The 144,179-nt window shown below is 40.0% G+C and overlaps 2 protein-coding genes, 1 long non-coding RNA gene and 1 other non-coding gene across 9 annotated transcripts in view; 1 reads left to right on the top strand and 3 right to left on the bottom strand.

The window, feature by feature from the left end:
* The window catches only part of STOX1 (storkhead box 1), a 57,531-nt gene extending 15,034 nt beyond the window's left edge, over positions 1–42,497 (bottom strand). The window contains exon 1 of one of the 2 annotated variants that reach the window (XM_004470530.3): positions 42,040–42,497. In XM_004470530.3, coding sequence (XP_004470587.2) covers positions 42,040–42,379 — 340 coding nt within the window. In that variant the 5' untranslated portion in view covers positions 42,380–42,497. Of the gene's footprint in view, positions 1–39,964; positions 40,177–42,039 lie in introns of those variants that run through there. The other variant, XM_023592314.3, reaches the window with a different exon arrangement.
* Positions 42,177–46,932, top strand: LOC111767076 (uncharacterized). Of its 2 annotated transcripts, XR_002798977.2 has the most exons (3): positions 42,177–42,416; positions 42,753–42,954; positions 43,083–46,932. It is a non-coding gene; the product is annotated as an uncharacterized lncRNA (long non-coding RNA). The 2 variants fall into 2 exon arrangements; XR_011649038.1 differs by lacking the exon at positions 42,177–42,416 and having other exon boundaries at positions 42,650–42,954.
* Positions 46,933–77,401: 30,469 nt separating this feature from the next.
* Positions 77,402–143,780, bottom strand: CCAR1 (cell division cycle and apoptosis regulator 1). 4 transcript variants are annotated; one of them, XM_004470526.5, is made up of 25 exons: positions 143,642–143,780; positions 142,363–142,484; positions 130,832–131,004; positions 130,376–130,420; positions 128,346–128,378; positions 125,668–125,861; positions 124,045–124,159; positions 123,744–123,936; positions 117,471–117,600; positions 117,187–117,348; positions 114,171–114,396; positions 113,524–113,637; positions 112,816–112,982; positions 111,870–112,080; positions 110,973–111,056; positions 108,271–108,456; positions 87,798–87,989; positions 84,935–85,174; positions 84,495–84,606; positions 81,004–81,086; positions 80,525–80,671; positions 79,479–79,599; positions 79,193–79,378; positions 78,511–78,716; positions 77,402–77,764 (listed from the first exon to the last, which is right to left on the bottom strand). In XM_004470526.5, the coding sequence occupies exons 2-25, from the start codon at positions 142,433–142,435 to the stop codon at positions 77,705–77,707; spliced, it is 3,453 nt and encodes a 1,150-aa protein (XP_004470583.1). In that variant the 5' UTR covers positions 142,436–142,484; positions 143,642–143,780; the 3' UTR covers positions 77,402–77,704. The 4 variants fall into 4 exon arrangements, with proteins under 4 accessions (XP_004470583.1, XP_004470582.1, XP_004470585.1 ...); XM_004470525.4 differs by having other exon boundaries at positions 143,517–143,775; XM_004470528.4 differs by lacking the exon at positions 130,376–130,420 and having other exon boundaries at positions 143,517–143,780.
* On the bottom strand, positions 113,110–113,174 carry LOC111767086 (small nucleolar RNA SNORD98). The gene has a single exon (XR_002798985.1). It is a non-coding gene; the product is annotated as a small nucleolar RNA SNORD98 (small nucleolar RNA).
* Positions 143,781–144,179: the final 399 nt, after the last annotated feature.

Here is a 144,179-nt window from a genome sequence, read left to right as displayed (position 1 = left end):
TTTGTGCTGTCCTGAGAAAACCCTTCAACTAAAAGCATCTTTTATCAAAATTTGAGTGTATTATTTTGATACCTGCATATTCTAATAAATTTGCAGGGACAAAATTAAGGTTTTACATAAAAACTGTACCTTTAAGGGAAAAAATGAACCATCATGCTTATATTTACATTTATCGTCCATTTTTAAAGCACTCAAATTCCAAGAGATCTCGCTCAATTTAAATTTTGACCTTTTAATTCAGGACACTTGAATTTTTTGTTTGATTTGAAGGTCCACAAGACACTGTGCCACCAAATATACAAAGCAGAGGAAAGATTTCTTTGGAAAGCACTCACATCAGAACTTTTTTGTGTGTCATAATAAAACATGAATTTGCCATAGGTTAAATTTAGGCAAAGCTAATCCTAACATTACTTGTTCCTTATCTAAAACACAAAATTTTCTCTACTATAAAAACGTTTAGTCCCTATACAAGTGTGTTTATGGACTCTGTGCTAGGCAGTCTGCCAGAAATTCATGCATTACTGAACTTCAAATGGTTTAACTGAGTCACTCAAATGCAGCTAATTACCCGGACACATGAAATCTGAGGCGATCTCCTTGGGCGCCGGTATTGAATCACACTGTGGGAAAGGTATCTTCCATGTGCATTAGAGATGACAAAAGAGAGCGAATAAAATAGCCTGCAAATACACTGAAGTTTAATAAAAAAGGATGTTTTGTTCTAAGTAATCCAAGAAGCTTTCCTGATTTTACCTGCACTTTTAACCAGTACAAAATTTCCACCAAACTTTAAGATAAGAATATTCCTCGACTTTTTAAAAATGAAAGTATTTTGTAACAATGTGTATTCCTCATCTGAGATAAGATGTTATACAAAAATTTCCATGTGTTAAATAATTAGATCTTTTATGTTATAACTTCAAATAGTTTCAGAAAGTCAAATAAAATGGAAAAAGAAGAAAGGCCATTAAAACTGAGCCCTTCTCCCTGTCTGCCTTTTATTTTAGTAAAGCAAAAGAATGCAAACACTTTCCTCCACATTTAGAAACAAAAGAGTACCAAGACTCAGAAGATCCAAGGGTATTCAGGTCATCTACCATGGAAGCTCAAATTCTTTGTAAAGCACAGCAAGGTTTATTTTGGACTCCTAGACTAATGGCTCCCTTCTGGGAAATGTTCTCTGTTAAAAAGGTAAAGGCTTCTCTTAGAAGGCTGGACTGTTCAAACAGTAGGAGTCCTTAGTGATATCTTCCTTAATAATTACACTTCAACCTGTGAGGATTAGTTAGCAGCCCCTTTCTTTTCAAGTGATATACATCCACTAATATCAACTATTAGTAGAATTACAGAAGGCTTGGGCTAATTATGACGGAGACCTACGATGCGGTTGTCACCCAGCACATGGATATAGTAGAGAAGACACAAGAGGTGGCCCTATGCTGGAGTGGCCTTTGGAGCCTCTAACTCCCTTCCCCCACAACCACCACCTCACTTTGGGTAGAGATACAGGGAGGTTCCAGCTGGGAGGCACTGATGTGAAGGCTTGCAACCAGCTGGATTTTTAACAGCACTAACACTCATTCACACTCGGCCCCAAAGCCCTTCAGGCCCTGCGGGACCTAACCTCTTTTCACTTCAAGGATTCCACTTTGATTATGTTAATATGACTTTCTCTCTGGCTGCCAAAATAGATTAACCATAAATTTACAAGCTTAAAACAACACAAACTTATTATCTCCTACTTTCCAGAGGTCAGAAGTCTGGGTGGGCTTGAGTGCTTCCTCGTTCTGGGTCTCACTGAGCAGAAAATGAAGTGCCAGCCAGCCTGGGTTCCCTTCCTTACCTGAAGTCTCTGGGGGGAGAATCTGTTTTCAGGCTCATTCAGCTTTATAGCAGAATTCAGTTGCTTGTGGTTGTAGGGCTGAGACCCCATTTCCTTGCTGGCTGCCAGACGGAGGCCTCTCTCAGCAATTTAAGGCTACCTGCATTCTTTGTCAGGTTGCCACCTTCATTTTCAAAGCCAGGATTGAGTCCTTCTCACTTCGATTCTCTCTGACTTCCCCTTCTGCCACATTTCTTTTGCTTCCAGCTGGAAAAAGTTCTCTGCTTTTAAGGGCTCATGTGAATAGATTAGACCAGCCTAGATAATCCAGAATCATCTCCCTGATTTAGGGTCCATAATCTAATTATAGCTGCTAAAGCCCTTTTGCCATGGAAGGTAAAATAGTAGCAAGTTCCAGGGACTAAGATGTGGACACCAACAGGGGGTTGTCCTGTCTAAGGGATATGGGCAAGAAAGAGGTAAGGAGAGAGGCACAGGCTGTAAACCCCAATCCCTAAATCGCCCTAAAAGTAGCTCTGCCGGAGAATATCATTTCTTTACCCTCCAGGCAAGCCAGAAAGAGAGTGGACATGAACCTCCTTCCCAAGGCTCTGGAGGTTGCGCAGGCCACAACAGTGCACGGCAGCTCTCATCTCTGCTCAGTGCCGTGGTAATGAATATAAAATACTACCGTACAAAACTGGGGGGAAGTCCTGAGCAAAGGTTTTTTGTTGTTTGGATTCTAGACAAATAAAAGTTCCCTACAATATCCTTAATATCCATATAGTCTTCATATTACAAATGAGCAGTACACTGGAGGTAGAGGTGGGGATGAGGGGGTAGAGGGTCCAAGTGATCCGACTGGGATGCTAATCCAGTTCTGCTCTGTGGCCCTGAGTAACCCACCTCTTTCCTCTGGGCCTCAATTGCCTTGCTTATAAGTATGGAGCTAAGCTAGATCAGCCTTTCTTAAAATGTGTACTGTGGAACACTCATTCCATGAGGTGCACTCAGCAAGAAAAAGGGTGCCAAGATCAAATGTTTGAGAAATGCTATTTTGGAGCCACAATGGCATTTCTGAAAGCTCTAAGAACTTCTGTCACAAACAATCTAGTTATTTAACCTAATGTTTCCCAATCATATTTGATAACACATACTTTCCCCCGCCGAAGTCACAGGTGACTTCCCTCCACTTAAACTGGGCTCTCTCAAATAGTCCTCACTTTCTCATCTTGTCCCTGTTTCCTCCACCTAAAACACTTTCCCCCATACCTGAGTGTTTCCAAATCCTACCTGTCATTTAAGACTGGCTCAAATGCTGTCTCACCCTCCCATGAATTATTCTCTGGTCCTATCAGCTGGAATTATATTGTCCTTCCTCACATGCACCATTTAAGAAATAGTTAACAATGGCCTACCATGGCTTAGCATAAGACATTCATAGTACATTGATATTATAATACTACAGTCTCATGATCATTCATTATCCAGCAAATATTTATTGAGTACCTACTATAGGCCAGTTACCAGTGATGCAACAGTGAACAGGATACAGTCCTTGCCCTCAAGGGGCTCAGATTCTAATGGAAGAGCAGTGGTTGGAGGCAATTACCACCCAATATGCAGGCTTTATTTGGTAGGAATGGGACTGGGTATTCCTGGGTCCCCTCCAGATGCCATCCCCAGAAGTCTGTGGATGCCTGGGCAGGATCATCTTGAGGAAAAAGAGCAGACTTGTCCCAGTGGGGCAGATCTGGGCTCAAATCCTCCACTTCCACTTCCTGTGTGTCCTCTTTGAGTATTAACTGGTGCCCTCAACCAGTCAATATAAATAACAGTATCCGGCTCATAGGTTATTATGGGGACCATCCAACAGTGCCTGGAATAAGCCTTGACATGTGTCAGTTCTTCAATCTGTATTACCTCTCTGTAACTTTTCTTCCCAAAATTAGGGATGTTAAATTTGATCATCCTTCATTCCATGCTATTATTAATACTTCCGAGTTTCTCCTATAGGGCACTGGTTAGGCAAATGGACGGATTTTTTGGCCAATCCTGGCTTTTCTTTTCCCAATCCCTACAGCCCATTTGACTGGACTCTTAAACAGTAAAGTTAGTAAAGCTTACTCCTCTAGTCCTACTTTGTTTCCAAGAGGCATACCTCAGTGTCCTATTCAGTAATATTTTATTGTAAGCCTTTGAGGTAGATAACGTAGGTTGGTTCATTCAATTGCATTCACCTTTTCCTTTCTCATTAATGTGGATACAGAAAAGCTTAATACTTGTTTCCCAGGCTCACTTACAATAACACATGACATAATTGTGGTCAATAAAATAAAAGCAGAGAGCTGCTGGAAGAAGAGGCCTAACAAGAAAAAAAGCCCTTCATTCACCTTTTACCCTTTCATCTTCTATTCTTTCTTCCTACCTGGGTCTCGAAGAGGATGCAGTCATCTTGTGACCATAAGTGACAAGCATGATGTCAAAAGGCCACCCACTGAGGAAGGCAAAGCAAAACAATAGCGCCCAAGTCCCTGATGGCCTTGCTGAGCCACTGTGCTTGCCCCACACTGGCTACCTTCAAACCTGTTATATGTGACGACTCTACCCCTCAATTGTTCAAGCCATTTTTAGAGGGTAATAAAACCCATCCCTAACCGAAATACCTAATCAAGGTATACTCATGCCATGAGTAGAATGAGATGCAGAAGCTTTATTAATATTGCTAATTTGTAACTGTTTGGGGAAATCTATATTAAGAAGGTTATAATAGGCATCCTTCTCTGGATGGGGGAGGAATTCTTTATTGCAAGTGGAAATCACAGACGGGAAGATAAGACCTGTCACAGCTGTTAAGAGAAGCTCCCTCTCAAAATGGGTATCTACAGTTACAGCCCAGAGAAGAGGATGCCTTTCTATTTCTCCTGAAAGGAAGTCTTGTGAAATGGAGCCAAAAATCAGTATCACCATCAACATCAATGTTAGGATTAACTTGGGACTTAAAGAGGCAAAAAATAACTAACCCCACTAATATTTCGAGAGGAAGTAATTTGCCATTTGCTGGTCCTGAAAGAGCCTGGATCAACCCCAGGCCCAAGTCTTGTGGCTGTGTCTGGGTGCTGGTGAATTAAAAGCAGCAGAGGCCTCCTGCTCCAAAGAGGATTGGGTTCTGTAAAGATGGGAGTGAGGAGAGAGCTCCACTTTGCATCATGAAATAAAGCACATAATGCTGCCTTTTGCCCCCAACTCTGCACAAACATATATACTTTACCAAAAGCATCACAAAACTTGCCTGCACCTCTCCTGTGGTTGGAAGCAAAGATGGGGTGACCTAGAATAATGCACAGGATCTGCCCCCAGAATCTAGGAAGACTTAGGAAAGCCTGCAGATGCTTCCCCATGCTCTGCCAGCAGGGTCACTCTGCCCAGTCAGTCACCCTCTGGTTCTGGTCCCTGAAATGCTCTTGCTCCCTTCTGGAAAGCACCACTGAGTTTTTGCATCACTGCTGTCTCTCACTTCTCCCAGACTCTGTCTGCCATGCTCCAGCTGTTCTCAATTGATTAGATTTTTTTGGCCTCCTGAAATTATTAACTTCTAAAAGATAAAAGCCACTCTGGGGGAAGAAGCCACATAAATGTAGTTTTACTAAGATGCTTTTCTATGAATCTTAGAAAGTTCCAAGACATAAACATTTTTATTTTTAAACTGTGAATTTCCTTTTCTTTAGCACTGAAGTAAAGCTTCCTATTACATCTGGGCAGATGTGACCACCTCAGCAGGAGTTTGGCATATTGTCACAAGGTAATTGCTTTAAAAAACAAATGTAAAGTTCACAACTCCTGAGAACTCTTCACAGAGTCTGAAGGCCTTCCTTAAGATCAGGGGCTCTGAGCTCTGCAGGGGGGTGGGGGTGGGGGGCATATGATCACTGCTTCCAGGAGCTGACCATCCACTTGACCCTGGGCCACCTTGGGTCGTGCACCTCGGATGCAGAGCATCCGGAACGTTGCCTCAGATTAGGTTCTGGTAGAAAGAGTGTGAGATCACGCCCATCGTGCTGAGTGTCCAGGCAGTGAGAAACTGCAAGGTCCTCCTGCAGAGATCAGCTGGCCCCTCGCTTGGCCTCCCACACAGACAAGGATCTCCAGCCCCACTCAAAGCAAACACACAGTCTTTCTCTCTCTGTCTCTCTAAGAGTGTTTCAGCCCAGAAAAGGATATCCAAAATACCTCTTAAATAGGCGTGCTTCATAGTGTACTGCTTCTCTAGCCCCTTTCTCCTCCATTTTAGGCATTTAATATGGACATTCTCCATTTACTCATGATCCCTTCTCCCGAGTACCCCACAGACAGTACTCCTGCTCCCAACACTCCCAAAGTTTTCTCAACTCCTACTCACTTCACCAACCCTCTTGCCTTGGCTGCCTGCGCCCCTTCCCACCACCACCTCAGGCTTAGCCCGGCAGCCCAATGCATGGTGCCTTTAAGAGAGCAAAAACAGTCCTCGTGAGCCAGAAGACAGCTGGGTCAAGAGAGCCATGCACTCATTCTGCTTCTAGCATGGCCCAATGGAGCAAATCATTAGCAAGAGAAGCAGGATCTCTTTAACTATGCAGAGTTGAGACTTTCTGAATAAATTTTGCTGAAACCTTGGGATCCAAGACTAAGAGCAAGTCTCAGGCAGTTAATAGATAGCAAGGCTGTATAGATCTCTAGAGAGACTTCCCTAACTGAAGTTTATAATTCCAGTGAAAATAAAGGCAAAGACCTTGGAGATATGTCTAAGAGCTAGACACCAGGGCTTATCTGGAGAGACATATTTCTATTCTAAAGGTTTACTGTAAGAAACCAGGATCCTTTCCATCCTGTCTCCAAGCAGCAAAGGATTTTCTCCCTCCTTTTGTCAAAGGAGAAGCTGTTGCCTCCTTCTCCTGTACATAAGCAGAGAAAACCCATTTTCCCCTGTTCCTTGCCTAAAGACACTTGTGTTGGAGATTTTTCCATATGGCTTTCATCTCATCACTCCAGGAGTAAGCACTGGCACAAGGAGTGCCAATGCAGTTATAATTATTTCACTATATTATTTTTTATTATTGTATAAATAATCTGTCTCCGATCCAGAACACCTCATGTGTTCAGTATAAAATTAATAAAGATGAATATTAAAAATTCAAGGGAAGCAGATGTTCAAGCAGTTGGGCACCCACATACCATATGGGAGGTCCTGGGTTCAGTTCCCAGTGCCTCCTGAAGATGAGCAAGACAGTGAGCTGATATAAGAAGATAATGCAACAAAATAGCACAACGAGGAGACACAATGAGAGACACAACAAGCAGGGAGCAGAGGTGGTTCAAGTGATTGAATGCCTCTCTCTCACTTGGGAGGTCCCAGTTTTGGTTCCCGGTGCCTCCTAAAAAGGAAGATGAGCAGACACAGCACACAGCAAACAGACACAGAGAACAGACAGTGAGTGCAAATGACCAGGGGTGGGGTGGAGAAATAAATAAAATAAATATTTAAAAAACAACTCAACATTACAGTTGACAAGGATGATGGGGTCCTGTTGTCACATGGGCAGATGACAAATGAAACAGATGAGAGCCCTGCACCAGGTTAACAGGAGTTTAAGGATTATCCATGGGAACCAGCAGCAGACTTATTGAAAGGACTGGGAAATTTCTTAACCAGGTATCAGGACCCAGAGTTGGAATGTGCAGCCTGAATGGCACTTTTAGATTTTGCTCTCTCCTTCAGGTGGGGGGGAAGGGATCCAGAAATTCCCAAGTGGGATTTGGGTGGGCCCAAAGAAATCTGTGTTATTCTCTCTCCGGGTTAGAGGAGTAAGAGTGAATTAGCTCCCACAGCCACAGCAAGTCCACAAGGATTGCAGAACTAAGCTATTCCTTGCCACAGGGAAAGGTGTCTGGTTTACCAATCTTGCAGATAACTTCTCTGCTACCCTCTCATCCTTAGTTTCCATTCTACCCAGACTGGTCCTTCTGTCTCCAGAGGCACTGTAGTAGAGAAGTCAGGTATACGCAGTCTTGAAGGCCAGGACACAAGAACTCTGGAAAGGAAGTTGATTTATTTTGACCGGCTGGATTTGGCAGACTCCTGTCCTAATAAAAATCGAACCCCGAACAGAATGTTGGGTTCCCTTTTATACAGAAAAGATATAAGGGTGGGGAGTTAAATGGTGCTTTTATGAAAGAAAATGAATTTCCTTGTTAGTTAAGTGTTTGTCTGAGTACCAGATAGGTTTTGAATTAAAGTACCCCCCACATTTCAGGTGAGCTTGAATTAGCATATCACCTACATTTCAGGTGAGCTTGAATTAGCATATCCTTCACATTTCAGGTGAGCTTGAATTAAAATCTCCCCCACATTCCGTCAGGATGCAACTTTGAATACACATTCAGTCTTACATCCTTTCTGAACATTCAAAGACTGTAGGGCCTATATTACTTATTTGGATTTCTAGAGACTAGGTACACTTGGATACAGAATCAGACAATTTTGAATTTATGCACAGGCTATATTAGCACTACACTAGTCCCTTTATAGTGGGGAAAAAGAAGGTACAGGTTAGAAAAATATCTTCTCCCTGCAACTATGATTAACAGGGAAAGAAGTTTTAAAGTGATTTTGCATCATTTTCCGTACTACTGTATCTGAATGTATGTCAGAAACTGATTTGGGTGTTATAAAATGCTTATCATAACTGCATAGAGAATAACTATCCCGTCCCAATCAAGGAACGCTACAGAGAGAAGTATAAGTGGGACTCCCTTGCTTTTTGCCACCAGTGAATGGACTGGATGCCTCTTAACCTCTGGGGTTCTGACAAGGAAAAAACTGCTGGATTTTTATCAAAATGGATGTCTAAAATCTTATTAGACTTAAGTATGGGAATCAGAACAAGTGATGAATTTTTGCTGTGAGGTTTGCCTAAGGAAAGTATGCCAAGAGAGCATAAAATAAAATTTTTAAAAGGAGGTAGTTTCCGGATTGAAGTAGTTTGGAAGTTTTTGACATGGCTACTAGATCCATGCCTTTTTGAAAGGCAACTTTTAAGCTTGCTAATGAGCTCTTTTGGAATCAGTTGTGCCCATTTTGGAGGGTGGGTCAACTCAGACTGACAGGTGAAAGGAACTTTAAAAAAAAAACCTGTTAAGAAAGACCTGACAGCGTCTCAGTTTTGCATGAAAAAGGGGCAGTTATCCCCTTCCACTGCCTGAAGAAAGTCAAGCCCCTGGCTTGGGGGTGGGGGTGGGGGTAGGGGAAGAAGGAGCTATCCTGGATTCACAAGAGGTTCTGCCCAATTACCCGGCCTAGCTCACCAATGCCTATTGTGTTTTTCAGCTCTGCTACGCTGAAAACAGATGTGGTCGCGAGCAGATCTTGAGTCCAAGACTGATGAAAGATTCCCCTTTGTGGGGCCATGAGCTGTAAAAATGGATGATAAATTCTGGCGGAAGTGCCTGGGTCACAACAAATGTGCTCACTGAAGGGCTGTTCTCTGATGAGACCACCACTGACTAAGTCCGACTCATTCCTGGCTCAATTCCTGCTGAAAGCTGAAAGATGGGGGAGAGTCAGATGGCAAGAGGCAAGGCCCCTCGGCCCACTCCAGGTAGAGTGAATCGGGTGGGTCTTTGGAACCCTTTTCAGGGAGATCTCTTAGCTATTGGCTTTTTTCTGTTTGTCCTTTTCTGATTTTTTTGCAATCTGTGCCTTTCCAGGTTTTGGCAGAGGGCACTCAGCTATGAGCTCTTGGTTCAACTCACTCCCCAACATTTTCCTGGTACACACCCCTGAGTAAGACTGTTTGATTATTCAATGCAGCTGTCACCAAAGAAGGCTGATCTCTCTAGGCATCTCTCTAGACAGGGGTAGGTGAGGTGAAGTAGAGATCTACTTGGAAATTTTTTTTAAAATTCAGAATTCTGCCTTGACCAGTTGTGATGCATGTTTCTTCCTCCAAACAACAATTCCAGATCAGTGTAGCTGAAAGGGGTCATAGGAGAGTCAGATTTAACACTGTTTAAGTTGTATGAAAATGTTCCATAAAAGGTTTTTTATCTTGCACCCAGATCTTTCTCAACAAAAGCTCAGGGTAAAAGAGCATGAATGCAAAAAAAAAGTGAAGTTGAAGTTACAAAACTGGAAAATACTCATTTAGTAACAATGGAGGGAAAGCAAAAACCACAGCACCAGGGAAGGAAAAGCCTTAGGCCCCCAACTCTCAGGAAAGGGGGGTTCTTAATGGTCTTTCTTTTTCAGAATCTGTTCTTGGAGCTCTCCTCCCAGAAGGAAAACATTCCATGCTTCTCTTCCAACTACTGTCCCATGCGCCTTTTCCTAAATTCTTTCCCTGCTGCTCTGAGCACTTGGAATTCAAAAACTGACTGCTGAGAATACCATCCCTGCCTGATGGCTCTGACCAAACAGCAGCGGATGGTGCAGCTCCTGTGTTCTCCAGGCAGAAAGCCTCCCGATGTCGTCCATACCTCAGGGGCAGATGAACTGGCATGGTGGGCAAGCCAGGACTGCTTGAAACTCACCGCCTTCAGGCAGTTCCTCTCAAAATAGGAACTCAACCAACTGGTATTTGGGTTGAAATAGGGGCCCTAAAATTTACCAACTGGTAGGACGTGGGAGGTCACATTAGGGGCCCAGACCACTTGTGCTGTACCACATGGAGACCCATAACATTGTAAACTTTGTTTCCAGGGATGCCATGTGGGCCCTCTGAGATTGTGTATATGAATGGCAGGCATTAATTCCTCTCTCTAATGAAAACACTATGATTTATACCTAGAAGAGGTTACCAGAAACATTAAAAGTTTCTGAGAAATCATGCCAAGTAGATAAGGCAGCCTTCAGACATGTACAATGGGGGAGGTTTTTCTACAGTGTGAGATAGTCGATTAACATTAGTGTTTGATGTTAGCTGGAGTGATTCATGACCCACCTTAGCCATTAAAGGCATTCGGGTCAGCTTCAAACTGAAGCAGGTTAGTAAGATTAGGAATAAATGGATCTGGAACTTGGCAGAGTTCATGTGAACATCTGGAACCCCCAAGAAGGCTGCTGGAGAAACCCCACCCCCCAGGATTTTGCTACCTAGAACAAAAATTTTTTTCTGGGAACAAGAAAGAGCCCGAATGTTCTCTAGGAACTTTATCATTGGGTTTTTAGTAAGGAATTGATGGGTGGGATAATTAATCCAAATAGCGAACAGCTGGAGCCCCCTCCCCTTCTACTAGCAAGGGGGCGGAATAATTAGCAATTTAAAAGCAAATCACAAGGCTTGAGGGCTCTCTCAAGGCTTGAGTGCTCTCTCGGCCTTACTCTTTTGCCTGCAGACCTGTCCTGCCCTCTGTACGCAGCTGTAACCATTTTTCCTATGCCATGTGGCCACGCAAGTAACCCTGGGAATTTATAATCTATGACTTATAATCTATAATGGGGAATTGTAGCTGGTAAATTAGCCCTCTTCATCCCTTTCCATCACCTTCCTCACTACATGGGACCTCTGCTCTGTTATTTTCTCCCATTTCTCTTCCCTCCCTACCTGAATAAATTACTGGCCTAACTCACCCGGTATGCTTTTGAAATTCATTTCTGCAGAATAGCCAAAAACCTAGATAAAATCCGGTAACAAAACCAGTGGCCAGAGACATAAAGGTGACCGATTTTGCCATATTTTTTCTTACTTGCAAGCCAAGGCAAAATTATTAATATATCTGGCCAAGTGGACAAGGTTAATACAGAAACTTGAGTAAGTCACCAGCCTTTCTAAGGTAGAAATTTAAATGAGATTTGTTCAACTGACTAAAACTAGAACCCCTGGATGGTGTGGCTGAGACCAGTCAGGCAGGATTGACCTCAACCTGCCCTTAGTTGTTGGCAAGAGCTGGATAAATGCTGTTTAAGACAAACCTAATGGATTTGGTCCTAGCCCCTGTTTGTCAGATTAAGCAAAATAACCAGTGGAGTGACATATTACAGAAAAATTTACTAGTAGCCAATAGTATTTGTTTCCTAGGGCTGCTATAATATATTACCACAAACTTGGTGGCTTAAAACAATGAATTTATTCTCATCATTCTGGAGACTAGAAATCTGAAATCAAGATACTGGTAGGGCCATGCTCTGAAGGCTCCAGGAAAGAATCCTTCCTAGCTCCTGGTAGCTTCCAGCAATCCTTGGCATTCCTTGGCTATGGCTATATCCCCCAGTCTCTGTCTTTGCATAGCATTCTCCTCTGGTGTGTATTTCTGTGTGTCCTCTTTGTAAGGACACCAGACATTGGACTTGGAACCCATTCTTATCCAGTATGACTTCATCTTAACTAATTACATCTGCAAAGATATTATTTCCAAGTAAGGTCATATTCTGAGGTTCCGGGTAGGCATGAATTTTGGGGGGACACTATACAACCCATTCCACCAACCATGAAGAAACACAAGGGGTGTAGTTGTGGGGTGTAGAGAAAATAGTTTTCTGTTTCTGCAGTTTGGGTTTTCCGTATAAATTTTGCTGAAAACTTGGGATCCTGGGCTAAGAGCAAGCTTTGGATTTAATTTACAACTGTACAGAGAACTGCAGAGAGATTTACCTAACTCTGGAGGTATTTCAAGGGAAAATGAGGACCAGGACCTTGATACCTCTCTAGGTTGTAAATGCTGGCGACACTACAAATAATCTGGTTCTACTTCCAGGATAACAGTATGAGGAACTCCATAGACCCACTCCCCAGTGAAAGAAACAAAGCTGGAGAAAACTATACAAAAGAGCATTCAATTAAAGTATCTGGAAATTATCCTAAGGGCATACACCAAATGAAGAATCATTTATTCAAGAAAATCTAAAATTTGTTAAAAACAGTTATAGAGTACATGCCAACTGAGCCACAACCCACTTCCTCCCTCACCTCCCTAGCTCAGTTTGATGTAAGCTCCACTCCAGGCAAGTATGGCCAAGAAGACGGGGCTCCCTCTCTCTCAGCTTCCAATCAAGGCTTACTGTACCTCACCGAGAAGGTCAAACCACCAGCTTTTCCCATTCCCTCCAACTCCAAATTGAACAGGCTAAATTTACCTCAAGAGTGTGGTCAACAGTGGTTAGGGTGTCCGTCTACCACATGGGAGGTCCGCGGTTCAAGCCCCGGGCCTCCTTGACCCGTGTGGAGCTGGCCCATGCGCAGTGCTGATGCGCGCAAGGAGTGCCCTGCCACGCAGGGGTGTCCCCCGCGTAGGGGAGCCCCACGCGCAAGGAGTGCACCCATAAGGAGAGCTGCCCAGCGCGAAGGAGGGAGCAGCCTGCCGAGGAATGGCGCCGCCCACACTTCCCGTGCCGCTGACGACAACAGAAGCGGACAAAGAAACAAGACGCAGCAAAAAGACACAGAAAACAGACAACGGGGGAGGGGAGAGGAATTAAATAAATAAAAATAAATCTTTAAAAAAAAAAAAAAGAGTGTGGCCAAGAGATTGTAGGTTCCCTCCCCCACCCAGGCCCTACCCACAGGATAGAGGCTCTACCACAGGCACAGCAGGCAGAGAATACGAGGCCCCAACCAACATCGCCCCAGCGCGCTTTGAGGGCAGAGGTTTCACACTGGTAAGAGGCTAGTTGATAAGACCAAAGGCTATCATTCTGCCCAGTGCCCAAGGTAGTGACTCAGTTTGTCCAAGGGAAAGATAGTCCATAAGAAAATAAAGCTCCAAAGACCTCAGTAAAGGAAATGACAGTGTGTAAGGAAGTTCAAGCCTAACACAATAGCTCCTGAAAACAATAGCTGCTCTTAATTAAGAGACATGCTTTGGATTAGAAGATTAAATATTATTAAGAAGTTAATTCTACCCAAAATCATATATAGATTCAATGCAATCTCAATCAAAATTACAACTGCCTTCCTTACAGAAATGGAAAAGTCAATCATCAAATTTATTTGCAAGGGTAAAGGGCCCTGAATAACCAAAAGCATCTTGAAAAGACCAAAGTTGGAGGATCCACACTTCCTGACTTTAAAACCTATTACAACAAAGCTACAGTGGTCAAAAAACACTGTATCGGCACAAGGATAGATATACAGACAAATGGAATAAAATTGAGAGTTCACAAAAATACCCTCACATCTATGGCAGCTTGATTTTTGACAAGGCTGCCAAGTCCACTAACTTGGAAAAGAAAAGTCCCTTCAACAAAGGGTGCTGGGAGAACTGGATATCCATATGCGAAAGAATGAAGAGAGCCCCTATCTCATACCATAAATAAAAAATAACTCAAAATGAATCAGAGACCTAAATATAAGAACTAGGTCTATAAAACAAAAAGAAAATAGAGGGAAGCATCTTCAGGACCTTGTATTAGGCAATGGTTTCTTAGACTTTATACCCAAAGTACAAGCTACAAAAGAAAAAATAGATAAATGGGACCTCATAAAAATTAGAAGCTTTTGTGCATCAAAGAGCTTTATCATGAAAGTGAAAAGACCACCTAACACAATGGGAAAAAATTGGGGGGAACCACATATCCAATAAAGGTTCAATATCCAGAATATATAAAGAAATCCCACAACTTAACAATAAAAACAATGAAATTTAAAGATGGGGGAAGCGGACTTGGCCCAATGAATAGGGCGTCCGCCTACCACATGGGAGGTCCGTGGTTCAAAGCCCCAGCCTCCTTGACCCGTGTGGAGCTGGCCCATGCGCAGTGCTGATGTGTGCAAGGAGTGCCCTGCCACTCAGGGGTGTCCCCTGCGTAGGGGAGCCCCATGCGCAAGGAGTGCGCCCTGGAAGGAGAGCCGCCCAGCACAAAAAAAGTGCAACCTGCTCAGGAATGGTACCACACACATGGAGAGCTGATGCAGCAAGATGACACAACAAAAAGAGACAGATTCCTGTGCCGCTGCCAACAGCAGAAAGCAGACAAAAAAGAACAACACACAGCAAATGGACACAGAGAACAGACAACTGGGGCGGGGGAGAAATAAATAAAATAAATCTTTAAAAAATAATAATAATAAAGATGGGTAAAAGACTTGAATAGACATTTCTCCAAAAAGGACAGAGAAATGATAAAAAGCACATGAAAAGATGTTCAACATCATTAGTTATTAAGGAAGTGCAAATCAAAACCACAATGAGATATCATCACATACACACTAGAGTGGCTACTATATTAAAAACTGAAAATTACAAGTGTTGGAGAGGATGCATTTAAAGCATCTGGAAATTATCCTAAGGGCATACACCAAATGAGGTGATGGCCGCTGGGAATGTAAAATGGTGCAGTTGCTGTAGAAGACAGTTTCGCAGTTTCTCAGAAAGCCAAGTATGGAATTACCATATGACCTGGCAATCCCACTTCTAGGTATGCATCCAAAATAATTGAAAGCAGGGACCTGAACAGATCATTGCACTCTGATATTCATAGCAGCATTATTCATGCTTGGCAAAAGATAAAAGCAACCCAAGTTGCTTCAACCAATGAATGGAGAAACAAAATATAGTATATACATACAATGGAATGTTATTCAGCCATAAAAAGGAATGAAGTTCTGATACATGTGACAATATGGATGATCCTTGAAGACATGATGTTTCGTGAAATAAACTACCAGACACAGAAAGACAAATATTGTATGATTCCATTGATAGGCAATAATTAGACTAAGCAAACTCATAAAGTCAGAATCTGGAGTATAGATTACCTGGGGCCAGGCTGGGAATAGGAAATGGGGAGTTAATGCTTGAGTTATAGAGTTTCTATTTGGGTTGACTATAAAATTTTGGTAATGGATGGTGGTGATAGTAGCACAACAGTGAGCGTATAATTAATAGTTCTGAATTATGTAGGTGAAGGTGGTTTAAAAGGGAACTTTTAGGACTCATATGTTACTAGAATAAAAAGTTAAAAAAAAAAACAAACAGGACTGTACAACACAGTGAACCCTATTGTGAATGACAGACTATAGTTAATAAAACAATTATAATAATGTTCTTTCATGAATTGTAACAAATATACCACACTAATGCAAGGTGTTAATAATAGGGTGGTATATGGGAACTCTGTATTTTATGCATGACTTCTCTGTCTTAAAAAAAAAAGAAAAAAGGAAGTCACACAGACAAAAAAAAAAAAGAGACAGAAACAAGCTAAACCCTATGCCAGCTATTTCTCCAGAGAGAACCAAGAAAAGAAATAGCTAAGAAGAGCCCTCCTAGGGTCAGAACTTCAAAGACTGGCCTCAAAAACTACCTCTGTCCAAATTTAAAGTTGGATCAGACTTCTAAGCAATTTTGCCCCAAGGCACTATCAAACAATAGAGCTTAATAGGCAGGGTATAACACAAAATGAAGCTGACTTCTTTTTATTTTTTAGGAGGTACCAGGAATTGAGCCAAGGACCTGGTATATGAGCTTACTTCTTAACAGCAAGATCAGAAAAAGAGACAGAGAGCACTGCTAAAACTGCTGTTATCCTAGGGTGACTGTGTGTACCCCCAAGCCTGTACCCTGTCAGGAATGACACTCAAGGCTTTACACTACAGGGGAAGTAGATTTCACTAAAAGCCAAGTCACAAAAGCAAGCCCCAGAGAGAGGGGAGAGAAATCAGTATCCAGAATTGGTACAATATATTACCAAAAATGTCCAGGTTTTAAAAAAAAAAAACAAGATAAAGAAATAGGAAGGGGGAAACGGACTTTGGCCCAGTGGTTAGGGCGTCCGTCTACCATATGGGAGGTCCGCGGTTCAAACCCCGGGCCTCCTTGACCCGTGTGGAGCTGGCCATACGCAGTGCTGATGCGCGCAAGGAGTGCCGTGCCACGCAAGGGTGTCCCCCGCGTAGGGGAGCCCCACGCGCAAGGAGTGCGCCCGTGAGGAGAGCCACCCAGCGTGAAAAGAAAGAGCAGCCTGCCCAGGAATGGCGCCACCCACACTTCCCGTGCCGCTGACGACAAAAGAAGCGGGTGCCGCTGACGACAACAGAAGCGGACAAAGAAACAAGACGCAGCAAACAGACACCAAGAACAGACAACCAGGGGAGGGGGGGAAATTAAATAAAATAAATAAATCTTTAAAAAAAAAAAAAAAAAGAAATAGGAAGGTACGGCCCATACAAAGGGGAAAAAAAGTAGGCAACGGAAATTGCCTGTGAAAACAGCCAGATGTCAGATTAACAAAGACTTCAAGATAACCATTTTAAATATGTTCAAAGAACTAAAGGAAACTATGCTAAAAGAAGTAAAGGAAGGTATGTCTCATCAAATAAAAAATATCAATAGAGAAATTATAATGGAATTTTTGGAGTTGAAATAATGAAATGAAATATTTATTTAAGAGTCCAACAATAGATAAGAACTGGCAAGAGAAAGGAGCTGTGAACCTGAAGATAGATCGAGATTAAGAAGTCCAATGGGGAAGCGGATGTGGCTCAAGCAAGTGGGCTCCTGTCTAACACATAGGAGGTGCAGGGTTCAATGCCCAGGGTCTCCTGGTGAAAGCAAGCTGGCCCATTTGGTGAGCTGGCCCACACAGAGTGTTGGCCTGCAAGGAGTACTGCCCTGCACAGGTGTGCTGCCCCATGCAGGAATGTTGCCCCACGCAGGGGTCCTGGCCCACGCAGAGAGCTGGTGAAGCAAAATGATTCAACATGGAAAGTGGATGTGGCTCAAGTGATAGAGCTTCCATATGGTAGGATCCTGGTTCAATCCCTGAGGCCTCCTGGTGAAAAAGAAAAGGAGAAAGCATGCCCGCATGGTGAGTCAGTACCTGCGTGAGTGCCCATGTGATGAGCCAGTGCCTGTGCAAGTGAGTCACACAGCAAAATGATGACACATCAAAAGAGAGACAAGAGGAGAGTCAAGGTGAAGCGCAGCAGAAACCAGGAACTGAGGTGGCACAACTGACAGGGTACCTCTCTCCACATCAGAGGTCTCCAGGATCGAATCCCAGTGAATCCTAGAGGAGAGAAAATGAGAAGAGAAGACAACACAGACAGCAAAAATAGGAGGGCAGGAGGAGGGGAAGGGGGGAAATAAAATAAATAAATCTAAAAAAAAAAAAGATGATGCAACAAAAAGAGACAAAGGAGAGATAATAATTGACGTAGTAGCAGATCAGGGAGCTGAGGTGGCACAAGAGAATGATCGTCTCTCTCCCACTCCAGAAGTTCCCAGGATCAGTTCCTGGAGCCGCCTAATGAGAATACAAGCAGACACAAAAGAACACACAGCAAATGGATACAGAGAGCAGACAAGGAGGTGGGGGTAGGGATAAAATAAATAACTCTTTAAAGAAAAAAAAGTCCAATGAATAGAGAGAATACAGAAGAAAAATATACAAAGCCTCAGAGAAATGAAGGATTCCTTTAAGTGCACCAATCTATGTGTAATGGAGCACTAAAATGAGAGGAGAAAGAGAAAGGAGAAAAAAAAATATTCTAAGAAATAATAGCTGAAAACTTTCCAAATTTGCTGAAAAACATTAATGTATATATCCAAGATGCTCAAAGAACTCCAAGTACAATAAAGCAAAGTGATCCACACACAGACGTATCATGGTAAAAATGCTGAAAGACAAAGAGAACATCTTGAAAGAAGCAAGGGGAAAACAGCTTGTCATATACAAAGGAAACACCAAGAAGATGAACAGCTAACTTCTCATCAGAAACAATGGAAGCCAGAAGGCAATGGAGTGACATATTCAAAGTGCAGAAAGAATAACAAAATCTGTCTCTGATCTAGAATACCTCATGGACACATTAAAGATAAAACTAATAAAGATAAACATTAAAAACCCAAATCAGCAATAGCCAAATGATTTAAAAGTTTAATGGCTTTTTACCTGGCTGCAATTGTAGGGCATTTCTACTAGAAAGTGAGTGAAAACCCACAATGATTAAGTTTACTCATGAAGCATTCAAACTTCCTAGAATATTGAGACACTTTTCTTCCTCTCACCTTTTTGTAAGAACAGAGTTTTGTTTGACTTTGTATGGAGGTCTATGTCCCAGGCTTTCTCCTCATTCACTATGCAAGCAAATGAACATGGATGTGTTGCAACAGGACTTTAATTTACTATAACAGGCAGTGAGAGGATAGGCTGTGGGAAGACACTGCTTGCACCTGCAATTGCCGGGGTGATGGTGGAGATTACAAATAAATAATTCTTTTAAAAAAGTAACCACTGACCTCTAAAGAGCTCTGTTTCAGGGAGAAAAAAAAGGAAAATTTCCTTTTATTAACAAGGCTTTTAACCTGCATATATAACTATGGGCAACTATAGGGCTAGACAATTAAGCTCAGTTTAAAAACAAAAAGAGGTAAGCAGATGCAGCTCAAGCAGTGGGGCTTCTGCTTACCACACAGGAGGTCCCAGGTTTGGTTCCCAGTACCTCCTGGAGAATGGAGCTGATGCAGCGGGCAGGCGTGGTGAGCTGGTGCAACAAGATGATGCAACAAAAGAGACACAAAGAGGAAAGACAATGAGAGATACAGCAAACCAGGGAGCTGAGGTGGCTAGAGTGATTGAGGGCCTCTCTTCCAAATGGGAGGTCCCAGTTTTGGTTCCCGGTGCCTCCTAAAGAGAAGACAAGCAGACAGAGAAAGCACACAGCAAATGACACAGAGAGCACACAGCAACCAAAACAAGGAGCGGGGGGGATAAATAAATAAAATAAATCTTTAAAAAAATTTTTTTAATTTTAATTAAAAATGAAAACAAAATGAAACACAGCCTTGAGCGTGCCAAAATGCACCTCCACCAAGGGCTTTTAGTTTCCAAGGAACTGGCTATTTCATGTGGCCCACGATTACCATTTAAAGGACGTACCATACCTTTATTCCCTTCCTTAGATTTGTGGAAAGTTGGATGATGGAAAATTTAAGAGCAAAGGATTCTGGCAAAGGTTTTATAGCAATCATAGAAAAACTGCTCCTTGCATATAATTTTTCAACCTGTACTCCAATAGGACTCAAAATCTAGAACAGGGATGAAAAAACAATTGTGGCAGGAACTCAAGGAACACACGAACCTCCTCCTGCTAAACCTGACCCATTATTAGTTTTCTGTTTCCCTGTAGGGCTCTCACGGACCAGAAGGCAGGCATGCCTGGAGCTCCCTGGGCTCCCACCAGTCTTATCCAAAATCGAACTTCCTCTGGCAGACCACCCGACTCCTTCCACAGCCCCCAGAGAGGCTGAAAGTGACCTTTCCTAGATGCACAGTGGGAAGAAATCACACAATTCTCAATTTTTCTCAACAGAATTTTTATTTACTATAAATAGAAAATATAGACCTTAGCATATCTTTAGAAGATAGTGATTTATAAATTAAACAACAGAAAGAGGGTAGGAGTTACTGGCCTAAGATAATCATTCAGTGTTTCAATGGCAAGAGAGGAATACATCACAGCATGGAACACACACATCACAGACTGAAGCTGAAATTCAGACACCTAAGGGACTGGCCAGTGAGGCATGAGTGAGGACTGGAATCCAGGCCTCCTGGACTCACTAGAGCAACAATGTCTGGTTGAATCTGAAAAAAGCAAACCCGGGTCACATTAGTATAATCCTAATAAAGACGAAAGGCTGTGTTTTTGGTTTTGTTTTGTATTGTTTCTGGGATTTAACATATTGCATTTAGCACATGAAATTAAGATGACCACAGAGATACTTGGCAGAATTATAGAATGAAGATTTCAGAACACCCTGCCTAAATCGCCAGGAGCACAGCCCCAGGAAGTCCATAATAATGAACTGCTAACATTTATTGATAGCTCACCCAGTACTGGACAGTCTTCTAATTGTTTTACACGTGTTATTTCATCTACTCCTCATAACCCTATGAAATTCGTGGTTTCTCCATTTATCAGATAAGGAAACAGAAACACAGAGAAGTTAAGCCAATTGTCTTAGTTAGTGACCTCAATGGGATTTGAAACCAGGCAGTCTAGGCTCCAGAGCTGGTGCTCCTGACCACTGAAACTGAACTGAGCGCTGGCTATGTTCTGAAATCTCCCTTCCCCCTTCTTAATTTCCTGACCTAGCCGTGGCATCAGAGGCCCCCTAGGCAGCTCAAACAGAGGCTGGGTGAAAGGAGGCCTTGCCTCCCTTGGGTGGAGGGCGGCAGTGCCATTGGCAGGAACTTCCCTGTTATATCTGTTAGCAGGGACTAGGGGCCAGGCTCCTTGCCTCTGCCCTGCAGACATAAGAAAAATTAGAGCACTGCTTGCTACTGCAGGAATTTCTGCTCAGTCTGTGCCCACACAGCAAGGAGACCCAGGCCGACTCACTGTGCCCCAGCGGGCACCCAGAGCCGGCCCGGCATGGCTTTTGATTAGCTCCTTAAGGAAAGGTCTTGATCATCTCCAGGCAGGATGTAGACAGAAGGAGACGTGTAAATACAACTTCTACCCTCTGATCTCCAAACCCACACACCACCCACCACAACAAATGCAAAAAACCAAGCCACCACAATAAACACGGATCTGCTGGCACTCTTAAAATTTAAACCAGGGTGATCTTTTGCTGTTTTTCAAAATGTTTTTCCCTTTCTATTGATATGGGCTTTCTAATTTTCCCCAAGGAATTTCTTCCTTTTTGATCCTCGGTGCCTCTGGAGAGTTGAAATGGGTCTTGTGGGGTTTCTGTTTTCTCTGCTTTTCCTGTACCTGCATAGCTTACTCCTTAGTATCAGGAGGTATCGGGTTTCACAGACGGCTTTCAAAGACTCAAGAGGTCAAAGGTCAAAAGTTACATTCACAGCACAGTCAAAAAAAAGACATTTAATAGAGAGATTTACTCTGTCAATAGATAGAAAGACTCAATATTGGAAAGATGTGAATTCTTTGAAAATTACCTATAGATTTAACACAATCTCAGTAAAAATCTGGCAGTCTTTTTTAAACTAGAAATCAATAAGCAGACTCTAAAGTTTATAAGGAAAAGCAAAAGAACCTAAAATAGCCAAACAAAAAGTAAGTTGGAAGACTCGCAATACCTGATTTTAGGATTTATAGCTACCGTGTGGTATTGATAAAAAGGATATAGATCAATGGAACAAAATAGAGTCCAGATATAGATCCATGATGAGATCAACCGATTTTCAACAAAGGGCGAAAGTAATTAGATGGAGAAAGGACTATCTTATAGGATATCCAAAAGCAGAAAAGTGAACCTCAACTTATAACTCATACAATATATAAAAATTAACTTGAGATAACTTTTTTTTTTTTTACAGAAAAAGGCATGTTTTAAAAATAAAACATAGGACAAAAATCTTTGTGATCTTGGTTAGGTGAAGATTTCCTAGGTAAGAAAACAAAAGCACAAACCATTAAAAAAATGACAAATTGTACTTCATTAAGATTAAAAACTTCTGCCCTTTCACAAGATGCTGGTTTTTTAAAAAATGAAAAGAATGGGAGAAAATATTTGCAAATCACATATGTAGTAAAGGACTTATATCCAAAATATATGAGCAAAACAAAAAAAGGAAAATAACAAAATTACAAAATAAATGAAGAACTCTTAACAAGAAAACAAGAAAAACATTTTAATGGGCATGAGATTTTAACAGCTACTTCACCAAAAAAGATATATAAATAGCAAATAATCACATAAAAAGACGTTCAACTCAATAATTATTAGGGAAATATAAATTAAAACCATAATGAAATACCACTTTACACTTATTAGAACAGTCAAAAATAAAAATAAAGAGCAATGATATCTTTATCAAAGGCTGAACTAGAAATCTCATACATTGCTGTTGAGAATGCAAATGGTACTCTCCCTTGGGAATATAGTTTGATGGTTTTTTTCAAAGTTAAATATTTGCTACAACTCTCCAAGGTATTTACCCAAGAGAAATGTAAACGTGTCCACATTAAGACCTGTAAGTGAATGTGTAATGCAATTTTAGTCGTAATTACTAAAATCTATAAACAACTCAAATGTCCACCAAAATGGATAAACATATGACAATGTGCACCCCAGGCCAGGGCACAGAAAAAAAGGGCTGTGTTCCTTGACCAGCACTAAGGAGTCTGGAATATAATAGGAAGGACAGGACAAACAGACAGAGCTCCTGAACATAAATGCATGCCCAGACCAGGAAGATTTAATATAGGCTGCTTGGAGATAGGCTGACTAGGGAACGAGAAGCCAAAGACACATTTTCTTCTCCTTCCATGCTGGAAATTGCCATGTTTGCTGTTTTCCTGACATTGACTCTGGGCCAGGCTCTCAGGTACCTTATTTTCAAAACAACCTCAAAGTACCTACTGTATCTTCATTTGTACCCATGAAGACAATGGAGCTCAGAGAGGTTAAATAAATAGCTCAAAGTAACCTGCTAATAAGTAGTAGAGCAGGACTTTGAAACTGAGTTGTCTTCAATACTCAGAACACTGTAAATGTGATCAGTCCCACTGAAAGGTATGCTTGGGAGGGAGTGGGGTGGAGAGATTTATGTTGTATATATGTTTCCTCAATTTAAAAAAAGAGAAACTAACAAGATAATAATGACAATTAAATGCAATACACGATACAGGATAAGATCTAAGAATGGAGAAGAGGCTTATTAAAAGGACATTATAGGAAACGGATGTGACTCAACCAATTGGGCTCATCTACTATGTAGGAGGTCCAAGGTTCAATGCCCAGGGACTCCTGGTGAGGGCAAGCTGGCCCATGAGGGAATGTCACCCCACGCAGGAGTGCTGCCCTGCGTGGGAATGCCGCCCAGTGTGGGAAAGCTACCCCGTGCAGGACTGCCGGCTGAAACAGAGAACTGGTGCAGCAAGATGATACAACAAGAGACACAGAAGAGAGAAAATAAGAAGATATAGCAGAATAGGGAGTTGAGGTGGTGCAAGAGAGTACCTCTCTCCCACTCCAGAATGTCCCAGGATTGGTTTCCAGAGCCGCCTAATGAGAATACAAGCAGACACAGAAGAACACACAGAGAATAGATAAAGAGAGCAGACAACAAGGGGAATGGGGGGGTAGAGGGGGAGAATAAGTAAAATAAAATTTTTTTTTTAAAAAAAGGACATTACTTGTGATTTATGCATCTTTTAAAAAAGGTAATTAAAAAAGGTAATGATAAAAGATAATAATAAATAAAGGATATTACTGGCTCTCTCTGCCTAGAGGTCCCTGCATCAGTATCTTGGTGCATAATCATGTTCTTTTCTCCAATTCTCAAAAAACTCTGTTCTTTTCTCCCAGTTCTCAATAAATTCTTATATATATATATTTTTAAAAAGGGCATTACTGGGACATAAGAAAAATTGGAATATAGAATGTAAGCTTTATATCAATGTTAAATTCCTCGAACTTGATAATTGCACTTAAGGTGGTTACATAAGTGTATATTCTTGTTCTTCGGAAATATACATGGAAGTACTGTGTATTCAAGGATATGATGTGTGCAATGTGCTCTCAAATATTCAGAAAATAGATAAATGGATGGAGGGATGGACAGATGATAGATGATAAGAGTAATACAGCAAAGGTGATAAAATGTTAAAATTGGTGGATCTGGGTATGTGGAGTGTGTGGAGTATGCTGGAGTTCTCTGTATAGAATTTGTGTTATTTTTGTAACTGTCCTGTAAGTTTGAAATTATTTCAAACTGAAAACTTAAAAAATATTTTTTAAATAATTTTGTGCTGATTAAGACCTCTTGGGGTCTTTTGGCTCTGTTCTCTCTAAGGCCTTGGAATCCATTCCAAGCGGATAGGGAAAGAACAGAAAAGGCACACCTGCTCCTTAACTGCCTGTCCAGAAGTATAAGCTATCACTTTTGTTCCCATTTCACTGGCCTAAAATTAGTCACATGGCCCCTCCCAGGGTAAAGGCTAAGAAATGCAGACCATGAGTAAGTGGCCCTTCACTGGGGACAACTCTACACCATCAAAGGAAGGCATGGACCTGGGTGGCCAGCTCCACACGGATCAGGAGGCCCTCGGTTTGAACCTTGGACCTCCTATGTGGTAGGCGGGTGCTCTATCAGTTGAGCCAAATCCGCATCCCTTAATATATATCAAACTGTTGTGTTTCTCTGGTTGAACCCTGACTCATACAGAAAAGAAGGTACCTTTGAAGAGGTGGGGAAGAAAAGAAGGCTGAGGCTGGGACCAGATTAAAAAGAACCCTGCAGTGCATGTTAAAGACTCTGGAGTTTTCCTGAAAAATTAAGGGGGACAGCAGAAGGGATTTGAGCAGGCAAAGAGCAGAATCAGATCTTTACCTCCCATGAACAGACCTATCTGGTGATAGGATGGAGAATGGACTAGAGTGTAAGTGGCCAGGTGGGAGACACCACCACCACCATGGGGGACGCTGAGGCCACAATTCAGGTAAGAAATGTGAGATCTTGGATGGATGAAGGTTGAGCAGTGAAAAGAGAGAGAAAGAGATGGGTTTGAGAGACTCTGAGGAATTAAGCCTAATGGGGGTGTGAGGGTGCAAGAGGGAACCAAGGTGATTTTCATATTACTGGCTCTTTTCACCTCTCTGGACTTCAGTGCAACATGGCAGAGACTAGAAGTATCTATTCTGACCCACCAACTGCTAAACCAAAAGACGGAGCCTGTGGATGCTCATTAGCTACCCAGATACTGCACACAGATCATCCAGCTGGATGATAATATGCCTACAAGACACCCCGTTGTGAGCCCTTTGGCTTTTTGAGCCTGAATTATTCAGCTGACCCTAAGCAGAACAAGGTATAATGCATCATGTGACAGTGAGGGAGGGAAAAATCAACAGAAAAACACAGCACAGCTGGAGAGAGCTGGGGTTGGGAAAGAGGGAGGTGAGAGCACGGGCATGGTCAGAGCAGCTGTTTCTACCATTTCCCAGACTTGAGAGAGGACCAAAGAAAGGCCTGGTGAAATCTGACAGCCTCATGGGGAGTGCAAGGGCCGGGACCTTGGCAGGAACCCTGCGAGGACTGACGGGGACTGAAGAGGAAGGCAAGCACCCCAAGCAGCACCAGCTCACATCACAGCTTCGTGTGTGTTTCCTGTCTACAAAATGGGCGAAATTATTTCAGCTTACTGCCCTTTGGAAGAAAAATGAAAATTAAGCAGAATTATTCCAGTTTACCATATAACAGAAGAAATGAGATAATCAAACTAGAAAAGACTAGAAAATACTAACATCTATCTGTCTGAAGAAGGAAAAGATAGAACAGAGACATTTATACTGGTGACTACCTAAATGATCTTGTCAGGTCATTAATTTCTCTATGACTAGACATTTTTCACCAACAGAATGATATTTTATAAGGAGCGAAGATATGATTTGAAAACATTCATTAAAGAGAAGTGGCTGTGGCTCAAGCAATTGAGTTTCCATTTATCATATGGAGGACCCAGGTTCCACCCCAGGACCTGCTGGTAAAAAAAGGAAAAAGGCATCCCAGACCTGCACAGTGAGAGGCAAAGCCCCCACGGGGTGCGGGGACAGGCGCAGGCCACCGCACAGCAAAGCAACGCACCAAAAAGACGAGGACACAACCAGATAGGAAAAAAACAAACAGTAAAACATTCATTAGAGGGGTTCCACTTCCAATAATGATGGGTTAGGTCCTATTAGAACAACCCTCTTGCAAAATAAAAACTATAGACTTTGGACAAAATAAAAATACCACCTACCTGAAGGTACTAAAGAATGACTAAAACCAGGCAGAAACAGGAAGGGAGTCATCTTGGAGGGGAATAGCCTTGGGTAAGTTTCTCATTTTTTATAACTCTTCACCTGAGGCTAGACCCCAGTAGAAGCCAGGTCAGGAGATTAAAACTTTAAAACTCTGATAGAAACCCACAGTCTTACTGGCTTAAAGAATCTAAGGACAGAGTTTGGGGCAACTATAGCAGCTGGAAAGTGAGGGGAAAGATACTGGAAAGAACAGAGCTACAGAAGTGGAACTTCAAATTTGGCATATAAACTCTGCACAGCTCTATGGCTGAACCATGAATTATGCATGCACAGGCACAAGCAGCCTACCTTAAGCTAAAAGAACTAAATGGAGATTTTAGCTGCCATTTATACTTCAGGAGAGCTACAGTTCAGAATTCTGAGTCTAGCCAAGTCAACTGCCTGATAAACAAGAAAAAATGAACATTCTAAAGAGGAACATAATGGGGAAACATGTGGCTCAAGCAACTGGGCTCCCATGTACCATATAGGAGGTCCAGGGTTCAATGCCCAGGGTCTCCTGGTGAAGGCAAGCTCAGGAATGCAGCCCGCGCAGGAGAGCCGCCCTGCGTGGGAATGCAGCCTCACGCGGGAAAAGCCGCCCGTACAGGAGTACCAGCCAATGTGGCAAGTGGGAGCAGCAAGATGATGCAACAAGGGAAGTGGACTTGCCCAATGGATAGGGCATCCGCCTACCACATGGGAGGTCTGCGGTTCAAACAGGCCTCCTTGACCTGTGTGGAGCTGGCCCATGAGCAGTGCTGATGCACACAAGGAGTGCCATGCCACGCAAGGGTGTCCCCTGAATAGGAGAGCCCCACATTCAAGGAGTGCACCCCGAAGGAGAGTCGCCCAGCACGAACGAAAGTGCAGCCTGCCCAAGAATAGCGCTGCACACACGGAGAGCTGACACAACAAGATGACACAACGAAAGAAACACAGACCCCCAGTACCACTGATAAGGACAGAAGCGGTCACAGAAGAACACACAGCAAATGGACACAGAGAGCAGACAACTGGGGGAGGGGGGGAGGGGAAGAGAAATAAATAAAAATAAATATTAAATAAAGTCTGGCCCTTTTATTAAATATATATATATATGATGCAACAAAAAGAGACACAGAGGAGAGAAAATAAGACATAGCACAACAGGGGAGCTGAGGTGGCACAAGAGAGTAATTGCCTCTCTCCTACTCCAGAAGGTCCCAGGATCAGTTCCCGGAACCGCCTAATGACAATACAAGCAGACACAGAAGAACACACAGCAAATGGACACAAAGAGAAGATAATGGGAGAATGGAAGAGGAGGGTAGAAATAAATAAAAATAAATCTTTAAAAAAAATAAAAAATAAAAAACATAACATTGCAGTCTCTACAACATATTGTTTGCAATGTAAAGAATATTATAATCCACGGTTACTAGACAATACAGAAACAGAAAAATGTGACCCATACACAAGGAAAAAGGCAACCAATGGAGACTAACCCTGACGTGACCTAGATGCTGAAATAACAAGGTTTTAAAGCACCTAATATAACTATGCTTAAAGACATAAAGGTAAATAAACTTGCAAGGAAAAAACAAATTGGAAATCCCATCAGAGAAACAAAAACTATAAAAAATAACCAATGGAATCTACCCAAGAATAAAAACATAAATCCATACAGAGACTTGGCATGCAAATGTTTATAGCAGCACTATTCATAGTGGCCAAAAAGTGGAGGAAAAAAAACAAGTGTCTTTTTACTGATGTTCTTCCTTTTTTTTTTTTTTTTTGATAAACAAAATGTCTGAGAAACAAAATTTGATAAAATGTAGTATATTGACACAATGGAATATTATCCAGCCACTAAAAGGAATGAAGCACCGATCCCTGATACAGCATTATGCTAACTCAAAGAAGCCAGACAAAAACCCATTGTATGGTTTCATTTACATGAGATGTCCAGAATAGACAAATCCTTGGAGACAGAAAATAGATTAGAGGTTACCAGGGGCTGGGGGCTGGGAGGATGAGGAATGACTGCTAGTGGGTATGGGATTTCATTTGGAGTGCTGGAAATGTTCTGGAATTAGATAGTGGTAATGGTTGCATAGCCTTGTGAATATCCTTAAAAAACACTGAGTTGTACACGTTAAAATGGTGAATTTTATATGTGAATTTTATCTCAAAAAAACTCTAAGGTAGGGGAACAGATGTGACTCAAGCATCTGAGCACCCGCCTCCCACATGGGAGGTTCTGGGTTCAGTTTCTGGTGCCTACTAAAGAAGGCAAACAAACAATGAGCAGACAGTAAATAGACATTGAGCAAAAATAACAAGCAGACAACAAGCAAAAGCGAGCAAGACAACAAGAAGTGAACAGAAAAAACACAAAAAACAGACAACAAACAGACAATGGGCAGACAACAAGCAAAACCAACAAGCAAACTGAAGAGTCTCAGTGGGGAGGGTAACTTCAGGTAAAAAAAAATAGGGGAAATGGGGTGATAACTATAGAACTCAGTACTATCTTTGTAATTTTTCTGTAAATTTGAAAATATTCTAAATAAAGTTTATTTTTTTAAAAATAATTTATAATAGCAGCAAAAGACAAAGTTCTTTGAATACAAACCTAACAAAGGATTTATAAGACCGATACACTAAAGGTTACAAAGCTCTGCTAAGAGAAATTAAGAGGACTCAAGTAAATGAAGAGATATACCATGTATACTATTTTCAGACTCAGAAAACTCAATATTGTTAAAAGATCAATTTTTTCAAAATTAGGGTGACCAACTGTTCCAGTTTTCCCAAGACTGAGAGGGTTACCTAGAAGCGAGACTATCATTTCCAAAACCAGAATAGTCTCAGGCAAACCAGGATGAGCTGCTCATCCAACCTGAAATTGATCTATAGTTTCAACGCAATCTCAATAAAAAATCACAGGATTTTTTGTAAAATTTGGTAAGCTGATTCTAAAATGCATGTGGAAAAACAAAAGACACAGAGTAGCCAAAACAATTTTGAAGAACATTGGAAGATTCACAATATCTGATTTCAAATTTTACTATAAAGTATATCAATCAAGATAGTATAGTATTTTTTTTTAAAGATTTATTTATTTTTCTCCCCTTCCCCGCCCCCAGCTGTCTGTTCTCTGTGTCCATTTGCTGTGTGTTCTTATTTGCCCGCTTCTGTTGTTGTCAACGGCACGGAAATCTGTGTGTCTTTTTTTGTTGCATCATCTTGTTGTGTCAGCTCTCCGTGTGTGCGGCGCCATTCCTGGGCAGGCTGCACTTTCTTTCGCGCTGGGCGGCTCTCCTTATGGGGCGCACTCCTTGCATGTGGGGCTCCCCTACACGGGGGACACCCCTGCGTGGCACAGCACTCCTTGCGCACATCCGCACTGCGCATGGGCCAGCTCCACACGGGTCAAGGAGGCCCGGGGTTTGAACCGTGGACCTCCCATGTGGTAGACGGACGCCCTAACCACTGGGCCAAGTCTGCTTCCCAAGATAATATAGTATTGGTGAAAGGACAAACTTAGATCAATGGAATGAAACAGAGTCCAGAAAGAAATCTTAGATCCAAGCAAGGTTCTTAACCTTTTTTGTTCCACAGACCCCTCTGCTACTCAGGTGAAAACCACAGGCCCTGTACAAAGTCCACACTATACTGTTTTATTTAACAAATATATCACACCCACACCAACACGTCCCCATGAGAATATTTTTTTGAATTTCAATCCGAGCACATGGAATCCTGGTTAAGAACCCTTGATCTAGAGTCAGTAGATTTTCAACGAAGTTGCCAAGGAAATTCAGAGAGAAAGGCTAGTCTTTTCAACAAAGAGTCCTTAACAATTGAACACCCATACGCAAAAACAATGAACCTCAAACTATACAAACATGAAAATTACCCCAATGGATCAGAGACCTAAATGTAAAATCATTAAACTATAAACCTTCTAGAAGAAAATGTAGGAAAATCTTTCATTTAGGCAAAATTTCTTTATATAGGATGCAAAAACTATCAATCATAAAAAAGTAGATAAATTAGACTATCTAAATTTAAAACCTCTCCCTAAAAGATATCACTGTAAAACTAAATAGGCAAACCACAGACTGTACCATATTCACAAAACGGTTATCTGTCAAAGGACTTGTATGCCAAATATAAAAAGAGCTCTTACAATTCAATATAAAAAAGACAGGGAAACGGACTTTGGCCCAGTGGTTAGGGCGTCCGTCTACCACATGGGAGGCCCGCGGTTCAAGCCCCGGGCCTCCTTGACCCGTGTGGAGCTGGCCCATGCGCAGTGCTGATGTGCGCAAGGAGTGCCCTGCCACGCAGGGGTGTCCCCCGCGTGGGGGAGCCCCACGCGCAAAGAGTGCGCCCGTGAGGAAAGCTGCCCAGCGCGAAAGAAAGTGCAGCCTGCCCAGGAATGCCGTCGCCCACACTTCCCGTGCCGCTGATGACAACAGAAGCAGACAAAGAAACAAGACGCAGCAAAAAGACACAGAAAACAGACAACTGGGGGAGGGGAGGGGAATTAAATAAATAAAAATAAATCTTAAAAAAAAAAAAAAGACAGGGTGCAGCTGTAGCTCAGTAGTTGAGCACCTGCCTCCCAAGTACAAGGTCCCTGATATATATGGTAACTCCTAGAAAAAAAAAATGACAGGGAAGCAGACTTGGCCCAGTGGTTAGGGCGTCCATCTACCACATGGGAAGTCTGCGGTTCAAATCCCAGGCCTCCTTGACCCGTGTGGAGCTGGTCCATGCGCAGTGCTGATGTGCGCAAGGAGTGCCCTGCCACGCGTAGGGGAGCCCCGCGCAAGGGAGTGCACCCATAAGGAGAGCCACCCAGCACGAAAGAAAGTGCAGCCTGCCCAGGAATGGCACCACACACACAGAGAGGTGACACAAGATGATGCAACAAAAAGAAACACAGATTCCTGTGCCGCTGACAACAACAGAAGCAGACGAAGAAGACGCAGCAAATAGACACAGAGAGCAAACAACCGGGGTGGGGGGGGGGAGGGGAGAGAAATAAATAAATCTTTAAAAAAATTTTTTTTAATGACAGGGGAGCAGGTGTAGCTGACTGGTTGAGCACCTGCTTCCCATGTACAAGGTCCCAGGTTCAATCCCTGATGCTTAAAAAAAAAAAAAGGCCAAAAACATCCAATTAAAAAGTAAGCAAAAGATAAAGATTTGGACAGACACTTTACACAGAGAAAGCCCATAAGCACATGAAAATGTGCTCAGCATCATTAGTCATCAGAAAAGTGCAAATTAAAACTACAAGAAACTACATACCACCAGAATAGCTAACATTAAAATGACTGGACAAAATCAAATGCTGACAAAGATGTGGAGCAACCAGCAATGTCTCACATAATTAGCAGGAGGGTAAAATGGTAAACTACTTTGGAAAAAAGGTTCCATAAATCTATGAGTCAATAATTCCTCTTCTAGGTATGTACCAAAAGAAATAAAAGCATATGTGCACAAAATGACTTGTACATAATTATTCTTAGGCACTTTATTCATAATAGCCATAAACTGGGAACATGTCAGGTGTCCATCTAAGGGAGCAAAGATAAACTGTGATATATTCATTCACAGAATGCTACCAAGCAATAAAAGGGAACAAAGTAGTAAAACAACAGAGGTGAGTCTCAGAAACATTATGCTGAGTGAAAGAATCCTCACACAAGAGTATATAATGCTTGCTTTCATTTATCTGAATCAGAACAGTGGTTACCTCTGGAGAGGGGGGCCAAGCTAACTGACTAGGAAGGGCCACGGGAGACCTTTCTGGGTGACGGTAATATTCCAAATCCTCACAGGAATTTGAGTTATTCACATGTATGGATTTGAAAACTTCATCAAATGGTACACTTAAGGTCCATTTACCTAATGTGAATTTCTCCTAACAAGCTCCAGAAGCTGCTAAACCCTCCAAGAGGCCCCACTGCCATACCAAACAGGACTTCAGAAACAAAGCGGAACAGAAGTTGGACCACTCCCTCTCCTCACCACCTCTATACACTCCCCACTCCACTCCTTAAGTCACAGGATATGTCAAAAAGTTGCACAGATTTGCCCAACTCTTGCACCACTAGGTACCAGGTACCCTAGAACTGTTCCTCATCAACAAACCAGATCTCAGGATAGATTCTGAAATCAGTCGTTCACAACTCGTATAAATTAGTTACTGGCCTCTACTCTCCTAGGACACTTGCCTTTCAGCTCCTGTCTCCTTGTGTTGAGAGGTGTTTCAGGGAGCAGGTAGAAGGGGCGTGAGGAGCGGTGGGGAGATCCTCCCATCACATCCCCTTGGGAACGCTTGCCCAGCCAGCCCAGAGGCTGAACCTGCAGGGCCCTCGTGTCACCATGGCACGGGGCAGGCTGTGCAAACCAGCCTGCTTACAGAACATGGTCTCCCACTCAGCTGTTTCCTCTTGAACTGAATGTGGAGGAAACAGGCTGACTCCAGTTTTCTCCCTGAGCACAAGCAACTCTGAATGAAAGATGCACCAAAACAAAGAAACATCTAGAACAGTGCCTGGCACATGAATGAATTCATGAAGTCTGGACTAAAAAAGAACCACAGGAATTTGGGGCACTTTTATTCAAAGAGAAACGATGGAAAGCCATGTCAGGCGTGCCTTTGAGGGTGGGTATACCTCTGCTATAAATTCCAGGAGAAGAGCACAAATTTGTTTGGCCAAGTGGCCTTCCCTCCCTCACCCCATTAACCTTTCACCTCTCCAGTAGGTGTGGTCTCAGAGTAGCAATTGTCATCGAACAAACGAACAAACGCAGGTGTCCCCTATTCCCACCCCAACTACTTCCCCATTCCCCCCAACCCCACCCTCACCCCAGCAGTGGCTCAGTTCAGTAAGCAGAAGTCTTCCTCCAGTGTCAGAGCTCACCTCTTTCTCTTGCTAATGTCAGTTGTTAATGACAAAAAAAAAAAAGAACAAACAAGCACCAGACTCTGGAGGACCAAAACACAAAGGAAGAGTAGTTAGCTCCTTCTCATCAAACTAAAGATCCAATGTCCCTCCCTCTATTTAGAGAAATGCTCTCCCACCCGAGATCTGTTTTTCTCACCAGAGAGATGCTAAGAAAGAGAAAGTGAAGAGGGAATGAAAAGGTACAAAATTACGAAAGAAAAAACCACGATTATCTCAATTTACCCAGAAAAGACATTTGACAAAATCTAACACCCCTTCTCAGTAAAAACACTTAGAAAACTAGGAAGAGAAGGAAATTTTCTCAACATGATAAAGAGCATATATGAAAAACCGACAGCTAACATCACACTTAATGGTGAAAGGCTGAAAGCTTTCCCTCTAAGACTAGGAACAAGATAAGGATGCCCACTGTCACCTCTGTTATTCAACACTGTACTGGAAGTTCTAGCCAGAGTAACAAAGCAAGAAAAAGAAATAAAAGGCATCCAAATTGTAAAGGAAGAACTAAAACTTTCCCTATTTGCAGATCTTTTTTTTTTAAGATTTATTTTATTTCTCTCCTCCCCCCCTCCCCCCCGTTGTCTGCTCTCTATATTCATTTGCTGTGTATTCTTCTGTGTCCACTTGCATTCTTGTCAGGTGGCACTGGGAATGTGTCTCTTTTTGTTGCATCATCTTGCTGCATCAGCTCGCCATGTGTGTGGCGCCACTCCTGGGCGGGCTGCGTTTTTCGAGCGGGGCGGCTCTCCTTGCGGGGTGCACTCCTTGCATGCGGCAGCACTGCGCGTGCTCAGTACAAGGGCCAAGAGGCCCTGGGTATCAAACCCTGGACCTCCTATATGGTAGGCGGACGTTCTATCAGTTGAGCTATGTCTGCTCCCCTTTTGCAGATCTTATATACAGAAAATTCTGAAAAATCCGCAACAAAGCTCCTAGAGCTAATAAATGAATTCAGCAAAGTGGCAGGGTACTAGATTAACACCCCAAAATCAGTAGTGTTGGGAAGTGAATGTGGCTCAAGCAGCTGGGTGCCCACCTCCCACGTGGGAGGTTCTGGGTTCAGTTCCCAGTGCCTTCTAATGAAGACAAGCAAGACAGAGAGCTGATGCAACCAGCTGGCACAGCGAGCTGATGCCGTGAGCTGACGCAACAAGCTGGCACAATGAGAAGACACAATGAAAGACAACAAGCTGGGAGCAGATGTGGCTCAAGTTATTGGGCGCCTCCCTCCCACACGAGAGGTCCCAGGTTCAATTCCTGGTGCCTCTTAAAAAGAAGATAAGCAGACACAGCACACAATGAACAGAAACAGAGAGCAGACAGCTAGCACAAACAAAAGGGGGGGAGTGGAACAAATAAATCTTTTTAAAAATCAGTAGTGTTTTTCTTAATCAGAAATGAATAATAAAATTAAGAAATCAAGGGAAAAAATTCCATTTACAATACAACTAAAGAATCAAATATCTGCTGTGATGGTCTGTCTTCCTTCACTAGGCCCTTCCCATGTACTCATGTTGCCAGATTTTCTCTAGGTTCTTGGCTACATGACAAAAAATCAATTTTAAGTGTAAGCCAGTTTAGTTTGTCCAGTAATTTATCAAGGAACTGAGAGAAGAGAAATGGGAGAAAATGACAGATTATGGGTCCCAAGTAGAGAGAGGAAAAGGGCTGAAAAGAGGTAAAGTGGGCTGATTTACAGACTACAAGTCCCCATTATGGATTACAAGTCCTCATGTCACGCAGCAAGATGACACAAGAAAAAGAGACACAGATTCCCGGTGCCACTGACAAGAATACAGGCAGACACAGAAGAACACACAGTGAATGGACACAGAAGGCAGACAACTGGAGGGGGGGAAGGGAAGAGAAATAAATAAAAATTTTAAAAATCTTAAAATAAAAAGTCCTTGGTCTAGGGAAGCGGATTTGGCTCAACTGATAGAGCATCCACCTACCACATGGGAGATGCAGGTTTCAAACCCAGGGTCTCCTGACCCGTGTGGTGAGGTGGCCCATGCACAGTGCTGATGCGCTCAAGGAGTGCCGTGCCATGCCGTGGTGCCCCTATGTAGGGAAGCCTCATGCGCAAGGAGTACACCCCATAAGGAGAGCTGCCCTACACAAAAATAAGCACAGCCTGCCCAGGAGTGGCACTGCACACAGAGAGCTGATGCAGCAAGATGACACAACAAAAGGAGACACAGATTCCCGGTGCCACTGACAAGAATCCAAGCGGACACAGAAGAACACATACAGCAAATAGACAGAGAGAGTAGACAATGGGGGGGTGGGGGGGGAATAAAAAATAAATCTTTTAAAAAAAAGAAGTCCTCATGTCTACTTGCATGTGGATCCAGGCAGGGCAGGGCAAGGGCAGAATAGGGCAAGAAAAAGGGGGAAAAAGGGCCAATTTAGCTTCTGCACTTCTTTTGAACCATTAATTATTCTGTTCCTTTTTTAAAGATAGTGGAAGAGTCCCAGCTGTTTACTGTTTTGATTGGTTACCCCACCCGTCAACAAGGCCACTTGAGAAAACCAAGGGCTTTTCCTTGATTACAGAGGAAGATCCATTCCAAATGTGGAATTCTTGCAAGGTTCCTCCAGCAGCCATCTTGTAAGTTTTTTCCCACAGTGGGGAATTCCCATGGCCATGTGCTTTCATGGCCGCAGTTTTTCTGTCAGGTTGTAGATTGGTCTTATTCCCTAATCTAGCCTGCCTCATTCAGGTTCAGGGGATTCTTGCCATTCTATTAAAGAATGTAGCAGGACTCTCCAGGAGGGAATTCAATATTCTTTTAGTTATTGTGTGGCCCTTGATATTGATTATTGTACTTATAAACTTTTTCTTATGAAATTGAAAATTAGTCTAGCATTACATGTTGCCTAAGAGTTTCCTCCTGAAAGTCTCCTTGTTGCTCTAATGTGGCCTCTCTCTAAGCCAAACTCAGCATATAAACTAACTAACCTGTCATTGTCTCCCCCAACCCATCCGGCATGAGACATGACTCCCAGGGATGAGCCTCCCTGGCACCAAGAGATTATTACCAAGCACCAACTGCAATGCAACCAGCAAAGACCTTGACCAAAAGTGGGAAATATTAAATACAAATTACCTTAATGTCTAGGAGATTTCAAAGTGAATTGGGAGCTCATTCTAGAGGTTATGCTTATACACATCTCAACAGGATATCATTGACTGCCACAGTAAACAGTGCCTCAAACAGCAGGGCTCCTGAGTGCTCTAAAGACATCTAGACAGGGCAGACAAACTCAGGAATTCAGCACCCTGCCATTGGGCCTTACTTTGGAATTTATGTTCCTCAGTATAACAGAGTTAGACTCTTCTGCCTCTTTTATTTGAAACTATAATTAGCATTATACTTGATAAATATATGTCCCAGAGACTTAAATTTTTGGTCTGTTGATGTGCGAGTTGAGGCCTGAATCTGAGCAGAATGGCAACACCTACTCTCCAGTTCACTGGACTCACCCAGGACAACTATCAAGGAGATGATGATGGACAACACCCATTCCAAGGAACAGAGAGTATCTGCAACTGTAAGCAAGACAATCCCATCCATCTGCCCTATGGTATCCAAGCCCCCTCTCAATTAGAAACCAAGCAGGCATCACCATCCCAAAACCCTCAAGATTGGGAATGAACAATGGACTAAAGTAGACTCATTCTTATTCTAGCAATGGAAGACCTTTTGTCATTGATATAAAGGCAATGGACACCAGAGTTTCTGAGGAGATAAAGAGGGAAGAATAGGTATAATATGGGGGCATTTTTGGTACACTGGAATTGTCCTGCATGACATTACAATGATAGATACAGGCCATTATACATTTTTTTATATTTGTCATAACCTATAAAATTGTGTGGAGCAGAGTGTAAACTATAATGTAAACCTTAGTCCACAGTGAGTAGCAATGCTACAATATGTGTTCGTCAATTTTAACTATGTACCACACTAATGAAAGATGTTGTTAATGTGGGAAAGTGTGGGAGAGGGATGAGTGGGGCATAAGGAAATCCCCTATATTTTTATTTATTTATTTCTCCCCTCTCCCATTGTCTGCTTTCTGTGTCCATTTGCTGTGTGTTCTTCTGTGTCTGCCTGTATTCTCATTAGGCAGCTCCAGGAACCGATCCTGAGACCTTCCAGAGTGGGAGAGAGGCGATCATTCTCCCCTATATTTTTAAAGTAACATTTATGTAATCTAAAGCTTCTTTAAAATTTAAAAAAAAGTTTTTAAAAAAGAATCAAATACCTAGGAATAAATTAACCAATGAGTAATAGAAAGCTACAAAACATTACAACAAGAAATCAAAGAAGACCTAAATAAATGGAAGGATATTCCATGTCCAGTGACTTGGAAAACTAACTATTGTTAACCTGTCAATTCTACCCAAAAGCAATTTACAGATTCAATGCAATCCTAATCAAAATTCTAACAACCTTGCAGAAATGAAAGAGCCAATCAGCAAATGTATATGGAAGGGTAAGGGGCACTGAATGGCCAAAGCTACCTTGAAAAAGAAGAGTAAAGTTGGAGGACTGATTTTAAAAATTATTAAAAAGCTACAGTAACCAAGACAGCATGGTACTGACACAAAGACAGATATGTAGCCCAGTGGAATAAACTGAGAATTCAGAAATCAACCCTCATATTTATGGCCAACTTATTTCTGAAAAGGGGTAAAAGACCACTCAATTTGGAAAGAACAGTCTCTTCAACAGTGGTGCAGGGAAAACTGGATATTTGCAAAATAATGAAGGTAGAACCCTACCTCAACTCAAAATGTATCAAAGACTTAAATACAAGAGTCAAAACTATAAAACTCCTAGAAGAAAACAGGGATGCATCTTCAGGAGCTTGTGTTAGGCAATGGTTTCTTAGGACTTTATACCCAGAGTACAAGTAACAAAAGAAAAAATAGATAAATGGGACCTCATCAAAATAAAAAACATTCGTTCATCAAAACAAAGCACATAAGAGAAGCGGAAGTGGCTCAACAGACAGAGCATCTGCCTACCATATAGGAGTCCAAGGGTTCGATACCCAGGGACTCCTGGCTAGTGTGGTAAGCTGGCCCACGTGCAGTGCTGCTGCATGCAAGAAGTGCTCCCATGCAGGGATGCCCCCGTGTAAGGGTGACTCCATGCAAGGAGTGACCCCAGTCCAAGGAGAGCCGCTCCGCACAAAACCACAGCCCACCCAGGAGTGGTGCCACACACACACACACACACACACACACACACACACGGAGCGCTGATGCAGCAAGATGATGCAACAAAAGGAGACACAGATCCCCAATGCCACCTGAAGAGAATACAAGCGGACACAGAAGAACATGCAGCGAATGAACAGAGAAAGCAGACAACAGGGAGTGTGGGGCGGGGAATAAATAAATAAACCTTTTAAAAAAGTAAATAAAGCACATGAAAAGATGTTCAAATCATTTACCACTGGGGAAATGCAAATCAAAGCCACAATGATATACTATTTCATACCTGCTAGAATGGCTACATTTAAAAAATGGGAAATTAAAAGTGTTGGGAGGGGGTGGGGGGGTGGGGTTGAATGGGACCTCACATATATATTTTTAATGTAATATTATTACAAAGTCAATAAAAAATAAAAAAATTAAAAAAAAAAAAAAAAGTGTTGGGAGAGGATATGGAAAAACAGGAATACTTACCGATTGCTGGTGGGAATGTAAAATGGGGCAGCCACTGTGGAAAACAGTTTGGCAGTTCCTCAGAAAGTTAGTTAAGTATAGAATTACTATATGACCCAGGAATCCCACTTCTAGGTATATACACAAAAGAAAAACAAGCAGAGACTCAAACAGATATTTGCATATGGATGTTCAAAATGCCAGTTTTCACGATTGCCAAAGATGGAAGTAAGCATCCATCAACTGATGAATGGATAAGCAAAATGTGGTATATACACACAATGAAATACTATCCAGCTGTAAAAAGGAAATCCTGATACATGTGATAACATGGATGAACCTTGAAGACATCATATTGAGTGAATTAGCCAGACACAAAAGGACAAATATTGAATGATCTCACTGATATGAAATTAGTATGAGCAAATTTATAAAGACAGAGCCTATTAGAATATATGTTACAAGGAGCTGGGGTAGAGGCAAGGAATAGGCAGTTAAGGCTTTAAATGTACAAAGTTTCTATTTGGGGCAACAGGAGAGTTTTGGTAATGGATGGTGGTGATGGTAGTTCAACCCTGTGAATGTTATTAACAGCACTGAATTATATATTTGAATATAGTTAATAGGGGAATGTTAGGTTATGTATATGTTACTAGAATAAAATAAAATAATCCATGAAATTGCACAACACAGTGAACCCTAAGTTAAACAAACAAAAACCTACAGTAGAGAGACCAAACTGACCTGACCAAATTGATCTTTTGTGTCCTTTTCTAGTATTTTGCTCTTTCCCACAAAGTAACAGAGTAGGGTGACAATCCTGCAGTATTCCACGGGAGCTCTTCACCCACCTTCCTATAAGTCCATTTAAGCTTCTGGAAGCCATGGCTGCCAGAATTGGAAAAAACAAGCAGACCGAAACTTTTTATTTCTTTGGGGGTAGCAGTTTCTCCTGCCTTCACCACCCTCTAGGTTTCTACTGTGATCCAAGTACTGCCTGAGGCCTCCCCTCTTTTGTCCTGAACCAGGAACCCCAAGTTAGACTAGTAATTACAACCCTATTCAAAACAAATCCTCTGCCTGGCACAAAATAAGATCTTTCCCCATTTCACTCCTCAAAATGTCTTACTGGGAAGTTTTGTCCAAATTCTTCCCAGGACTTTTCAAAAACTTCAGAAACATTTCTGCCAGAAGATCCAAGTCAAGAGAAATGAGCCAATATAAAGGCCACTGTGTTGCAACCTCCTTAGAATAGTGTCTATTGCTGTCCTGGACCCGGGCAATGGGGCGGCATTACCTTGTGGACAGAGAATTGGAGTGCTTCGTAGGGTGCATCTTTCAGATGGCAGTAAACAGTGCCAAATCAGGAACAAGTACTCTCCCATGTTCCACTGGACCCAATAATGACATCATGCTACTTCTGGCTTAGCATAAAACCTCTCTTATTTCGCACCAGGTCTAGACCCCCCAGTCCATTGCACTCTGTTCTCATCCTCTGAAGGGGGGGGGGCGGGGGAGAACCAGAGAATGTAACTGCTAATTCAAACCAGAAAAACCGAGGATACAGGACTGAAAAGAGTTTTTCATCCAGGCTGCTTGAAAGACCCCTTCTCCAGTGGGGAGATTTTGGCATGGCTTCTTAGCTCAGTATTCTCAGAGTCAGAATCCTAATTTCTTCATTCCCTTCTGCAGGTAAAAGAAGTAGATGAAATATGTGTATGTAGCCTTTTTCTTTCTTTTCCCTTGATCTTAAGAAAAGAAAAAGGTGAAAGGAAAAAGAAAAAAAAAACAAAACAACAGAATGGGAATGCACGGGATAAGCCAAGGTTTAATTAACTCCACTGGCTTGGGCTGCCTGAGATGTGGAAGCACCATCTCGGAACAACAGGTGTCTCTTAACTGCCCTGGACTCTTGTCTTTGGGTACTAAAACAAATGTATTTTTATTTGCTGCTCCTCCTCCTCAAATGGAATAAGACAGAGAAGGATTCTTTGGTAGGAGTCAGAACTCAGGGATGGAACAACTGGTGACTTGTCAACAACACACCATCAAATGACCATCACAACCCCACATAAACACAGACAGAACCAGGCCCTTACAGGAGGCTGAAATGTTTGTTTTTTCCTCCTTCACTTCTTTGTAAAGGCAAGTATCTAGTTCCAGGAGGGAACCTTCAGTTACAAAAATTTTGTTTTATGAAATGTCTTGGCTCCATGACATTTCTTGTTCTTTCAACGGATATATACAATTTTCCTAGTTCTTATTTGGAACACTGGAAGGGCCCAGACTTTGAAATGGTGTCTTGTTTTCATTGTTTTTGTTTAGTTTGTTTTTTTTTTTAAATAAAGCTACAGAAAGCTTGTGGATTAAACAATAATTTCTAAATTAAAACACCAAAAGGAGCAGTTAAAAATCGGCGCACTCTGTCCAGCGTCTGGAGTACGCTTTCCAAGCATGGAGGGGCCAGCGGACACTGTCTCCGGCCCGCAGCTCGGAGTACTCGGCCCTGAAGCGATCACTTTTCTGAGTAGAAAGTTCCTCACTCCAGGAACCTGTGCGCTCAACAGGCTGAAAGAGGCTAATGAACCGAGGCATCTTGGAGCTGGCCGAGGAGCAGGGGGACCGAGGCCTCGGCGTCCCGGCGAGAGGGAGTGCCTCCGGGTGTCTTAGGAAGCCAGCCCCCTCCTCCAGCCCCCCGGGTCTGGCTACCCTCACTCCCGTCCCCCCTCCCTCAGAGCTGAGCCCGAGGCAGCACTCGCCCCGCGGCTAGCCTTCGCAGCTCACGCAGGGCACCCCTCCCCTGAGGGTCCCGCACTCACCCACCGCCCTGATGCGGAAGCCGCGCGGGGGGCGCAGCACCCGGCGCCTCCAGGCGTCGCGCAGCACCTGCAGGCTGGCGGGGGGCGCGTGCACCAGCAGCACCCCGCGCCGCAGCCAGCCCTGGAAGGCCAGCCGCGAGGCGGCGCGCGCCAGTCGCGCGTTCCAGAAGCAGCGCGCGTTGGCGCTGCGGAAGGCGCGGAAGACCGCGCTGCCCCCGGGCTCCTCGGCGTCCTCCGCCGCCGCCTCCTCGGCGTCCTCCGCCGCCGCCTCGTCCCGCTCCTCCAGCCTGCACAGCACCAGCGCCAGCGAGCCCGGCGCCAGCTGCACGGGCCGCGCCATGCTGCGGCCAGCGGCCGAGCCCTCAGCCTAGCGCACGGTGGGGAGCGCGGCCGCGCGGCTCTGGGGCTCGGGCGCCGCACGCCCGGCGGGAGGGATCGGCTTACAGCGCGCGGCGCCCGCTGCCGGGGGAACGGGTCTTTGGTGGGCGGGGCCGGCGGCAAGGAATCGGGCCCGGGAGTTTGGGGCGGAACGCGCTGCCCAAGCGGGCAAGGAGCCCAAAGGGGTTTCCAAGTGCTGAGTTGCCCCCTTCCTTCCGCGCGGTCCTGCCAGGGCTCTGCGCTCCGCTCCGGCGACCTCCTTCACCTTCTTAACCCGCCCCCCAGCAACTTGGGGCGCCTCTTCCCCCGACGGGCCCATACTGAGGCTTTTCTAGGTCCCAGTGGAGCTTCGCAGATCCCCGGAGAGCCGAGCCCTTTCCAGCCACGGTGGGAACGGCAAAACCAGGGGCCCTCACAACCAGCGGACCAGGGTCGCCGCCACTGCCCTGGCCTCAGGGTCATTTCCAGTGAGAAAGGCCACGAACGACAGCCCGAAGGTGTCGTCGACTTCTCCCGGGCCGCAGACAAGAAACCCAGGTTTGAGTTTCAGTTCTGTCCTAACCCGTTTAACCCAAGTTATTTCCTCTCTCTGGGCCTCGGTTCACTCCCCTGTAAAATGAGAAGTCTGGACCCAATTCTAAGGACACTTTCATCCATTTTCGAAGGTTGTATATACCACCCTGGGATATCCCATGCACTTGAGTGATGAGAGTGATGAGAGGTGGTGCCACCCGGACTGGAGAGGCCCCTTGGTGAAATCCCTGAGAGTCAACCCTGGGCAGAAGCTGGGGATCCCAAGAAGACTGGGACTTCGTCCCGTCCGGAGAGCTCCCAGCGGGGAGGGAGAGGGGCTTGTGCTCTCGCGTCGTACAGACTGGGCAGACTTGTTGGAACCCTAACTGGGACACTAGGTGAGGATGCTGGAGGCAAGAACCCATTCGGGAAAAGAACAGAACTTGACAAAAAGAAGGACTGTGCTTAGTACTGCGGAGCAGCAAGACCTGGGGGTCATTCCGGACTTCCCATTACCTCATATCATCAATCAAAAGTAACAACTGTAATTGAGATCATCAGCACCCATTCCCTAGTAAACACACAATAAATGATAGGTGATGGTTATTAAATAATAGGAAACAGTTATTAAACACTATATGCTGGGACATTAATTTCAGAACTCTGAATTGGGGGGGGGGGGAGAAGGGGAAACAGGAAGTCAATGGAACTCGGGGGAGAAAGAAGACATGGCAATTGTACTGCCTTGTGACAGGCCAAGGACCAAGGAGAGCTGGCATCCAGCCCCAGAATGGCTCGGCCTTCTGTGGGAGCCTTGCAGAGGCCTCCTAGCCTCAAGACTGTCAGCCAATAAATTCCCATTGTTTAAGCCAGCCATTACATGGTATTTGTTTTAGTAGCTAGGAAACTAACACAATAAGGATGATGATAACTTCCATTTACTCTCAGTTTACTTTGCTCACGGTTTTACATGTATGATCTAATTTTATCCTCAGAATAACCCTCTGAAGCTATTAAGCCCCATCTACAAGGGAAACAAGGGTTTAGAGAGTTTAGGCATCTCGCCCATGGGAACAAAACTAGTAGCTGGTGAAGCAGGGAGCCCATTGTCTTCTTGCGCATAGGCTTTGCTAGAAGGGGAACTCAAGAGATGATTATCCTGACTCATTAGACCTGTAGCATGGTGTGAAAAATTGTCCTGAGCTTGATTCTCTCTGCCAAGAATTTGAATTGGAAATTACACAGATACACTCAGGCCCTTATCAGCAAGGGCTGCTGTAGCTGTGAGGATGCTGGAAGGTAAAAACAGCTATGAGCTGTCATGGCCTGAAATTGAGGTAGAACTGTCTTAAGTAGTGGAACTTTTTGTTCAGATGTCTAAAATTCTTCTTATTTTACTTAAGCTAGCCCAATTAACAAAGGAGCCCAGTTAACAAAAGAAGGGAGAAAGAATGTAACCCACAGGGAAAAAATTGTAAAACTACAGCCAAATCCTCTAAAACCAGTACTGACGTTGTGCAGCAGCAGGTGCTAAGGGAACTATGATGAACACCCCAAGAAAAAGATCAGGTCCCTTTTCCCCACTTTTTGGGTACCATATAGGCCCCAAGAATATCAAACAACTCTAGTGAGTGGCCCGCCTCCCAAATGACCAAGATTTAACATTTGGTCAAGTCTGGCAAATGGGCTTCGAGTTAGATTTTATTTGGTTTAGAAAAAGGACCTTGGGAACAGATGCGACTCAAGCAGTTGGGTGCCTACCTGCCACATGGGAGGTCCTGGGTTTGGTTCAGGGTGCCTCCTAAAGAAGACGTACAGACACAACAAGCTGATGCGATGAACAGATAAATGAGCAGACACAAAGAACAGACTGAACGATCAGGGAGCAGATGTGGCTCATGCAATTGGACACTCACCTCCCACATGGGAGGTCCCGGGTTCAGTTCCCGGTACCCTCTAAAGAAGACAAGCAGACAATGAGCAGACAGAATGAGTAGAGATAATGAGCAGAGACAATAAGACAGAGAAGGACCCATCTGGGGGGGGGGAGAGGGGGGAGAAAAAGGGACTTGTCTCTAGTGACACAAAATTACACTATCTTGACAGAAACAAACACTGCCACGTCTCTGTCCAAACTATTCCCTCTGCCTAGAAAGTCTTCCCCCTTTTCCACCAGGTAGTATCCTACAAAGGCCAGGTCATAAAATCTGTACACATCCAAGAAGAATTAATCTGTTCACAGAACACTTTGTTAACCCTTCTATAACACTGTGCATTAAAGGCTATAACATTTATCAGGCTCAAATAATAGTTATCTTGCTCTCATCAGGTAATCTGAGATTCCTGGAGGGTCAGGCTCTTGTCTAATTCATTTCTGTATCTTGGCACATAGCCCAGTGCCTGGCACATAGAGTCATTTGACCTGAATCAAATTCCATTTAACTAGTACCTCCTTGATCCAGGATAATACTGTTTTTGCTGATTTCTTACTAGCCTAGTGTCACAAAGCTAAAGCATTTCTGGTTTGGAGGGTGAAGGAATACTTGGCTATCTAGCCAATACCCAAGCCAAACCCTCAAGGAGGAAAAGTCCCCCTTACACACTCAGGCCATTTGGGTTACAGTGGTTTCTCCACCAGTTTGTCTATAACACACAGGTTACACTGAGGATGATGTGTGGATTAGTTGCCTGAAATTTTTTTCCACACCAAAATTCATCAGACTGAAGTTTTCTCCCCTTAACTCAGAAAATCAAGCCTTGACACTTAAGGCTAATTTGGAAAGCATTTTCTATCTGGATTCTCTTTATTATGATCCTTGCTGAGTCATTCTTTTCCTCCAGCACCTTTCTTCCCTTTACTACACACACACACACACACACACACACACACACACACACACGAAGCCCTGGAGACTTTTGTTTCTATTTCTCAAAGGAAATGTGAGCTTTACTAAGCAACTGTGTTGACTCAAGGAGCAGAGAAAAGTAGATGGGGGAGGGGAAGGATAGTTAATGCCCTAATAAAAAGTTCCTTCCTTCATCATAGCTGCTGAACTTAGTGAAGATACAAATTTTCTGGACCACAGAAGACTTATCTGCAAAATGGAGCTAAAATGCTAAGCCTACCTGAAGGATTTCTTGGGGAACCTCCCAGAGTCATGATTCTATAACTCCATTTTACACCCAAGAATGGAAATTTTAACATAGCTGAAATAGCTGAAATAGCTATTGGGTCAAATGAGATATCAAAGGGAAGATGTAAAATCAGAGCCTGAGAGCCAGGTACCCCCAAAACTGATTCTGATTTGCCTTAAACACTTAATTCACTGAATTTATATCTGTCTTTTCAATGGCAGGAAGCCATCGAGTATATATATATATTGGAGGGAAAAAAAGATCCTTAGCTTGAACATTAAAATGTTAAGAATACTAGAAACCCCATGATTCTGGTGTGAAGAACCAGTACAAACCTCCCGTTATTCTTCCCCTCCCCACTTTGTTAAAGGAACTAACACCCATAAAGCCTTTTAAAAATATCTCACAATCCTGTTTTTGCTGTGGGATTTTTTGGGGGGCGGAGGGATTGGAATCATTATCATGATATTAACAGAAATTATTTCTGAATGGTGAGATTACAAGCAATTTTTTTGTTTCTTTGAACATTTCTATGCTATCAAAAAATTCTACAATTAAAAATGCCCCACATGGATGAATCTGGAGGACATTATGTTGAGTGAAGCAAGCTAGACACAAAAGGACAAACACTGTATGATTGTGTAACTATGAACCAAATATATTGTGTAACATATTGCATGATTCAAGAAAAATTTGTATGTATCCAGTACATTTAATTGAGGAATGCATGTTTTTATTCTACTTTTTCTTTTTAGTTTTTAATTGTATTTTCAATTATTAAATGTACAAAGTAAAGGAAAAAAAAATTCCCAAATAAAAGAATAAAAATTTTTTTAAAAAGCCGCAATAAATTGTGGTTTGAAGGAAGTTATGACTGTTGACTCTCCTGCACTGAGGCCATCAAAGTCAAAAAGCTTCATAACCAAAAGGAGGAGACCCCACCATTCTCCCTCCCCATTAAAGTCGGGGTCAGGGGGCAGGTGAACATGATCAAACACGGGGCAGGTCTTGGAGCTTTAAATTTTTTAAAAATTATTTCTGGAAACAAAGCTAGAGCACCAGTCTCTCAGGAAGGCATGCAACCGAGTGCCCCAGATCCAGAGCAATTTAATGAAATTCTTATTTGAAATAGTGAAAATCAGACCAGCCCTTTCCTGCCTCCAAATTGAAAAAAAAAAAAGGAATAAAGTATGAAGGCCTAAGGCAAGACGCCAAACCCAGTTTCAGGATTTTAAAGAAGCCACTTCTCTTCAATTTTATTACATCAGGGGGTGTAAAGCTGGGCCTCATATCCCACTATTTAAATGCAAATCCCATAAAAAGCTAGTTGGCCCCACTCCAGGTGCACAGATCTCAAAGGAGCTCTGTTTCCGATGAAGACCCTGCTTCTAGCCCAAAGTCTCTCTTCTGGTTTCTTTGGGGGAAGGGAGAAAAGATACTAAGGCATCTCCCTCATACCCTGAAATTAATACTAACTGAAAAACTGTTTGCTTTCCCTCTTCTCAAATTCTGCCTGTTACCAGGTTTTTTGTTTTGTTTTTAAATAATTGGTTTATTTATTTTTAAAGATTTATATATATTTATTTTTTAATTTCTCTCCCCTTCCCCACCCTCCCTCCCAGTTGTCTGCTCTCTGTGTCCATTTGCTGTGTGTTCTTCTGTGTCCGCTTGTATTCTTGTCAGCGGCACCCGGAATCTGTGTTTCTTTTTGTTGCGTCATCTTGCTGTGTCAGCTCTCCGTGTGTGCGGCGCCATTCCTGAACAGGCTGCACTTTCTTCGCACTGGGCGGCTCTCCTTACAGGTCACACTTCTTGTGCGTGGCACTCCCCTATGTGGGGGACACCCCTGCATGGCAGGGGACTCCTTGTACATATCAGCACTGCGCATGGGCCAGCTACACATGGGTCAAGGAGGCCCGGGATTTGAACCCTGGACCTCCCATGTGGTAGGTGTACACCCTATCCGTTGGGCCACATCCGCTTCCCAGTTAACCAAGTTTTTAAGCTTAACAACAAGGACCAAGGACCCAGAGCTACTCTTACTCATCTGTATATCCTCCAGAATACTCCCTATAGCACCACTGAAAAGAAAATGGTTTGGGTAAACCTACAACTTCTCTAATAAATGAATGAATGAATGAAGAATAAATGAATGAATGAAAATGGTTTGGGTAAACCTACAACTTCTCTAATAAATGAATGAATGAAAATGGTTTGGGTAAACCTACAACTTCTCAAATAAATAAGTAAATAAATAAAAGAAAATGGTTTGATGAACAAAAATGTGATCAACAGGAGGACTAGATGTCCAAGTCAGTACCAACCTTGGTTTAGGACTAAACAGATTTACTTCATTCAGTATTCTAAAGGGTATCCAAATAAAATGGAAGAGGCTTTACAGAACTATATTTAATACAACCAGAGTATAACTTAGTGAACCCACCAATTTCAAAAACTGCTTTGGGTAAGAAAGACGAGGACACAAAGAGCTTGCAGTCTAGTGTTTTCAAAACAGCACAGGCTTCTTCAACAAATTCATGACAAGAAAAAGGAATGGGATGGAGACTATAAATTAAAAGACTTAGGAGACATGTTAACCAATGCGATGAAAAGTTTGAACCTTATTTGGATCTTAATTTTTTTTTCTCTCTTTATTTTTTAAAAAATGTTACATTCAAAAAATATAAGAGGTCCCCATATACTCCCCACCCCCTGGATCTTAATTTGAAAGAACCAAATGTAAACAAATTATGAGAAATTAGAGATACAATGGAAAAAAGAACAAAAGGAAAAACAGAAATATATGTGAATTTATGAAAAATTAACTTTTTTTTTTTTTTAACATTTATTTCTTTTCCCCACCCTCTTATTGTTTTTCACTTGCTGTGTCTGTCTTCCTTGTTTATGTAGGAGGCAGTGGGAGCCAAACCTGGGACCTCTGATGTGGGAGGCATGTGCTTAATTGCTTGAGCCACCTCCACTCCCTGCTTTTTTGTGTCTCTCACTATGTTTTTCCTCCCTACATCTCTTGTTGCAGCAACTCACCACGTCAGCTTGCTGTCTTCTTTAGGAGGTACCAGGAACCTGTTTCCTGCTTTGTTGTGTCTCTCATTATGTTTTTTTTCTTGTTGTGTCAGGTCACCACACCTGCCCCTGGCACCAGCTCATTGTCTTCTTTAGGAGGTACCAGTATGTGATCCAGTAACCTTCCATGTGGTAGGCAGGAACCCAGTTGCCTGAGACACATCTGCTTCCCTTAATTCTTTTTTTTAAGATTTATTTTTTATTTATTTCTCTCCCCTTCCCCTCCCCCCCTCCCCCCCGTCTGCTCTCTGTGTGCATTTGCTGTGTGTTCTTCTGTGTCCACTTGCATTTTTGTCAGCAGCATTGGGAATCTGTGTCTCTTTTTGTTACATTATCTTGCTGCATCAGCTCTCTGTGTGTGTGGTACCACTCCTGAGCAGGCTGTGCTTTTTTTCGTGTGGTATGGCTCTCCTTGCAGGGCCCACTCCTTGCATATGGGGCTCCCCTATGCGGGAGACCCCTCTATGGCATGGCACTCCTTGTGCGCATCAGCCCTGTGCATGGGCCAGCTCACCACATGGGTCTAGAGGCTCTGGATTTGAACTCTGGACCTCCTCTATGTTAGATGGATGCTCTATCAGTTGAGCCAAATCCGCTTTCCCCTTAATTTGCTCTTAAAATACCTTTACCTTTAAAAAAATATCAGTGTAAGGAGCAGATGTAGCTCAAGTGGTTTAGCATCTGCTTCCCATATACAAGATCCCCAGTTTGATACATACCTCCTAAAAAACAAAGAAAAGCAAACAACCAAACAAACGACAAAAGCAACTCTTAACTAGGGAGTGGCTGTAGCTCAGTGGTTGAGCACCAGCTTCCCAAGTACAAGGTTCAATCCCTGGAACCTCCTAAAAAAAAGTTTTAAAAAATCAGTATAGGGAACCGGTTGTGGCTCAACTGAGAGTGTCCACCTACCATATAGGAGGTCCAGGGTTCGGTACCCAGGGCCTCCTGACCCCTGTGGTGAGCTGGCCCAGGCTCACTGCTGCCATGCACAAGGAGTCCCATGCCACCTAGAGATGCCCCACACACAAGGAGTGCACCCTCCAAGGAGAGCCGCCCTGTGTGAAAAAAGCATAGCCCACTCAGGAGTGGCACTGGACACACAGAGAGCTGACGCAGTAAGATGATGCAACAACAACAACAACAAAAAAGCGAAATAGTTTCCCAGTGCCACGTAACAAGAATGCAAACGGAGGTGGCGGACTTGGCCCAGTGGTTAGGGCGTCCGTCTACCACATGGGAGGTCCGCGGTTCAAACCCCAGACCTCCTTGACCCATGTGGAGCTGGCCCATGCGCAGTGCTGATGTGCACGAGGAGTGCCGTGCCACGCAAGGGTGTCCCCCACGTAGGGGAGCCTCACACGCAAGGAGTGCGCCCCGTAAGGAGAGCTGCCCAGCGCGAAAGAAAGTGCAGCCTGCCCAGGAATGGTGCAACACACATGGAGAGCTGACACAACAAGATGACACAACAAAAAGAAACACAGATTCCCATGCCGCTGACAACAACAGAAGCGGACAAAGAAGACGCAGCAAACAGACACAGAGAACATACAACTGGGGTGGGGGAGAAGGGGAGAAAAATAAATAAATAAATAAAAATCTTTAAAAAAAAAAAGAATGCAAGCAGACACAGAAGAACACACAGCAAATGGACACGGAGCAGACAACAGGGGGGAAGGGGCGAGAAATAAATAAAAAAATAAATCTTAAAAAAAAAAATCAATGTATTAGATAAGTTCTATGATTTTCTTTTCCGCTCATGTAAAAACGTCTACTAACCCTCAGCTATCACCTCTTATAATAAAGCACATCTGGGTAGCAGAGTGCTTTTAAAATATCCTTGCTAATAAGACACAAAAACCTTTGTATTTTTTAAATAACATCTTTGAAGGAGAAAAATGTGTTTTCCTATAAATTCTGTCATACTTCCCCCTCAAAAAAAGAAAAAAAACAGAAAGATTCCAGGATTTTTTTCTTAAAAAAAAAAAACACAGGAATTTTAATGTAACATTCGAAATTAATTAATCAATTTAAAAAAAGAAACTGGAAGAAGTGAGAGGAGCCTTCAAGTAGATGGAGGCTACAAATTTTGGTGTAGCTATGAAAAAGGTCAAAATTAAGAAATTGTGACATTGTTCCTTATATGAGGACAAAGACTCACCTTGAGAATATTAAGACTAATTCTTTTTCCATTAAGTAACCTACTTTTCCTTCTACATACATAACATTACTGGGTTTGATTCATGTTCCTAAAACAGAAAATATAATATTATGTCTGAAAGGAACTTTGATTCATCTGTTCTTCTCCATTCTGTCAAAACATACTTGACAAAGAACCTGAAGCCCATGGAAGATGGGTGCCCAGGGTCCCATTGCTAGTTAGTGGCTGACCCAGGAATGAAGCACAGGAAACCTCCAGATTCCTGATCAAGAGCAGAAGTGGCAATATCTGGCCCACTGCTTTATTTTTATTTTTATTTTTTTATGGCCCACAAGCTAAGATTGGTTTTTCCATTTTTTTAATGTTTGGGGGAAAAAATCAAAAGAAGAGTAATATTTGCTGATATGAGAAAATCATATAAAATTCAAATTTTAGCACCTATAAAATAGTTTTATTGGAACATAGGCATGCTCACTCACTTATGTATGTCTATGGCTACTTGCATGCTACAAGAGCAGATCTGAGTGGTTGCAGCAGAGACCATGTGTTTTGCAAAACCTAAAATATTTCCTTTCTGGTCCTTGACAGAAAAAGTCTGCAATTCCCTGGTGTAAAGCTCTATCAGTGTCAGGACTACCTTATAGAACTGGGCCAGACATATGTAAAGAATTGTTAGTGCACAAACCATGGACCTCCTCCTGGGCCAATCCAGTTGATTCACATATTGGATGCTGCTGGAAGAGGGGAGAACTTGTAGCTGATCTGTGTGTCCTCCTGCCAACATGTTGAGCTGAGTTGAGGTAATTAAGTTTCTGCTCTCATAGCCCATACAATCATGAACGTCTCTGCTAAACCTGTCACCAGGGAAACCAATTAGTGCCAATTTTGACATGAAAGGTGTTTCCTAAGGCAGGACTTAGATCACCATCTCATTTCACACAATTTAGGATCACAAGGTTGACCCCTTGTAGATTGATACCAGGGCTTAAAATATGAAGGGCAGCCCTCTTAAGCAACCCCAGAGATCTCCAGCGTCCTTAGGAAAAGTGTCAAAGAATTCACCTCATTTTCTAGAATGAGAGTTAACACTTGCAGGGAGAAATAGCCAACAGGTCCTGTGAATTTAATATCCCTCTACAAGACCACCCTCAGATTTCCCATGGATAGTTACGGCAAGGGAAGCAGATTTGGCTCAACTAATAGAGCATCTGCCTACCGTATGGGAGGTCCAGGGTTCAAACCCAGGGCCTCCTGACCCATATGATGAACTGGCCCACTCGCAGTGCTGATAGGCGCAAGGAGTACCCTGCCACACAGGGGTGTCCCCTACGTAGGGGAGCCCCACATGCAGCAAGTGCACCCCACAAGGAGAGCCACCCCCCATGAAAAAAGTGCAGCCTGCCCCAGAGTGGCGCCACAGACACAGAGAGCTGACACAGCAAGATGATGCAACGAAAAGAGACACATTTCTGTTGCCGCTGACAAGAATGCAAGCAGACGCAGAAGAACACACAGTGAATGGACAGAGAGAGCAGACAATTGGGGGGGGGGGGAAGGGGAGAGAAATAAATAAAAAAATCTAAAAAAAACACAACTTTATCAGAGCCATGCTTAGTATTTCATTTCCTTAGAATTTAATTCAAGAGCACCAAATAGCAGACCCTCTATTTTAATTTCTGTGGAGTTAGAGACCCGTAGCCAAGGGTCAGTGAGTTCTCAAAACACTTTTTTTTAAAAACAAATCAATTTTATCAGCATCTGTTCATAAAACATACGATTCATCCAAAGTGTACAATCCATGGTATTTGGTGTAATCACAGAGTTGTGCATTTATCACTTCAAATATTATTAGAGCATTTTCATTATTTCAATAATATTAATAAATAAAAGACAAGAAAATTCACTTCTCAGTCTCTGTTTTCCCTGCTATACATAGCTGCTATTTCTGGTTATTTTTGCACAATTATTTATTTAGTTATTAAGCAGTTTTATTGAGATATATTCACATACCATATGATCAATCCAAAGTATATAACCAATGGCTTTTTTTTTTTTTTAATTTCTCTTCCTTTCCCCCTCCTCCCTCGCCCCAGTTGTCTGTTCTCTGTATCTATTTGCTGTGTGTTCTTCTTTTTGTCTGCTTCTGTTGTTATCAGCGGCACGGGAATCTGTGTCTCTTTGTTGTTGCGTCATCTTGCTGTGTCAGCTCTCCGTGTCTGCGGCGCCATTCCTGGACAGGCTGAACTTCTTTCGTGCTGGGCGGCTCTCCTTAGAGCATGCACTCCTTGCGCGTGGGGCTCCCCTACATGGGGAACACCCCTGCCTGTCACTACACTCCTTGCGCGCGTCAGCGCCGCGCATGGGCAGCTCCACACGGGTCAAGGAGGCCCGGGGTTTGAACCGCGGACCTGCCATGTGGTAGGCTGATGCCCTAACCACTGGGCCAAGTCCGCTTCCTACCAATAGCTTTTGGTATAACCAAAATGCTGTGCATTCTACACCCCTCAGCATGCCTTCCCTAACCCTTTATAACCACTAATCTAATTTCATCTTTATAAATTAATTTACATTTACATTTTATATAAATGGAATCATACAATATGTTACATAATATATTTAGTTCTTAGTTACCCAATTATACAGTATTTGTCCTTTTGTGTCTGGCTTGCTTCACTCAACATAATGTCCTCTAGGTTCAACCGTATTGTCATTTGCTTTATGACTTCATTTCTTACAGCTGCGTAATATTCCATTGCATGTGTATACCACTGTGTTTATCCATTCATCTGTTAATGGCCACCTGGGTTGTTTCCATTATTTGGCAATTGTAAATATTGAGCTATGAACATCAGTGTGGTCTGTTGCTGTCACTGCTTTCAGTTCTTCTAAGTATACCAGTAATGGTATTGCCAGGTCACATGGCAAGTCGACATTCAACTTCCTTAGGAACTGCCAAACTGTCCTCCACAGTGGCTGTACCATTCTACATTCCCACCACCAGTAAGTGTCCTGTCTCTCCACATCCTCTCCAACACTTTTAGTTCTCTGTCTTTTTAATAGTGGCTATTCTGATAGGTGTGAAATGAGATCTCATTGTAGCTCAAAACACATTTCTTAAAAATAAAAATGTTCTTTTGCTTAGGGGGAAAGATGGATTGAGCAAACAAAACTCTTACACAATAGCTGCTCTATTCCAGCGAAACACCACCGTAAAAACTATGACCTCATCCTGTCCCCACCAGGCTAGACATCCACCCTTGCCAGGCCTTAATGATACACTCCCCACCCCAACCCCAGCCAGAGTGGTGACTGTAAAAGCAAGTGGTGAACGGTGCTAAGGAGCCCTCCCTACTCGTGCAGTGTCGTGAAGAGGCCACGACCATGTGGGGAGCTTGGACTTTCAACCCCACCCAGCAGTATCAAGGTGCACTTCTGCCTCCCCACTGGGGTGGTATCAGAGGCAGCCTCATGGAGTGAGAGGACTTTCACCACAGAGCTGTTGTAAGAAGGCCAGCCCTTCCACAGAGTCAGCAAAGGCCAAACATAAAACAGTGAAGCAATAACAATGTGCCCCTCCACCTTCCAGTCAGGGTGGTATCAGTAGAGGCCTAGTGGAGAGCCTGAATTCCCAGCCTGGTCCAGCAGTTACAAGGTCTGCCTCCCACCCCCAACTCTGCCAAGGGAGCAGAGTGGATAACTTGGACTTCCATCCTTGTAGTAACAAGGCAGCACATGGCTTTACCTATGCAAGATTTAAATAAGATCCAGACTCTTATGATACCAAAATGTCCAGGTTTCAATTACAAAAAACTTATACCAAGAACTAGGAAGATCCCAACGTGAATGAGAAAAGACAACCAAGAGACATCAACACAGAGATAACATATAGTAGAATTATCTGACAAGGATTTCGAAGCAGCCATCACTAAAATGATTCAATGAGCAATTTAGAACATGCTTGAGGGATGCGGATGTGGCTCAAGCAGTTGAGTGCCCACCTCCCACATGAGAGGTCCCGGGTTTGTTTCTCAGTGCCTCTTAAAGAAAACAAACAAACAAGGAGCAGACAATGTGCAGACAGCAAGCAAAACAATGAGCAGACAACAAGTAAAAAAAAAAAAACAATGAGCAATCTGGGGGGGGAACTTTATTAAAAAGTACATGCTTGAGAGAAGTGGATGTGGCTCAATCAATTGGGCTCCTGTGTACCATATGGGAGGCCCTGGGTTTGCTTCCTTGCGAAAGCAAGCCAGCCCGTGCCTGTGGAGAGCTGATGATGGCCTGGGCCAGCAGAGAGCTAACAGCCCCCACCCACGGGAGAGCTGGTGCAGCAAGATGACACAACAAAGGGAGGCAAGCAGACACAGAAGAACACGCAGCGAATGGACACAGAGAGCAGACAGCGAGCAAGCGGCAAGGGAGGGGGGATAAATAAATAAAACAGATCTTTTAAAAAAAAAAAGAACATGCTTGAAACACAAAAAAATAGTCAAGGCAAAGAAATATATAAAATCTCAGCAGAGAAATAGAAGATACAAAAAATAATCAAATAAAACTTTTATAAATAAAATTGATAATATAGAGAATAAAAACTCAATGGATGACCTAGGCTTTTACTTCTACATACACCCCAGAGGAATGAAAACATGTTAAGCAAAAACTTGTACACAAATGTTCATAGCAAACAACCCAAAAGTCCATCATTGAATGAATGAATAAACAAAATATGGTATTGTATACTACGGAATATTACACAGTCATAAAAAGGAATGAAGAGCTGATATATGTTACAACATGGGTATTGAAAACATTAAGCTAACTGAAAGAAGTCAGATACAACAGTTCACACATTGTATGATTCTATTTATGTGAAATGTCTAGAATGGGCAAATCTATAGAGACAGAAAGTAAATTAGTGGTGCCCAGCAGGTGGGGAAAGAGGGCAATGGAGAATAAGTGCTAATGGGTGGTGAAAACGTTCTAGAATTTGATAATGGTGATGGTTGCACCACTCTGGAAATATACTAAAAACTGCAGAATTTCACTATTTAAAACGGATGAATTTCATGACATGTGAATTTTATCTCAACTTGTAAGGCTCTCAAATTCCTGGCCTGAGATGACTTAGAAAGGATGGGAAGGAGGGGCAGTGGGCAGGGATCAGCTATTCCTGGAGACAGCCTGGGAACCTCACTCCATCACACCAATGCTAAGGCTGCCCTGGTTTGAGGGGCAGGTTGGGGCCCTCTATGGTCTCCCTTGCCCTGATCTTAAAAAGAGAACGAGAGAGAGAGAGAGAGGAGAGAGACATAGACCTATACACACATTGTACCAATGTCAAATTCCTGGTTTTGATATTGTACTATAATTATGTAACATTAACTCACTGGGGGAAAATGAGTAAAGGGTTTAAAGGTATCTCGCTGAACAATCTTTGAAACTTCCTTTAAATCTATTTCAAAATAAAGCGTTTTGAAAAAATATTAGACTTAAATTTTACTTTAGGTAAAGTGAAAATGAATTGCTGAACTTCAGATGTTTTTTGTTACCACTAGAGTTATTTTTTTAAAAGAACTCTCTAGACAGATTAAGATCACAAAAAAATGTAGAAGTAAGTGAATTTCAATGTTAGATGGTAACTAGTGTTCCTTTATTATGAAAGATGAGGAAATTAGGATACCTTTTAGTTTTCATTATATTATTTTTACACTATTAAGATTATTTTAAATTAAAATTGTAAGTGAAATTTCCAAAGTTTTATCAACTGGTAGTTTTTCCGTTTGTTTTTTTAAAGATTGGTTACCTATGTGCTATTCTGAGTTGGCTCATGCTTGAGAATATCTGTTTTTTTGCCTTATTCTTAAAGGATAACTGGCTAGATGATTCTATTGTAGACTATGTTTTAATAGTCTTCTGACATTGAGGCAGGAGAACAGGGAACCTGGAGCATGTGAAGAATCAGGTATTTAGAAACCTGGGGCAGATAGTCACTTATCTGGAGATCTGAAGCATGTTATCTAGAGATCTGAGGCAGGTGGAGAATCACTTATCTAGAGACCCGAGGCATGTGGATAAGAGGTTACTGAGATTTCCAAGATACCTGCTCACAAGAGAGAGAAGCCTAAAGTTACTTATCTAGTAATCTGGGCGTGGCACAAGGATTTATAGGATGTCAAGAACCCCTCAAGGTAGCTCTCCACTGGGAGGCTACCCCGTGTGCCTCTTAGCACATGCACCACCCACTTATTCCTGCTTTCCTTCCTTTAACGCTATTTAATAAACAATCTTGTTGCCCAGTTCAGTCCTTGACTTCTTTCCTGCAATCAACCAAGAACCCTCTCCGTCAACAACATTAGGAGCAGAGAAGTCTCAGAACACCCTGAATTTTCCCTGACCATTTGATTCCATCATTTCCTCCAGCATCACTTTTGCTAGGTTGAACCATATGAAATTGCCATTTTTGTAGGTCAAAAATGATTGAAGGAAGCTGATTTGGCTCAACGGATAGAGCGTCTGCCTACCACAGGGGAGGTCCAAGGTTCAAACCCAGGGCCTCCTGATCCGTGTGATGAGCTGGTCCATGTGCAGTGCTGATGTGCGCAAGGAGTGCCGTGCCACTCAGGTGTCCCCCACGTAGGGGAGCCCCTTGCGCAAGGAGTGTGCCCCGTAAGGAGAGCCGCCCAGAGTGAAAACAAAAAAAGTGCAGCCTGCCCAGGTATGGTGCCACACATGGAGAGCTGATGCAGCAAGATGAGACAACAAAAAGAGACACAGATTCCGGGTGCCGCTGGCAAGAATATAAGTGGACGCAGAAGAACACACAGCAAATGGACACAGAGAGCAGACAACTGCGGGGGTGGGGGTGGGGTGGGGAGAAGAGAAATAAATGAAAAAAAAAATCTTAAAGTGATATTTTAAAAAAATTATTATTACAATTACATATGGTTGAATCTAATATATTCTTTTCCATTTTATTTTGCGTAATTTCCTAAAGGCTCTTAGGTTCCTGGTTTTCAATTGTGTTCATTTTATTGCTTTTAATGAAACTTTCTCTTATTTAATTTTTTTTCATTCCCTCCCCACCCCCAGTTGTCTGCTCTGTGTCCATTTGCTCTTGCTCTGCACTCTTCCATGACTGCTTCCATCCCCATCAGCCGCACCAGGAATCTGTGTTTCTTTTTGTTACATCATCTTGCTGCGTCAGCTTTCCATGTGTGCGGCACCATTCTTGGGCAGGCTGCACCTTCCTTCGTGCTGCGCAGCTCTCCCTACAGGGCGCACCCTCTGCACATGGAGCTTCCCCATGCAGTGGACACTCCTGCGTGGCAGGGCACTCCCTGCACACATCAGGAGTGCGCGTGGGCCAGCTCCACACAGGTCAAGGAGGCCCGGGGTTTGAACCGCGGACCTCCCATGTGGTAGGCGGACATCCTAACCACTGGGCCAAGTCCGCCTCCAGATGTGAGGTTATTGCTGAAGAAACAGCATATCAGTTTCTGATTAGTTGAACATAGCTATATCACTTTTATACTTTATTTACCATAAAGTTTTTCCAAAAATAGTATAGTGTCTCAAATAATTTTGAGGAAATTTCCCTGAATTCCAGTTCATTATGAAGAGAATCCAAATCTTATTTTAATTTGGTACCTAGCATGCAAACTAAGTGTAGCAATGCAACTTTTTTTCCCCTCTTTTCTTTATTAAGTGGGACTTCAGCTAGTGGTTGCATGGTTCTGCAGGCAAACATTTCTCTAAGTGTACGTATAACTGTTCTGGTTCTCTGCCTCAGTAGTCTCATTTGCATATCATGTAACCTTAAAAAGTGATTGAGGGATACATGACTTAGCACAGTAAGGACTTGGTTAGGACAAGGGTAGAATCATACTGAAATAATATTAAGATTATTCGTTATATTATGAAACAAATTAGATTTTACAAAATAAGTTTATCATTTTTATATCCACCTTATGACTAAAAATATCTCTCTTGTTTACACAAGATTTCAGTTATAACAATGTTTTTTCTTTTTTTAATAATATTTTTTCTTATCTCAACTTTCCTTGTTCTGATTTATCTTTCCTCTATCATTTTCTCCATTAAAATTTGAATGTATACACATTTTCATTTGACAAAGTGTAGTTTTGAAGGTACATAGCTAAGGTATGAGAATCTTTGCCTTGACCTGGAAGAAAGAAAATGACTATTTATAGGATACATACTGGGAAACGGACTTGGCCTAGCGGTTAGGGCGTCCATCTACCACATGGGAGGTTCGTGGTTCAAACCCCGGGCCTCCTTGACCCGTGTGGAGCTGGCCCATGCGCAGTGCTGATGCGCGCAAGGAGTGCCGTGCCACGCAGGGGTGTCCCCTGCGTAGGGGAGCCCCACGCGCAAGGAGTACACCCTGTAAGGAGAGCCGCCCAGCGCGAAAGAAAGTGCAGCCTGCCCAGGAATGGCGCCGCCCACACTTCCCGTGCTGCTGACGACAACAGAAGCGGACAAAGAAACAAGACGCAGCAAATAGACACAGAGAACAGACAACTGGGGGATGGGGGGCAATTAAATAAATAATATATATATAAAAAAAGGATACATACTTGAGGAATAATACATAATTGTTCAAAGTAATTTGCTATAATAATACAGTCCTTTTATAAATGGCAAGAATTTTAAGCTGGGCAAGTTGGCAATTAAGTAGATTAGGTCTTTTTAAATTGCTAGGAACAGGAAAAGACAGAGTGGCTCTGACCCTAGAGTTTAGACTTTCAGTTCTGCTGTTAAACTTGAACATACCTCCACCCCTCTGGACCTTCCCCAAGCGTAGGACATGTCTGCTGGAGCAGTGCTGAACGCTTCAGGAAGGTAAGAAGCGTAGGGATCACAGCGTCTATCTCTGGGCCTCAGTTTCCTAAGGTAATCGTTATATGCGGACTCCTGGAGGTCCAAGGCAACCAAGAGCTAAACACGCCCAAGCCTTAACACAGAAACAGCTATGGAGTTAAGGCTTAGTTTTAGAATGGCAGGATTCTCATTTTATTCCAAATTCAGGTTTGTATAGTGATGGTTGGTTGGCAGGTTCTCTTCTGGAAATAACAGCTCAAAGATTAAACCTTCCCCTCCTGGAAACGTTTCCAAGCCAAGCGAATGCCTCCTGAGTTTCCTAAGCGAGTTAAAACCCTGAGGTAAGTAACAGATGGATTTGGGAAATGGCATATGTGCAGCTCAAGGGTAATGTACTTTATCCTCTATGGAAGAATGGTTCGAAGTAGATTTTCCTTTAATTAAATATTTATGTTATAGCCAGAAACAGCAAGAGGTCTTTGTGTGGCCAGGGATTAGTTTACGACAAGTCTTTCTGTTTAAGAAAGAAAATGGATGGCCATTAAATATTAATTCTTAACATGTTAGAAGTAGATTCTGCTCTTTCTCTGCCTGAAGGAAGAAAAAAAGGCTAGAGATAACCAGTGAGCTGCCTTTGGAAACAAAATCTTGTAAAAAGATTGGGAGGCCAGGCTTAATTAGGAAGCAGATCTGAAATTTTACAGAGGTCAGATGACAGGAAACACGGAATCTTTTGACATTTATCTGGGGACCCAGAAAAAAGAATTTGATTTTTTTGTTACCTGTTCTCACTTTCAGAATGGAGAAAATAACACAGTTCACTGAAGCATAGATTACTAATTGCTGTGTTAATTTTCCAAACTCTTTTTTTTTTCAAGGTTTATATATTTACTTACCACCCCCCCTTCCCCTCCTTTCCGCCCTGTTGTTTTGCTCTCTGTATTGTCTTGTCGTCTCATTTTCTGTCCTCTAGGATCCTGGAGACCTCTGATGTGGAGAGATGTTCCCTGAAATTGTGCCACCTCAGTTCCTGGTTTCTGCTGCGCTTCACTTTGACTCTCCCCTTGTCTCTCTTTTGATGCATCATCATCTTGCTGTGTGACTCACTTGCGCAGGGCACTGGCTCACCATGTGGGCAGTCGTGCGGGCACTGGCTCACCACGCAGGCCCTCATGCAGGTACCGGCTTGCTGTGCCGGCACGCTTTCTCTTCTTTGTTTTCACCAGGAGACCCCAGGGATCAAACCCAGGTCCTCCCATATTGTAGGCGGAAGCCCTATCACTTGAGCCACATCTGCTTCCCTCCAAACTCTTATATGACCTTTGCAAAGGAGAATTTTCATAGCAAATTATTCCCAATACTAATTTGTCTATCTTGAATATGAAAACCAAGAATGATCACGAATCAGAGCATGCAAATTGCTAATATTCAGTCTCCACAGATATGAAAAGTTTTTTAAAAGTTTCTAAAGCCAAGATTAGTGTTTTTTCTTTTTTTTTCTTTTGGAGGTACCAGGGACTGAACTCAGGACCTTGTCCATGCAAAGCAGGCACTCAGCCATGGAGCTCCATCGGCTTGCTCCCCAATGAGAGTTGGTTTTGTTTGTTTTTAGGAGGTACTGGGGATCAAATCATGGACCTTGTACATGGGAAGTAGGCACGCAACCACTCAAGTGACATCCACTACCCTAGCATTTTTTTAAAAGATTTTATTTTTCCCCACCCCCTTTTTGTTTGCACTTGCTGTGTGTTGTGTCTTAGGAGGCACCAGGAACTGAACCCGGGAACTCTGATGTGGGAGGGAAGGGCCTAATTGCATGAGCCACCTCCGTTCCCTGCTTTGTTGAATCTCTCATTATGTTTTTTTCTTCTTGTGCCTCTTGGTGCATCATCTTGTGTCAGCTTGCCACACCTGTCCATGATACTCACTTGCTGTCTTCTTTAGGAGGCACCAAAACAAAACCATGGACCTCCCCTGTGGTAGGTGGGAGTTCAATCTCCTGAGCCACATCTGCTTCCCTCCCCTAGCATTTTATTTATTTTTAAAGATTTTTCTTTATTTCTCCCCCCATCTCCTTGCTGTCTGCTTTCTGTGTCCATTTGCTGTGCGTTCTTCTGTGTCTGCTTGTCTTTAGGTGGCACTGGAAACCAATCCTGGGACCTTCTGGAGTGGGAGAGAGGCACTCAATCTCTTGTGCCACCTCAGCTCCCTGGTCTGTTGCATCTCTTATTGCCTCTCCTCTGTGTTTCTTTTTGTAGTGTCATCTTGCTGTGCCAGCTTTCCACTTGGGCCAGCTTGCGCATGGGCCAGCACTCCGCTTGGGCCAGCTTGCTGCTCAGGCCAGCTCGCTGCACGGGCCAGCTTGCCTTCACCAGGAGGACACAGGAAACACACCCTGGATCTCCCATATAGTAGATGGGAACACAATCACTTGGGCCACATCTGCTTCCCACCCCTAGCATTTTAATAATAACCTCTATTTAATGACTTCCTGTAGGTCACATTTAAAGTTATTCCCTGAACTTCTAGAGCAACACTACAATATCAATTATTGTTGGAACCACGTGTTATGTAACCAATGGTGAAAGAGCACCTGATTTACTAGTTGATAAGTTTTAGGGCAATGGTCAAGAAAATTCAAATAAATGCTAATGTGCAAAAAAAAATGTATTTGGAAAAGTGTTCAATTATGAACCTAAATTAATCCCCTCAATTTGAGAACCCAGACATGCTTCTTCTATAGGTACCCCTAACCACATGTTAACAATAATGAAACTGCAGTAGTGCAATAAAGAAGAAAAATAAATGATTATATGATTTACTTTGATGTTAGGTCCAGGGAACATGAGAGCTAACACTGGTGAAGTGGAAAACCATCTGCTCTTAAGATAGTATATAACAATGCCAAGAGTCAAACACTTAAAAGCAGACTTCACAATACTTTTAAGGTTTAAATGTCTTGTAAATAATAGATACTATAATAACCACTTAGAAAATATGAGGGAAAAAAATGAGAGAGAAGCAAAAAAGCTACAGTTCCTGCAGTAGAGCCCATGAGGATTTTTTTTTAAAGATTTATTCGCTCCTTTCCCCTCCTCTGCCTTTTTTTTTTTTTTTTTTTTTTGCTGTCTTTGTTGTCTCCTCTTCTCATTTTCTCTCCTCTAGGATTCACCGGCATTTGATCCTGGAGACCTCTGATGTGGAGAGAGGTACCCTGTCAATTGCACCACCTTAGCTCCTGGTTTCTGCTGTGCCTCACCTTGACTTTCCCCATCTCTTTTGATGTGTCATCATCTTGCTGCATGACTCATTTGCGTGGGGCACTGGGCACGCTTTTTCTTCTTCATCAGGAGACCCCCGGGATCGAATCCAGTTCCTACCACATGGCTGGTGGAAGCTCTATTACTTGAGTCACATCTGCCTCCCCCATGAGGATTTTGTTTCTATGAGAAGGAAGCTCTCCTTACGGATTCATATACTTTCCTCTTTTTTTTATAGCTTTTTAAAAAAGATTTATGTATTTATTTATTCACTACCCCCCTCAATTGTCTGCTCTCTGCATCCACTGTGTGTTCTTCTGTGTCTGCCTGTCTTTAGGCAGCACCAAGAACCAATCCTGGGACCTTTGGAGTGGGAGAGAGGGGCTCAATCTCTTGTGCCATCTCAGCTTCCTGGTTCGCTGTGTCTCTTACTTTCTCTCCTCTGTGTCCCTTTTTGTTGCATCATCTTGCTGCGCCAGCTCTCTGCTAGGGCCAGCTTGCTTTCACCAGAAGGCCCCAGGAATTGAACCCTGGGCCTCCTACATGGTAGATGGGAGCCCAATTGCTTGAGCCACATCGACTTCCCTCAAATACTTTCATGATCAACATTTCTTATCATACAAAGACTCACAAAAACTTAGGATCTTCTATGGAAAATGCATATTCTTTATAAGCACTGGCTTGCAAGCCTGTGTAACTCAGTGGTTGAGCTCTGCCTTCTCACATACAATGCCCTGGGTTCAATCCCTGGTCCTGGAAATTAAAAAAAAAAAAAAGCACTGGCTTTACTTAATAGTCTTGAGTTCACCTATTTATATGCAAGAGTACTGCTGGAGCAATGGTGAATACTCCAAGAAAGCAAGAAGCTTGTGGATTATAGGGTGTAACTCTGGGCCACAGTTTCCTATGATGATCTTTATCTGCAGACTGTTGGAGGTCCCAGGTAACCAAGACATTATCAAGCCTTAAGACAAAAGCAAATTAACTGTGGAGCTGAAGGCTTAACTTTAGAACGGCAGGAGTCTCCTGATTATTCCAGCTATGTATAGGGAGGGTTGGTTGGCTGGTTCCAAGCAACCTCAGAGGCCCACTAGAAATTATATCATGAAGGATTTTGATCTTTTTTAAACAATTAAGACCGTTTAAAGTTGACAGTTATTTTACTAAACTGGTGTAATATACTGCAGTCTCCATCTTTAGTTATTAATGTTTCTTGGCACACTTACCACCACATACCAGGAATTAGTCATTTATGGGGAGGGGGAAGCACAGAATTGGTGAGGAAACTGTAGAAGAATATTTTAATAGGCCTTCTATCTTTTTTTTTTTTAAGATTTTATGTATTTCTCTCCCCTTCCCCCCCACCCCCGTTGTCTGCTCTAGTGTCCATTCCCTGTGTTCTTCTGCATCCACTTGCATTCTCAGTGGCACTGGGAATCTGTATACCTTTCTGTTGTGTCATCTTGCTGTGTCAATTCTCCTTATGTGCGGTGCCACTCCTGGGTGGGCTGCGCTTTTTTCGCGAGGGGCGGCCCTCCTTGCAGTGTGCATTCCTTGCACGCGGGGCTCCCCTATGTGGGGGACACCCCTGCATGACAAGACACTCCTTGTGTGTGGCAGTGCTGCGTGTGGTCCAGCTCACCACAAGGGCCAGGAGGCCCTGGGTTCAAACTCTGGACTTCCTATATGGTAGGCGGACGCTCTATAAATTGAGCCACATCCGCTTCCCCCTTCTATCATTAAGTTCTAAAACAGTTTCTCCTATAACACACTTTTTAATTTTACTCAATTTTAAATTAAGCTATCTCACACTAACAAATCAAATTAAAATGCTTAAATATTTTTGATTAATAAATGCCTGCAAAACTACCAGAAGTTGAACCTGCATTTCAGCCCACCTAGCTCTAATATCAGATCTTCAAACTGTAGATTCAGGCTCATCAGGTTTCTGAGCTAAACCATACTGTGCCTGATATGTTCAAGGAGTTGATCACAACAATGAATGGGATTTATATTTCAATTTCCTAAATGTGGTGAGAACACAAATGCCCTCATCAAGTTCTAGTCTTCACTGTATATATGTGGAGATAAGCCTCTTCCTTGGCTCCTGGTCTCACCCAAGTTGTTTGCTGAACTTGGAGCTCAGCCCTGCATCCTGTACCTCTTTGACTGAGGCCTTAATAGTCTGTAAAATCCACTCTACTTTAGGGGATGGACTCTGCCCTGCATGGCCCTACCACGAGCTAAGGTCTAATTCAAATTGATAAACTTCTCTGAACTAAGATAATCTGTCTGATTTTCAGTAATCCTGCTACTGCCTGGAAGACTACCATCCATTCCCCGCTCTCTCTATTCTGGTCATACATTTGCATGGTAAAGTCAGCCAGTATACAGGAATCTGGACAACTAGCCACCCCTGGGTAGGGTGTAGGGGGAACAGGAGTTAGGATGCTTACCATGTCATCAGTTCTACTGATTACTGACAGACTCTAGGTTCCTCAGTTCCTATTCCTTGAAACTGCAATATCTCAAGGGCAATGCAGTGTTGCTGCCATTTGGTGTGAGTTCCTACAACTGTCCACGTCTGTCAGGCACAAGCCTCATGCCTGGCTCTTCCACAGCAGGCCAGTTGCTGCTGGAGAGCAGCGGTTAGTATCCAGACCAGGGGATGCTACCAGGTGGAGGGATGGAACCAGAGGAGCCACCTGGTGGTGAGGCCATAAGGGAAGTTTATGAAAAGACTGGAGGTAAAGAAAATTAGGCAGACTCTTGGGCATATTTGAGAAACAAGGCTGAAAGCATATATATGCCTATGTTCTTACAGTCACTGAAAGAAAGACTGGGAAGATTCTGTTAATACAGGAAGAAAGTGGTTCAAAATAGATGTAATCAAGGTTCTCCAGTGTCACAAACCTGCACATGAAGAGTATCTGGAAAAACTGAAACTGGGTTGTTCTCCTACAAATGGAAATTCCATAGTCCCTTCCCTTCCAGATGTTTTGTAACTGCTGCACAGACCTCTGAGTTGCCATCTAGTATAAGATGAGAGAACTGGGAGAACCTCTAATACCATGTCATCTCACAGAGAAAGAGGCTTATTTTCCCTAGCAAACAAACATCTAAATGACACTTGCCAACTATCTGAATTTGCCATACAGGGTTTTCAAACAGTTTGCATGCTTTTCAGATGCTTTCAAATATTTAAGTGTAAAATACTTTAATAAGCCAAAGCCATGAAAAATTATTTTTAGATGCCTTAACTGTGGCACCACCCTCACTTTTTTTATGTGTGTGGTCAGGTTAACTTACTTGTGGGTATATTTTCACCCTAAATTCTTTTCTCATTCCACAGCATTAATGTCCTCAACAAATCCTTCTGTGGCAAGAATTGGTTAAAAAATTTCTTGGTATTGAATAAATTGTACATCCATTCCAAAATCTGTTTCATAGAATCACAATAATTGATAAATTCCAGATTTCAGTAACTATCTTATTATGAAAACTATATTCATAGAATTTGATTTAGTATGCTCAGTGCCAGCTCCCTTTATCCATCTCTCTTTGCACAGAATACCCTAGGAACCATATTTCTCCCAAGATGAATTGCTTTTAAAATACATTTTGGGAAAGCAGATGTGGCTCAAATGATAGGGCTTCCACCTACCATACGGGAGGACCCAGGTTCGATCCCTGGGCCCTCCTGGTGAAGAAGAAGAAAGCGTGTCTGTGTGACAAGCCAGTGCCCGTGTGGTGAGCTGCCTGCACGGTGAGCCATGCAGAAAGACGCAACGAAAGTAAGATGAAGGGGAGAGCCAAGGTGAAGTGCAGCAGAAACCAGGAACTGAGGTGCTGCAGCTAACAGGGAACCTCTCTCCATATCAGAGGTCCCCAAGTTCAAATCCCAGTGAATTCTAGAGGAAAAAAATGAGACCAAAAAGAGAAATACAGATCACACAGCAAATGGATATAGAGAGCGAAAACAGCAGGGCAGGGGGAGAGGAGAGGAGGGAAGGGGAGGGGGAAGGGGGGGAAATAAATCTTAAAAAAAACCCACCCATATATATTTTTGAAAGATTTCTCTCCCTTTCCCCCCTCCCCCCATTGTCTGCTCTCTGTATCCATTTGCTGTGTGTTCTTCCGTGTCCACTTGTATTCTCATCAGGCAGCACTGAGGATCTGTGTCTTTTTGTTGCATCATCTTGCCGCGTCAGTTCTGTGTGTGTGTGGCGCCACTCCTGGGCAGGCTGTGGTTTTGTGCGGGGGGGTACCCTTACACATGGGCATCCGAGTGGGCCAGCTCACCACACTGGCCAGGAGGCCCTGGGTATTGAACCCTTTGACCTTCTATATGGTAGGCAGACACTTTGTTGAGCCACATCCGATTCCCCATATTTTGTTTTTGAATATAGTGACACCTGTTTGGTTAAACTTTCCTGCCTGCTAATGACCACAGGATTGGAGTTTAACCTTTAAATGCTCAAGCAGTGATGACAGTGTTATAGCTGAGTAAAATAGCTTCCTTGTTCAGCTGTTACAGATTTACATTGTTAGGGCACCTTAGAATGCCTCATCTTTTATAGATTGCCAATAGGTATTATTTATCATATAACTAAATTGGGGCACTATTAATGTGCCCTGAACTAAGAATTACTGTCTTATCCTTGCCTTCTACTCACTTAAAATCAAGAATCTCATTTAAAACACATAGGTACCTTTTCTGAATCTCCTGCACTTCCCCCAAATCAGAAATGAGGTAGAAGGAAAAAACCTTTTAGATGGGTTCGGTTCCCAATGCCTTCTAAAGAAATAAGGAAGCTGAACAGCCACAGCAAGTGCAAACAGTGAAGGGGTGGGGAGAAATTTTTTAAAAATCTTAAAAAAAGATGTAGTAGGATGGGGGGTAAGAGATCCTTTTATATGTAGACTTAATCTGCCTTTTGTAAATATTGTTGTAACTGGTCAGCAAGAATAGAAAATAGCGCATTTTGTTTCACTAATTGTTAACTTTAAAAAAATATATAACTGCTGCTAAAAAAGAGTGCTTTTACATATAAGGAAAGTTGGTACCACATTTTCAAAATGAGATCTTGTGCCATAAAAGGCAGCTGAACTAAACATAAGCTGTAGTTCACAAATTAATGGTATAACAGAAATGTGTACAGTAGAAAATAACCAATGACATTTCATTCTAAATTATGTAATGTGATCAAATATGATCATGCAGAAATTTATATTTTTCTTTGTACAGAGGTTACATATTCTGGGTGTTTTTTAAAAAAGGAAACATTAAAAACTCTACAACTGACACTTATCAGTCTTCAATGGGCTAGGATTTTTTGTTTTCCAGTAACCTCTTAAATTTCTTTAAATATACACTTTACACAGCAGAGAAAGAGGATTGTTTTCGTATATGAGAAGACTGCTTCCACTTGAAATGCTGTCACAAAAACGTGGGGGATGGATTTCTCTTATATGTGATATTCTTGAGATAATAATGCATGATCTTATTTTATAAACTCTTGAACTAGGTATTTGACATGTATAATATACAAAGTATTGATGTATCAACCATCTCTTACTTAAAAAGTTAGCCTATAAATATTGTTGTATAAGTTTCTTTGGTCAGAAACATTTGGACTAAGTAGTATACTGGGGCAGGATTTTCTTCAGTGCCATTTAGCAAACAACTGTCTTTAGTCAAGTCCCCAGATCTCTACTTGTATAATGCAAAAGAATACTTTACAGTTGTTACACTTCGAATTCACTGAGGGTTCTTCTGGAACTCAGTCTAGCAAAATTAGAGTGAAGAGCCTAAGGAAACTTATTTCTCTTAAGAGAAAAACCCAACATCTTCAAGGTAAACAGTTGAATCTACTACAGATAAGGTCTACTATCCCAACCCTCCAAAGTTTGCAGTGTTGGGATTGTCATTTATGCTTTTGTGTGGTAGTTAGATAAAACTGGCTAGCTAACTTTTCAGTCCCACATGCCTCCCAAATAAGAAACAGAAAAGCACTAAAGATTTGCAGACATGAGGTAGAAACCGTCCTGCATGTTCTATAAACAGGTAACATTTTCCAACCAAGCATGTGCCATTCAGTTTTCTGTTTATCACACTATTGTATAAATCACTGAAGGGGAAAATTATTGTTGTACACATTTTGAATTGCTTTGCATGGTCTCATTTGAGATAATTGGTATAAGAATTTCGATTTTTAAAATTTGGAAACAATGAAAAAAATGGAAATTTAGTTTTCTAACAGAAAAAAAAAAAGCCTCAAAGTTAAGCCTGCACATTTCTAATTAGTTGTCATCTCAGAAGCACTTGCAGAAGGGTCTAAAGTGGAAAAAAGGCTCTCTGTCTTTAATACATAGAAGTACAGAAGATGAGATGGTGGAAGTGGTTTTGGCCTAATTTTTACCTGAAAATTAAATATATGGAAACTTTTCATTTTGTTATGTGACATTCAGCCAACTGATAAGGCTTCAAAGATTACACCAAGTTCAAATATATCTCCCATCCTGAATATTCCTAAAAATAGTAAAATCAAATGACAAGTTTGAGGGTTTATTTAGGTTTAAAGCTGTTAGATTTTTTTAAAAAGCTGAAACTTTAGAATTTTTCTTTTCAATTATAAAGGTAAAGTTCTCAAACTAAATTATGCATGTATCTATTCCCAGACTTAACTGTGTAGTTTCTCTCTCCAGAACCCAGATAAATATTCCATGGAGTGACATCTTAGGAACACACCCAATTCAGCTGAGTAAGCTTTCTCTTGCCTTTTACCTTGCTTATTCAAAGCAATTCCTATGTGAGGATCTAACGAGGTCCCAGGTTTGGTTCCCAGTGCCTCCTAAGAAAAGACAAGCAGACAACAAGCAAACAGATAAGAGAGCCATCTTGGGAGGTGTGGGGGGTGTGAGGGGAGCAGTTGTGATTCAGTGATTGAACAAGCTCCTGCTTTGCACGTGCAAGGTCCTGGGTTCAATCCCTAGTACACCTTAAAAAAAAGATGAGTTGTAAACAAAGGCTTTCAATTCTAGGTTATCTCCACATCCCCAGCCTGGGTTAGTTTTCTGCCTTAGTTTTTTTTTTTAAAGATTCATTCATTTATCTTCTTCCTCCCCCACACTCCACCCCCTAATTGCACCCTCCATCCCCTCATGGTAGTGCTGTCTGCTTTGTGTTCATTCACTGTATGTTCTGCTTTTCTTCTCTTAGGCAGCACCGGAAACAACCCGGGAACCTTACAGAGTGGTAGAGAGGTGCTCAATCTCTTGTGCCACCTCAGCTCCCTGGGTTGCTGCATCTTGTTTTGTCTTCTCTCTTTGTTGCGTCATCTTGCTGCACCAGCTTTCCATGCATGGGCCAGCTTGTCTTCACCAGGAGGCCTTGGGAATCAAACCCTGGACCTCCTATATGGTAGAAAGGAGCCCAATCACTTGAGCCACATCTGCTTCCCTGCGTCAGTCTTAAAGGGACCTAGTCTTCATCCTCTGTGGTTAACTCAATAACATGTATCCTCTTTGAGGCAAAAGGGAAGATTCCAGGACAACAATGTGGGAGGCAGGTGCCCAACTGCCCTAGCCATATCCACTCCACCCCCCCCTTTTTTTTTGCCCGCTGTCTGCCCATTGTTTGTCTTCTTTAGGAGGCACCGGAAACTGAACCCAGAACCACCATGTGGGATGCGGGCACCCAACTACCTGAGCCATATTTGCTCCCACTCATATCTGTTTTTTTGTTGTTGTTGTTGAATCATCTTGTTGTGTCAGCTCTTCGTGTTTGCAGCGCAATACTTGGGCAGGCCATACTTTCTTTCCCGCTGGCTGGCTCTCCTTACAGGGCACACTCCTTGCACTTGGGGCTCCCCTATGCAGGAAACATCCCTGCGTGGCAATGCACTCCTTGCACGCATCAGTGCTGCGCATGGGCCAGTTCCACAAGGGTCAAGGAGGCCTGGGGTTTGAACCATGGACCTCTCATGTGGTAGGTGGACACCCTATCCATTGGGCCAAGTCTGCTTCCCTCATAGCTCTTTTAAAGATCCTTCCTTCTTGCTTCTGACAATGGCCCAATCCTTACCTTGCCATATCATTGACATTTCCAGAGTGGACAGGGCATTTTGACACTTTTTTTAACCTTCCCCCCTGCTGACCATCAGGGCTTTAACTTTTTCCTCTTCAACCTTACAACCTACTTTAGCCTTCCTGCCCTGGCCAGCTGACAGGTCCCTTCATCATCCCCATCTTCTCCCACCAAGCATTTACCATCTTCACAAACTATTATGTCTTAGCATTCTACTTGTTAACCAACCAACAGATGGTGGGGACCACACTGACCGAACACAAAACTCCCCATTAATTAGATTATGTTCACAATTTGATACCCCAAAACAAATTATATAGTCATATCAGCTTAAGGATGAGGAGTGGGGGAAAAAAACAAAGAACTATAAAGATATGGCTGATTCTTTACAGTTTATTTAATCCTGCAACTTAAGCAGTTGGTTAGGTTCCCCTAAACCAACTATCTCAAAGGAGCTTTTCAAAGTGACTACCTTACCAGTTCTTAACTTGCATTCATTCATTCATCAAATAATTCTCAGTATCTATTAGGACTTATCCAACGTAAATATTTATAGCTAAAGAAAAGTCCAAAGTTCTCAGTTATGGATTTCTAAGACCAACTGTTACTTCTCTTTCAGTTTTTATCACATATTAATAGGGAAACCTGCTCTTTGTGAATACTTTAGATTGGAGTTTCTCTTAACTGTGGTTCTTAGAACAGTGGCATCTAAAAACTTGGTAGAAATGCAGCTTGGGCCCTACCCCAGACCTTCTGAATCAGAAATTCTGTGGGGGTGGTTGCTAGTAATGTTGTGGTTTTTTTTTTAGTAATCTGTTTAATAAATCCCCCAGGTGATTCTGATACATAGTTTGATAACCACTATTTTAGCTCAGAATTAATGCTCACATTTAGATACCACCATTAATGGTGCTGAAAAAAGGAGCTGACTCAGTGATTTAACGAGTACCTATCTTACCCCTCTACACACAAGAAAAACTAAGCATATAACTTATGATCAAAAGCACTCTGGGACTGTGAACTTACTTTTCATTCAAGTATAAGCCTGAGGCTTGTTTTTCAACTAGTCATCACCAAGAGCATGCCATTAATAGACACAACATTAAAAAAAATAAGTAGGCAATAGCTGTTTGTTCTAGTTTGCCTTACACAGACCTGGCTTATACCTGGTCTCTTGATATACTTATCACTGGCACCCTCCTTTTTTTCTCAAAAGGTTTTCCAGTTTAGATAATAAACTGTCTGAATACTGTTAATAAAACAAAGTAAGGTTCATTTAACACATTTTTAAAGATACTCCTAGATCGTAATTTTAATTCACTCCAAAATAATATGATACGAAATTATAGTGTGAGTAAAAGAAGAAAGCTAAGTTTCTTTATTAGACCTCAGAGACATGGCAACTGCACTGCAATCAAACCAGAAAATGTGGGGAAACGGACTTTGGCCCAGTGGTTAGGGCGTCCGTCTACCATATGGGAGGTCCGCGGTTCAAACCCCGGGCCTCCTTGACCCGTGTGGAGCTGGCCATGCGCAGTGCTGATGCACGCAAGGAGTGCCGTGCCACGCAAGGGTGTCCCCTGCGTGGGGGAGCCCCACGCGCAAGGAGTGCGCCCGTGAGGAAAGCTGCCCAGCGTGAAAAGAAAGTGCAGCCTGCCCAGGAATGGCGCCGCCCACACTTCCCGTGCCGCTGATGACAACAGAAGCGGACAAAGAAACAAAAGCAGACAAAGAAACAAGACGCAGCAAATAGACACCAAGAACAGACAACCAGGGGAGGGGGGGAAATTAAATAAATAAATTAATTAAAAAAAAAAAAAAAAAAAAGAAAATGTGCTACACACTACTATGTGTCTTACACAAGAGCATTTTATTGTGCCTTTTTTATTGTGTGTAAATCCTTTCTCTAAAATCAAAAGATGCCTACTGTAATTAATGACACCTTTGATTCATGGTTTTCAGGACTTCACTAAGAAAAACCCTACCTGGTTTCTGTCAGTGAGAACACTTCAGGTTATTTCAGACCTATCAAAAGGTACAAAGCCACGTCAGTTAACTTGCAGACTGCAAATGCCTGAGGAGAGGAGTATGCTGGGCTGAGGAGGCAACACCAAAAGAAGTAGGGAAGGAGTGTCCCTTCTACACTATGGATATGACTCAGAGTGATCTCAAAGTACTTCTAAAAATTTATGTCCCCCACTAGAGTATTTTTGATGAATTGTAGCCAGTATTTAGAGATCTAAATAATTAAGAGAATTCAGGCTCTGGGTAGGCAATGAACTCTCTCTCAAGGGTCAGTAATTACCTGAGTCAGACACGACCTCATGACAGCCTGGACCCAGGCAGCACTGAAGATGCAATTCCTTTCCTCCTAGAACTGTCGACAATTCTACCTAGGTATCTAAAGAGAACATGTTGACTATCTGCAACATATAAGAAGCATTATCTGTTTACACAGAATGCTTTAATGCCTTGTGTGAATGGAAATCCATGGGTGGATTTAATATGTTTACAATAAATTTCATCCATATTTTAATAAGCAAATTCATTCATATTTAACCTATTCAAAATTTGTTTAGCAGAAAACCGGTATTTTCCAAAACTCACTTCATCGATCAGGCTTTACATGTATTTTTTGTATCCTGCTTATACTGAGAACCATGTTTTCCAAGGAATTACCAATAATGACATTTATATCTCATTCTGCTAAAACATAGGAAATGTGAGGTTAGAAAGAACATTGGGTTACCTCTTTTTAAGCCTTCCCTAACTATGATTTTAGAATTCAACTTTCTCAACTTTAAGTTAAAGGAAGCTGAAATTGATAATATAAAAAATTCTGTAAATGTATACAAATTAATGTCATCCAAAATCAGATTAACACCAAAATAACATCTGAGGCGCAAAAGACAAATATTGTATGATCTTGCTTAAGTGACATACCTAGAAAAAGGAAATTCACAGAGACATATAGTAGATAATAGGTTACCAGGGGCTGGGTGGTGAGGGGAATGAGGAACTATTGCTTAAAGGGTAGTTTCTGTTTGAGGTGATGACAAAGCCTGGGTAGCGGATGGTGAAAGTAGCACAAGAGTGACTGTAGTACCACTGAATTGTACATATGAAAGTGGCTAAAATGGGAAATTTTGAGTTGTCTATGTTACCACAAAAATTTAAAAAATTAAAAAAAAAAAAATCATGTCAGATTATTCAAGTCTGTTAAGTGGTATGAGTGTCAATGAGTGGTTAAATCTGATTCTTTGCTGAATTCTTCTCCCTTGATCATTTCTCCATAATCTGGTGTCCAAAATATACTCCCAAATATTCTGAAAGACACATCTGCCTTAATTCTTTGGTCTGTCTTAAAAAAGTTTTATTTAATGGCTTTGCCCTCTTAAATGTTTTCAGAAATAAAAGGCTTAGTAGTTTTACCTTTTCCAAAATACAGCTTTATATTCTGGTATGGGATTCTAAAATTAAAATTTATCTTCAATAAAATGCTTGGATTATTTGTACCAAGTATTTCCACTGTCCCTTTTGACAGTTCATCATTAATTTCATGGACAGAAACAAAACAGGAAGTTCTCCTTCTATCAGATCTACTAATACCAAAAAACCATCTTTCCCATTGTAGGAGATAAGCCTTGTATTTCCTAATAGAATTAAGAGTCCTATTTTCTTCATTCAAGCTACAAGACTTCCTGATTAAGGTTTTAGGACTGGTAGGGTAAAAGGAGAAAGCAGTTCCAATCTTCTTAAATGGGCACACACACAAAACTTGAGAAAGTCAGAGAAGACTTCTCTAGTCATTGAATAAACACTGATTCATATAAAGTAATGTTTATCTATCTCTAAGTCCAAGTAAGATAATAGGTAATGGTTAGGAATTGACCAGGCACATATTTAAAAGTATGTGCTGAATTACTGATGATTTTGAGAAGGAACAGAATGAAAGATTTAAATATGTAAAAGCCCATCATACTTTTCTCAAAATCAAAGTTTTTTTTTTTTGTTACTTTTTGGAAAAGAGTATATTTCTAGGATTTAAGTTTAATTCAGAAAGAAAAACTAAATTCTTAAATTGTATTCAACTGTCCTACAATGTTTGAACCAAGCATAATGTAAAACACAGTCAGAACATAAAAAGGGTGGGAAAATAAAATGTTAAAGTTATCCTAGACCTAGTTTGCAAGCTAATTAAATTTTTTCACCTGGTCAAGGTCAGATGATAAAATACAAGTAACCGTCTGCAATTGTACATCTGAACAAATAACCAAAACAGTTTAGAAAGGCAAAAATAGTTTTTTTCTCGTTTGCTCTAACACTTTTTTTCTAGCTTAGTCATCTCATTTTCTACTTACAATGAAATTATTTTGTAAGAAATTTACCTGTAAGTAACAAAATGAAATGGTTTATACATTTTAAATTTTGATTAAAATTTGGGAAAATAGTATTTCTCATTCAAAAATATACTCAAAAAAACTATATCATTACTGTCTTTTAGTTTAAAGTTTATCTTCAAGATTTTCCTTGAGAAAAACATTTTCCAACTGCCCTATGTTTCACTTTACTATCTTAAAGATGGGACATTTATTCAGTAACTGTGTAATTATGGATTGATTAATAATCTGACATTGGAGCAGCTCAACAAAACATGGGATCAGAAACAGCAACATAAGACAATAATTGATCAGAAACAATTGCAGGGATTTTAATTCTTTCCTTAGTAAGGGCCACAAGACATGCACTCAGGTTAAGTCAAGTGTAATATGGCACTTACATTCTCATATTTGCGTAAAGGAACACCTAGCCATTATTCTAGTAAAAAAAAATGAAGTGAAACAAAATGAAATAAAATAAACTCTAACACAGCATCTATGCTTTATGACAGTGAAAATTCCCATAAGTATTCTTTAAACACACACACAGACAAAACTGATCATCTGCTAAAGAGGCAATTCAGCTATTTACTAGTATAACCAGAAAGACAAGTAATTTAAATCTACATTCCTTTAAAACAGGGATTCTCAACCTTGGTACTACAGACATTTTGAGCAGGATAATTCTGTGTAATGGAGGACCATCCTGTGCGATGCAGGATATTTAGCATACAGATTCCTGACCTGTACTAGCTGGATGGTAGTAGCACTCATCTAGTTGTGGCAACCAAAAATGGCTTCAGACATTGCCTAATGTCCCATGGGAGGTCAAACTCAGCTCCAATTCAGAATCACTGCTTAAGAGTATATCTATTATATACTCTTATAGTGATAATACACTGATTATTTTTTTCAATGATGAATTAATCAACTCATTAGCACCCACAAAATTCTAAAGGAACTACACAAATTCATTTTTTTAAAGATACTGGCAAATGGGGATTGAACCTGGGACCTCATACTTGGGCTTTTAATTAAAGAAAGCTTAATTTAAGGCATCACACTGATATCTACTGACCCGTACTAAACTGTACATTTGCCATACAATGCATTTTTTAAAAACCCTCAAAATAAAAAATAATAGGTGCTATTCTGGGAAAGAACAACAAATAATTGAACACAGTAGCATTAACATCAGGGCTATTAATTCCGTGTAAAGCCTAATACATACAATAATGATGGTAGTTGTCTATTGCTTTCTTAGCCTATGTGATATACTATCAGATGAACTGAATTTTGAACAAATGCTTTCAGAGACTGAAAGAGGGGAATTTTTGGTGGCAAGTAAAAAAATGTCTGCCTCAAAAAATTTGCAAATATTAAAGCAAAATGCTATTTTATGATTTACATCACAATTATAAAAGATAGATTAAAAAAACTAAAAGACCTAATAATAATTCTATAAATAAAATAAAAAATTTCGAGACACTTTAATTAAAGACACTTGGTAATTAAATACTACTGTCAGTTAAATTGATGAACTTTATTGGGGTTAAAACTATAACAAAGTTCATCCTAAAACATTTTGCAATGCAAAATTATTTCACTCAAGGAGTGTTTAATAATTTGAATGCTAGGAATTACAAGCAATTTCCAAAAGCAGAGATTCTCACATTCATAAAACTTTATACATCTTTTAAACTAACAGATATTTATATTTATACTACTAAAATCAAACATGCATCACTTTCAAACATTCTTGTATCATGATTTTATATATTACATTATTTAACACCAACCCTCATCATCACTACATGTATTTTTATCATACACTTGCACCATTCTCTTTGGATTTCTGATCTTTGTCTTCATTCTTCATGTTATCCTATAAAAGTCAAGGAAAAAGTATATTAGATTCTCTTAACTGCAACTTTAAAAATAATGAAGATTAGTAAACAGAAATATTCCAGGTAGCCCATTTTTATTACTATGAAAATTGGCTGTGAGGCCACCTATGAAAGAAGTCTACCTTTCAAATCTATATAGCCTGACTTCTTGTATTTTAAAACCCAATGGAATCCTGAGAGATAAGAGGGTTTTAGGAATAACAATAGTATATTCCTTGCACTGCAAATTCCTTCTTCTTCTTGTCTTCTGAATGAGACCAGGATATATAAGATATCAACCATTTAAGTTAACTTATAAATGGTACCAAGTCACGAGATTTTTTTCCAGTGATAAAGAATGGTGGTAAAAGAATTTTGACAGCTCAGTACCAGAGATTCCCTGCAAAAAACGTCAGCCCCATAATAAATGAATTTTAAAAAGAAGTAAATGGCTTTATCATTCTGAAGGTCAAACTCACAGTCTGGTTCTGAAAGAAACCAGTAAGTAAAAGTAAAACTTGCTTTTAGAAGTTGGCATACACAAGTCATGTTGCAATCCCAACTAAGTTCTAGGGAAATACAATCATTCGTAAATCACTAACCTCATGAGAGACTGCTACCATAATTTGCTCGTTTTAGAAAAACCACTAAGAACTTAATAATATTAAAATATACTAAAAATGCCACAAATACATTAACAGATTGAAAGAAACTAAGAAAAGGTTGAAATTACAAAATTCCTAACCTTCTTAAGAACAGTGTTGATTTCATCCATTACTGTGGATAAATTTTTGATTGTCTTATTCAGTTGGTTTTCAAATTGCAAATTTACGTTTTCTGAAATCTTTAAGTTTTCTTGTAACTGATTAAGGTCCTTTTTAACTTCTCTGAGTTCACCAGAGAGGCTTTTGTTGGAATTCTCCAAATTCAATATCGTTTTTTCATCTTCATCTGTTTAAAAAATCCAAAATTTATCATTTTTCCCCTTAAAATTTCCAATTTAACTTTAAGATTATAAGCATTTAAGCCAATACAACTCCTTAAATGGCCATAAATGTCTATTTTAATTAAAAAGCATACTGCAATACTCATTTCATTTAAATTCAGTTTCAGCAAAGCATTTATTTCTAAATTCAAGATCCATTTTTACATGATTGTAGAGACTAAAGAAAGCATCAAAAACAGGTAAAAGCTAAGTGGAAGCAGAAGAGGACTGAAAAGGATGCAATAGAACCACACAAGAAATGTACATGGAGACCTAAGATTAATTCTTATAAAGCTAAACAATTTTATAACCTGAAACAAATGGTCAAAAGTAAAGTTTGCATATGTGAGTAGATTAAAACCCAAGACATATGATTGTGTATATATACATATATTATCTCAGTAGTGTCAAAAGTACTGATATAGCCAATGTTGTTCCATACCTGTTTTTTCTTCTAGTAACTGCAGCTTCTGTTCTACTTCAGCTCTTACTTTTTCACTCTTTTCCAATTTTTGCAAAAGGCTTCCTACATCTACCATTGCACCATTGTACACGATGAGACCAACATTTTCTTCCACATCCTTTGATTCTTGTTTTACTGTTGGTGTTGGGAGTAACAACCGGTTTCCTATAATATAAATAATGCCATATTTTAATGTTATTTTTTCTCCTTTAAAAAAGTATTAAATAAATTCATAAAAATGCAATATTTTAAAATATGCTCAAACCTAGCATATCTTCCTGCAGTGCTTCAGACTCTTCATGGTTTTCTTCATCTTTAGAGGTATCTGTTAATTTCCGGTAAAAGCAAGATTCACGGAGTACTACTTTATTAAGAAGCTTCTTTATCTATTAGCAAACAAAGTACACAAATAAAAAAGAAATTTTTTTTCTCATATAATAAAAAAAAAATTTCAAAAATTCTACAACTATATTCTCATCTGTCTAATGCTGATATATGATGAACATCCATGGCAACTGTTTTCAAACTATGTTCCATCATGTTCTGGGTTTCCTGGCAGTGCTTTCTTAAGAGACCAGAAAGGAATGGGCAAAGCAGGAGTCTCAGTTATCCAGTCCCAATTAATCAGAGTCTATTCTTTTAAATTTCTTCTCTGTAAATCTAAAATCCAAAGCACCATTTGAAAAAAACGTTTATGTTAAAAAGAAAAAAACTAACACTGAAAGAAATACAGACACATTAAATTAGGTGTAGAAGGCTGTTTATTATAGCATGGTCTATAATTCAAAAAAATGGAAACCAATCAGCAGTAGGGGACTAGCTGAGTCAATTATGGAATATTTATACAATCCTATGGAACAGTATATAACTGTAAAGAGTGGAATGGGTCTCAATATCATGGTATTATACCCATGATATATTACTGAAAGAAAAAGGTTGCCAACTGTTAACGTATAGAATGATTATATGTCTTATTTAAAAAAGGAATTATCATATATCTAATTTGCTTAGAAAAAGATCTTAGAAGGTTATACAATGTTTATATCTGAAGAGTATAGACACAGAAGAAGAGGGAGAAGGGACTTTAATGTTTTTATGTTATACATTTCAGAAAGCTTGATTACCCTGCAATGGCTTTTTTTTTTTTAAATTTGTTCACCTGTATTGCCTTTTTTACTTAAAAAAAAAAAAAAAGCTAAGAGATTAGAAGGATAAGCATCAATTGAAGAAATTAAATATATTATTATTCCATTACCTTTTCAAAAGTTACTAAGATATGCTTTTCACTTGAATATTTACAAGATAGATTACCTGAGCCCGAGAAAGATGTAGTCCAAGAGTATAAAGTATTTCTTCCAAATCCTTTTCAAGCAAGTAACCACAATGGCTTTGATCAAAATAAACAAAAGCCATTAACAGATCCCTGTTAATTGTGACCATCTGAGTCTTCTCTTTTTCCTAAGAATATGAAGTAGAAAAAGATACAGTGTAAAAAATTTTACCCTTGAAAAATGAGTAACTGAGAATGTGTTCATATAACAGCAATGATCTGAAAAAATCTTTGCCTCATCTTAGTCAAAATGAGTTGTGTATGGGAGAAAGAAATGAGACATACTGGTTTTATCTGACATAGCTATGAATTCCAAAAAAACTGACTGAATTTTGCTCTTAGTGGCAACATTTAGACAAAGAATAAAAATCTTTATGACTGTGTTATGTACAGTATGTCTGTGTTATATATGATATGGGAATCATTTCTGTTATTAAATAATATAGTGATCTAGGAATACCTTATCTTTAGAAGGCCTTTCCTTACAGTATCTGTTGATATCTCTTTTGTCATCTCGTTTGTTCATTTCTTCTTCATCCCGATCTGTAAATTAATGAAAGAGCAAAAGAAACCAACCCAACAAAAAACATTAATGCAGATATTTTCAACGAGAACAAAACTACTTTTGAAAACACAGTTTTCAGAGGATGAAATAGCAATTAACTATATGAATAACAATAAATTAAACTACAGGAATTGTTTGGATGTTACAAAAAAACTAAGTTTCTAAGTACAAGAAGAAATTTAATGACTAGAGAGATGAAACTAAAAATCAATTTTACTGAATCAAGTAAAAGGACTTAATTCCATAAATATTTGGGGAAAATATTCTGCCTGGTCTTCTGATTACTAATATGATTAAACACTATGGTTTCATTTTCTTTAAACCACCAATTCCACTTTTCCATTTTTCAGAGCCAAAGAATAGGATCTCAAAAATGTCACAAATGAGCTATAAGGTTTGAAAAACAAAACAAAACAAAAACCACGATAACATAAGTAAGCAACAACCAAAACACCGAGAGTAAAAAAAGTACGATAATTCTATCTCCCTTATTTGGCTTTGCAGTTTAATATTCATTAAACATTTATCTATTTAGAGTCAATTATTAAGATATCCAGGCTACTCGATAAAAACTTGGAATATATGTCAGCAAAGAATACAGAAAAAAGACTCCTTTTTTTTTTATATATATAAAGAACTTATGGGAAGCAGACTTGGCCCAATGGATAGGGTGTCCGCTTACCACATGGGAGGTCCGTGGTTCAAAGCCCCAGCCTCCTTGACCCGTGTGGAGCTGGCCCATGTGCAGTGCTGATGCGCGCAAGGACTGCCCTGCCACGCAGGGGTGTCCCGTGTAGGGGAGCCCCACACGCAAGGAGCGCGCCCCGGAAGGAGAGTTGCCCAGCATGAAAAAAGTGCAACCTGCTCAGGAATGGTGCTGCACACACGGAGAGCTGACGCAACAATACAAGACACAGATTCCAGGGGCCGCTGACAAGAAAACAAGTGGACACAGAAGAACACACACTGCATGGATACAGAGCGCAGACAACTGGGGGGTGGGGGAAGGGGAGAGAGAAAAAAATTATTTTCTAAATCTTAAAAAAAAAAAAAAAAGGATGGGGTGTATACAGTAGGCCTCACAGAGATAGTTATAACTGAATAGAAACAAGTATCAGAGTCAGGAAGGTGGCTCTTTGGGAAAGAGTTTGCAGGCCGAAGGAACTGCCAATACAAAGGTCTTAACAGCTTGGGTTAGGATGAGATCAGTACAACTGGTTGAAGATAGAACCAATACCACTTCCCGATAGACTGGAAGTGGGGTGTGAGGAAAAATAAAAATGAATGATGAAGTTTCATCAAATGATTTGGGGAAGGCTGAGGGTGAAGGGGATTTTTTTTTTGTGTTTGTTTTTATGAAGGAAGAGATCAGGAATACAGTTTTAGACATGTTGACTTTGAAATGTCTATTTGATAATTAAGTAGAGATGTCTAGTAGACAGGTGGATGTGGGAGAATGGGAGAGATGTCTAATTTGAGGTATAAATTTGAAAATTTTCAATATACAGATAGCATTTAAAAAGTCAGTAGAATGGATGGGAACACCAGGAAAGTGAAAATAGAAAAGAGTAAAGAGGACATAAGGGGTGAGAACCTAGACTTAGTAAGACAGACAAAATAATGGGAACATGGTTTTTAACTTTGAAGTGGTAATAATAATTACTGGGAGGATGGGAGAGGGAAAATGGGGCTATAAAAAGAGTGAAATCTTCATTAAACAAAGCAGGTAATAAAGATAAAGGAAGGAATATTGGTATTTGCATATTATTTCTTTGTTACTGAGATATTTGGGCAATTAAAACTAAAAAAAAAGATGGTATTAATAGGTTGAATTATGACATTATTGCTAATTTTCTTAGATGTGATTATGGAATTGTGGTTAACAGTGTGCCCTTATTCTTAGGCAAGCTGAAGAATTCATACCTTTAAATGAATAAGAAACATGGAGAGGGAGATGTAGCTCAAGAGTTGAGTGCCTGCTTCCCACATACGAGGTCCCGGGTTCCATCCCCGGTACCTCCTAAAAACAAAAACAAACAACTAACAAACGAAAAATCCAACTCAGGGGAGCTGCTGTAGCTGAGTGCCAGCCTCCCACATTTGAAGTCTCTTTTTCATTCCCTGGCACCTCAAAAACAAAAACCAAAAAAACCACATGCACACAAAAAAGTAAAGCAAATATAAGGCAAAAAATTAACAATTATTGAATCACCATTATTGGATATATGGTTGTTCACTGCACAGGTCTTTCAATTTTTCCCTGAATATTTTCATTAATGCGAGAAAAAATAAAATGCTATGGCAGAAAGAAGAAAAGGTAGAGACAAACAAAAAAAATATCTTAAGTACAATAATCCTCAGAGATAAGCAATCTACACAGAGATTGGCAGGTCTATAGAAGTGCTTTATAGATACTTTATGACTGACATCTGCTATGACTAGTCAGGACATCTATTGTAAAATATTTTTAGCATCATCCCTATTGGTAAAGGCCTGTTTTGTTTTTTTTTTAACCTTGGGTGATATAGTTACTATTTGTTGTTTATTATTATGTCTTTAAACTCTTTAAAAACATGTTATATGTACTCTTTATAGGCGTGACAGTCCTCATAATTAAAAATATAAAAAGGCCCAAATACAATTTCAAAATAAATTTTTCTGTGTAATAACTGGGTCTAGTTTTACCTTTTATGATATAATATGTTAGCATGTTCAGGGAATTTTTTTTCCTTAAGTTGGGTAAGAATTAATTATACAGGGAAGTGGATGTGGCTCAACTGATAGAGCATCCACCTACCATATGGAGGGTCCAAGGTTTGATACTCAGGGCTTCCTGACCTGTGTGGTGAGTTGGCCCACGCGTAGTGCTGCTGTGCAAAGGAGTGATAGGCCGCACAGGGGCGCCTCCGCGTAGGGGTGCCCAATGTGCAAGTAGTGCACCCCGCAAGGAGAGCTACGCCATGTGAAAAAAAGCACAGCCTGCCAGGAGTGGTGCTGCACACATGGAGAGCTGACTCAGCAAGATGTTGCAACAAAAAGAGATGCAATTTCACAGTGCTGCCTAACAATGCAAGCAGATGCAATGAATGGACACACAGCGAATGGACACAGAGCAGACAAAAGGGGGAAGGGAAGAGAAGTAAATAAAAAGAAATCTTAAAAAATTAATTAATTAATTATATATGGGGCACATAAGAGTCAGTAATGAACGGCTTAAAAACATAACCGCATATGAAAATTAATGAAACCACAATAAAACCAAATTCTTGAAAAACATTTGTTTCTACATAATAAAATATATAAAAATTACAGGTTGCTGTGATACAGTCACAAAATGAAAATATGTATTTTTAATCCTAAAGAGAAGTAAATTTGATTGATCATACCATCTTCTTCATCCTCAGCTTCTTCTGCTTCCATTGGATCATATTCATCTTGATTATTATCTTCTTCAGTTTCATCATCATCTTTAGAGTCATCTTTTCTCTTGTCTTCTTTCTATAATTTAAAATGCCTTACAAGTAAGCAAAAGCCATCTCACCAATAACTACATGACTAAAACAGAAAAACGGAATATACTTTAGTTTCAAATGATAAGTTTCTTTTAAAACAATAATATACTCTGAATAAAAACTCTCAGAACACTAGTTGTAGATGTTTATATAGACTTAAACCAAAGATTCAAATTTTTAATAATGCACTAAAAATTTTCAGGTTGGCCTTTAAATTTTACTACTGTTGGAATTCACTGCTATTAGTTACAATCTAGAAGATTTTAACTGAAAACTTCTAAACCAGACTGCTGGTCATGGAAATAATTACAGACCTTCCTCTCATCTCTATCTTCTTTTTTATCTTTATCATCGCCTGATTTTCTTCGTTTTGGTTTTGGCTCATCAGTTTCATCATCTCTCTCTTCTTTTTTATCTTTTCTCTCATCTTTTTTGCTCTTCTTATCCTTTTCTTTCTTGTCCTCTTTCTCAGGAAGAGATACTAATGATTTGTATATTCTGACACCAAAATCTCTTTGAAGCATTTCGTTGAAAAGTTCTGCGAACAATGAAACCTACAAAAAGATACCAACACCAATAGTGAACTTTAATAGAAATACTGAATAAATCTGGCAGTAATTTATCAAATACAGACTTGTCATATTTAAAATTTATGTGCAATTACAAATTGTAATAATTGATGTCAATGATGTCGAGGAGACTCAAATTCTCAAAAGAACCTGCCGAAGATATAAATGACTAATATTATTTTAGTCAAATATTATAAAAATTAATAATCCAACTCTATAAAATCTGAAAATGAGTAGCAGGAAATAAAGGATTTCTACCATCCTAATATAATTATAATATTCATGATTCATTTATACAATAAATTTTTATTAAAAATTGCTGCTCTTGTGGAGATAATAATCGAGAGGAGAAGTAGGAAATAACCAATCAATTACCTAATAATAAGAAACACAAGCAGGATAACGAATACACAGATTAATGAGAGAGTAGTCACAGGCCACTTTTATCATGTGATATTTGAAAATGTGATGAAGGGAACAATTCAAAACCCTGAGTAGGGAGCATGTATTTCTTTTATGCTGGGATCCCTGGGAAGTGGGCTCATGAATCTAAAATGACATGCTACATTTTCTATATATATATACACACACAGGGAGAGAGAGAGTGAGAGTGAGAGAGAGTGCAAGTGTGCTAATGATAAGATCCATTGATATTGACAGAATCTTAAAAAGGGTCTAAAACTTGAAAACGGTTGACCACAGTTCTAAAATATATAATCTTTGTTAATGTTTGGTAGTTTGATTTATTTGGTAAGATACTTTTTAATAAAATAGATAGGAAAGGTTGTAGCTCAGTGGCTGAGCATACACTTCACATATATGAGGTCCTGGGTTCAATCCCTGGGACCTTCTAAAAAAGAAAAGAAAAAAAAACAAAGATTAATCAATTTTCTGGATAACATGATTAAAATTATAACTCATTTTATTATCTATTTTTCTTTAAGTTCATGTCCAGATTTATACATTTAAAATAGAAATAAACCTATTACCAGTAAAATGACTCTAATATTTTGAAAATTCTATTAATCATTATTATAAACTAAATACACACATCCCCATTTGTTTAAGTGGATAAAAGTACATCTTTTCCTAAAGTTTTCTATTTTCCATTTTTAAAAACAGAAAAGCAATAATTTAGGGAGCAGTTGTGGCTCAAGTAGCTAAGTCCCTGCTTCCCAAGTGGGAGGTTCTGGATTTGGTTTCCAGTGCCTCCTAAAAGCAACAACAACAAAACAAGCAAGCAAGCAAACAAAAAGTCAATTTAGGGGAGCCAATGTAGCACAGTGTTTGAGTGCCAGCTTCCCACATATAAGGTCCTGGGCTTAATCCCCAGCCCCGGTACCTCAAAAAAGCACAAATTTAGAAAATAAAGGGAAAAAAGGCAATAATTATAATCTGAAAAATGGAGATATATGTAGCTTTAATATTAAATTAACCAAAGATTTTAAATTAATTCCATGATAATTACAGAATGATTTCTTATAAACACTTCTGCATTCTAACGTCAAATTAAAATGAAAATAATCAAGGAGTTATATGTCAGAGAATGAAAAAAAAAATCCTTAAGTCAGTAAAAGGACTGTTTCTCAAATCCCTTTTGCTGTTTCCACCAGAGGAGCATTAATTTGAGATCCTCTTAACAACACTGGTTAGACACACGTATAGCTCTTTTAAGCAGTGAATAGCACCAAAGACAACATTTCTTTCATTGACTGATTTCTTGAGTAACTACTCCATAGAAGGCACTAATAGCAGTCACTAAAATTTATGGCAATTGTTACTATGAAGTAAAATCAAAAGGCGCTAATGTTTAAGGATATTTACTTACTGGGATTATCATTATATATAAAAAAAAGAAAATATTTCAATACTTGTAATACATTTTATATCAATACCAATAAGCCTATGCTTTAGGTTTATTACTACATCTTTGTTTACAAAGATACTTTTGAAAGTACTCTGTCTTTTTCATCTTCTGATCTGGTAGACAATGACCCCCTAGATCAAGTAAGTATGGCTGATTTTTCCAAAATAATTTATAAAATAAAGCACTGTGAGTTATGCTAATAAGCCACAATAACTGAACACAATTATAATTTTTATTTTTTTAAGACATAAAATTTTTTTTAAAGATACATGGATCATACAAAATGTTACCTTAAAAAATATAAGAGGATCCCATAATGAGTATAATTTTAGATACTGTAATTCTGTACTATTATAAAATTATTTAATAATACTTTTAAGTATTTAACTTCTGTTCTATTTAAAGAATGAAACATTTGTTCAGTGTTGTCTTTAATTGTTTTGGGAAGAAAAAATGACATAATTGTATATTGCAAAGCTGCTCCAAAATAATGGTTTTTGAATTTGAAACATACTGAAAAGATGTACACCAGATATCCTGATAAAAGAACACACCATAACTTATGAAAAAGGTTAGGGTAAAAAAAAAAGACTTGCACCTGAACTTGTGATTAAGACTTCAGATGCAACTATCAATTACAAAATAGAAGATACGAAAGAGGCACACAATAAGACTGTAAGAGATACCTTAATCAATCACATCATGTGGACCTTACTTGCTTCCTAATTTCAACACACTTACCTCAAAAGAATGTTCTTTATTATCCTCTAATCTGTAGTCCAAAAGTACACTCAAAGACATGATGCTACAATCAAACTTTCCACTTTTTGCAGCCCAATTTGGATGTACAATGATGGCTGGTTCATCAGGCAAAATATATCTTCTTTCCCGACGCTGGCGTTCCATTTCCTCTTGACGTTTTCTTTCTTCTTCCTAGATATTTGAAATTTTAAGCCAAGGTTATGTGTAATATAAAATATGTATGTATATCACCATATAGCTTTCTTGTTCCCTGGCCATACTGGCAGCTCTACTTGGATGAGGGCTGCCTTCACCTATGGCAAGAAGATGGTGGCCGCAAAGATGATGAAAAAATTGTTGGGAGTGCAACAGCTCTTACATCTAACTTGTTACGAAAAGTTTGTGCTGGGGAATAAGCAGACTCTTATCAGAGAAGGGAAACTTGCCTAACAAGTAGGAAATCCAAAATATGTCAGGTTGGCCAAAACTGGTGTCCCTCACAATAGTGGCATTAATATTGAATGGGACAGAGCAAGGGAAAAATATTACAAAGTATCTGACTATCACTAATCTAGGTGATTCTGATGTTATTAGAAGTTTGCGAGAACAGACCAGCAAAAAAGAATACCATGGAAAACTTTTCCTTAATAAACATAGCCTGGGGAGTAGATGTGGCTCAGTGGTTCAATCCCTGGAACCTTCTTAAACAACAACAAAAAATCTGGTCAGTCTTTTTTTGTTTTTTTTTTTTAAAGTACACCATATAAAGAAAAGGGGCAAAATTCCCATGATTCTTTATGTTGATTATACCAACCATAAAGGATAAGAAGGGGGGAAAGTTCAAATTTACTTAAGAGGACAGTAGCTCTTATGGCTCCTAGTTCTTTTTCTTTTGGAATCCGCAGCATAAGAAACTGCTTCTAAAGAGGAAATAATTATCTATATTAAGATTACATATAGATCAATATATCTTTTTTAAAAAAAAGATTACATATAGATTTCGGAAAAATGGGGGATTAGAGACTGGGCAGGACTCTCTTCTTGCCCAGAAAAATAGCTAAAACACAGGCACAAAGAGCCTGGGAAAAAATGTTTTAGGGTTTAGGATACCTGGGGAAGGCTGAACACCACTCAGAAGAGAAGGGCACAGGAAATGTATCTTGACAGAAAGACTGAGAGCAGAAGCTACAGCTGCAGGTGCCGATACCCCCACACTCAGAGTAGACATATCTGAATTCTTGGCTTCTTGCCAGTAGCAATGGGCTCCACCGTGGGAGTGAGAGGGACACAGCCTAAGGCTGATTCAGCTTTTGGCCAACCATTTGGTCTGCTGTGTTCCAGGAGCCCTTCCAGGCTGGGTGTGTTTGTCTAGGGAGCTGTCAGGGGACTAAAGAGATCTGACCCTCTTGATCATCCTCCCTACTGACCAGGATAGATGGTTAAAGACCTAGAGGGGAGTGGAATTTTTTACCTATCTGGGAAGAAGAGGGAGGGGGCTGGCAGTAAAGGCTGGAGAAGAGCCTCTGAGAGAGTCTGAATTGGGAGGTTCTGAATAGTCTCAAGGCAGGATCCTCTGTTATATTATTGCTGTCAGTGTTGCAGGGAATACACACCTACCAGGCATTGAACCGAGAGGGCTGCCAAATAGCACCATATGCTGGCAGACCAAGGAAGTGCATGTGAGGAAACTGAAAGTAAATGAGAGGCTTTTTCTGGCCTTTATAGACTCCCTCTCCAAGGCCCCTGAAAGCAGGTCTGCAACCCACTACTGGCTCCATGGACTGGATTTGAACAATTTTCAGGGCCAATGCTAAAGATTTAAAACAGGATAAACCAAGAATCAAAGAACAGAAGTAAAACACAGCCTCCTGCCACTAAATCCCTACGAAAAGAGAGAGAAATTGAGCATCAGAGTAAACTTACATTCATAATCAGATGCCTAGACATCAGCAAAAAATTACAAGTCATACTAAGAAATTATAAGCAATGGCCCAATCAAAGGAATATATCAAAGCTCCAAATGAGACATAGGATTTGAAACTAAGCAATGAAGTTCACGCAAATCTACAAAACTAAATTAATGAGCTGAAAGGCAACTGGCTACAGATAAAAGACATCAAGAAGCACTGAGCATTAAAAAAAAAAAAAAAAAAGAAGACACTGAGCAAGTACAAGGAAGAATCTGAAAACATGAAGAGAAAAATACCAGAGAAAAAGATATAATAAGTGAGATAAAAAACACATTAGAGACATACAACAACAGCAGGCTCGAAATGACAGAAGAAAGAGTAAGAGATACAAAAGACAGAACAGCTGAAACTGAAGGAAGAGAAGAGAGAGAAAAGAATGGAAAAAATTAAGCAGGGGCTCAGGGAGTTGAATGGTAACATGAAGCGCAACAACATACGTGTCATGGGAATTCCAGGAGAAGAGAAAGGAAAAGGGGCAAAAAGTATTTGAGGAAATAACAGCTGAAAAACTCCAAACTATCAAGGAAGAAATGAACTTACATGTAGAAGAAGTACAGCCTACCCCAATCCAAATAATTCCAAACAGACTTACTCTAAGACACATACTATTCAGAGTATCAATATCAAAGACAAAGTTCTAAGAGCAGCAAGGGAGAAGCAAATCATCGCAAACAAGGAATACCCAGTAAAACTTAGCACACATTTCTCATCAGAAACCATAACGGCAAGAAGACAGTGATATGATATATTTAGAATATTGAAAGAAATATCCAGCAATTACACCCTTCAAATATGAAGATGAGTTTAAAATGGTCACAAATAAATAGAAATTAAGAGAATTTGTAAAAGAGAATGTGCTTTTGCAGGAAGGAATAAAGGCCCGAAAAAAAGACAGGAGAGGCTTGGAGGAAAGTATAGAAGGCAAGAATAGCAGAAAGGATAACCAAAAGAATAAAAAGGCAGATGAAAATAAGATATGACACATGAAAGCCAAAGAATAAAATGGCAGAAGTAATGCACTTACTGTTATATCATTGAATTTAACTCGATTAAGCTACCCAATAAAAAGATACAGGGAAGCGTCTGTGGCTCAATCGGTTGGGCTCCAGTCTACCATATGGGAGGCCCTAGGATCGCGTCCTGGGGCCTCCTTGTGAAGGTTGGCTCCCCTCGCTGGTGGCGCAGAGAGCCGACTTGGCAAGGTGACACAACAGAAAAAGGAGACAAGCAAAAACAGAAAAGTGTGCAGTGAATGGACACAGAGAACGGAAAGCAAGCAAGCCGCAAGGGGGGGAGGGGAAATAAATAAATACAGACACAGAACAATGCACAGCGAATTGACACGGAGCGCAAACAGCACACAAAAAGCTACAAGGGGTGGGGGGAGATATAGGCTGACAGAATGGATTAAAAACACCATAAGCCATCCATCCATATTTTGCCTTCAAGAGACTCACCTTAGACCCAGTGTAGTAGTTTGATATTATTGATGAATTCCAAAAAGGAATACTGGATTATGTTTATAATCTGATCTGTATCTGGGCATGAATGAGTTATGATTAGGGCATTGAGTCCCCACCCCTTGATGGGTGAGGACTCACAGATAAAAGGCGTGGCAAAGAATAGAGTTGAGGGTTTTTTGATGCTGGAGTTGGATGCTGAAGACTTAAGGTGGAGCCCCGGGAAGTCAGCATGCAGAGGAAAGAGAAGCCAGCCCCAGGAAGAAAGGAACCTTGAACACAAGAGAAAAACAAGCTCCAGAGGGAAACGGACTTTGGCCCAGTGGTTAGGGCGTCCATCATATGGGAGGTCCACAGTTCAAGCCCTGGGCCTCCTTGACCCGTGTGGAGCTGGCCATGCGCAGTGCTGATGCGCGCAAGGAGTGCCGTGCCACGCAAGGGTGTCCCCTCCCCCACGCGCAAGGAGTGCACCCGTGAGGAAAGCCGCCCAGCGTGAAAAGAAAGTGCAGCCTGCCCAGGAATGGCGCCGCCCACACTTCCCGTGCTGCTGATGACAACAGAAGCGGACAAAGGAACAAGACGCAGCAAACAGACACAGAGAACGGACAACCAGGGGAGGGGGGGAAATTAAATAAATAAATCTTTAAAAACAAAAAAACAAAAAACAAGTCCCAGGAACGTAGGAACACAGGAAGCCTCAACCCTCGCAGACATAGGCAGCCATATTGCTCCAAATAAACTTTGGTGAGGAAAGTAACTTCTGCTTTATGGCCTGGTATTTGTAAGCTCCTACCCCAAATAAATACCATTTATAAAAACCAACCATTTTCTGGTATTTTGCATCAGCACCCCTTTGGCTGACTGATATACCCAGGGATACAACTTGGTTCAAAGTGAAAGGTTGGAAAAAGATACTCCAAACAAACAGTAACCAGAAAAGAACAGGGGTAGCTATACTAATAAATCAGATAAAACAGACTTTAAATGCAAAGAATTAGTAAGAGATACAGAAGGCCATCGTATACTAATAAAAAGGACAATCCACCAGGAAGAAATGATAGTCTGGCAAAGCTGAAGGGAAAAATAGACATCCCTACAATAATAGTTGGAGACGTCAACATGTCACGCACATCATTAAACAACTAGGCAGAAGATCAACAAGGAAACAGAACTAGAACAACATGATAAACAAGCTAGACCTAACACATATAAAAACACTATATCCCAAATCAGTGGGTTATACATTCTTCTCAAGTGATCATGAAGCTTTTTCCAGGATAGACCACATGTTAAGTCACAAGGCAGGTCTCAATAAATATAAAAAGACTGAAATGATACAAAGCACCCTCTCAGATCATAATGGAATTAAACTAGAATCAGTAACAGAAGGGAAAGGAAAAACTTTGATAATGTGGAGGCTAAACAACATACTCCTAAACTAATAACTGGGTCAAAGAAGAAATTGTAAGTAATTAATAAATATATCTAGATGAAAATGAGAACACAATTTATCAAAACTTGTGCGATACAGAGAAGGCAATATCAAGAGGAAAAAACTATAGCTCTAAACACCTATACTAAAAAGGAAGAAAGAGCTAAATCAAAGATCTAATTGAACAACTGGAGAAACTAGAAAAAGAAAACAAGCCATTCCCAAAGCAAGCAGAAGGAAAGAAAGAATAAAGATTGGAGCAAAAATAAATAAAATTGAAAACAAAACAAAAAAAATAAAGAAAATCAACAAAACTAAAAGCTGGTTCTTTGCAAAGATCAGTAAAATTGATCTTAATATACTTTAGTAAAGTACCAGGGCTTTACTTTTATGATTGGGGTCCACATGATTTCAAGATAATTTTTTCTGTCTTTTGCAGCTTTAGGGAGATAATATGTCCTCCAGATTTAAATAATAGCCTATAGCATTGCGAGAAATTAGTTTTGACAAGCACAATGCATTTCTAGTTTTTAGTACAAAGTATCTTGGCTTCTCTTTCCAATCTTCCCATTAGCCCCAAATTCTCATGATTCAAATAAAAATTATCAGTTGGTGAAATCTCTGCTTGGGAATAAAACAAAATTGACATGTTGGATTCTGGTCAGTGAAGATGTCAAACAGGGAAACGGACATGGCTCAATTGACAGAGTATCCGTTTACCATATGGAAGGTAAAGGGTTCGATCCCCAGGGCCTCCTGACCTGTGTGGTAAGCTGGCCCATGCGCAGCGCTGCCATGTGCAAGGAGTGCCATGCCATGCAGGGGTGCCTGCTCCTGCATACAGGTGACCCACGCGCAAGGAGTGCGCCCCACGTGAAAGAAATGCAGCCCACCCAGAAGTGATGCTGCACACATGGAGAGCTGACACAGCAAGATAACGCAACAACAACAAAAAAGAGATGCAGTTTCCCAGTGCTGCTGGATAATGCAAGCGGGCACAGAATACAGAGCGAACGGACACAGAGAGCAGACAACAGAGGGGGAGGAGAGAGATAAAAAAAATCTTAAAAAAAAAAAAAAAGATGTCAAACAGACTGAATTCAGGTAATAGTCACATTAATGGATAGTTCTTAATAACTGTATAAGAAATCAAAGGGTCTTGATAAATCTGTCAGAACTTGAGTCACCAATATAGAGGGGTTAAGGGGAAAGATTGAATTTTAAAAGGTGTGTTCCATCCTGTGTACACCACCACAGTATGGAAAAAAAAAGGCAGCCCTTTGAACAATGAGTGGTATAAAAATTCACAGTAACAAACATCATTTTGTTTCTCATAAGCAATTAATGAAGGGAGAAGTGCTGAGCATTCATAATGTACAATATGAAACAGTGCAAAGAACACAGCAGTAACACGGAGATACATAATCATAAAAACAGTGCTTTCCGCATAGTTCTTTTACTAGGTGAATACTTGAGCCAGAGATCTTTAAACCCTGGGGTTCAATGAACCCTTTGTGATTAGACACAATTAAATCCCCTGATATCGTAAGAGGCCAGAGCTACAGGAAGGATCATCACCAAGTTGTCAGTGCTACTCTCTACAAGCATTTCATCACATGGTGAAGTGAAAGGATCAATACAAAAATGATGTCCAAACACAGCCACATTTGACAAAACTCAGCATCCTCTCTTGATAAAAACACTTAGAAAGATAGGAAAAGAAAATTCCTTAATATGATAAAAGGCATCCAAATAGGAAAAGAGGAAGTAAAACTATCAATATTCACTTGATGACATGATCTTATACTTAGAAAGCTCGAAATGTCTATGACAAAGCTACTTAAGTTAATGAGTTCAGCAGAGTGGCAGGATACAAGATCAACATGTAAAAATCAGTAATGCTTCTGTACACTAGTAACGAACAATCTGAGGAAGAAATCAGGAGAAAAATTCCATTTACAATAGCAACAAGAAGATTCAAATACCGAGGAATCCATTTAAACAATGAAGTACAGGACCTATATTCAGAGAACTACAAAACAATGCTAACAAATATCAAAGTAGACAAACAAATGGGAAGACACTGCATGTTCATGGATTGGAAGGCTAAGTATTGTGATGATGTCAATCCTACCTAAACTTATTTATAGATTCAGTGCAATACCAATGAAAATTTCAACAGTCTACTTTACTGAAATAGAAAAGGTAATTAACAAATTTATCTGGAAGGAAAATTGTATCCGAATACCCAAAAGCATCCTAAACAAGAAGAGTGATGTGGGAGGACTTACACTGCCTGACCCTGAACAATATTACAAAGCTACAGCAGTCAAAACAGTATGGCGCTGGCATAAAGACAGACACACTGATAAGTGGAACAGAACTGAGAGTCCAGGGAAGTGGTTGTGGCTCAAACAATTTGGCTCCTGCCAACCACATGGGAGGTCTGTGGTTTAGTTCCTAGTGCCTCCTAAAGAAGAGAGGGAGCAGGTATGGCCACCTGACACAACAAAATGACGCAAAAAAAAAAAACATGATGAAAGACACAACAAAGCAGAGAGCAAAGATTTCTGGTGCCTCCTAAAGAGGACAGGCAGGTGTGGAAGGTGATGCAACAAGAGACAAAAGAAGAAAAACATAACGAGACACAACAGAGCAGGGAACAGAGATGGCTTATGCAATTAGGCGCCTCCCTCCAACATCAGAGGTTCCGGGTTTGGTTCCTGGTGCCTCCTAAAGAAACAAAGAAGCGAAACAGGCAAAGCAAGGGCAACCAATGAGAGGGTGGGGAGAGATAATAAATAAAGTAAATCTAAAAAAAAAAAAAGGATTGAGAGTCCAGAAATAAACCCTCACCTCTGTGGCCAACTGGTTTTTTAACAAACCTTAAGTCCATGTTACTAGAACAAAATAGGCTCTTCAACAGATAGTGCTGGGAGAACACAATGTCCAGAACCAAAAGAAAAAAAAGAGGACCGCTATCTCACTGCCTATACAAGAGTCAACTCAAAACAGACCAAACACTTCAATAGGAAAGCCAGGACCATACAACTACTAGAAAAAAACATAGGGAAACATCTTCAAGATCTTGAGGTCGGTGCTGATTTCTTGAACCTTACACCCAAAGCACACTCAACTAGAGAAAAAATAGATAATGGGGACCTTCTCAAAATTAAATACTTCTGTACCTCACAGGACTTTACCAAAAGGGTGAAAAGGCATCTGGAAATCACATGTCTGATAAGGGTTTACTATCCATGATACATGAAGAGAAATTACAACTCAAAAATAAAAGGACAAAAGATCTGATTAAAAATGGGCAGAAGACCTGAATAGATATTTGCCCAAGAAGAAATACAAATGATAAAAAAAGCATATGAAAAAATGTTAAAACATCACTAGTGATTAGGGAAATGTAAATTAAAGCCACAATGAGCTATCAGTTCACACTGATCAAAAGAGTCATTATTAAAAAGAAAACTACCAGTGTCGAAGAGAATGTAGAAAGACAGGAGTGCTTATTCACTGGTGGTGGGAATGTCAAATGGTAAAGCCACTGTGGAGAACAGTTTGGCAGTTCCTAAGGAAGGTGACTACAGACTTGCCATGTGACCCAGCAATACCACTAGTAGGTATATACCCAGACGATCTAAAAGCAGTGACACCAACAGACCACACCAATGTTCATAGCTCAATGTTCATGACTGGGTAATGGATGTGGCTCAACCAACTGGGCTCCCATCTACCATGTAGGAGGTCCAGGGTTTGATCCCCAGGGCCTCCTGGTGAGGGCAAGCTGGCCCACGCGGAGTGCCATCCCATGCAGGAAATGGAGCCCCGCACAGGAATGCTGCCCTGTGCAGGAAAGCTGCCCCAGGCAGGAGTGCTGGCCGACAAGGAGAGCTGAAGCAGCAAGATGACACAAGAGACACACAGAAGAGAAAATAAGAAGACACAGCAGAACAGGGAGCTGAGGTAGTGCTGAGAGTAATTGCCTCTCCTCCATTCCGGAAGGTCCCAGGATACCAGTTCCCAGAGCTGCCTAATGAGAATACAAGCAGACACAGAAGAATACAAAGTGAATGGACACAGAAAGCAAACAACAGGGAAATGGGGTAGGGGGTGGGGAGAAATAAAAAAATCTTAAAAAAAAAAAAAAAACTTAAAAAAAATTTACGACTGCCAAATGATGTAAACAACCCAGGTGCCCATCAAATGATGAATGGATAAACTGTGGTATATACACACGATGGAATATTAGGCAGCTGTAAGAAGAAATGAAGTTGTGAAGCAAATGACAATGTGGATGTACCTGGAGAACATTACGTTGAGTGACGCAAGCCAGACACAAAAGGACAAATACTGTATGTTTGTGCTATTATCAATATATTATGTAATGTCATGGAATTAATAACTAGAATATAGATAACCAGAAAACAGAATGAGGTTAGAGAATGGAAAGCTGAGGATTAATCTGTGAAGAATTGGTAAAAAGGTGGGTTGTTAATCTTTGGAAATGAATATAAAAGGTAAAAGCAGAACATAGTGCTTGTAACTAGCAGTGTTATTATATGGGTATGGCAATAGTTAAAAGGGAAAGTCTAAGGTCACATACATTACAGGAAGAAAAGCTAAAAAATGAAATATGGGACTCTAGCATAGTGAAATCTCATGTGAAATATGAATATAGGTAACACTGCATATCTAAGACTGCTTTTCTTTGAAACTGAAAAAAATGAATGTAAATGGTCAGGCAAAAAAACCCACTGTGCTAAATTAAGTAAAAGAAAGGAGACACAAAGTATTACATACTGTATGATTCCATTTACATAAAATATAATATAAATCAATTTAAGATAGGTTTAGATTAGGTTATCTGGGGAAGGCAGAGATGAGTGCTAAGAGGTATGGAGTTTTTCTTTCTGGAGTAAGGAAAATGTTTTAAAACCTTTTGTGGTGAGAATGCATAACACTGTGATTATCCTAAAAGTCACTGATTGTACACTTTGAATGGACTGTATAGTATGTGAATATATCTCAATACAACTGGTTTTTAAAAGTTTATCTATACTGGTGGATTCTGGGAAGACGATGGCGACAATATAGTTTTGGGATCTTCCTGAATATCTAAATTTAAGAGAAACAGCAATCTGGATACAAAAACCAGAACCCATGGACACTTACAATAAAACTAGATGGGCAGGAAGCAGATGTGGCTCAAGTGACTGAGCTCCTGCCTACCAGAGAAGAGATCCTGGGTTCAGTTCCCAGTGTATCCTGGAGAAGACGAGCACGGTCGGGAGCTGATGCAACAAAATGACGTAAACAAGGAGACCCAAAGAGGAAAGACAATGAAAGACACAACAAAGTGCAGAGGTGAGGTGGCTCAAGCTTTTGAGGGCCTCTCTCCCACATGGGAGGTCCAGGTTCAGTTCCCAGTGCCTCCTAAAGAGAAGACGAGCAGACAAAGAGAGCACACAGCAAATGGACATGGAGAGCAGACAGCGAGCACAAAACAGTGAGGGGGGGGGAAATAAATAAAATAAATATTTAAAACAAAACAAAACAAACTCCCCCCACTAGACTAGGTGGAGGAGCAGATATGGTTCCAGTGGCTGAATGCCTGTTTCCCAAACAGGAGGTCCTGGGTTTGGTTCCTGGTGCCAAAAATGAAAAAACAAACAATAAACAAACAAACGAAAAAACCAATTCAGGAGAGCCAATGTGATTCCGTGACAGAGCAGCAGCTTCCCACATACAAGGTCCAGGGTCCAATCTGGCCATGGTACCTCAAAACAAACACAAACACAAAACTAGGTGACATGGTACCCACACAAACGCCAATATACAAATGGGTGGAAAAAGTAACGAGCCATGAAATCTATGTAAAGTGCCATCTATGTGGGGAAAAGCAGAGGGAAGCAATGGGGTCCTGACTGATCTGAGAATAGGAAAACCCTTGTGAAACCAACAGGTATTCACTGGAAAGTACATCAAGTCAATATAATAACAGTAACTAACGTTAGTCAAGATCTCCCCAACCAACAGTGAGTACAAGGGGTCCATGATAAGATCTGAAAGGAAAAGAACAGCCTATCATGAGCTCACAAAACTGACTTATCAGGGCCTCCTTCCAGCACAGGGCCCATACTGAGAAGAAACTGCTGGCAGTAGAACCAATACTGAACAGGAGAGGGACAAGAAAGACATAGAGAGAGAAGATTCAGATAGAGTGACAGAGGGAACAGAACCCTGAAATCTCAGAAAGAATGTTGCTGTATTTTATAACAGCAAGAAAACAGAAACAGAGCTTTGTGAATTAGAAAAGCTATCTCAATCAAACTTCCGCATAATAAAATTTTAGGCAAACTAAATTCAAATATAAATGAGCTACATGAAAGTATTGATATTAAAAAATTAATAAAAACAAAACAAAAGCACTGAGGTCAAATTCCATACAAAGTTACTTTTTTATTAAAAGAGAAAAAGGAACATGCCTAGAAACAACCCACAAGTGAGCCAGAAAGACAAGGTCAGAAGATAAAAAATTTTAAGTATTTTAAAAAGCCCTAAAAGACATTAAGAATTTGTTATAAGACACAAAAGCACAACATAAATAAGAATTTTAAAAAGTAAAAAAAATATATATGCGAGAGAATACAGCAAAGGATTAGAGGGAAGAGGATATGGCTCAAGTGATTGGGCTTCCGCCTACCATATGGGAGGACCCAGGTTCAATCCCTGGGGCCTCCTGGTGAAAAAGAAGAAGAACTGTGTCCGTATAGTAAGCCAGTGCCCATGCAAGTGAGTCACGCAGCAGAGGCCAGGAACTGAGGTGGTGCAATTGACAGGGAACCTCTCTTCATGTCAGAGGTCCCCAGGATAGAATCCTGGTGAAGGCTAGAGTAGAAAGACAGCAAAAATAGTGGGGTGGGGGAAAGGGAAGAGGAATAAATAAAATAATAAATCTTAAAAAAAAAAAAAAGATTTAGAGAAAAGAGAAAAAATAATTTCAGGAATTTAAGACTAAACTAGAAGGGATATAAGACCTAGATCAAAAGGGGGAAATATTCAATACAAATGAGTATTAAGACTAAGAATGACTCCCAGGGATGAGCCTCCCTGGCACTGAGGGATTACTACCAAGTACCAGCTGATGATGTGGCTGGAGAAGGACCTTGAATAAAAGGGTCAACTCAGATCAGCAGACTATCTCAGCCTACATGTAATATCAAGAGTTATGAAAATGTTTTTTGACCTTGAATAAAAGGTGGAAATGGAAAGGACAAATGAGTTTATATGGCTATGAGTCTCCAAAAAAGAGCCGGGAGGTTATCAGAGGGGTCGCCCTTATGCACACCTCAACAGAGTCCCAGAGACAGGTAAAGTAGTTACAACCCCAGGTATTGGTTCTTGTGAGGGCTACAGAGATCCCCAGGTTCTATGGTCATGGCAGATGGAGTTCAGTGCCATGTCAGTTGGCCCTACTTTGGAGTTTGTGTTCCTGAGTGTGACGGAGTTGGACTCCTATGTGATCTTTGTTCACAAGCCTCTCCTGTCACTTTTACCAGAGTTGTGGTTGGTGCTGGGGTTTAGTGTATACTCAGGGGACCTGAATCTCTGGACTGTCCATGTGATAGCCAGGCCCTGAGCCTCAACAGACTTACAACTCCTGTCCTCTGGTTTATCAGACTTACCCCAGCCAGCTAACAGGGAGGTGAAGGTCAACCACCATACCAGGGAGCCAAGAGTGCCTGCAACTGCAAACAGGAGAACTGTATCCATCATCCAAGTGGAATCTAAGCACCCTCTTGATACAGAGGTGGCGTGGACATAGCCATCCCAGGGTCCACAGAATGGAGGAGCAGAGTATGGATTGGAGTGGACTTGCTGATGCTCTATTCCGAAATTGTTGTGATTAGTGATAGAAGTAAATGTGGCGTTGAGGTGGAGAAAGTGGCCATGATGGCTGCTGGGGGTGGGGAGTGGAAAGAAATGAGATGTGGGGGCATTTTCAGGATTTGGAGTTGTCCTGGGTGGTACTGTGGGGACAGTTACTAGACATTGTGTATCCTCCCATGGCCCACTGGTGGACTGGGGGAGAGTGTAAACTTAAATGTGGACCATTGACCATGTGGTGCAGCAGTGCTTAGAGATGTGTTCACCAAGTACAGTGAGTATCCCATGATGTTGGAGGTTGTTGTTGTGGGAAGAGTGGGGTGAGGGGGGCCGGGGGGTATATGGGGATCTCATCTTTTTCGAATGTAACATTAAAAAATAAAGACCAAAAAAGACGAAGATTTCAAAATGAATGAGGAGGTCATTTCAGAGACTATGCTTATGCATGTCTTAGGAGGATGTCAGTCTCAGAAGGATCTCACCAACTGTGACAGAAACTGCCTCAAGCAGGGGTGCTCCCAAAGGTTCAAGAGACATCTAAATACTACAGGCAGGGCAGACAACCCCAGGAAATTCGTAACCCTATCAGTGGACCTTACCTTGGAAAATATGATAACCTATCATATTTATAAATTTATATATTTCCTACCCATGGTTCTTCTGCCCCTTTTACTTGAACCTATAATTAGCACTCTACCGTTAAAGTATGTCCCAGAGACTTAAATCTTCCAGCTGTGCATGTGGCAGTTGAGCTCTGAACCTCAGCAGAGCTGCAGCCAACACCTACTCTCCAGTTCATCAGACTCATCCAGGACAACAAACAAAAGGACGGTGATGGACAAACCCCATCCCAAAAAACAGAGTATCTACAACTGCAAACAAGACATTTCCATCTGTCTGCCTGATGGGATCTAAGCCTCCTCTTAATAGGAAACAGACTGGGCATCACCACCCCCAAATCATCAAGATTGAAGAACGAACAAACAAGGGTGGAATGCAAAAATGGACTAAAGCAAACTTATTATTATTCTAGTAATGGAAGAACTTGTAATATCAATATAAAGACATTCAACGGAAGTTCTGAGGGAAGGGAGAGAAAAAGAATAGGTCTTAACACGGGGCATTTTTGGACATTGGAATTGTTCTGCTTGACATTGCAATGATAGATACAGGCCATTATACATTTTGTCAAAATCTATAAAATTGTATGATGCAAAGTGTTAACCATAATATGAACTATAGACCATGCTTAGTAGCAATACTTTAATATGTGTACATCAATTGTAATAAATACATCACACATTCAAAGATTTTGTTAATAGGGAAAGTGTGGGAGGAGAAGAGATGGGGTATATGGGAATCCCCTATATTTTCTTTCTTTTCTCTCTCTCTCTTTTTTCCCCTATATTTTCCATGTAACATTTATGTAATATAAAACATCTTTGAAAATAAAGAAAAAACAAATAAGCACAATATATAATGCTTTAAGAGAACAAAAGTTAAAGAGGAAAAATTTAAAGTTAAAAAGAAATGAAAGGGGAAGTGGATATGGCTCAAGCGACTGAGCTCCTGCCTACTACATAGGAGGTCTGGGTTTTGTTCCTGCGTCCTCCTGGAGAAAGCGAGCAAGACAGCAAGCCGATGCAATGGGCTGGCGTAGTGAGCTGATGCAACAAGATGATGCAGTGAGATGGCACAACCAAGAGAAAGTAAGAAAACACAATGAAAGATTCAACAAAGCAGGGAGTGCAGGTGGCTCAGGCTATTTGCATCTCCTGCCCACATGGGAGGTCCCCAGGTTTGGTTTCTGGTGCCTTCTAGAAAAAGACCAGCACACAACAAATGGACACAGTAAATGCAAATAATGAGGGAGCCAGAGAAATAAACATAATAAATCTTAAAAAAATACACAAAAAAACAAAAAACCCCAAGTGCCCCATCAATAAAAAGAAGAAAAAGAAATGAAGGGAGGCAGATGTGGCTTAAGCAGTTGGGCACCTGCCTACCCCATGGGAGGTCCCAGGTTCAGTTCCTGGTGCCTCCTGAAGAAGACAAGCAAAACAGTAAGCTGACGCAATGGGCTGGTGCAGTGAGCTAACCCAACAAGATGACACAGTGAGGCGGCGGACTTGGCCCAGTGGTTAGGGCATCCGACTACAACATGGGAGGTCCGTGGTTCAAACCCCAGGCCTCCTTGACCTGTATGGAGCTGACCCACGTGCAGTGCTGATGCGCACAAGGAGTGCCCTGCCACGCAGGGGTGTCCCCCGCGTAGGGGAGCCCCACGCACAAGGAGAGCGCCCCATGCGAAAGAAAGTGCAGCCTGCCCAGGAATGGTGCCGCACACATGGAGAGCTGACACAATAAGATGACACAACAAAAAGAAACACAGATTCCCGTACTGCTGACAACAGAAGCAGACAAAGACAACGACACATCAAACAGACACAGAGAACAGATAACCAGGGTGGGGGGGAAGGGAAGAGAAATAAATCTTAAAAAAAAAAAAAAAAAAAAAAAAGGTGACACAGTGAAGAGATACAATGAGGAAATACAATGAGAGATGTAAGTGGGAGCGGAGGTGGCTCAAGCCACTGGGCACCGCCCTCCCACATGGGAGGTCCTGGGTTCAGTTTCTGGTGCCTCCTAAAAAGAAGAGGGAAGTGGATGTGCCTCAAGCGATTGGGCTTCTATCTACCATACAGGAGGACCCAGGTTTGATCCCCAAGAGCTCCTGGTAAAGGCGTGCGCACATGGCAAGCGACACAGCAAGATGATAAGGCAGTAAGAAAGATGCAGGGGAGAGTCTAGGACAGACGTAACAAAAACCAGGAAGTGAGGTGGTGCAAGCGACAGGTAACTTCTTTCGCACATTGGAGGTCCCTAGGATCGAATCGCAGTGAAGCCTAGAGGAGAAAACGAGAATGCAAAAAATGAGAGAGACACAGAAGATCACACAGTGAATGGACACAGCAAAAAACAGCAGGGTAGAGGGGAGGGACAGGGGAAAAAAAGAGGAGCACACAAAAAGCAGACACAGAGAGCAGTGAGTGCAAACAACAAGGGTGGGTAGAGAGAAATAAATAAAATAAATCTAAAAAGGAAAAGAGTTGAAGAAAAAGTGATTAGTTTTGACAGGGAAGAAGGTCCAATATGTGGGTAACAGGAGTCCCTGAAGAAGACAAAAGGAAGGAAAGAATTATTAAAAATACATAATTTAAGAAAACTTTCCTGACAAAAAATAAACAAAAGATCTGAAACCACATACGGAAAGAAAATACCAGGTATCTAAGGATACTAGCCCAGAATTACCAATACCAAAAGACATTTCTAATAAATTAAAACATCTGTGTATCTAGGCAAAACAGCAAGCAGAAAAAATGTCATCACTTTCTGACAGCATAACTGCATGCCAAAAGAAAATGCAGGGCCGTATTTAAGATACTCAAGGAAAACATGTGTAAGCCACAGATTTTATATCCAGCAAAACTGACTTTGAAGGATAAAGGGAAGAGACAAACTGTTAATAACCTACAAAAACTTAAGAAATATTGTAGGAAGCAGCTGGGGCTCAAGCAACTGAGTTTCCATTTACCATATGGAGGATACAGGTTTGATCCCTGGGACCTCCTGGTTAAAAAAAAAAAAGAAAAGAAAAAAAGGTGTCCCAGATCTGTGCAGTGCAGAGAGGTGTAGGCCCCCACACAGTGAAGCAATGCCAAAGGACAAGACAATAACGCAACCAGATTAAATAAAAAAAAAAGTTGTTCCCTCAACGCTTTCTGAGGAAAGCTACAGAGATGAACTTCAGAAAACCAAAACAGCTAGAGAAACATGGACATAAGAACTAGTGGTAAACATTAAATATGCACTTGTAGAAGCAAGATTAAATGAGGATTACAAGACTACATTATGTAATAGCTAATTGCTAGGATGATACAGTATGATAAAAACGTGGGGGAGAGAAACAGGATAGCATATGCAAGCATATTTTTAAAACTAATTTCATTAATGATACAGGAGGTGGTATATTAGTATTATGTATGTATATACACATTTCCATCCTGCTGGAGAATCAGAGGAAAATTTGAGCTTAAAGGACTGAAAGCCATCAAATGTTTTAAATTCATAATTCACAACGATGTTTAAAACAATAAACATGTAACTATCTGATGATGGCAGGGAACCAATTCATAATCTTGAAAACTGGATAAATAAAAGGAAAAGTGTTTATCCAGCTCCTACCTAAATGAATTTTCTACTGCCTCTAACTTAACAACTGGATAACCAAATAGCAAATGAGGGGAATATGTGAAAACAAAAAGTTAAAAATTAGAATATAATCTTTTTCAACCCCTAAGCAATCAATGGATTTATTAGGCTTTGAGTACAATGGCTCCTAACATCACAAAGTAAATCTGACTCTTCTTTGCTTTCTCTTCCCTTCCCTCCTTATCTTAAAAAGTGATGTCTCCAAGAAAGGGGACTATCTACCGAGTAGTAGGTGCTAGCAGGGAGATGGAGTCACAATGGCCTAGAGTAAATGAACTGCCCAATTGCAAGGAGTTGGATCCCAAATGGAACAAGGAGGATATCCATGCAGAAAGGCAGCACAGGCTAGGAAGGCAGACCAAAATAGGGTAAGAAGGGTATCTGGGTGGAAGAAGGACTGATGAAGGAGAACTGAGCAAGTAAGCAAATACTACTAAGAATAACAACAACCAGATTTCTCATTATTGGAACTAGGAGTTAAAATATGGAAATGGAGAAAACTAGAATGAACCCTGTGGTGCTGGATTAGAATTAGAGATGGTATAGACTGGTGGCTTTCGATACTTATAAAATAGGGAAACAGGGAAACGGACTTTGGCCCAGGGTTAGGGCGTCCGTCTACCACATGGAAGGTCCGCGGTTCAAACCCCGGGCCTCCTTGACCCGTGTGGAGCTGGCCCATGCGCAGTGCTGATGCGCGCAAAGAGTGCCAGTCACGCAGGGGTGTCCCCCACGTAGGGGAGCCCCACACGCAAGAAGTGCACCCCGTAAGGAGAGCTGCCCAGCGCATAGAAAGAAAGTGCAGCCTGCTGAGGAGTGGCGCCGCCCACACTTCCCGTGCCGCTGACGACAACAGAAGCGGACAAAGAAACAAGACGCAGCAAAAAGACACAGAAAACATGGGAAACGGACTTTGGCCCAGTGGTTAGGGCGTCCGTCTACCATATGGGAGGTCCGCGGTTCAAACCCCGGGCCTCCTTGACCTGTGTGGAGCTGGCCATGCGCAGTGCTGATGCGCGCAAGGAGTGCCCTGCCACGCAAGGGTGTCCCCCGCGTGGGGGAGCCCCACGCGCAAGGAGTGCGCCCGTGAGGAAAGCCGCCCAGCGCGAAAGAAAGTGCAGCCTGCCCAGGAATGGCGCCGCCCACACTTCCCATACCGCTGACAACAACAGAAGCGGACAAAGAAACAAGACGCAGCAAACAGACATCAAGAACAGACAACCAGGGGAGGGGGGGGAATTAAATAAATAAATAAATCTTTAAAAAAAAAAAAAAAAAAAAAAGACACAGAAAACAGACAACCGGGAGAGGGGAATTAAATAAATAAAAATCTTCTAAAAAAAAAAAAAAAGAATATCTTAAAAAAAAAATATAGGGAAACATACATGCAAGTATGTTTACGTAGGTATGTATAAATAAATGTACCAATATATGTGTGCACATATATATATATGAACATTGATCTGTTCCAGAGAGCTGTTCACTGAGAGAGGCTGGAAACAGAAAACTCGTAACAATGAGCACATCTGGACTTCTAAATACCATTCTTCACTAAAAGGTAAGAGGGCTTCCCGGAGAAATGGCTGACTCTAGAACTAGGGCAGACATAGTATAAGGTAACATCTTGTGCTAGAAAAGGAATGAAGTCTTTAAAACTAATGGGGACATAAGTCAATTTTAAGAGGTGCCCACAAGCCAAATTAAATATTTATAACCCACTGAATAAAATAAGAAATCATGAGTCTTGATATCTCCTAAGAACAAGGTGATTCTCCTATATAATCTCAAAACCATTATCATATACAAGAAATTCTATAGTGCTTCAGCATCACCTAATGTCACACCCATATTCATAATCAAATTTCTCTAAATGTCCAAAAAATATTCTTTATAGCTTTTTTGCCCCCACTGAAGAGCCAAACAAGTTTCATTCAGTGTACCTGGTTGTCAGGTCTTCCTAACCTCCTTTAATCTATGTCACTGACACATCATTTTTTTCATTTTGTCTTTCATGACATGTATATATATATATAATATTTTTAAAGTTCAGGCAAGCTATTTTGTAGAATTTTCTATACTCTAGATTTATCTGATTGTTTTTGCTCAATTAGATTCAGGTTAAAGATTTTAGGCAGGCATATGTTATACATGATGCTGTGTACTTCACAAGGCATCCCATTACACAACACATAATGTTGGTCTGTTCATTTAATGGTGCTGTAACACACTTTTGATATTCCTGTATTTCAAATTCAGAAAATAACAAGCTTATGCATCCACGAATTATTTTACTGCAAACCAATAAGGTATAAAACAGCTTGAATGAAAGTCTGAGTCTTAAAGATTAAGATCTAATCAAACATACAGCTTTAGAAGCAGCAAAATTCTGTGACAAAGAGTTCATTAGAACTAAATCTCTGAGGATTAAAAGGTCCGTCAGGGAAGTGGACTTGGCCCAATGGACAGGGCATCCGCCTACTGCATGGGAGGTCCAAGGTTCAAACCCAGGGCCTCCTGACCTGTGTGATGAGCTGGCCCACGCACAGTGCTGATTCGCACAAGGAGTGCCGTGCCACACAGGGGTGTCCCCCATGTAGGGGAGCCCCATGTGCAAGGAGTGTGCCCCGTAAGGAGAGCCACCCAGCGCAAAAAAAGTGCATCCTGCCCAGGAATAGCGCTGCACACACAGAGAGCTGACACAAGATGACACAACAAGAAGAAACACAGATTCCTGGTGCTGCTGATAAGGATAGCAGTGGTCACAGAAGAACACACAGCAAATGGACGCAGAGAGCAGACAACTGGGGGAGGGGGGGTGGAAGGGGAGAGAAATAAATTTTTTAAAAAATCTTAAAAAAAAAAAGTCCGTCAACCAAATTTTTCCATGTTTCATTTTCTATTATCTTAAAACATATAAATAATATGCTTTTCATTTTAAAAGAAAGGTTTACAAATATAAGACTTGTAAACCTGAACATGGTATATTGCTATAATGGAACACTACTTAGCAATAAAAAAGAAGAAATTACTGATTAACACTACAAATTGGATAAATCTCTAATATACTAATACTAAGTTAAAGAAGTTAGACTCAAGCAAATGATTTTTGTTTTATTACATTTTGGAAAAGGCAAATCTGTTAAGAATTAAAAAAAGATCAGTGGCTCTTTAGGTGGGAGAAGAAAATGATTACAAAGAGGTACAGGGACATTTTAGGGGGCGATGGAATGGTTTTATATCTTGATTGTGTTATTACTAAAAAAAGTATATGCATTTTTCATAACCTTAAGATTTGTTCACTAAAACGGCTCAATTTTACTCTATGTAAATTATACCTTAATAAAAAAAGATAAAAATATGACTTAAGTCACACATTCTAAGAGCCCTTTACAAACAAATATCAATACCATTATAGGGTATTCAAATTATTTAACATATACCTCTTTATCATCTTCAGATTTTCTATCATCCTCTTCTTCCTCATCTTTTTCAGATTTCTCTAATTCCTTTTGTTCTTCTTTTTGTTCTTCTACTTTAAGCTGTTTTGTCAATCGAGCTATTAACTGGGATTTTAATCCTTTCGAACTAAGAGCTCGACTTTCCAATTCTTTTCGAAGATCATTTACCTAAATATATGAAGCATAAAAGCATGGAGAAGAAAATGGCATATTGAAATAGGAAACAAACTAACAGCATATTTCATCTTGTGTCTGATTAAAAAAAAAAAAAAATAGTGAAAGGGACACTTGTATAGCTCATACAATGCTTATGAAAATGCAAACTGATAAATTTTTTTCCTTTTTGATTCTGTAATTCTAATTTCTAGCAATCTATCCTAAGGAGATAGTCTAAACACAGGAAAAAAAAATAAAACTGTGCATTACTTTTAACAGTCCCTCCCTTAAAAAAATAAAATAAAATAAAAGGGTAATAGCAAAAAAAAAAAAAGTTATCAACTATGTGGAACAGTAGATATTTAGAAATAATAATAATTAAGAGGAATTAATTTCACCCATTAAAGTGGTTAAAATGGGAAATGGGTTGTGAATGTTAGCTCAAAAAAAAAAAAAAGGAAAGAGATTACAATGGGAAATTAAGGTTAACTGAAAAGGATAAAACAGCAATTTCTTTGTACACGATTAAAACCAACCAACCAGCGACAAAGCATGTACCCAACCAAAAAATCTACTGGGGGAAAAAACTAACAACACTTAATCCATAGTGTAACTTAGGGCTCACTGTGTAGTGTAGTTTCGTGGATTTTTAAATTTTAATTCTATTACCAAATATACAGTCTAACATTTTCCCCTTTATAATCACATTCAGATATCAGATATATATTTCAGTACTGTTAACTGCATTCACAATGCAGTTATTGTTATACTACCAACACTCCCATCCACTACCAAAACACTTTCATCATTCCAAATAGGAAACACCTGTATATCTGAAGCCTTAACTTCCTATTCCTTTTCCCCACCTTCTCTCCTGGTAACCTATATTCTAGATTCTGGCTCTATGAGTTTGCTTATTCTAACAGTCTCATTATGTTTTGCATTATGTTTACAATAAAAACAAATTCAGGTTTAAAAATAAGGAAGCTAACAGCAAAGCGATCAATTAATACGACAATATAAGAAAAAGTCCTGGGGTACAGCCTTAGTCTAATTGCCTCCTTTTTTTTCCTGAACCTACCATACTTTACATGAAACCAGATATTGCTGATGATTTGAAATAGTGCACAAGCAACAATTAAAAATTCTTAAGTTATATATTCTTTACTCATTAAAAAAGCAACATGAGTTAAGAACCAAAATTTCCTAACAAAGGGAAAAAGTGTTTTCTGCTGAGAATGCCAGTTAATCAAAAGGTCAGCTTTTTGGGAAGAGGACTTGGCCCACTGGATAGGGCATTCGTCTACACATGGGAGGTCTGTGGTTCAAACCCCAGGCCTCCTGGACCAGTGTGGAGTTGGCCCATGAGCAGTGCTGATGTACGCAAGGAGTGCCATGCCACGGAGGGGTGTCCCCAGTGTAGGGGAGCCCCATGCACAAGGAGTGTGCCCTGTAAGGAGAGTCATCCAGCATGAAAAAAAGTGCAGCCTGCCCAAGAATGGCGCCGCACACACCAAGAGCTGACAAAGCAAGATGATGCAACAAAAAGTAACACAGATTCCTGGTGCCCGATAAGAATAGAAGCAGTCACAGAAGAACACACAGAGTATGGACAAAGACAGCAGACAATTGGGGGGGAGGGGAGAGAAAAAAATAAAAATAAACCTTAAAAAAAAAAAGTCAGCTTTTGTGTGTTAAACAATAAACTACAAAAGTAATAATCAGCTTCTGACTTTCTGAACATTAATTATACATTCACATTATAGGTCCAGAGATGGAAAACTGCAGAAATATAAAGTAGAATCATGGGAAGCGGACTTGGCCGAGTGGTTAGGGCGTCCAGGAATGGTGCCACACACGCGGAGAGCTGACACAAGATGATGCAACAAAAAGAAACACAGATTCCCATGGCACTGACAACAGAAGCAGACAAAGAACAACACGCAGTAGACACAGAGAACAGACAACTAGGGGGGGAAAGGGTAGAGAAATTAAAAATAAATATTCAAAAACAAAATTAAAGTAGATTCAGAGACATAGGGGAGTAAAGAAAAATACAGGTAAACCAATGATTTCCAAAATAGCTCTTGAAATTTTTTTATGGTGGTAACATATATACAGCATATCAATTCACTTTTTACTTGAAAAAGCAGGTAATCTTTTTTCCTATTTTTCTTTCCTTTCCCTTAAATTTAAGGGCAGAAATCCTGCCTTCTTCATTAGTGCCCAAACCAGAAAACAATGTTGCTCACACGACAGGCACTTGTATACTGAAGACATTCAACAAACAGTGGCTGATTTAAAGTCACTCTTTGTTTTATCTATATATATAAAATGTGTATATAAGACAATTTATAATATATATTTTAAAAAATCAGTGGGTTTCATCTCAAATGGCTTTTATCTGAAAACAAAAAAAAACAACAAAAAAAAAACAACACTGCCTTTTCATCTGAAAAGATACTGCCAATGTTACTGTATTCCTGTTTAGAGATATCAAATTAAATAGCATCGCTTTTCAAAGTTACCTTCATTGTCTTTGGATCAAGTTTAGACCAATGGGTAGGTGTGGAAATTTCTTTAGCTTCACCATCATCCTTCTCTTCTTCATCCTGATACATAAAGTTAAGAAGATAATTACTACCTTGAAACCTTAAAATAAAAGTAATTTATTTTTAAAAGTCTGTTGCTGATCTGTGCAAGGTCACAATGTTTCAGATTGTCTTCTCCTAAAGTTATTATTTAGGCAAGTCCACGTACATACATTCTACCACTTTAACTGATCACAAAGACACTCATCAGCCAATCAAAGCCAGATCTGTGAAACACAAAAGGGTGATAAATTATAACACAAAGGATATCAGGGATGCACAAACACTGCCGGTCTCCACTAACCACACAGTGTGTGATCTTGCCCCAATTTTCAAGCCACCCAAAGTTAAGACTGATTTAGTCAGACCTTTCAAATGTACCAAAGACGTTGCCACAAAGCCTGAAATTTCAAATCTCTCAGACTTGTGGTTGTCCAATTTCAAATATCCATGACTAGAACGGATGACCGTGAAAGAGAAAATTTAAAAAATTTTAGAAAATGGCAAAATGCTTAAAATAGCTTAATACTGAATCTTGCTCAACAACTGGTCCCAGATTCCAGCAACTAGACCTATGATAAAAAACAAAATTCTGTGCAATTTAAGCACAACTTATTTTCCTTTGAGGTCTCAGCACTCTTAAAGTTAGCATAATGGACAGAATTTTTAAGAGAAAAGAGCATACAACTATACTGCTGAAAGCTGGATTACCAGTCGCTGTTACCAGTTATGTTCCTTCATGTGTGTTTGTTATGTAGTGTGTGGTGTGCATTTGTGCCTGTGTTCCTGTGCCTGTGAGAAGCGGAAATAGAAAAAGGGATTAGCGTTCAGTGCCTGTTCTCCATCAGCCTCCTTGCGTTCACCCTGAAGCTTCTCGACCAGCTGCTGCTTGTATCCTCGGGAGAGGGTTTCCCACTCTGAGCGGGTGGGAAGGCAATGCCAAACATCCGGGAAAAATAAAACCACTGTCTCCACATGAGCTGGAACTGTACGCCCCTTGTGGGTCTCCTCAGGGCGATGGTAGCGAATCTCTGCAAAACGGTACCTGTTGCAAGGGAAGAAGCATGTTGGAAAAAAAATTCTAAAATACATTTTAAAGACCCTAGTTCACTTGTAGCACATCAAGTAAAGAAATTTTCCTGCAAGAACTTGAGGTTGGTCTAAAGAAAAAAAAATTATAGAAGCCATAGTTCCTCTTTTGGTACATTTGTACAATATTTATTTGTTAAAAGAAGAGTATGTTCCCCAAAGCATTTTCAAGTTTGATTACAGAGCTACCCATATTTTAGAGAATACCTGAAGAAGCTGGATAGCTGTTCAGATTTCATGTGCTAAAAAAGAATATTCTCAATTAAGTAACAAGAAACATACTAAAATACATAGGACAAATAAGCCTCAAGAGAAAATATGGCTGAACAAAAATAACCAGCAACTACATCATTTTTATAACAAAAGAATTATAATGAAATGAAGTTCTCTCTTGACGATCTTCTCCAGCTATGCATGAAATGAAAAATATTTTCAACATACATCCAACTTTCCGAAGTACATCACAACAAAACATTTAAGTTTTCCCTTTATTTTGATTAGTTCTTAATTCCTTTTTTCCCAAAACACTTTTGGCACCAAAACTTTTGCTACAAATGGGGATTTTTCTTTGAGATTATCTGCATGACCAGCATTGCTAAAATAAGGGAGGGGGAAAAGGCTGACCGACAAAAAAACATCTACATAACCTATCTGAAAACCACTGCTAATGAAGAGATGAATTGGTACTTACCATTGCGTGCATACACTTAGATCAATGCCTGTCAGAGCCTTACAACAACGAATAGCAGTCTTAATCAACACAGAGGGGTCTTTTTCTGGGTCTGGTCCATCCAACGAAGGAGACCAGTGGCCTCCAATGGCCATGGCTTCATCCTTGCCTTTCATGCCCACTAAAAACTAATTCAAAACAAAGAATCATTTAAATACACTATGCAACCTTTCAAATGACAAAATACTTAAGAAGGAAAGGTACAAACCTTTCCAATATCATTTTTACTACCTCTGGTATCTGTCAGTCAAGGAAGAGTTCAGTTCATCATGTTCCACACTGCATTTCAGCAATGGAATAGGATTTATACATCATAACTCATCCTTCTAAAATATTTCTTCAGATTAAGAGTTCTTTTAAAAAAAAACAAGCTATAATTCAAACTTTAACAGGATCCAAAGATATACTAAATCTCATTACCACTAAGATTTTCCTATGTTACAAATATAATCATGAAAATCAGTTTAACTAGAGGCATACAAATAAGATTGTCAGATCTGCAATGACAAAAACACACTGCATCATTAAATTCTGAGTGTCTTAACAATATCAAAATTAAGTTAGTGGATAAGATTGGGAAAAAAAAAAGTATTTTTTATTTTATGTATGTGCCATCAGAACTAAGCAAAATGAATACGCACCTAAGTTCAAGTAAATGTTTAATTTTACCTTAACAAGTCTAGCAGGATGCTGAAATCCATCTCGAAGTTCCTGGGGGTCTTCAGCAAGAGCACATGACTTATGATACAAATCCTCCATACTAGGGCTAGCCATCAGCATTACCTATTATAGTCAAATAATTCAATCCTGTCAAAAGTCTAAAGTAATGTAAAAAAAATGAGAAGTACTACTAATTATCCTTACATTTTAGATATCCAAAATCTTCTGTAAAAATGGAAGATAAAATGCCATAGAATATTAGATACCTTACCTTATAATTATATAGCTTTAATTTTTCAAAAGATGCTTTTTAGATCATGTTGTTTTAAAATAGTAGAAAACTACTGAACACAAGGAACATACAGAATGCTACTTCTGTACATTCACCCAAAATTAGTTTTATCTGGGGCTATTCCAAGTCATAGAACATTCCAAAAAGCTCAATAAAATCAATTTCGTCTTCATATTTTTATGAAGTTCAAAATGTTAAAATAATCCTATTCATAAAGCTTAAGAGCGAAGGCAAAGAAAAGTTAAATTACTTAAACAACCAAAACAGAATAGAAAGAAACCTTTCTGAAGATTCTCTCCACATATATTCTCATTACGAATAACTGCTAAGAAATTTATGTTGTTTATCACAGTGGAATACAAACCTTTGCACTGTATAAGTGGTCAGCATCTGGAGGATCAAGAATAGCTATATTTTTTTCCAAGGAGTCTACTTCTCTGTGCATTACATAGAAATTGCAGTAATTTCCCAACTGGAATGGTCTTGACAAAGGAAAAGCATCCACCCATGTGAACTGAGCATCAAAAAAGTCACTAGGTATATATAAATTCTGATAACGGCGCCTTAGTTCCATCATGTCACAACTAGGACTGAAAAACAGACATAAGTAGTGAATAAATAAGAGTCTTAATACTGAAGATTATATAATTATTCACTGAATTCTGAAGCTGAATATATAAATTGACATGGTGAAAAGTCGGCTAAAAAAGGACAATTACTAATGAACTATAGATTTGCATAGAAGCATATGAAAATCTTATTTTCTTATTTGTTTACTAGCTTCTAATAAATAACTAAAGATCTGACTAAAAGTTTTTTATAGCAGCTGGAACTCTGCATCATTTGAGGAAACTATATAGCATTAGTGCCAAATTAGTATTTGAGGGCTCTTCAATCAGGTCTATACACTGTAGAGAAAATCAAGCTTTTATTCTACAGTAAGTTCCTTAATCAAGCATACCTTCAATCAAAGTTAAAAACAAAATCCAGATGCTTTTTTATTATCCACAGCTCTGTAATCCTCTATGCTAATGATTAAGATCCATACCTGATTATTATGTAAAGAGGGAATAAGGTCTTGACTTTTAAATCTGGAATACTGATTTTTTAAAGGATGATTTTTTTTTTCCTTCTGAAAAGCAAAGCTTTAAAAGGAGAAGAACTCAAAGGTAAATCAATCTGCTAAAAAGGCCAAGAGATTTCTGTTAAAAGCATACTGAAATAATGAAAAGAGGAAAATATCAACAATTTTTAAAATACAAAGACAACTATTGTCTTTTTATAAAAGAAAACCAAAAACAAGGGTATAAAATGTAAATATAATGTAGGGATGATTTTCTATTTTAAACCTAAAAATAAAGAGATACAGAATAATAAACTTGTCAGTAATGTCTGATGATACAATTACAATTTATTTGGATAAGATCCTGTTGTTAAAATAATAAAAATGTGAAAAACAGGTACCTTGAGTTTTTGGGTTTTTTTTCTAAGGAAGTGTTTGCAAAACAAAAAACAAAAACAAAAAAATGTACAATTAGTTTCCCAGTAAAACACTGTAAGAATTTTTGAAATTGCATTTTACCCCATGGAGCAAAATCTACAATAAAGCAAAAGAGGTAAGTACAAATAAAATAAAGTACTTCTTGGCATATAGTCTCCTATGAGCATTATGATATCATTATAAGAAAATCTTGATTTCCACAATTATAGATGAGAGAAGACATGGAAACTTTAATACTTATAATAGATGCATTTGGTATTCTGCAAATTTATATCAAAGTAGGGAAATGAAACTGTGGTATAATTTGGGAAGAGCTAGATAGCCATCCAATTTTATATCCTATGCATCAACTCTTCCCAGAACAGCATTCTAGATTAGGAAAAGACGGGATAAAAGCACAGTTACTCTATTCATTATTTGGGGTCAGGGGAATTGGTTTTAGTTTCAAAGGGTTTCTTTGAAATATGCAGATGAGCTCTATTTTTTAAGTATAAGAGCAAAGACAAAAAAAACTAGTATTAAAGTGTTGTTGATTTAATCACAAGCAAGATTAAATTAAAACCAACTATATAACATAATTAAGCAAAATCAATCAACTTTAAAGCAACACTATCATGGGATTAAGTATATTAAAGACAGTGGACGTTTACCAGATCTAGAACTGAAAACAAAGAAAATTTAAATTTTAGAGGCCAGCATTAGGAGTATTTTTACATTTTGCAGAAATGAAGCAACTCCTTAGGACTTAAATAAGTAGTTATTTGCTCCCATGCTGAACAGCTTTTGAACACTGCTTTTTATGATTTATTATGATTCCATTTATTTTAGTCTATTTTTCATTTTTAAAGAGGTACCAGAGAATGGAACCCAAAATACTGCACATGGGAAGCAGGCACTCAACCACTAAGTTATATCTGCTCCCCGATGAGGTATTTTTTTGTTTGTAGATTTTTTGTCTGTTTTTAGGAGGTACGGGGCGGTCAAATCCAGGGCCTCGTATATGGGCAGCAGTCACCCTACCACTTGAGCTACATCTGTTCCCCATAAATGATTTTACTGTTAATTGTTCTTAGTTTTTCTGTGTTGTTACGTTTTGTTAACATACAATTGCCAGTCTCAGGGTCTTTAGCTGATTCTACCTTTTCTGTAAAGTAAGTTATTTTATCAATTTGCCTTTTTTATGACTTTTTTATTAATATTTTTCAGCTATTACCTTAATGACAACTCACTACCACTATCAATTACTGAGTAAAAACAATGGTCATACACTGAGTTAAATGTATGTTAGGCACATTAATTCAACTTGTCCTCAGAATAATTCTCTTACATACCTCCATTTTGCAGATGAAGTTCAGAAATTCATGCTAACTTACCCATGGCCTCTGATTCCAAAGGCTATATATTTGTGTATACACACACATGCACACACATCCACATGTGTATGTCTCCATGTGTATGTTGGTCTATCTTGCTTTTATATCACACTGCCTCAGCCTAAATTGCAGATTAGTTCTGCTATATTACTGCTTCATCATACACAATGGGCTATGTATGAACTTAAAACCTATCAATAAATCTGGGATTTGGTATATGAAATAAAATACTTAAAAGAGTAACTTTACGGAACAACTTCATTACAGAATTGCCTTCAGGAGCAGTTTTTTTCAATAGGTGATACGCTTATAATGAACTCATGAAAATAACGCACTCTTGCAGAGAATTCACCCTAACTTGAGTTTCTCCCCTTATATAAATTAAGAACACTAAATTTCAGGATAGCGAAGTTACAAGCAAAGTATTTCTCTATGTAACACATTCTTTCTAGGCAAATTATATGAATTTCTGAAATTTGTAATTCAATAAAAGGGAAGGAACCTACCAATCTAAAGAAAATTTTGAAAACTGAACTGTGTAACGTGGAACAACACGTCGAACTCTCCGAGGGGATCGTTCTCTCTCTCTTCGGGGAGATCTTTCCCGGGAACGTTTTCTCTGTGGTGATCTTTCTCTGGACCTACGTCTTTCTCTCTCTCGTTCACGACTTAAAAAACAAAATTTTCTAAAATTACTGATATTTCTGGGCATTTTGAAGAGCTCTTTAATGCAGTAAATATAGTAAGTAATAAGAACAACACAATTCCACAGTGTACTTTTGAAATATACCTTCGGTCATCTTTTCTGTTAGGTACTTGATCCCCTCTGTCATTCCTTCCAGAAAATCTGGATGGTGGATCTAACCTTCGTGCTGGTTGTGGCTGTGAAACTATACGGACTGGGGGCTGCAATAAACCAGCTTAAAAAGATAAAGAAAAAAACTTTAAACTTTAAAAGCACTACTTGTATACATTTTACAGATAAAAACTGTTGCTATATGAATACCACCAAAAAACTGGGAATCACTAAAATTTCTTTTTTTAAAAGTTAGCATAATTTATAATAATTTTTATAAAACTGATATCGTCTTGGTAAATTCTTCCTAGTAATGAAAAATAAGATGGTGGACTTGGCCCAGTGGTTAGGGCGTCCGTTTACCACATGGGAGGTCCACGGTTCAAACCCTGGGCCTCCTTGACCCATGTGGAGCTGGCCCATGCGCAGTGCTGATGCATGCAAGGAGTGAAGGGGAGCCCCACACACAAGGAGCGCGCCCTGTAAGGAGAGCTGCCCAGCACGAAAGAAAGTGCAGCCTGCCCAGGAATGGCACCGCACACATGGAGAGCTTACCAAGATGACGCAACATAAAGAAACAAAGATTCCCGTGCCGCTGACAACAGAAGCGGACAAAGAAGATGCAGCAAATAGACATGGAGAACAGACAACCAGGGTGGAGGGCAAGGGGAGAGAAATAAAAAAATTAAAAAATCTTAAAAAAAAAAAAAGAAAAAGAACAACTATCTTAAAAATAGTTAAATATTTATTTTATTTCCAGGTAGGATAGTATATTTGTACCACCTTTGGTATAATGTAAACTTAAAATATTTTATGGATAGAAAGAAAATATTTGAAAGACAGTTGTTAAAAACCGAATTCCGGGAAGTGGATCTGGCTCAACTTGGTTCAAACCCAGGGCCTCCTGACCCATGTGATGAGCTGGCCCAAGTGCAGTGCTGATGCATGCAAGGAGTGCCATGCCATGCAGGGATGTCCCCATGTAGGGGTGCCCCACCTCCAAGGAGTGTGTCCCGTAAGGAGAGCCACCCTGCGTGAAAAATAAAATGCAGCCTGCGCAGGAGAGGTGCCACACACACGGAGAACTGACAGAGCAAGACAGCAAGATGACGCAACAAAAAGGGACAGAGATTCCCAGTGCCGCTGATAAGAATGCAAGCGGACACAGGAATATAAGCGGACACAGAAGAACACAGCAAATGGACAAAGAAAGCAGGCAGCTGGAGGTGGGAGGGAATAAATAAAAAACAACAACAAAAACAAATTCCTACAACTTTGGATTAAAATACTCTACTCTCAATATTTCCTCAGACCATAAAGATTTAAAAAGTTTTTTTTTTTAATTTGCTAAAGCCAGTCTGATAACCGTAGCAGAAGCGCCAGAGCTCTGTCACACCAGAGGTTTGAATAAGCAGCAAGAACTGGCTGACACATCTTTTTCAAACCTCCAGAAAACAGTTGAAGGCTTGTAAAAACAAAGCAAGCTCCCAAATCAAGAAAAATATTACTTGAAAGTGGTGAGATCTCATGGTGCCATAGCTGGCCCCTACCCTATCCCTTCACTGGCTGGACAAAGAGCCAGCCCGTACTACCAGGAAACTGGTCTTGGTTCCAGAGGGAAAAGGGTAAAACTCTCATGCTCATACTAGAAGCATGTATGCCTAGTCCATCTCTATGGTGGATAAGGAGACATATATCAGACTTGCCATCACAAAACTTCCCCTAAGAATAGCAGGCAGTTAGCTCACAGAGCTATCCTGGAGCATGCTGTGGGAGAATAGTCAAGTCATGGCTGCCTGAGGCAGGGGATTACTGGCTGCAGGAAATACAGAGCAGTGTCCAGCACCATAATGAAACTGTTTCCTAGGGAAGAGAGGACATTAGTATCTGTGTAAATGGGGGAATTTCTAGGGTCACAGGAGCATGTATAAAATGCTTAAGACTAGGCAGGTAAAAGAAAGGATCAGCGAGGCCCCTAAACTTCGGCCTGGAGCTATTCTCTAAACTCACTGTATGGATAAGCCCTGAAGGAGAGCACTTGAACATGTCAACAGGCAGACTGAGAAAGGTGTTTTCTTTTTAAATTTAATTTGTTACTTCTTAGCATTGAAGAAAAATTAACACTAGCTGCATACAAGCTTGAAGAACAGGCACCTCCAGTCTAAATTCAGAGATAACACATTAAAATATCAAAATTTCCAGGTTTCAAAAAAACATTATAAAACATACAAAGAAACAGGAAGTGATAGTCTAGGCAAAGGAGAATATTAAAGCATTGGAAAGCATTAATGAAGAGGACCAGACCTGGGACAAACCAGACAGCCTTTTAAAAGAAGGTTGCAAATACATTCAAATTTTTAAGGGAAAACATGGACAAAGAACTGAAAGAAATCAGGAAAATAACAGATGTACAGGGAAGCGGACTTGGCCCAGTGGTTAGGGCGTCTGCCTACCACATGGGAGGTCCGCGGTTCAAACCCCAGGCCTCCTTGACCCGTGTGGAGCTGGCCCATGTGCAGTGCTGATGCGCGCAAGGAGTGCCGTGCCACGCAGGGGTGTCCCCCGCGTAGGGGAGCCCCACGCGCAAGGAGTGCGCCCGGAAGGAGAGCCGCCCTGCGTGAAAGAAAGTGCAGCCTGACCAGGAATGGCGCCGCCCACACTTCCTGTGCTGATGACAACAGAAGCGGACAAAGAAACAAGATGCAGGAAACAGACACAGAGAACAGACAACCGGGGGGGGGGGGGGGGGGGAGGGGGGCGTTAAATAAATAAATCTTTAAAAAAAAAACAAAAACAGAAACAAACAAAAAAAAACAACAGAGGTACAATTTCCCTGGAGGGATTCAAGAGCAGATTGATTGGAGGTGGCAGAAGAAAGATTCAGAAAACTTGAAGATATCAATATCACAATTGAATTTAGTCTGAAGAGCAGGAAGAACGAGAAAAACTGAACAGAACCTAAGAAACCTGTGGGACACCATCAAGTGTACTAATATATGCATTATTGGAGTCCCAAAAGGAGAAGAAAGAAAGAGCCAAAGAGAATATTAAAAGAAATAATGGGGAAGCAGATTTGGCTCAACTGATAGAGCGTCCGCCTGCCATTTGGGAGGACCAGGGTTCAAAACCAGAGCCTCCTGACCCATGTGGTGAGCTGGCCCACGGGCAGTGCTGATGCGCACAAGGAATGCCGTGCCACGCAGGCGTGTCCCCCACATAGGAGAGCCCCACACCAAGGAGTGCACCCTGAAGGAGAGCCACCCCTTCAAAAAAAAGTGCAGCCTGCCCAAGAGTGGTGCCAGACACACGGAGAGCTGATGCAGCAAGATGTTGCAACAAAAAAAGAGACAGTTTCCCAGTGCCACTGACAAGAATATAAGAATACAGAAGAACACACAGCAAATGGACACAGAGAACAGACAACTGGGGGCGGGGGGGGGGGCAGCGGGGAAGGGGAGAGAAATAAATAAAAAATAAATCTTAAAACATAATAATAATAAAAAATAAAGAAACAATGGCTGAAAACTTTCCATATTTAACAAAAGATATGAATATACACACCCAAGACACTCTGAGAACTCCAAATAGGATAAACCCAAAGAGTCACAGAGCACTATGCTATATAATCAAAGTATCAAATGCCAAAGCCGTATTACTGATAGGTAAAATTACAAAGCATTAATTGCAATGTAAATGCCAAAAGCCTTTAGACTTAACTTCTAGTTTATAGTTTATTTGGTAAATAGAGAAATAAGGTAAAAACACAACAAGGTACCTCAAACCCACTAAAATGGCTATTACTAAACACAGAAAATAAATGCTAGCAAGAATGTGAAGAAATAGCAACCCTCATAAGCTGTTTGTAGGAATGTAAATGGTGCAGCTACTGTGGGAAAAGTTTGGTGGTGTCTCAAAAAGTTAAACATAAAACTATAATATGACCTGGCAATTCCACCTCTAGGTATATACCCAAAACAGTAGAAAGCGAGGACTCAAACAGATATTTGTATAACAATGTTCGTAACAGAATTTACAATATAGCCAAAAGGTGTAAGCAACCCAAATATTCATAAACAGGTGAATGGATAAACAAAATGTGGCACATACATACAAAATAATATTCAGCCTTAAAAAATGAAGTTCTGACACATGTTGCTTCACAATGAACCTTGACGATATTATGGTGAATAAAACAGAAACAAAAGGACAAGTATTGCAGGATCTACTTATGTTAAATAGTCAGAACATACAAACTTAAAGAGACAGAACATAGAGTACAGGTTACAAGGGGCATGGATTCAGGGAATGGGGAGTTAATGAATAATGGTTTCTGTTTGGAGCAATGGGAAAGTTTTGATTATGGATGGTGGTGAGGGTAATATAACAGGAATGTGATTAATCCCATCAAATGGTATGCTTGGGAGTAGTTGAAACGGGAAAGTTTATTTTGTGTTTCTTTCTGCAATTTAAAAAAAGAGCAACTAAAGAGACAGTGACAATTAAATTCAGTACATGATTTTAGACCAGATCTAATAATGGAGGAGAAAAGACTCAAATGGACATTATTAGGACATATGAAAAAAACCGGAATATAGACTCTAAGTTTTATACCCATGTTAAATTTCTTCAACTTAGTAATTATACTTAAGATGGATGCATAAACGAATATACTTGTTCTTAGGAAATGTACATGAAGTACTATGTTAAAAAACATGATGTATACAACTATTCTCAGATGTTCAGTAAACTGATGAATGGAGAGCTAAGTCAGACAGACAGAATGATAAAATAAATGTGGTAAAAGGTTAAAATTGATGGATCTGGGTATCGGGGGCAGGTGTATGTTGGAGTTCTCTGTATATGCGCTGTACTAGTTCTGCAACATCCTTTAAAGTTTGAAATGATTTCAAAATAAAAGAGTTCCACAAGGAATCAAGACATGGACATTCAGAACACTTAACATTCCCTAGGATCTATAAGTCAACTAGCAAGGTTTCTTTAAAGTCTATGTCATTAAGGAAGGTAAAAAAAAAAAAAAAAGTGAGAAACTCTTACATTAAAAAAGAACTGCTAACTTATGTTTCTTACATTAAATATTCCACCAGCTAAAGATTCATGGGCTGGCAGGGCTAAAGGAGTCATAATTGCCACTAGAAGACTACCCTACTCTTCAGCAACCGATCCCTGTCATATTCCCAACTTCACTAAAATCAACCCATCCTATCACACTTCTTTTTTCCTTTCCTTTTTTTCCCCAGTCTATCCTCATTGCTCATGTCAATTTTCCAATGAGTCCATGGGACACATCACAACCAAAACACTGCTTTGTTGAATATTTTCACAGAATCCACATCTTTTCTTACAACAGTGTTAGGGGAAAAATGCTTTTTAAGTCCCAATTCACAACTAGAAAACAGAAACTCTTAGGAGAAAATGAGAAAAAAAAATCATAAACCTTTAAAGAACCAAGTAACTTGGAAACAGTTTGGCATTACCTAATAAGATAAATTTAAGTTCTGATCCAACAATTACACTCAAAAGTATATGCACTGCAACAATTTGCACACACTGTCCCATAACACATATGAGAACATTCATAGCAGCATTTTCAGAAAGTCTAAAACTAGAAACCATCCAAATGTTTCCCGAAACACAATATACATTCAATTGTACAACACCCATTCAATGGACCACTATACAACAATGAAAATGAACAAACTAGAGCCACATAGAAGAGTATGAAAAACCTGAGAAGAAACCTTATACAAAAGATTATATAGGGAAACAGACTTGGCCCAATGGACAGGGCGTCCACCTACCACATGGGAGGGCCACGGTTTAAACCCCAGGCCTCCTTGACCCATGTGGAGCTGGCCCATGCACACTGCTGATGCACGCAAGGAGTGCCTTGCCACGCAGGGGTGTTCCCCCATGCAAGGAGTGTGCCCCATAAGGAGAGCCGCCCAGCGCGAAGGAAAGTGCAGTCTGCCCAAGAATGGTGCCACACATTCGGAGAGCTGACACAAGATGATGCAACAAAAAGATGCACAGAGTCCCGGTGCCACTGGTAAGGATAAAAGCGGTCACAGAAGAACACACAATGAATGGACACAGAGAGCAGACAATTGGGGAAGAAATAAACAAAAATAACTAAATAAATCTTTAAATGGAACCACTTTATATAAAGTGCAGCTTTAGTCTACCTGATATTTGTTTTAAATTCACAAATTCAATGAACTGGCAAAGATACTTTATTGCATGTAATACCTTTCTGTTGTGGTTGCTGTAATAAAGGCTGTGGCTGTGTCTGCAACAGTGGTGTAATAGAAGCTGCTGAAATCTGTGCTTGCAGCAGAGACTGGGGCTGGGGCTGAGCCTGAACACCAAATGTAGTCTGCGGTGCAATCGGCTGAAGTACGGCAGGAGGAGTCTTCAGTAAAGGTTGAGTTTGGGACTGATTCTTAACAAAAATAAAGAAATAAAATACCATGAAAAATAAAAATCCTTGTGAACTGGACGACTCAATTACCTAGTTTCTATAATATCTAACTCAAAATATTTTATTTACCTGATTTGGTAGAGTTTGAATTCTTTGTGCATTCCATTTAAAAGGCATATTAGGATTATAAGTAGCTTCAACCAATACTCTGTCACCCATCTGGGGTGTTTTCCCTTTGACAGCACTGCAAAACACATAAAAAAAATGAAGGTAAATATAAACACAATTAAAAGCGACACCTCCCCAGGTATGCTGGAATTCCCTGTACTGTTTTTGTATTGTTTTTGCATCTGTCCTGTAGGTTTGGGATTATCTCAAAATAAAAAATTTAAGGTGAAAAAATTTAAAAAAGGAAAAAAGATTTTATACTTAATATTTTAAACTATATCTAAAACGAAAGCATATAAAGATTTAAGAAGTAAATATATATCCTAGATATATTTATTTTAGAACTGATCTTGAGACTCACTGTCTCTAGATAAACACAAAGTTTGCAATGTAAGAAGTAATTTACCACTCCATATTCTTCTAATATTATGTCCCTATATAGAATTTCCTAACTTCTATAAACCAAGAGTAAGATTAGCTTTGGTTCTGGAAAGATGAGAGAAATGCAGAGAGGAGGAAAAACATCTCCAACAAGAGGCAAAAACGATCACCAGGACAAAAAAAAACTTACATGGTAACTAAATTCAATTTCCAAATACAGTAGTTTTTAAGTTCATTAGAAATATATTTGAAATAGCTAAGGAAATTCATATTTCCTGCAACTACCAAAAAGCTATCAAAACAGTACTGTAAACATGTTAGTTCACCAAACCAACATATTTGATAACATGCTTGAGGATAATATAGGGAATGTTAAACGATTTTGGCAGTAGATAAGGACTAAGCTTAATAATATAAATACAGCAATAATCTTCTACAAGGTGTTAAGAAAGTGGTGCTAATGGGAAAAGTGTAGTAAATGTAATTTATAGACTGTAATTAACAGTACTGTAATGTTTTTGCAGCAAAAGCCAAGTTGATACTATATTAATGCTAAAGGTTAAAAAAAAGAATATGGGATTTGTTTTTTTAAGATTTAAATAAGTATCTTTTTCCTCTTCAATTTTTTTTATTAATAGAGACCTTGAATACATGATTTAATCTGTGTTCATCTGTGTATCTTTCTGAACACCAGAACAACTGAGTTAATAGTTGGAAATAGATGAGATAAAAGTGCCTGGAGAGAACTTTTTAGGAGTAATGCTTCCATAACTTGCTGAGTTGCCTTTTTCCTGTTATTTTATTATTTTGAATTTGAAACAATTAAATGCTAAAACAAAAACAAAAAAACCATCACTACTGTAAACATATTAGTTCATCAAATATTAAACCTCCTCATTTATCTAATGCCTATAAAAGAGAAAGAATCACCATAAGTAGTTTGTTCAATTAAGATATCCTTTATCACATTTTCCATCAAAAAAGGTCACAGGTACCAATATAATAAAAGTTGAATGATTAGAAAGAAATTACAGCTAAACCATAATCACAAATTAAATTACATTATATAATAATCATATATTAAATTATAGCTAACCCATGAAGCACAATTAAGCAGGTGCTATTTTTTTTTAAGCAGGTGCTTTTATCAATGTAACAGTGCTAAATACAAGATGGCATCTCTCAACACCTTATGACGTTTACCTAAGCTGAAAGAATACATCCTCATCCACAAAACCAAAGGTATCATGTAGCTTTGTAACCACCCCTGTGAAAACACGCTGCTTCTGAGGTTGGGTTTGTTGCTGACTTGACCTTGGTGTTGGATATGATACAGTTATCTGTGCTGCTGGTTGAGGAGTAGACAGGCTAAGGCTTGTAGGCAGTGCAACAGCTGGCTATAAAACAAAATCAACATTGAATTAAGTTAATGACTTAAAATTGTCTAAAAAATAAATTACTTAAAACCAACCCAAAATATTAAAATTTGTGTGAAGTTTGAAAATGTGTGTGCTTTGAAGGTAAAGAATCAACTCTTGAAAAGTTGTAAGTTATTTTAGTCCTTTTTCATCAAGTTCCCCGAGATGAGTGTTTTCACAGGTTACTCCAAGGTAAAAAAGGTTCCATGGTCCAAAGAGTTTAAGAAACGTGTAGCAAAAAGAAAAAAAGGGGAATTTTAGGTTATATAGAAGCTAACGCACACACACAAAACCCAAAGAACTGTACAATACAGAGTGAACGCTAATGTAAACTGTGGGCTAAATTTAATAGCATTAATAGCATAATTGCAATAACATTATTTTGTGAATTGTAACAAAGGCAAAACACTAAAGCAAAATGTCAATAACAGAAAACTTTGTGTGAGGGGGGATATATGGAAACACTATACTTTATGCATGTTCTGAAAACCTCCAACTTCAATAATTTGAAAAAAAAAACACAAGAAACAAACAAAAAAACTGCGTATTTTAGCATCCTATTAGAAATTAAAAATCCACACTGGCACAATAAAGACTTAGGAATGCCATATATATGTATGGTATAAAAACTCAGCATTTCTTAAACTTTGATCTCAAAATTATTTTCTTATGGAATCTCTGTAATATCTCAAGACACTAATGTTCTATGGGGTACACTTGGGAAATGCTATTCCTAGGAAAGATAATCTTTTTCACCTTTTCTACTTAATTTGGAAATTCTATTAAGGGATAGGTGTTGGTCAATTGTAGTTCTTTGTTTAATAAAAACAGATACTGAGTATAATTATACTTTTTTTATTTTTTATTTTTATTTTTTAAAGATTTATTTTTATTTATTTATCTCCCCTTCCCCCCTCACCCCCGCTGCCTCAGTTGTCTGTTCTCTGTGTCCATCTGCTGTGTGTTCTTCTGTGTCCGCTTGTATTCTTGTCAGTGGCACCAGGAATGTGTCTCTTTTTGTTGTGTCATCTTGCTGCATCAGCTCTCTGAGTGTGTAGTGCCACTCCTGGGCAGGCTGGACTTTCTTTTGCACTGGGTGGCTCTCCTTACGGGGCACACTCCTTGCGCGTGGGGCTCTCCTACGTGGGGGACACCCGAGTGGCAGGGCATTCCTTGCACGCATCAGCACTGTGCGTGGGCCAGCTTCACATAGGTCAAGGAGGCCCTGGGTTTGAACCGTGGACCTCCCATGTGGTAGGCGGATGCTCTATTGCTGAGCCAAGTCCACTTCCCCTATACTTTATTTTTAAAAATTAATGGCTTCAAAAATAAAAAATGTTTAAAAGGGTATACAGTGAAAAGCTTGTCTTACCCCTTTCCTCTGCTACCCAGGTTCCCTATTCATAAGGCAATCACTGACAGTAGTTACACCTCCCCTCTTTTTTATATAAATGGAAGCATATTAATATATATGGCAATATACCTTTTCTTCCAATTCACATCTAGGCTATCTTTCTACATCAGTCAGTATATAAATTTCTCTTCCATTTTAACAGCTACATAGGCTATTCCACTATGGACATACCAGGAATCAGCAAAGTATGGCCCATGGGCCAAATTCATCCTGAAGGCAGTTTTATATAGCCTATAAGCTAAAAATGGTTTTTATACTTTTAAAGGGTTGGGGAAAACACACACACACACACACACAAATATTCAACAGAAACCATAAGTGCCCTTTCAAAGCCTAGAATATTTACTATTTGGCACTTTACAGAGTTTGCTGACTCCTGGTACATACCATAACTTATTAAACTGATCCACTAATTAAGACATTTAGGTTGTTCCTAACTCTTTCCTATTTCATCTGTCATTTTACATGTGTGAGTGTAGGGATTTTAGGACAAATTCTCAGAAGTGGAACTGCTCACTAAAATATTTCAGAGGTACAATAAAAAAAATTTTTAGACATGGTCAAGTTGCTTTATTGAGCAGTAAATTTTAAATAAATACAGATCTGTACTCTTCCTTCGTGAGAAGTTAGTAATTGTATGGAAAATTAGCACTACATATCAAAACTTCAAAAAATTTTGAAAGCTACTAAAAAATTACGTTGATAAGGTAACACAACAACTCCCCCTACTAAGGCCAAGCTAAAAAAGAAAACATATGCAAAAGATTCCCTTAAAAATATTAGCTACAAAGAAAATGGAAAGATTAAAATCAGTATGAAGTTTAAAATAAAACCTCTTTTTATTAAATCACAGGTAGGCCCACAATTAAAAAGCATGAAAGAAAACAAAAGTAAAACCAAAACCAAAAACCAATATACCTTCCATGTTTACTTAACATTATTACTGCTAATCTATTATGTGAATCTAACAAATACAAAAACAAGATATGAATAAAATTTTGGTCTACTCAACTCAGATATTCAAAAGAAAAAAGTAATATCAAACTAACCTGTGTTAAAAGGGTCTGCTGGGGTTGCTGTAACTGAAAAAAGAAAACACATACACACACACACAAAAGAAAAAGAAATGAATCAGAATTGTCATTTTAAAAGTGCTTTATAAAAGGAAAAATTCCTAGTAAAAACTATTTCTAAAAAATGTGAAAAGTAACAGGGGTCATTAAATGTATATGGTTTATTCTTTCTACCAACTGCAAACCTGACATTCAAATATTCATTGAATAACAGGCATTCAATCAAAATAGATTTTTGTTGTTATTCCACAGGATTAACACCCTCCTACCTGCCCCCACCACACACACACACACACACACACACAAAACCACAGGTTCCTAGAGGGGAAGATTTCTTGTTCTAAGACACATTAATTACCATGTTACAGAAATGATTCAGATTATCACCCTTATGCTACCTGTATTAAAAAAAAAACAAAATGAAACAAAAAAACAACCCACCACTGGTCATTCCATCAATACATGTGCCTAAAATGAAAAGCAATTTTGATAGATTTGCCCAAAGCACAGGGCCCATGAAAAGACCAAATACTCTGCCATTAGGTGTCTATGGCAATGGCAAAATTTAACAGTCAAAAGTTAAATTTTGTTAAGTTAAAGGAATTGGTGGAAGGGGAGAAGTTAAAAAAATAAATCTCTGAAGTAGAAAATTCACTTAGGCTAGGAAAGAAGAACCTATATAATGTTCTAATTTAAAAACTCAGTTTACCTGGGGTCACTTAATAGAGGCTAAAGCATACCAAATTATATTTTCTGTAAGTCAAGTATAGCTGAATAACTCCATTTTTAAAAATCATGAAGAGTACATACTGCCATTTTCAATTGGTTCAAACTAATACATTGTAATCTTTAATATAACTATTTCATAACAGTACTAAAGTAAATCTAAGGATATTTTGAAGACAGCCAATTTTGAGATCAATTTCTTGTCAGATTTTTAGAGTGTTAAAACTATTGTAAAAAAAAAAAAAGTAAAAAACAAAAAACAAAAACAACTATTAGTGAGATACTGTACTCTTCTGGGAAAATACAATGTTTTTCAAGCCCCAAAGGACTTAAGCCAAGGATGAAATTGGGCCATGGTTCCAGGACAAGAGTTATGGATTAAGAAGCTTCAAGCTTCTCCATAGTGTCTTTGGATCTACTTTTTGGTCCCTTTCTCTCTTATCCATCCCTTTTCTCTACTGCTGGCTCTACTTTCCTAAAACAACTTAATGGTTCAGGCACTAAGAAGAACTAATGACTACCTCCTAGCCAGGGAAAACAATAGAATAGGTGCTAGAATAGGTGCGTAGGCTAGAGCCTATCTAGACTTCAGGGGAGCAAACTCTTTTTCCCTTGACATGCTTCCCTTTAAAAGAGTTCTCCTTACCTCTTCCTGCCATCACAAATCTTAAGACCTCAAGGGACATTAATAAAGTATCTAGGGAAAAGAGGCCAAGGAAACTTGTCTTTTATAGTGTTAAGTCAGGGATTTTCAAAACGTTCAAATGTGTCTTGGAAGTAGGGGTTAGAACATCAAGCAGAAGGTTCCCTGCAGTTTCAATAGTTGTATGAGGGGGGAAAAAGCGGGAGGCGATGGAAGGGGAGGGCGCGACACAGACGAAAGCCGGTTCTAAGGTTTAAGCTTCAGATGGAAAAAAAAGGACTTTCATTTTCACATGTCATCCAGTGCAGCAGAGTAGAGCTAGAATTTACAGACAGGAGTAGAAGGCAAAAGATTCAGTAATTTTACAAAGTTATTCTTTCCAGATTATTCAATACATACTTCGTTAGACACAATATGACAAAGACTGACTGCTAATTAAGGAGATGGGTTTTCAAAACCTTTTTTCTATTTCCCTTTCTCTTGCACTTTTTCTTTTTTAACCTACCTCATTTCCCCCACCCGCAAAAAATTCATCACACATTAAAGGTACCTAATAGGAACTGAAATCTCTATCAACTGAATTTGAAACAAATGGCTATTTTAAAATCAGTTCTTAACATGAAAAATATAAACTAACCTGTTGTTGCACACTATACAAGGTCTGTTGAGGTTGTGAATATTGCTGAAAAATTTTTTTAAAAATTTTAAAGAAAAATACAGGTAATTAGTCATTTTATTCATTCTCAGTAAGTGATACACATTCACACAAATACCAAGCCAGAATTGCACAAAAAATAAATTTCCGGAACTGTCTAAAATAAAAGTTATTACTTATGCTCTAGGATCCATCAAGTATTGAATTTTGTTCAAATAATTAAAATATTAGAACTGAAGAATTCTAACTGTGCCTCTACAATTCTCTGTGTGCTGGGCATATACAAATTTTATCATCAGAAAAACAAAAACAATGGTAAATATAATAAAAGCCCACAATCCTTCCTTCACTCTTTAAAAAAGTGAAGATAGAGACCCTGGCTACTCAGATTTTCATAAATTTTTCTATGTCACATAATAAAATCTATTATGGATTTACCTGTTGCAATGCAGCTGCTGCAGCTGCGGCTTGTTGCTGCAATGCTGCAGTCTGAGTTAACTGATAGTTTGTCGGAGTTTGTGTGGTAAGGCCTGCCGCCGCCAATGCAGTTTGCTGTGTATAAATAGTTGGAGATGCTCCAAGGAGTGATGGCTGCTGAACACCCAATGCAGCTAAAATGAAATAAAAATTGAAAAAATTGAAAAAAAAAAATCAAGATTATTTGCTGAAGCAGATGTGGCTTAAGCAGTTGGGTGCCCTCCTACAACACCTGAGGTCCCGGGTTTGGCTCCCAGTGCCTCTTAAGAAAAAAGAAGACCACAGACACAGAGCACAGAGAGCAGACAATTACAAACAATGAGGGGAGGGGGGAGAAGAGAAATAAGTAAATAAAATAAATCTTAAAAAAATGATTTGGGTCCTTCAAGAAAATGTTCCAAGATTCTTAGTTGTGCACAGCCTGCCACTGGTTACTACAAAATTAAAATACAATTTCAGTAATGCTTTCAGAATTTAACTCATTCATGTATCATCCTAGATACCAATTGCTTTTATTTTTTTATATTAATTTATTGAAGTATAGTACTCATACATTAACTTACATAAACAAGAAGTGTATAATAGGCGCTGTGAACTTACAAACATATATAACACCATACAGGACTCTCATAGCTCACCCTACCAATAACCTGAATTGTTCTTAAACATTTTTAACTAATGATTAAAGACCACTGGCAAAATATTACTACTAACCAAAGAATTTGTCCCCAACCAACCCGATTATCTTTATATCATTTATATATAAACATACATAAATAATTAAGTGTATAGTAAAAGTTGTGAACTTACAAAGCAAACAAGCATAATATCATGCAGGGCATCATGAATAACATCATACACCAACCCTCCACCAACACCTTGCATTGTTGTGACTTGTTTGTTACAGATTATGAAAGAATACAGATTATGAAAGAAATACCTTGGAGTATTTCCCCCCCAACCCACCCTATTATTATTTTTTAAATAAAATTGTTTAAGACAGAAGTTGTAAACTTATAAAACAATCATGTACATGTGCAGAATTCCCAAACAACACCCCTCCAAAAACACATCACACTGTGGTGGAACATTTGCTACAGATATTATCATCTGATTGTTACCATGTCCACAGTGTACATTTGACTCACATTTTCCATACTGCATCATTAACATGGTAAATCTTTTGCACAGACGCAAGAATTTAATTACTGCTAACCACGGTCCATAGGTTACTCCAGCTGTATTTTTCCCATGCTTCTCCACATTCCCACCACCCTGCATTAGTGATGTACATTTGCTCTAACTCACAAAGGACACTCTTGCATCTGTCCCATCAACCGTAATTCTCATCCACCTCTTGGTTTACTGTTCAATTCAGTTCCTGGATTATTCTCTAGTATTCTGTCAACTGGCATTTATATACCTCGACTACTACTTTCAGCCACATCCCCATTTATAAACTAGCTGTTACTCACTATGTGCTACCATCCACTCTACATTTTCACACCTTTACAGTAAAGCTATTTAAAACTTCTACATACATTAAACATCAGTAGTCCATCTCAGTCCTCCTCTTAAAGCCTTTAAGAATCCACCACCTACCACCAAGTCTTGAAGATATTTTTCTACTTTCAGAAGTTTTATGGTTCTTGCTCTTATTTTTAGGTTTTTGATCTATTTTGAGTTAATTCTTGGAAAAGGTGTGAGATAGGGGTCTTCTTTCGGCTATGGATATCCAATTCTTTCAGCACCATTTGTTGAAGGGACTGTTCTGCCTCAGCTGTGTGGGTTTGACAGGCTAGTCAAAAATCACTTGACCATGCATGTGTGAGGGTCTGTTTCCGAACCATCAATTTGGTTCCATTGGTCTAGTCTATGTGTCTGGCTTTATGCCAGTAACATGCTGTTTTGACCACTATAGCTAGGTAATATGATTTAAAGTCTGGAGATGAGGGTTCGCTTTTCTTTTTTATGATGTTTCTGGCTTTCAGGACCCCTTAGCCTTCCAAATAAATTTGAATATTGTGTTTTCAATTTTTCTTTTAATGCTGGTGGAATTTTTATTGGGATTGCATTGAATCTGTGTATCAATTTGAGTAGAATTGACATCCCAATGATACTTAGTCCTCTAATCCATGAGCATGTAACGTTCTTCCAGTTATTTAGGCCTTTTTTGATTTAACACTGAGTTACAGTTTTCTGAATGCAGGTGCTTTACACTGTTGGTTAAGTTTATCCCTATTTGAGTTTTATCTGTCATATTTTATTTTCACCAGTCTTTTGACATTTTCAGTTACTTTTATTGATATAATCTTCATTTCTAGAATCTCTTCCAGGCCTCTCTCTCCTGTCTTTTCTTTTCAGGGTCCAGCACACCTTTTAGTATTTCCTGGATATCTGGTCTCTTGATTATAAATTCTCTCAGTTTCTGTTTATCTGTGAATATTCTAAACTACCCCCCATTTTTGAAAGACAATCTTGCTGGATACAAGATTCTTGGCTGCGAGTTTTTCTTTTGTAGCATCTTAAATACATCATACACTGTCTTTTTGCCACGATGGTTTCTGGTGAGAAATCAGCACTTAACATTATCTCTTCAAATATTTATCTAATTGAATTAAAGTTTGTTTGAATATCTTTGATTAGTTATCTCAACTCCTTTATGTTATCTGGAGGGTTATCTTGTTCCTTTAACTGGGCCATATCTTCCTGTTTCTTGGTGTGGATTTTAACTTATTTGTTGGTGTTTTGGAATCTGGTTTACTAGATGTATTTATTCTTGGTGCAGTTTCTCCCTTTAGTTGAGGGCTTTCTTGCCCTTGCTAATTATGTAGTAGGAGCCAAGGATGTAGTTGGTGCTATAAGCTGTGGAGCCTCAAGCTCCCCTCACTGACCCAGGGACCAATGAAGTTTCTCCCAACTTTCTCCTTCGTCAGGGTAGGGACAGAGCCACAGCTGTGTGGAATAACCCACGTTATGCAGGCCTAGGCTATAGTTGCCCAGAGAGACTGATGAAGCTTCATACCTCTTTCTCCCCTGCCTGTGGTGGGGATTGAGCTACAGGTGTGGGCAGCAAGCTATGCAGTATGGGTCCAAGATGACCACAGTTGCCCTGGTAGATTTCCAATTATTCAGTCTATGCCAACCAAAGGTACCTGTAGTTACCTGGATAGGCTGGTGCAGGGCTCCTGAGTCTCCTCCCTGCCAGAGTTGGGGCTGAGCCTAATCTAGTGTTGCATGATGATCTGGGTGAAAGAAACTGGTTTCTACTGTCACTGTGATTTTAGGTCAGCCCAGCTTCCTCTCAGGCTGGAGGCAGAGTCAATGGTGGCTACCGGCATCTTTCCAACTTGGGCAGATTCACACCCCAGCTATTCCCAGAGTTATACGTTAGCCAGCCAAGTCTACCAATAAGTACCCAAAATCAGCAGTCAACCGTTTCCTCCTGTTTTTGGGAAATGGAGCTTCCAATTCCAGCCACAGAATAGCTGCATGGGGCAGCTTGTGCTGCCACAGTAGGACAATCACTGGATTCTGTGACTTGGCCAGTAATTTCCCAGAGAGGCTGGCCCAGGTTCCCACAGCTTCCTTCCTTCCAGAGGTGGGGCTGTGGCTCAGGCTAGACCTGCAATCTGATCTGGATGGAAAGAAGCTGGTCCCCACCAGCACTGTGATTTTCAGTCCATCCCGCTTCCCCTTGTGCCAGGTGTGGTGTTAAGATGGTGGCTCCTGGCCTCTTTCTGACTTGGATAGGTTCACACTTCAGCTATTCTCAGGATTATACTTTAGCCCGCTGTTACTTACTCATCGGTAGCTCAAACTGGTGTCCAACTGTCTCTTCCTCCCCCATTTTTGAGAAGTGGAGCTTTCAATTCCAGCCATGGAACAGATCCCGAGGCGGCTTGTGCCTCCAGTGGAGGATTAGCACGGCCTCCATGGCGTGGAGGGCTCTACTTACAAGTCTTCTCTGCAGATGGGTAGTCTCCTCCTTCCATTCCTTCCAGAACGTGGCAGAATGCTCTTCTGGCTTCCTTGAGCCCCTGAACAGCTGCTTCAGCAAGCTCCAGATAGTTTTGGGTGTTTACTAAATGCCCTGTAGCAGGAATTGACTCTAGGAGCTCCTTATTCTGCTGCCACCTTGCTAGCTGTCCCAACTGCTTTATATTAAATTTTCATGCCATGGTAAATCCAAGAACACATTAGTCTATAAAATTATATTTAAGAATACACAAAACCAAATTTGCCTGGACCAAGAGATTGAAGTACCTTCAAGAAGTATTTTTAGGTAAAGAGAAAATAAAACTCTTATTTTACTAATCTAGAGTTTACTGTTAATCTTCAAGCAGATGAGATTCATTTATTAAGCAGTGTAGCTAGACATTTTCTATAAAAACTTTCTACTAGACAAAATTTTCATGCACTTCTACTTTACATTTAAGGACTGTAAAATTAAGGAAACAAACAAGAACAGCAGTTAAAAAGCTGTTTTTATTTTAGTGCACTAATGTACTATTGAGCAACAGCAGATAATATTAATCATTTAATCATTTGCTGAGGTCAAACAACTGGGTGGGAGGGAGGCTCGCAATGACAGATTTAGGTATATGATGTTTAATGTGTGCTTTGACAGTGCTAAATGATGAAGAGAACATGAAAAAGATTTTACTTGATGCTTTTACGCAATTCCATTAGACGCAAAAAAACCAAAACCAACTAAATAAAATAGCAACCTAGCTCTGCATTTCCTCAAAATGTGTCCCCCTAGAACAATGACAATTTCCTCAGGAAATTAAAGTTTGAAAAAAAGGAGTCCAAGAATGAAAAAGTTTAGAAACAGAATTAAGAACATTTTTACTATAAGATTTTATAGGACCTTTAATATGCCACTTAGCACTACGAATTTCAAAGATGTGGCCATAAAAATATTTCATAAATGTGTTTGTTCATGGGACCCTCCTTCACCAAAGCATTCTGCCTATATCTGAGGAATAACCTGAAAACCTGCTCTACAACTCTTATGTAACAATCTTATGAAAAGAACAACATTGTATTTTACAGGACCAGATGAAATCGCAATATTGAACTAACCAGAGCAGAGTAGCCTAGTCTAGCACATCCCTGAAAATCTTTAGACGCTGAGGTTCATCTCAATCAGCTGTTCCTTTTAAGAGTCCAGATTAATTTTATTTAATAAAAAAAGCTACTACAAACAAAACAAGTTGAAAACAAATAAAAATATAATCTCAAATAATCTCTGGAGTTTTGTAAATTCCAAATTACACCGGTAAAAACACTGATTTTTAAAAGTTAAAACAAACAAACACACACAGAAATATAAAGTGGAAAAACCTTCCAAATGTCTTAATACATGATGCTAGTCTCAACCACACCAATATTTTATTTTTTTAAAAATATTTTTAAGGATAAGTAAAAAGGAGAAAGCAGGACAACATAGATATATTTAAATAGGAAACAGGGAGTATCTTAATACCAACATAAATTCAAAATGAGGTTAACTATAGTAAAAATAAGAGAAAAATGTACCATAATCTAGGGCATAGTTTCAAAGAGTAGGTATTGTTAATTTCCTGAAAATGAATGCAAAATTGCAGATGAGAAGGTCTAGAGACTCAAAAGGATTTAGAACCATTCTAGAGGGTAAAAGAATAAAAATTCTCATCTAAATATGAAAGACCAGGAAGCGGATTTGGTTCAACTGACAGAGCATTCACCTACCATATGGGAGGTCCAGAGTTTAAACCCAGGGCCTCCTGACCCATGTGATGAGCTGTTCCATACGCAATGCTGATGTGCACAAGGAGTGCCGTGCTACACAGGGGTGTCCCCTGCATGGGGGAGCCCCACGTGCAAGGAGTGCACACCCGCAAGGAGAGCCGCCCAGCGTGAAAAAAGTGTAGCGTGCCCAGGAGTGGCACCGCACACATGGAGAGTTGATGCAGCAAGATCACGCAACAAGAAGAGACACAGATTCCCAGTGCCGCTGACAAGAGTGCAAGCGGACACAGAGCAACACACAGCGAATGGACACAGAGAACAGACCGGGGGGTGGTGGTGGTGGTAAATAAATACATACATACATACATACAAAGGACCGGGAAAGACCCTAAGAGATATTGTTACTGTTTTAAATTCTAAGATGACATGTTCTACAAATGACAGAAATGCCAATAATTTGAATATCACACCCATCTCCTTGAACGATTAAACTCTGACCTCAGATCCAGTTTAACCCTCCTGGTACCAATTTCCAGAACCCTGGAAATACTGTTAGTTGTTGCCACAACAGAAGAGCTCAGAACCATTCAGGGGGAAAACGGACTTGGCCCAGTGGTTAGGGCGTCCGTCTACCACATGGGAGATCCGCGGTTCAAACCCTGGGCCTCCTTGACCCGTGTGGAGCTGGCCCATGCGCAGTGCTGATGCGCACAAGGAGTGCCCTGCCACGCAGGGGTGTCCCCAGCATAGGGGAGCCCCACGCGCAAGGAGTGCGCCCCGTAAGCAGAGCCGCCCAGCGCGAAAGAAAGTGCAGCCTGCCCAGGAATGGCGCCACCCACACTTCCCATGCCGCTGAAGACAACAGAAGCGGACAAAAGAAACAAGATGCAGCAAATAGACACAGAGAACAGACAACCGGGGAGGGGGGTAATTAAATAAAAAAATAAATAAATAAATCTTAAAAAAAAAAAAAAAAAAAGAACCATTCAGGATGTCCTTTTTCCTATAGCTCCTAGGTGTTCTAGTCCCTGGCAGCACTCAGCAGCCCAGTACTAGGAAAGTGTGATAAAAGCCAATACCAACTCTTTTCTACTATCAACAGTCAATATGATAAGTTAGAAACTACAAGACACCAACTGATAAAATAAGGAGTGCAATGGTTAGGACAAGTAGATGGGAAGGGAATTTACAGTCTACACACTTTTCAAATTTTGTGATATCACTGTTCTTGGTGCTTTTATAAATTTGGAATACAGTATTTTTTAAAAAATCACTTAATTTGGGATTTTAATCTCAATAAAATGTATTTTAATGAATATTTACTAATACTTTCCTTCGCTTATGGATACCTGAGAAGCTATTCTTGGATATTTGCACAAAACATTCCACATTCTTCTTGTGAATTATTAGACCCAATATTCTGTCAGGTAATAATTCTATAAGCTGAGAAGTACAGAAGAATTAATCTCTTCTTTAATCTTTTCCCCTTTAGGTGACACACTTGTCATTTGGAGAGGTCTTCCAAGTGCCCATTTGTCAGTACCTGATTCATTTATTGTTGAAGGTCTCATGCCACATCTGATACCAATACCTCTATGGACAAGTCTATGAAAAGAGACCTTAATGACAACAGGCCATGTGCTAAATAAGTAAACAAAAGGATCACATTTTCTTATACCACCTTTAAGGATAACTTATCTTCTATAAACTAAAACTAGTTTCACGTGACTGAAATGTTTCTGTCTTGAAGCACTACTGAAAGTAGTTATTTACTGAATATCAGTGAACACACCATTAAAACAAAAAAGGAAGCCTTCCCTCGTGTTGTTCCTTGATCTAATAAATTTTATTGTTAAAATTGAAAATACTTACTACACCTTTATACCTAGGTGCTCTATTTTTATGATGGAGAGTCATTAATAATGACATAAAGAATAAAATTCAAAAACTTAAATCAAGTCTAGAAACTTCATTCTTTCACCTTTGTAAAATTATTTAATCATCCATCAAGCATGGTTTCGCCTTTGAAACTTCTCTGTCAATAATATGCTCATAAAGCAGCCTCATACTTTAGAGAGAGAAACAAAAGGAAAACACAGGGTTTTTCTTAAAGGGAAAGTCACTATTTTCTAAGTTTTACTACATACCTTAAAATACTCAGGGACTATGTAAAAAAAAAATTTAATATGGGTACCGCCTCTTCATTTGTACTTTTTAACATCAATTTTCAATTATCTAATTTTATCAATTCTTTATAATTTGTGGGTTTATTAAAATACTTATGAATTCAGGTCTTCAATCAAGTGAACAAAAGTCTTCTTTTTTTTTTTTTAAAGTCTTCTAAATGTCTTCCATTCAATACCATTCCAAAGAACAGGTCTTTAAAGATTCGATCTTGCACACCTAAAAAATCTTTGATGGCCCTCTATACACAAATAACCTTATTACGATCAGATAACTCACTGGACAACCCACTGTTGTAACTTTACAGCAGGGGTTCTTAACCAGGGGGCCACGGAAAGATTTCAGGGGGTCCATGAGCTTGAACTGAAAAAAAAAAAATCAACTTATTATCTTTATTTTCTCTGGCCTCTAAATGAAATCTAGCTTTTCTTTCACTTATGAATGTCTGCAATAAATAAATTACAGTAGTATTCATTTCACTGGACTGGCAAAGGGGTCCATGGAACAAAAAAAAGGCTAAGAACCCCTGCTTCAGAGTTTCTATTCTAGGTCCATTAATGAACCCAATGACTGAAAATACTCATTACCATTTACTTAAGAACAAGAAATTAGGCATAAAAGAACACTTTAAATATAGCAGGTTCTAAGTGTTATAATCTTCTATTACTGCACTGTTTAATATAGGAGCCACTAGCCACATACGGCTTTCAATTTAAATTAGTAAAAATTAAAGTTCTTAATTCAGTTTCTCAATCACACCAACAACATTTCAAGTGCTCAAGAGCCACATGTGGCTAGTGGCTACTATATTGGAAAGTGCAGAAATAAAACATACCCATCATTGCAAAAGCTCTATTATTAGACACTGCTATTCTATAAAAAAGAGGTAAAGCCTTAACTAAATCAGTGCTGTATAGGATTTTTATAGTCTTTATAAAGATAAAACTCTTAGCAGGCAATAGCTCTTCCATTCTCTTCAAGTCCCCTGAAAGTGAAGACTTGTACTAGGCCACAGTATCTTCTAGGTACAATTCAAGTAATTGTTGGTCAATCCTCCCAGGCAGTTGAAAACACCATTCATGATGTCATATGATTTCTAACATCCTTAATTTCCCTTTAATATTTATCCAGTTTCCCAGCCCACTTCTTTTAAGGAGTCTTGTCTCATCCAAATGTTAATACTGTGATTTATATTGGTAAGCAACTATGGATTAGAATATAAAGTTTAAGAAAGGTATGTAAGGGCCTAAACATTAGGTAATGGACTTTGACATGGGAGCTGTAATGAGAGAAAGAAGCTACTGCTAAAGTTATCCAAATGTGAGGTATACAGGGCCTAAATGTAAATGGAGAAGGGGTGAAACTGAGACATTTTCAAAGGTGAAAAGGTCAAGGATTTGTATCTGATTGAATATGGAGGTTAAAGGAAAAGAGAATTAATGATGACAAATGATGAAACCTAGGAATTACTGACTTGGCTTACCGGAATAAACTCAGTATTAAAATTACCAGAAACAACTCAAATACAGATCTTCAATTTTACAACAGATTTCTGCAATAAATTGCTAGAGTGCATGCCTTTACAGAAGTTTCTAATGCTATCTTAAATGTGTCACCTGAATGAACACACTGAAATTTTCAAATTACTTTAAACAGAATTCTTCAAAAAGTTAATACAAATGCAAAATGACCTTGTTAGTAAATCCAGTAGCAAAGCCATTAACTGAACAAAACAATGTTATATTACATACATAAAGGAAGAGTTAATTATTTTATTACTCTCAGGAAAAACTCAGAAACGTAGGCACAAAGATAAAAATATTTAAGTTAAATTATTCAATTGTTTGCATGGCCATTTAATCCGACAGTGGCCTCTAATACCAATACAGCTGGTAAATTTCAATGGTTGCATAAAAAAAAAAAAAAATAGTGTAAAACTGGCACCTACATTATTCCCTATGAAAGTCCTAATGTCTTTTGTTGAAAATTATTTTCTCGAATTATATTTGAAGCTGCCAGAAAAGAGCTTAAGAAGTTATACTTAGGTAAAAACCTTCTCTATTGAGATTAGGTATAAGTAAGACATACTTTATTTGGCCAGGATGGAAAAAACTGAATTTTATAAGAAATTTGCTGGTTGAGAATCAATTCTAGTAAGATGAGGCAATGATTAGTTACAAAGGCTTTAAAAAGAAGGCAAGGAAATAGCAAGCATTCAGCCAAAAAATGTAGCACCTAGAAATTAAATGCCATCATAAAACATTATCACTGGAGAGTTCCATTTAGAACCTATTACAGGATTTTTATGGGAAAGCTAAGCCTAATACTCACAAAACACCTGCCTACTTTCCAAAGTCATGATGCATCAGCAAAATTTTAGAATGAAAAATTCTTACTAATGATAGGTCCAAGAAAGCCCACAATCAATCTCATACAGCACAAATATAAGCTATGTTTACACACAAAAAACATTTATTTGTCAATACACTGCACTTGCTTCTGGACACACAGTACTTGCTAATAATTCTTATTTGAAAAAACTAAGTCAATGCCAGCTTCCCCATTATTTAACACAAAAGAGAAATACTTGGATCCGAATTAAATATACTCTATAACTAATATTTCACATTATTTTCATTTTTCTGGAGAGATAATTGTTGGCCACTTAATCTCCCAATATTCAAGGGTAATTAAAATACAATCTCCAAAGAATCCATTTCTTTAACAGGAATGCAAAAGGTCACCTAAATAACTAGATGATCATTTCCATCAATTTTAAAAAGAGCCAAGTTAGAAGACAGCAGCAGCCTCTCTACAACTGACCTCAAATTACATAATAGATAAGTAAGTAAAACGCAGCAAAGACTTGCAATCAAATATAACATAAATAAAAATATAGTCAAAGTAACAGAACAAGCCACAACTTTTCTGGATATTCAAAGTCAAAACCTCATTTCTGCAGGATACTTGGAAAACTCATTTGAAATTCCTAGACATTACTGGTTAATTATATTTAAGTAAATATGCAATGCTGCAAGAGGAGTTATAGATTTTAAGCTTCAACTAATAAGTAAAAAATTAAGAATTCTTCCTATGAGCAAAGGCAAGAAATTTATTCAAACCGGGCTAGCCAGAACAATGATATTTTTGGTTAATTTTATTTTGAAAATGTAAATGTCCATTTTTTTCCTTTCACATCTATTTCTCTGTCCTTCGCATGATAATTTAGAATTGTTTTTCTACTTTTAAATTCAAAAACTGAAAAAGTCACTTAAAATTTTAGAGAAGTAGAGCTTTTAAATATTTAGTTTTAATCATAACTGTGAATAATGACCCTTAACATGCCAAATAGGATATACTTTAATGAATGTCCGGCTATCAATCTTTAACAATTAAACTCAATTTAAGCTATTTAAAACCATAAAAATTGGCCCAATTGCAGGGTAAAACATTTCTTGCTGGTTGATCCATGCATTTTTAAGTTTTACAGATACACTAAACAAAAGATACATAATTTGTAAGCATTTTCCAATATTATGTATAGCCAAGTTTTCATAGTTCAGTAGCCTGACCTGGCTGTGAGACTGCAGTGGCTGTAAACTGAGTAGCCCATGGTGGATTCTTCTGTCCTCCAAACTGAGCCATGATGCAAGGGGAAAAAAACCTTCGTTGGTTTTTCTTCTAGAAGAGCAATCTATTAAGAAAGGATCCACATTTTAAAGTTGAACCAAATTGCAAATATCACAAAGTATGCTTTAAAAGAAATGTTTGTCTAGGACATCTTTGTAGAATTAAGTAGAAATAATTATAAGTAGAGAGAGGTGACTGAATAGCTGGAGCGCAGCAACAGCATTTTACATCAAGTAGTTCACCAAAAGTACGTAATTTTTAAAAATGAGATTAGCACTAGATTTAAAAGACATTTTGGTCGGTCGGTGACTACAAATTATCACATTAAAACAGAAGACCAACTGTTCTATCCACCCGGTTCTTATCAATAATAGGTTCATAACTTTATGATCGAAAGAAATACAGCCTGCGTGTTTGTTCTGGCAGTGGTTTGGGGATTAAGGCCAGAATCTGGGGTGAGACCAGTAACGGAAACAGGCTCCACAAGACTTAGAATAAAAGTAGTCAAGAATATCATTTAAATAATAAACATCTCACTGTCTGCAAAAAAGGAACGAGGGAACTGGGGGCTCCTTTCCCTCCTCTCTATCGAGAGGGAAAGGCAGTTGAGATAACAGAATTCCCTTAAACAACCATCGCGAAGACCCCTCCCCCCAAAAATGCAGCCCGAAAAAGCGAAGATCTCCGCCCGCGCCTCGGACAGGCCCGAATGCTGTCATCCATCTTCCTCCGGCCTGATCTCCTCCCGGGCCACAAACCAAGGAGCGCGGAATTTTCCGCCCCACGCGTAGAGGCGAAGCCGCCAAGAAGGGGACACCGAGAACCCTGGCCGGCTTAACCCCCGAGCTGAAAAGAAAAAGCCTCCATCCTCCACAACACGCGCTGCCGCGAGCGCATGGAGACCGGGTGGCTGTGGACTATGGGGGGTGGTACAGCGGCGTCAGGCCGTCGAGGGCCGGCGGACCTTGGCTGAGGGCGCCGGAGGGGCCGCGGGAAAGGAGCAAGGCGGTGGGGGAGGGGCCGGCCGCGCGGGGCCTGCTCCGACCCGCACAAAAGGGGCCGCGTCCCTCCCGCCCCAGGACAGGGAGAGCCCCACCGTCGCTGCCTTCGGCCGCCGTGAACTCCAAAACGTTAGCTCTCGGCCGTTCCACGTATCCAGCAGGACGCTAAGAACCCCGGCCTGGGCGCCTGCCGCTCCAACCGCGCGGACCAGACCTTCACCTGAGTCGGCTCCCGGCTAGCACCGAAGCCATTTCAAACCCGTCAGCTTTCGGCGCATGCGCCAACTTCTCTCTCTTCCTCCACGCCTCTCCCTTCCTCCCCATCTCCAACAGGAACGGTGCTTACGGGATTACGTTCTACGTGCGCGCTGCCCCGCCGCCTTCAATACGCTCCCCCATTCACTACGCGGTTGGAACGAGAGCGCGCCTAAAAAGGGTTACTTAGGCTTCACGTGTAATGAGTCTTGGATTGTATGAACGCGTGCTCTGAGAGAAAGGCTTTTAATAGGGTGGAAAGGAAAGAAACCGCGGGTCACGTGTTCGGATGAGCGCCGCGGCCATTTTGTGTGTTTTGTTTTTTCTTAGTTCAAGTACTTGAAAGAATGGTTATACCCTGTGATATTTGACTTTTTTAAAATTTGAGGTGAACTTCACAATAAATCATTTTAACATTTTAGGGCGTACAATTCAGTGGCTTTTAGTACAGTCAAGGTTGTGCAACCATCACCACTAATTCCAGAACATTTTCATCAACCCAA

The sequence above is a fragment of the Dasypus novemcinctus genome, chromosome 6, assembly GCF_030445035.2.
Source record: "Dasypus novemcinctus isolate mDasNov1 chromosome 6, mDasNov1.1.hap2, whole genome shotgun sequence".
Classification (NCBI taxonomy): domain Eukaryota; kingdom Metazoa; phylum Chordata; class Mammalia; order Cingulata; family Dasypodidae; genus Dasypus; species Dasypus novemcinctus.
This window is presented reverse-complemented; position numbering and strand designations above follow the sequence as displayed.

Excerpts from the sequence above, each read along its gene's own strand:
- CCAR1 (XM_004470526.5), bottom strand. The coding sequence starts at position 142,435 with ATGGCTCAGTTTGGAGGACAGAAGAATCCACCATGGGCTACTCAGTTT. Across the intron at positions 80,672-81,003 it reads AAAGGCCTTCTAAAGATAAG|GAAAAAGAGAAGACTCAGAT; the intron begins GTATTCCTAGAT and ends TCATATTCTTAG. Across the intron at positions 79,600-80,524 it reads TACATCTTTCTCGGGCTCAG|ATAAAGAAGCTTCTTAATAA; the intron begins GTAATCTATCTT and ends GTTTGCTAATAG.